The 144,179-nt window shown below is 39.6% G+C and overlaps 1 protein-coding gene and 1 pseudogene across 2 annotated transcripts; one reads left to right on the forward strand and one right to left on the reverse strand.

Annotated features, from left to right (window-relative positions):
- Window positions 1-12,516: 12,516 nt before the first annotated feature.
- On the forward strand, window positions 12,517-81,889 carry PDCD6IP (programmed cell death 6 interacting protein). Of its 2 annotated transcripts, none has more exons than XM_069473382.1 (18): window positions 12,517-12,839; window positions 26,111-26,165; window positions 27,949-28,018; window positions 34,460-34,587; window positions 36,714-36,867; window positions 38,014-38,114; window positions 40,417-40,548; window positions 48,202-48,424; window positions 49,737-49,860; window positions 54,200-54,377; window positions 60,360-60,471; window positions 61,361-61,530; window positions 69,625-69,873; window positions 70,714-70,848; window positions 71,836-71,930; window positions 78,970-79,093; window positions 80,183-80,370; window positions 81,298-81,889. In XM_069473382.1, exons 1-18 carry the CDS (start codon window positions 12,631-12,633, stop codon window positions 81,470-81,472), a joined length of 2,622 nt encoding a protein of 873 aa, XP_069329483.1. In that variant the 5' UTR covers window positions 12,517-12,630; the 3' UTR covers window positions 81,473-81,889. The 2 variants fall into 2 exon arrangements, with proteins under 2 accessions (XP_069329483.1, XP_069329482.1); XM_069473381.1 differs by having other exon boundaries at window positions 40,432-40,548.
- On the reverse strand, window positions 50,996-51,212 carry LOC138387764 (shieldin complex subunit 1 pseudogene; annotated as a pseudogene).
- Window positions 81,890-144,179: the final 62,290 nt, after the last annotated feature.

A 144,179-nucleotide genomic window follows, 5' to 3' on the forward strand; every position in this document is an offset into this window, starting at 1 on the left:
ATGATAAAGTACAGCATTTCCCTTTCCCATCCTCTTTATTTTCTTCATTCCTCCTCCCTAGAGGCAACTTTTAGCTGTTTCTTCTGACATTTATACCTCTGCCTATCTGTAAATAATATGCATGTACTGCTGTTAGCTCTTACCTATCAACTTCATATTATAGTGGATTAGAATTTACCTCTTACATTGCTATTCTCTCTTCTATCCTTAATCTTCTCGATATAGTTATATTACAATAGTTGGTCAAATCAATATTCAGTGTTTACATTCTTATATGTATGCAAATATAATTCCTGGCAGAGTGTTACAGTATTTTATTACTGTGTTTTCAATGTATCTTCCAGTTTGCTATCTGCTGGAAACCCATTCACTGATCTTAAATTTGGTTTATAGTATCTTTCTGTTGTCAAATCCCACCTAGTTCTTTTTAAACTATGCAATATCACTTTTTACAGTTTCCTGTTGAAATTTTCAAGCTTAGTTTTTGTGTCCTTTAACATAGTAAATATAGTTGTTTTACTATTTGTGTTTGAAGTACCTGGAGCTCTTTAAGGCTGGGTCGGATGTCACTTATTTCTGTTGGTTCTTGTTCATGATATCTAGCATCATGGGTCTAGTTAGATTCTCTGGGACCTTAATCTATCTTTCTACATTTATTCATTTCCTGTTTTGGTGAAGCATATCCTCTAGTAGTTCATCACATTAAAAGTATGTTACAATGGCAAAAACATGATGAGGATGACAATTGACATGGCTATCTCTCTTGTCATACTGCACCAATCAGAACTGCTGTGCAGTTGTCATTTGGACAGCATGACTTCACTACCAGCATGGAGAGTTCCTTCCTTTTCTTTGTGTTGAACCTCCTATTTTCTGTATTCCATGTCTTCCTCTGTCTCAGATTACTCTATCAGTTTAGTAGAGACTATGTGATTGGGTGATGTAGCAGATAGAATATTGGTCCTTCAAAGATGAACACATTCTAATCTCTAAAACTTGTGAATATGTTTCATTAAATGGCAAAGAGACTTTGATAATGTGGTCAAGTTAAGGATCTTGAAATTGGGAAATTATCCTGGATTTTCTGGGTGGGCCCCATGTAGTTATGATGGTCCTTATAACAGGATGGTAGGAAGTATGTGTGCATGTGTTACATATGTATGAGAGAGAGAGAGAGAGAGAGAGAGAGGTAGAAAGAGACTAGGAGACAGAGAGAGATATGCTTACTTCAAATATGTAGGTATGGACGAAGGGGCAACAAGGCAAGGAATGCAGGCAGCCTCTAGCAACCTTGGTTCTCCTCTAGAGCCTCTTGAAGGAACACAGCCCTGTTATCGCCTTGATTTAGGGACTCTGACCTCCAGAACTGTAAGAGAACAAATTTGTGTTGTTTTAAGCTACAAAGTTAGTAACAATTTGTTACAACAGCAAAGAAAACCAATACAAATGATTATTTTTTTCAGATCTTGCAAGTGTAAAGTTTCTATATTCAATATTCAAATTGATTGACAGTTTGGCTGGTTATAGGATTCTAGGTTGGAAGGCATTTTCCTTTAATACATTGAAGTCATTTTTCCATTGTCTTTTTCCTTCAAATATTTTTGGGAAGTCCAGAGTCATTTTTATTATGATTCCTTTTTTTTCACCTCTCTCTGAATACTTAGAGCATTATCTCTTCATTTCTAATGTTCTGATATTTCACAGTGTGTGGCTCTATAAGAGTAGAAAATTCTGCATGTCACAATCCTGGTACTTTAAAATTCCATAAATAAAATGGAAAAGCAAACAAGTTAGGGAAAATATTTGCAACATGAGAAATAAAGTGTTATTATCCTTACAATAGAAAGTACTCTCACAAGAAAAAATGAATTCTCTGAAAGGAAAATTCAAAATAGCAATTTATAAAAGCATACAAAAATTTGACTAAGAAATACATGAAAAATCTATAGCCTTACTAGAAATAAAACAAATGCAAATTAAAACCATGAGAAATTATTTTTCATCTCTTTAATTGGTGAAGATTAAAAAAAACCAAAATAGCTAATGTTGGTTAAGGCTTCAGCACTTTCAGACACTGTTGTTAGAAACAGGCTGGGCGCAATGGCTCATGCCTATAATCCCAGTATGTTGGGAGGCCAAGGTGGAAGGATTTCTTGAGCCCAGGAGTTTGAGACCAGCCTGGGAAACATAACAAGACTTCATCTCTAAAATAAATAAATAAATAAATAAATAAATAAGCTGGGTGTGGTGGCATGTGCCTGCAGTCCCGGCTACTTGGGAGGCTGAGGCAGGAGGATCACTTGAGCCCAGGAATTGGAGGCTGTAGTTAGTCCGTGAGCTATGATCCCACCATTGCACTCCAGCCTGGGTGACAGAGCAGGACTCTTGTCAAAAAAAGGAAGGAAGGAAGGAAGGAGGGAAGGAGGGAAGTAGGGAAGGAGGGAAGGAGGGAAGTAGGGAAGGAGGGAAGGAAGGAGGGAAGGAGGGAGGGAGGAAAGAAGGGAAGGAAGGAAGGAAGGAAGGAAAGAGAGGAAGAAAGGTAGGTAGTCACACATGTCTTCTGGATGAGGCAATATTGTGTAATCCAGATCAAAAGCTTTAAAAATTGTTCGTGTCCTTTGATTTAACAAATTCACTACTCAGAATTTATTCTAACAAAATAATAATAAATGTGAATAAAGATTTAACTACGATCATGGCCATGTTGTTTATAACATTAGGAAAGTGGAAACAACATAAATACGTAACAACAGAAAATTAATTAAAATCACTCCTTTGGCAATGAAATGTTTTAGCAGTGTTAAATCAGGTAAGAAGGAGGCCATTAGTGAGGTTTGCAGCATCCTGAGCCCTTACATGAGCGAACTGAACCTTAACTTAGAGGCACTTCTGAGTTAAACAAACAAACAAACAAACAAATAAACGAACAAAAAATCAGCCTCAGCCAAACACAAATACCCAACCTGATTGGTTATATAATTAGGGACCTTGCATTAGACTATACCCAAATAAGGCAAACACTTAGCTGTAGCCATTCAGATAATTTCTTTACTTTGCTTCTGTGTTCAGCCTATAAAAAAAGCTCACTGCTCATGCTGCCAGAGCAGAGCCCATAACCTCTTTTTGGTTCTCGGTGCTTCCCAATTCTTTTGCTCAAATAGACTTGTTAATTTTGTCCAAGGTTTTTTTTTTTTTTTGAGACAGGGTCTCGCTGCTCTATCGCCCAGGCTAGAGTGCAATGGTGTGATCGTATCTCACTACATCCTCAAACTCCTGGGCTTAAGTGATCCTCCTGCTTCAGCCTCCTGAGTAGCTGGGACTGCAGGCATGCGCCATCACACCTGGCTAATTTTTTCTATTTTTTTGTAGAGACAGGGATCTCGCTCTTGCTCAGGCTGGTCTTGAACTCTTGACCTCAAGCAATCCTCCTGCCTCAGCCTCCCAAAGTGTTAAGATTATAGATGTGAGCCACTGTGCCTGGCTTAAAGTTCTTCTTTTAAAAGAAAAATGTAGTATTAAAGTTGTGGCATAAAAAGTGGTCAGTATTGGTAAGAGGCTGACCCATGGGGAGCTGAAATGAGATTTGGTGAAAAAAATTTTTAAATAATTCTCTCAGCATTGTCCATATTTATTAGTACAAAGATTGTTTTCTTTCTAGGAATGAACTATTTCCGCTTTCAGACATTGAGGAGATACAAAGAGGGGCTTTTAATAATGATAGTGATAAAATAATATTAATAATTATAGCAGCAGTAGCAGCTAACATTGAGTACTGTGTGTCAGGGAACCTGACAACTATTTAACATATTTTATTTAATTCCTACAGTAGCCACTTGGGGTAGGTAGTATTATTTATCATTTTTTGATGTGAAGACTGAGGCTTAGCAATGTTGAGTAATGGGCTCAAAGTCACACAGCTGATAAATATTGTAGTTACAATGCAAACACTGGCAGTCGGGATTTCAGACACTCTTATCCACTAACTGCCTCAAATAAGTAAACAGGTTTTAAAGTTACACGTATGGTAAAGTCCCATTTTTGTACATTAATAAGTTGCTCAGCAAGGTGGAATTTTACATTTTTATTAGCAGACAATTATAAACTACCATTTATAATTGCCAGCTGCATCCCTGTTAGTGGAGATCCCCCAGTGGCCCTTTGTTCTGGAAGACACACTGAGGGATTTGTTTAATTAGGTGGATATAAGGAAAACAGGGGGAGGGTGTAGCTGGACATTTGGGAGTTGACAGTGCAGCTCTTTCATACAAAGAGTTTGAAGGTTGCTGGGAGAAAGTTGGCAAATTTTCCTATGGACTAAGGAGCCTTCTGGGAAGGCAATTATTAACATCCCAACTGCTTCCTTTAGGAGAGTCGATACTACTGTATCATCTGATGGACTGAAGTGGCGCTGGCCTGAGATGGCAGCAAAAGACAGTAGAGCTTACTGAGGAGAAATTTACCATGAAGGAGAGGGGAGCCTGGACTGCTTGCTTGGGCTTAACATTGCTGGCCGGAAAGACAGGTTTATAGCTCAGCCCCTACAAATTTTACCGCAGCATCACAGGTGTGTCCCAGGAAAAAGAGCTTTTTGTGTTTGTAACTTTGGAAACACATTGTCAGAGCACTTAAGTTTTAATAGCTCCATCTTGTGAAAGGTCTTGATATAGCAACACACAATAGTGTGTTTCAACAGTGACACCTTGTGGAGCAGAGGTAGCAGAAACTGGGGTCTGTGTGGACTATAGCAGTTTTCCATCATTCTTTTTTAAAGCCAGTTATAAGCAGCATTAATCCTTTGGACTTTGTTCCTTGACCCTACCATGAAAGGACACAAACACAGTACACATGATTTACTGTGTATACTTATTTAATTTGAATGTTAAAAACATATATATATATATATATACACAACCACACATACATCAAAAGACAAATGACAAAAGGGCAATGCAGAATACATGACAAATGGATGATTAATAAAACAGAGCATTTATAAGTCAATAAATAATGATGTCAATAAGTCAATGAGTAATCCAGTAAAAAAAATTTCCAGGCCAACTAAAATATATATAGAAAAAAAAATTAGCCGGGCATGGTGGCGCATGCCTGTAGTCCCAGCTACTTGGGAGGCTGAGGCAGTAGGATCGCTTAAGCCCAGGAGTTTGAGGTTGCTGTGAGCTAGGCTGACGCCATGGCATTCACTCTAGCCCGGGCAACAAAGCAAGACTCTGTCTCAAAAAAAAAAAAAAAAAAAAAAAAATTCCCAAAGGATAAAAATAAGCAGTTAACAGAAAAAGAAATATAGATAACATAAGAGTTTTCATTTCATTCGTAATTCATTCATCTATTAAACATAAAGATTAAAATCACAATGAGATACTACTTTTCATCTAACAGGTTAATAAATATTAAAAAGTAGGATCAAATTTAGTGTTTCCCTCTGTGAAATCTGGCAACATGAAGATGCATGAAGCATGCAGAAACCCTTCTGGTAGGTTGGCAGTACTATCCCCAGAAGCAGCAGTTGCAGAGGTTCAGGTGAAAGCTCCTAGGGTCCAGCATCCTTTGTCATGAGGTATTTGTACTCAGTGGGACAGCAGTGGTGTTTTCCCTAGAGCAATTCTGCCATAGGATATAGTCTGCTGTGTAGCCCTAAGGCATAATTGGCTGGCCTTCCCAGAGATTCTGTGAACTCCCTGATATTTTTTAACAAATTCTTTTCCTGTTCGAACTATCCACAGTTCATTTCTATTGTGTGCAAGTTAAGAACTCAGCTACACAGAGATACACTTCCTCATCCACATCTAGGGAAAGAGAGAAGGTCACTTTCAAAAATTCTCTCAGAAGAGCAAAGAAACTTTCTTCTTTGATATCTCTGACAAACCTCTTTTTATAATAATAACCAGAACTGGGTCATGTTTTTTTTTTTTTTTTTTCTGAACTACTGGGGCTTGAGGATAGGATTACACTAATGATCTAAGGCCTGAGCCACATCCTTATCCCTTAAGGCTTAAGATAAAGTACAAAGAGAAAGAGATGAGGACCCCCAGGTGAAGATCAGGATCAGAGGAGTGACTGGGTGAAGGTATGTGGGAGGTAGAAGGGCCACAACATCTACTAGACAGAACAACTTACATTAAACCCCTTAGTTGTACTCCCAAACTTGCTCCTCCCATGTGTATTCGCTTTGGTGCTCTGAACAGAGCACTGTCAGAGATGTCTGCATAAACCACTCATCATGTTGCTGCTGGCTACCGCTTGGAACCTCTGGATAGAGTCCTCGGGATAGGATATAACTTCCTCTCCATTGTGTCAGCAGAGGTGTGAATATGGGGCCAGTCACATTCTTCGCAGTCTTGTTCCTTCATTCTCCCATTAATGAGGAATAAGCCAACAAAGAAAATGACAATGACTTTCTCCGTAGTTTAATGGAAATGTCCTCAAGAATTTTAATGGAAATTCCATTATAATGGAAACCCTCACTGGTGTACTCCACTTTCTCATTTTTCCTCCCTGTTCTTAGGCACCAATGTCTTGGAACAATGCTTCCTTCTTCTTACCTCTCAAAGCAAGACTTCAGTCATTCTTTGGAACAACCCATCCCTTCTAAATGGATGACACAGTACCCCCAGCAGTATATTCCTCAAAATTTGGAGCCTTTTCTGAGCAGTATGCTTCTCAAGTGAATCTTACCCTTCGTACTACTGACATTTTGGGCTGGATAATTTTTTGTTTTTGTTTTTGTGGGTACTGTCCTGTGCATTGTAGGATGTTTAATAGCAACCCTAACCTCTATCCACTGGATGACATCCTCCTCCTCCAAGCTGTGACACCCAAAACTGTCTCTAGATAGTGCTAAACATGCCCCCCAAGGGCAAAATTACCTGTTTGAGAACCACTAGGCTAGACTAATATCCAGGAGCAGAGTGTGCTTGGGTAAGAGTAGGGGAGTTCTCTCATACTCCAAGTTAGGATGGGGAGCTTTGCCTGTCCAGGTTTCACAAAAAAGTACAGGGTAGGTGAAGGAACTCACTTCTACTGTGAGTTGTAGATGAGCCTCTTTTTTCTTCCAGTTGAGCTGCAGGTGACTACTGAATCGCCATCTTGCAAAAACAAATATTATTTTTCATAGAGAGTACAGCCTTACCACAAGATAGAAGATAACATACTTTCTCATCTGTCTCATGATACACAAGGCCATATCTCTCATAAGGTTGATATTACACATTATTATTCAGAGCAGACTTAATCCACCTATCTTGCTTCCAAATGTATCTTCTTTGGATCATCCCTGAATAATATTCTTTTTAATTCCCTTAGCTACTCATAGAGTTGGCCAAAGATTAGCAGTTATCACTTGGAAACTTAATCTTCTAGTTTCTTTTTTATGATGGCGGTTGCTGTGTTATTTGGTACACAGATATTTTGGGTTATCTGATACACAGATATTTTCAAACTTTTATCTTTACTGCGGCTTTTAGCTACATTTTTTTCTGCATAATTTTAGCCTTTACATTATGAAATGTCCTTGATCACATTTAAGTCTTTTTGGTTTCAGTTATCTGGTATCAAAGTTACAACCCCTGCATTCTTATTGTTTCCATTTGCATGTTGTCTTAGTCCAGGCTGCTATAACAAATTATGATAGACTGGGTGCTTAAACGACAAACATTTATTTCTCATGGTTGGGTTTTGGTGAGGGCCATCTTCCTGCTTTGCAGATGGGCACCTTCTTGCCGTATCTTCACATGGCAGAGTTAGAGAGAGGAAGCAACATCTCTTGTATCTCTTGTTTTTTTTTTTTTTTTTTGAGACAGGGTCTGGATCCGTTGCCCATGCATGAGGGCAGTGGTTTGATCATAGCTCACTGCAACCTCAAACTCCTGGGCTCAAGTGGTCCTCCTGCCTCAGCCTCCTGAGTCGCTGGGACTACAGGCACGCACCACCACACTGGCTAATTTTTCTATTTTTGGTAGAGACAGCAGTTCGCCATGTTGCTCAGGCTAGTCTTGAACTCCCGACCTCAAGCGATTCTCCTGCCTCAGCCTCCCAAAGTGCAAGTCCCAGCTACTTGGGAGGCTCAGGCAGGAGGATCGCTTGAACCCAGGAGTTTGAGATTGCAGTGAGCTATGATGGCACCATGGTACTCTAGCCGGGGCAACAGAGTGAGACTCTGTCTCAAGGGTGAAAAAAAAAAAGCAAAATATGCAAATAAAGGAGAAAAATAGTTCTCCATTACATATTGCAAAAAACCCAGTGCCCCCGCCCCACACTGTTGCCCTTTTTCATTCCATACACAGCATACCCAGGCTATTTCCCCAGGTGATATGGGAACCATCTTGATGTTTTTGATTTCATCAAGTCTATTCGGGTGTTCACTCTGCACTCCATACTCTAGGTTTATCCTGAGAGTGTGGAGAAAGGAAGTGTGGACACATTTATCTTTTGCCCTTTTCTTTCTCTCACTTAGACTCTTCCTCTCAGCACCAAAAGGGCTTTCTCTTTCTTGCACTGCAGGAACTTCCCTCACATCAAATCCTTGTCCTATTTACTCTATCATTCATTGTAAAAACTATTAGTCTTTTGAACTTTTTTTGTAAGCCTCTTTTCTCCTCAGCAAAGGCTCCCCAAAATCCCAGGTACTCACTTTCAGGCTATTGTCTCAACATGGACTTGAAATATTATTTTAAGACTCAAAGTGTTTTCAGCAGGGTTGTCCTTCCAGAGAAGCAATTATTTCCATTGGTTCAATCAGTGGGAGTAATAATGGGCCCACCAGAACTAGGGATTATCAGGAAGGAAAATCTATTGATTTAATATCCCCCAAAATATTGTGCCCATTATGTTGAGAATATACTCTAAGAATATATTTAATGGAGTTTCATTACATAGATGAAAAACTAATAATATCATCACAAGCAAGTTTGGAAGCAGTGAAACTCACCCCTGGAAGGCATTATTAACACTTCCTAATATATGGTTCTCCCTAGCCCCATTGCAGTTTGGTGGAGCCATCTGAGAGGGTCTAGCTAGTGAAATGTGAATGGAAGTGAGAGGGCTGAGGAAGTGAAAAGCCACTGCATGATGCTATAGATTTTTTCTTCCCCTGTGAAAGTAGAGTCTCGTGCTGAGATGGCTGAACTACAAGATCAAAGTAGTCTGGATTGCTGAGACACTGGTTAGAGGACGGCTCTAAGCCTGTCCCATAGTAGACTGTGTATAAAGCAAGGAACAAATATTTATTAAGATGCTGAGATTTTGAAATTGTTTATCGTTAGAGCATAAGATAGCCTATCCTGACTAACATACTATCATTCTTTGGCCACTGGTCTATTGTCTACTTAATTGGTGTGCTTGTTGTTGGGGAAGGTGTGTTATTTTTGAGAGTAGAAATGGAATTTTTTTTTTTTTTTACAAGTAGTGAAACTCATTCAAAAATATTTACTGAGTGCTTGCTATGAGCCAAGTGCTGGAGATATAATAGTATACAAAACAAAATTTTTGCCCTCGTGGAGCTTACATGCTGGGGGGAAAGTCAGACAAAATTAAGTCAAATGACTTTGAGAAACTGAACAAGACCAATGTGACTCAGCAGTAATAAATGAGGAACAAAGGGCAAAACAAGAAGTTGAAGAGATAGGCAGAAATAGATCATGCTATGGTAAGGAGTTTGGATTTAATTCTAAGTTCCATCAGATAAGATCACCTTAATCTTCCTTTGATCAATGCCACAAAATTAACCACATCTATGCTCATTTCCTTTTTTCCTCCATCTGCCTCAACAAATGACATGTCCCTCATCTTTCTGATCACTAACCACTCCCCTTGTACCCTTCCTCTTCTGGTTACCCTTTCCTTTCTTTTTTTCATGTATTTGGCTCCTTTGGTTTCTTCCTCTATTCTGAATTTTCATTCTCTCCCCAATGGATCAGTCTTGTCAACCAACCAAAAAGATTCTCTAGCATCTTCTATTAATATCTTAAAAAACACCTAATCTGATACTGTATCTCCTGATAGCTTCTAATCTATTTCTATTTCATTGTATTCCTTTACAGTCCCAAGGGCTTAAAAATAATTTGTATGCTGACTGCTGACTCCCAAACAAGACCTCTTCATTGGGCTCTAATCTCATATATCCAATTGTTAATTTAACGAATCTGCTTGAATACTTGGAATGCAAACACGGCCCATCCCCACCCTCATCAGTCGGTTATGCATGAGTCTTCCTTCTATCAGTAAAGGATTCAACCAATCACTCAGATGTTCAGGCCCCCCAACCATAATTCATCCTTGATTACTCTGCCTTCTTTACCTTCCGATCCAGTTCATTGGTAAATTCTTCACTTTTTAACTAAAAAATGTATCATTTCAGCTCACTCTTGCTAATGTTAGCTTTCATAATCTCTTGCCTGGATTTCTGAAACGGTCTCATGATTTGTCTCCTTGCTTCCATTCTTGCCTTCCTCCAACGCTTTCTCTACACACCACCCAGGGTGGTTATTTTATTTATTTTAACCTAGAATAGTATAATTAAAATAAACAAAAATTTTTATAAATTGTAAAATAAATTTTTATCATAAAAAAAGTAGTACATGTGCTGTAAAAATTACAGAAAAAGATAGGTAAAAATAAAGAAAATATTATAAAAATATACAATTCCACTTCCAAGGATTAAAACTGCTAGCACCTTGGGGAAAAAGCCTTCTAAATCATTTTTTTGTGTACATAAATACACAAACATGCATTTTTTAACCAAAATCAGATATTGTAATATACATACTGTTCTGTGACTTGCTCTTTTCAGTTAATGATCTCCACCTTTCCATGGCAATGCAGTTTCATCTTATCTAGTACTCAGTCCATCTATATTCAAATTTCTTCAATGGTCCTGAAAATGCATTTCATAGGTAGTCTGCTTAAACCAAGATCCAATCCACACTGTTATATCCCTTAATTTCTTTTCATAAAGCAGTTGGTTTTTTCATGACTATAAATTGTTGAAGAGATAAGCCAGTTATACAGCAGAATGTTTCACCCAGATTTGTTTGCTTACTTCCTATGGTATCACTTTTTCATCTATCTGTTGTATTTCTTATAAATTGTGTGTTAGGTGCAAAGGCTTGATAGATTCAAGTTAAATATTTTTTTTCCTGGAACATAGTATAGATAATACTGTATACTTCATACTGTAAAGAAACAAAATATCAGATTGATCCACAGGGTGGCCTTTTAAAAATGTAAATTGCTGGCCAGGCATGGTGGTTCACATCTGTAATCCTTGCATTCTGGGAGGCCGAGGCAGGAGGATCCCTTGAGGTCAGGAGTTCGAGACCAGCCTGAACAAGAGCGAGACCCCATCTCTACTAAAAAAATAGAAAAAAAAATTAGCCAGTCAACTAAAAAAATAGAAACCAAAAATTAGCCCTCTGTGGTGGCTCGTACCTGTAGTCCCAGCTACTGGGGAGGCTGAGGCAGGAGGATCACTTGAGCCCAGGAGTTTGAGGTTGCTGTGAGCTAGGCTGATGCCACAGCACTCTAGCCTAGGCAACAAAGCAAGACTCTGTCTCAAAAAAAAAGTAAATTGCTTAGGTGTTAAATGTAAATTGTAATGTAAATTATTTAAGTGTCCTTTGTAGCTTTCTTTGAATTTATTATATAATACTAAACAAATTCTCTAACTTGGACAAGGTTCTGAATAATTTAATGCCTGCTTACTCCTCCAACTTTTATTTTCTTTCATTCTCTACTGACTTTTTAAGTTCTTGTCACGTTTTTTCCCCTCTATTCACTGAACATGAGAAGTGCTTGCCTCTTAGGGCCTTTGCAAGCTGTCTTGGTCTGGAGGCTCTCCCTTGCCTCTCTACCCGTGTCCACTCTTTTTCCCTCTTCTAATGTCAAGCATCTTCTCAAACTGCAGGTGCTATTTTAAGTTCACTTTCTCAGAGAAAGCCTAGTTTAATTATTTTGTTTAAATTAGGTTTCCCCAAGAGACCTTAATATCCTAAATCCCAAGCACCCTGTTTTTTCCCTTATTATATATTTTTTTGTTTACCTTAGGTCTGTGTCCTTACCTGACTGTGAGAGGCACAATGGCAGAGTCTTTGCCTACTAGGTTTACTGTGCACTCAGTACCTGTACACAGCAGCCCGTCAATAATAGCTGAATTAACTATCGTAGGTCACAATAAACCTGGGGCTGTAAGGTCTTGGGAACTTAGGCGCAAACTGTCGCAGGTGGCAGTAACAGGAATACTGCAGCAGGGAGTCATTCGGGTGGAGGAACAATTATTCTTAAATGAAAGTACTCGGTCCACCCACCGCGGCACTAAGTACGAAGGCAAGAATTCCAGATGCAGACAAAGCCAGGATCTTAGAGCCCAGCGCAGGGTGAGCTAGGCCCAGGTAACCGGCGTCGCCGTGACACCTTCACGTGACCGCGCACGGCGAAAGGGCCCCGCGTAGAGTGCGCCTGCGCCGGAGCTCCCGGAAGTGGCCGGACCCGAAGCGCAGGCCGAGCTCACGTCCGTCAGCCCGTCAGTCCGCAAGTCCGCCAGTCTGGTACCTCGAGCGCCTCGGACCTCTTTACCGTCCCGCCGTCTATTCGACCCGAACGGCGGCCGAGGCGCTTATCATGGCGACATTCATTTCGGTGCAGCTGAAAAAGACCTCGGAGGTGGACCTGGCCAAGCCTCTGGTGAAGTTCATCCAGCAGACGTACCCGAGCGGCGGGGAAGATCAGGCCCAGTACTGCCGCGCGGCCGAGGAGCTGAGCAAGCTGCGCCGCGCCGCGGTCGGCCGTCCGCTGGACAAGCACGAGGGCGCACTTGAGACGCTCCTGAGGTGGGCGAGGGCCCGGGAGTGGGGAGGATGTGTGCATTCAGCCGCCCCTAGCTGTCCCCCTTCTTGCCTCCCTCCCTCCCTCAATCCGGTAACCTAGGCCGAGCCGCCCCGCCCCGCCCAGCCCGGGTTTGGCCGGGGCGTAGGTGTGGTCTGCATTCTTTCTTGATGAGCAGGAAGGGCCTCGCAGGCCCGCAGTGACCCTTGCGCGCTCGTCCTGCCTGTCCGCCCCAGCCCTTGGTTGGCCGAGGCTCCGTCGATCTGATACCTAGAAGGAACAGTCTGCCAAGTACTGATCTCTCTTGCCACAATTACTCAGAACTAGTTTTCACTTTTTGATCTCTAACTGAAGCCTTCTCTCACTGTCTTACGACTTTCTTGGGCCAGATTTAGATTTCATAACAGTAGTTGCTGCAGGGAAGTGGGAAAATTGGGACACCAGACCGTATATCGGCTTATTACTTATTACATTGTCCACTTGAAATGGACCATCTTCCTAAGTTCAAAGTAATCAAATGACAGTTGGAGAATTCGGAAATTTAGAAGCTACAGTTATTTGAAATAAAACTTGAGTGACAGAACGTTCAGGGTAGGTTGATTAAAATCAGTTTGTTCACAAACAGGTATGCACATAATGAAGCAAATTTGTTATTTTAGCAACTGTTTGTTGATCTCATGCTGTATTTAATGAGAGTACCTTTTGGACTCTCAAAAGACTATTGGGCTGGGAGGATCATTAGTCTGATACTTAGCTTAAGTATTTTTTTTTTAGAGTTAATCTCGGAATATTTAAACATTCTTTAGAATTAACATATTTAAAAAAATTCAGAGCAATTTTTCTTTTTCTTTCTTTTTTTTTTTTGAGGCAGAGTCTCATTCTGTTGCCCAGGCTAGAGTTCACTGATATCATCATAGCTCACTGGTAACCTCAAACTCCTGGGCTCAAACAATCCTTCTGCCTCAGCCTCCCGAGTAGCTGGGACTACAGACCTGTGCCACCACACCCAGCTAATTTTTCTATTTTTAGTAGAGATGGCGTCTCGCTCTTGCTCAGTCTGGTCTTGAACTCCTGACCTCAAGCAGTCCTACCCCCTTGTTCTCTCAGAGTGCTAGGATTACAGGCGGAAGCCACGGCACCCAGCCTCAAAGCAGTTTTTATGTAGACATGAGCAGGATCCAGTGAAGATTTTCCACTGGTAGTATTAAAAAAACATAGTTGTGATACAGTGAACCCTGCGATGAAAATCTTGTTGAATAGATTAGGTTTATTTCCAACTCTTAGGAGCTTGGGGTCTTCAAAGGTAAATTAGATGTAAAACTAACAACGGAGGATAGTGGATAATGATTCGAATAGTATCAGGAAGTAGGTAGTGGAGCTGTTGCAGAGATGGCCTCTTTGAAACTGACAGTGTTTCCTTAGTCATCTCCATATAATCCTGTCCTAGCACAGTCATTCAACACATACTAAGTTTTTCACTTTTTGCTTTTCTACTAGGGCAAGGTTAAGCTAGGAGCTATTACTAAATTACATAATGGAGGTATATACAAAAATTCCTTAGGTATATATGCTGTAAAATCAGTTGTGAATCAAACAGTTGTGCAATGTTAATTCAAATCAAGCAGAATATCTTATTTTTAGTAATTTTGTTTGAATAATTGTGTAAACTGAACATTATATTTTTTAACTTAATAAACTTTTAAACTTTGAAAAAGAGAGTTTAAACTAATTCCACAAAAATAGAAGCTAGCTTGATACATACCTGATACACAGCTCCACATATAGCTCCAGTGATAGACTTGTCTTTAAACTACTGTCTAGGTGTTCTTTTAAAATTGCCTAAAATATATATTTATGTGTATGATACTAATGAGATCGATTACTTAAAAACTCATTTGTGGTGGACATGTTGGTGCATACCTTTAATCCCAGCTATTTGGGAGGCTGAGGTGGGAGGATTGCTTGAGCTGGGCCACAAAGACTCTGTCTAAAAAAAAAAAAAAAACACCTCCCCAAAACTCATTTGTATGGTACTATATCTTTATAGAATGGCTTTAACTAAAAGTTTATTAGAAGAGCCTTGGCAATTGGTGATCTAGGGTGATCAGATGGGAACTCTGCTGGTTTTTTGTTTTGTTTTTATTTTGGAAACTCCAGATACCAGCATTATGTTATTTCTTTTGTGGTTATCAGTTTCTTTAGAGAGAAAGCTTCTAGTCTCCTTCCATGAAAATGTCTGGTTATCAGCTCCTGAAATTTGATCTGGGGGAATGGAGGTTGGGAATCTCACAGTCAGGTATGCAAGATTTCATATGATCTGTTTTTGGTATGGCACCTGCATTAGGGTTAGGTTTATGTCTATGTGGTAGATCAAATTATCAGTGAGTAAGTTAGAATTTTATTCTTGTGTAAAAAGTTAGCAGGTAGGTATTTCTGGTAGTCCAAGGGTGTAAAGTTCATTGGGGCTCAGACTCCTTTCAGCTTTCCTCTTTGTAAATCCTAGAGTATGGTCCTTGTTCTCGTGTCCAGATTGCAATCATACTTAAATTCCAGACAGTGGGATGGAGGAAGGGAGAAAGGCAGAGGGCTCAGCCTTCGGGATGTTTCCTGGAAACTGTTGCACAACACCTGGCTCCTGTGTTATTGGCCATTAGGTATGTTTGCATCTCCTAGAAGAGATACTAGGAAAAAGAGTTTTTATTACGGGCAGCCATATAGCCAGCCAGAAATCGAGTTTTGTTCGTTTTGTTAGTAAGGAAGAAGGGTAGAACTGATAATGATGTAGGCAACTAGCGCTCCCAAGCCTATCCTGTTCATGCCTATCCTTTCCACTTGGTAGTACTTGATCCCCACCTTAGTTGTGCTTCATACCTCTGACATTATTCTACCCTCCTCAGAGTAGAGGATCTGGGAAGCCTAATGATTTCTTTCAAGGTGTTCAGCCACACCCTCTCTTTCTAGCCTCAGATTGAACTATCTTTAGAGATACCTTATACTTAATTCAGATCTTTTTCTGACTTCTCTGGTTTGGCCTTGACTTTGTTTGGGCTTGACTCCTTTCCCTCTAAGGCAGTTAGCTTTTAGCTTTTCTTCTTCATTCATTCATTTTTCACCTTTTAGAAAATCTTGGTGACACCTCTTGTATGCTGTATCTCCTTTCCCATTCTCTTTGTCCATGTGCATTTACATCTTTTACTTTTTTTTTTCTTTTTGGTGCTTGAAACAACAGATTTATTCTTTTTAATTGTTTTTTAGTAGAGACAGGGTCTTGCTCTGTCACCCAGGCCGGAGTACAATGGTGTGCTCATACTTCGCCGCAGCCTCAAAGTCCTGTGCTCGAGTGATCCTCCAGTCTCAGCCTCCCAAGTAGCTGGGTGCGTCATCATGTCTGGCTAACTTAAAAAAAAAAGACATACTTTTTTGTAGAGAAGGGGTCTTGCTGTGTTGCCCAGGCTGGTCTAGAACTCCTGGCCTCAAGTGAACCTCCTGCCTCAGCCTCCCAAAGTGCTAGGATTACCAGCATGAACCACCATGTGCAGCCTATAAATTTATTCTCATAGTTCTGGAGGCCAGAAGTCCAATATCAGTTTCAGAGGATCTGCAGGGCCATGCTCCTGCCAGAGGCTCTAGGAGAATCTGTTCCTTGCCTCTTCCACCTTCTGGTGGCTGCCAGCATTCCTTTGCTGTGGCTTCATCACCCCATTCTCTGCCTCTGTGGTCACACTGCCTTCTCCTCTACTATGTGGTAGTATCTTCCTTAGTCTCTCTCCATAAGAATACTTATGGCTGCATTTAGGGCCTATCCAGAATACCCAGGATAATCTCTCCATCCTAGGATCCTTAACTTAATCACATCCTTTACCATAGAAAACAGTATTCCCAGGTTCCAGGGATATCTTTTGGTAGACTGTAATTCAGCCTACCACAGTTTCTGAAGTGCTTAAAGTCGCTTCTGGTTAGAGAAGGAGGGACTAATGAAGTCAGATATTTAGAGGTCAAGGTGGAAAGCAATACTGTGAAAGTAATTTAAAAAATACCATTTAGTAAATTAAATGTTAAAAAGATAAAAATAAACTTTCAAAAGTGGATTTTCAAAATTTCTAGGAAAAGTAGGCTAAGGGATGAAAAAATGCAGGAGGATAGGCTACATGGACTCTAAACAAATCCTTCTAGATGTTACAGTAAAAGTCAATGCTTAAAAGCACTGCTATATTCACACTTAGTATAGTGGCCACTAAAATGCACAGCATGTCGCATGTCAGTGGCTGGGCATGGGCCGTTCAGCTGTGGTAGTACATAGATGGGAGGGCTAGCGAGAAGGACAATAGGTACAGGTGCATCCCAGCAACTGTGGTTGGGAGGCTCAGTAAGGAAGCCGGAGTGACACTGAAGGAAAAGTAGAGACCAGCACCAAGAACTCTGAGAATGGGTAAGATTTAGAGGTCCAGGCAGGCTGTTGGCATCCGGACAGTATCGGAGAAACTAGTTAAACTTCAGGCTCTAGATTGGAGTTCTGGGGCCAGGACTATGTCACTTCAGGAATCCTAGATCCCAGAATACTGGGATAAGTAGCCAAGAGAGGAACTTAGGTCTCTAAGGAACAAGGCAGGAATCTAATTATCAGTACTGGGATCCAATATAGACATATCTTTTACATTTTTAAATTCTCTTTTTAGGCGGAGTTTTGGGAAGGAGCAAAGAAGGGCATTTATTCAGATTTCTTTGTTGAAGTGGAAGAGGAGGGTGTCTGCATTTTCAGTTCTCCATAGTGTTTGTAACAATTGACATTCCCATCAGCAGGTGTCTGTGAGTTTCTTAGTCCTCCACTTCCTTACTAGTACTCACTGATTAATAATTTAAATTAGCACTTTTTGCTAAAATGATGGGTGAGAGATGGTAGCTTGTTTTAATTTGCATTGCCCTCATTTTGTTGAAGTTGAGCATTTTATGTTTATTGGTCACTTAGTTTCTTTTTCTATGATTGCCTGTTCTTTTGCCCATTTTCTATTGGGTTGTTTTTTCCTGATTTGTAGGAGTTTTTTGCATTTTCTGGATATTTATTCTTTTTCCGTTATGTATGTTGCAAGAATCTTCTAATCTGTTTCTTTTCTCTCAACTGTGTTTATGGTATCTTTGTCATACTGAAGTTTTTGCAAAATTATTTTGCCTCCTAATAATTTGTAGTTAAGATTTTTTTCTTATTCCTAATGTTGTACATATGTTATGTGCGATTTTCTCCCATCAGATTTGCTAAAGGTTTGGATCCACCTTTTTCTTTCTTAAAACCAAGCCTTTCTGGTTTATTTTCTGCTTTTTTCATTCTTTTCTTCTATTTTCTTTGTCTTCTTTTTCTGTCTTTTTATATTGAATAGTTTTCTATCTTTTTTGTTTTTCTAATATATTTATTTTAGAACTGTATGTTTTTTCTCAGTCCGCATTGGCTGTATCCTACTGGTTATGATATGTCGTATTCTTAGGGATATTATTTTTTAGTAGTTTGCACCTCAGTTTTATTTCCTTTAATCTAAGAGTCATTTATGTAGATTTTGTGAAATTTATCCTTTTGTGGGTTAATATTTAGTTTGTTGCATTTAGCAGTGTCTTTTTCATTTATATAATGAAGTTGATGAAACTAGTCTTATAATTTCTGAAATATTTCCCAAGCACTAGTATTTTATAGCTCAGGAAAGAAAATGTTGCTGTTCCATTTTACTTCACAGCTGTTCCTTACATTCTGGTTGGCTGGTTTAGGGGTGAAGATATTGTGATATTGGTGCCAATGACATTGCTACAATTTGTTAATCTAATACTCATGGAGAGTTTATGTGAGCCACACTATAGAAGACAGTGTGGAGGATATAAAGATCATATTATGTTATTTTATACTTGGTCCCTGATCTCAAGGAATATCTGTGGTTGCCAGACCTTTTTGGCTCAGTAATTTTACTCGGGATAGCTGAATAAACATAAAAATTTAAAGGAAGATTCAACATCGATTTGTTTTCTGTGTTTTGACTTTCTGATGCTTAGTAAATAAAATAGCTTGCCAGGACTGTCATCATTCTGTGTAATCATAAAAAGAATCTTCTACCATGTTTTACACAGGAGGTTTAAGTCCACACAGCTAACTTTGTGGCAAAACTAGGCTGAGGTCCTGACTGTTAGGCAAGTTACTTTCTACCATACTCTGCTGCAGCAATGCTTCATTAATGGTCTGGAGTTGCATAGCTCTAAATGCAGATCAGAGCTGAGTAGGGTTGTGTGAATTTGCATTGCAGTATTGCTTTGGTTGTGTGGATTAACCAAGTTCTTGATCCTGACACCTTTCCCTTAAATTTTTTTTTTAAACTAAAATGACCTTTTTTTAAAAAAAAAAATGTTTATTTTTTGAGACAGGATCTTGCTCTGTTGGCCAGGCTGGGATGCAGTGGTGCAATCACAGTTCCTTGCAGCCTCAAACTCCGGGGCTCAAGTGGTCCTCTTGTCTCAGCCTCCCAAGTAGCTAGGACTGTAGATGCACACTACCATGCCTGGCTAATTAAAAAAAATTTTTTTTTGTGGAGATGAGGTCTCACTATGTTGCTCAAGCTGGTCTTTTTTTTTTTTTTTTTTTTGAGACAAGGTCTTGCTTTGTCGCCCAGGCTAGAGTGCGATGGTGTGATCACAGCTCACTGTAGCCTCTAACTTCTGGCCTCAAGTGATCCTCCTGGCTCAGCCTTCCGATTAGCTAGGACTACAGGCATGTACTACCATGCCTAGCTAATTTTTTCTATTTTTTTTAGAGATGGTGTCTTACTTTGTTGCTCAGACTAGGCTTGAACTCCTGGCCTCAAGCGATCCTTCCACCTTGGCCTCCGAAAGTGTGGGGATTATAGGTGTGAGCCACTATGCCTGGCCTAAAACTAAAATTTCTAATAGGAATTTATCCTTTATGTCTCTTTGGTATTTTCAAAGAAATGTATTTATTTCCTAGTTTTTATCCCCATGAGATTTTTAAATTGAACTATTATATATTTGTGCTAAAGTGATTGAGTTTTATAAAATACTGTAGAACATATAAAAGCACTTCCACCTAGTTGCAAAATAATAATCTATAGCTACCATTTATCACACATGTACTGTCTGTATATGGAGGCACTATTTAAAGCATTTAATATACAGTATACTGTATAATTTGTTCCTCAGGCTTGAAGGAGGTATATACCTTTACTTTAGGAAGAGTTTAGAGAGGTCGAATAACTTGTACATGGTCACACAACCAGGAGTTGGGATTCAAACTCAGGGTTGTTTGACTTGAAAGCCTGAGCTCTGTCCACTATGGCATCATACCTTTTAATTATGTTTAGGATTTTATAGTTGTTAAAAATTTCACATATTTCTAAAATAGAATCTGTAAAGATATTGATCCTTTGTAGCATTGTTTCCCACAATGCACTATTTTTTTTTTTTTTTTTTGCCAACTCTGGCTTAGAATACTGGCTTTCCATTTTCCTGCCTGTGGAAAACATGCAGCCTAGGTCTGCTTCCTTTAGAGATACAGTCAAGGCTAGAGTCTGCTGATATAGTAAAGCCTATTTAAATGATAAAGGGAAGGGTGTGGCAAATTCTCTTGTTTCCGTGAGTTCCCTCTCTAGTGACCTTTGATACTTGAGATCTATGCTCAGAACTATGAGGGGTAATATGTTGTGGAATTATATTGAAAGACTAGCTCATTGTGTTTGGTTCTCTAGGAACAGTATTTTGCTTTTTGCTTTTGGTAAGCACAGTTAGCAATAGCTGCTTTCTTTTGTAAAGCATTAGTTGATATCTCTTATTTTGTTGGGGTTTGCTACACGCTGGCCAGACATTGTTGATATTCAGTGACTGCCCCCCTGTTATGCTTTTATTTCAATTTCCATAACCTGTCTCAAGACAGCCATTTTTTTTCTGAGGATTCCATTATGTAGCCTCTAATCACTTAAATATAGGATATAAATGTGCTGTTTCCCTATGCAACTCAGGTTTTGTGAGTTGACATCAAAAACTTTGGAGTGAACAAAATGGGTATAAAAAATTTAGTACATTCTGTTTAGCCATTCTTCTTTTTCTGATCCATCTGCAGAGCAAGTCACTTCATTTCCTACTCCTTCCTTCCTTGCTTGCTTTATGGCAATGGACAAAAACATAAGGCCTCCTAACTGCCTGTTTTTGTATGGCCTGTGGGCACTATTCCAGTGGGTTAGCATTGTGAGCCTTGGAGACCTAGTTGGGGCATTTCCCTCTGCCCCATTTTTTCTTTGCTTACAGTTCCTTCCTCCCTGGCCAGCTATGCTTCACTGCTGCCCAGGCTTGCTCTGGTGTCTCTTACAGATTGGGTACTTTGCCTGGCAGTGGTTTGCCACCAAATGGTGGAATCTCAGTCTGGGAATTGGTGACTCAGCAGATTATCTCCCCTCCAGCCAGCTGTGCCAGGTGCCCACGTTAAAATGACTAGGCTGTCCTGGAGGAGAGAAGGGTATGCTGGAGTTACGGTCTCACTGGGGCAGAGAGTGAAACTGACTGTATTGGCTACTTCTCCCTTCCCGCAATGGCTCTTATCCATCAGACAGGAACTTTTCTTTAGGAGAATGTCTCCAGCTGATGGCATCTGGAGAGTTGTACACCTAATGTGCTCACTGTTTGGTATGGCCCAACCTAGACAAAAAGGATACAAGGCGGGTTAAGAGTTTTCTCTCTAGTTATATAAGTACTTGCAGACTTATTAAATACTTGATTTTATCCTTTTCCCAGCAGAGTCTGGAATATTACTTTTCCGAAAAAGGTTGCCAATCCCTGCTCTATAGCCATATTGGCCTCCTTGCTGTGCCAGGCACACCTTTGGGTACACTGTTGCCGCAGGCCCTTGGCACTTAACTTTTCCCTCTTTATGGGCATGGTCTTGGATAGCTCCTGTTCATTCTCAAAACAGAGAATCCTAGGTTTTACCTTTTAGAGATAGGAAAAAAAGTCTGCTTTTTTGAAAACTTTGAATTTTACTGATTCATTTGCTTGGGGGTAGCAACAAAACAGCAAATAGACCCAGTTTCTCCTCTCATGGGATTTAGAATCCTTTGAGAGAAGGACATTAAACGTAATCCCACAAATAAATGGCATATGATAAAGCCTATGAAGGAAATATTCAGGGACCTAAAGTTATAAGTGGAGAGGGAACTAACTTAAAAAAGGGGTTAGATTGATTTTTATTACTTCTGCCACCAATGCACCATGTTGGTCCATGCTAGCATCATCTCTTGACTGGATTACTGCGGTAGCTTCTTAACTGATCTCTCTATCTCTGCCCTTGCACACTTGTAGTTGGTTTTCTACATAGCAGCCATGGTGAATCTATGAAAATAACTTAGATCATATTATTCTTTTGTCCAACCCTTCTGATGGTTAACCCTGTCACACGATATAGTAAAAGCCAAAAGTCTTACAGTAATACTGAAGGCATCATTACTTCTTTGACTTCATCTCCTACTATTTTCTCCTTTGCTCACTCTACGTCCATATTGGCCTCCTTACCATGCTGGTACATTCTTAGGTTCACTCTCGTCCCAGGGTGTCAACACTTGCATTCCCTAGACTGGTAATGCTTTTTTCTCAGGTATCTGCATGGCTCACTTTATCACTTTTCTCATGTCTTCTCTATTCATGCTGTTTTAACATTTTTAAAACAAACTTTTCATGTAGTCAAATGACCATGTTACTTAAAACCGCAGCTTTATCACCTCACCCCTGACATACTCTTTATTTCTCTTACCTTTTATATTCTCCATAGCACTTATCTATGATGCCATAGATATCACTTATCTATTATACCAGCAGTCCCCAACCTTTTTGGCACCAGGGACTGGTTTCATGGAAGACAGTTCTTCCACAGATGAGGGGCAGCGGGGATGGTTTTGGGATGATTCAAGTGCATTGCATTTATCGTGCAGTCAAAACTCTCTGCTAATGATAATCTGTATTTGCAGCTGCTCCCCAGCACTAGCGTCACCGCCTCAGCTCCACCTCAGATCATCAGGCATTAGATTCTCATAAGGAGCCGAAACCTAGATCCCTCGCACGCGCAGTTTACAGTAGTTCACACTCCTATGAGAATCTAATGTCACTGTTGATCTGACAGGAGGTGGAGCTCAGGCAGTGATGCAAGCGATGGGGAGCTGCTGTGAATGTACATGAAGCTTCACTTGCTCACCCACTGCTCACCTCCTGCTGTGTGGCCCGATTCCTAACAGACCATGACTGGTACCAGTCCGTGGCCTCGGCCTGGGGCTTGGGGACCACAGTATCATACCATATTTTTACTTCTTTATCTTGTTTGTCTTCCTCTCTAAAAGCTTCACAAGGGCACAGATTTTTAAATGTACATTTACTGCTGAATTCCTAATGTCCTAAAACTGTTTGGTGGATAGCAAGCTCTTAATAGATATTTGTTGAATGAATGAATGAATGAGAAGTTTCTTTTATGACATGTCAACCTAGACAAAAGTGGGAAATGAGGATGGGAAAGGTTTCCAGGTAGAGAGGAAAAAAAATGAAGACCCTGAGCTAGGAGAGCATACAATTTAGTGACTAGAATGTGTAGTGAATATCTTGAGATGAGGCTGGAGAGTTGGATGATGGCCAGATAAGTAAGACCTTATCAAAATTTTTGGATGTAATTTTAAGTATAATGGGAATCCCTTAAAGGATTTCACTACTTAATACTTCAAAGTTTATTTCCTAAATACAGGATGTTGTCCTGTATAACCACAGTACAACTTTGAAAATCAGGAAATTGATTCATTATTATCATTTAATCCATAGAATTAATTCAAATTTTGCTGATTCCCTCAATAATGGTAATTACAGGTTCAGGATCTAATCTAGGATTATGCATTTCATTTAGTTTTGTCTCTTTAGTCTCCTTCAATCTGGAGCAATTTCTTAGTTTTCTTGTCTTGCATGACCTTGACGTTTTTGAAGAATATAGGCTAGTTACTTTGTAGACTGTTCGTCAATAAGGGTTCGTCTCATATTTTCTTGTGGTTTATGAGTTTTTGTATAGGAGTACCAGTGAAGTGATGTTGTGTTCTTCTTTTTAGGGCATATCAGAAAAAGCAAAATGTTGATTTTTCGTATTAGTGGTAATGTTAACTTTTATCACTTGGTTAAGATGGTGTTTTCCAGGCTTCTTGGCTTTACAGTTAGTAAGTATGCTGTACTGATTAGTTAACTATTTTGTGGGGAGATATTTTGAGACTATGTAATATCCTGTTTCTCACCAAACTTTCATTATTTTAGCATCCATTGATGAATATTACCAGAATCAGATATTATACTCTGAAAAGTACCAAATCATGACTTTTTGAACTCCATCTACAGTACAGTACAGTAGGGTAGAGCTTTCCCTATTAGCTATTTGTTTTATTTACTTCAGAGTGGTGTTCCTATTTTCCTCAATGGGTTATGATTTGTTACTTTTACTTATTTAACAAATTGGTTTTATACTGGGAGCCCCTTAAAGCTATTTCCTGTGTCCTTTTGACATGTCGTCTTCATTTTTTGAGTAATTCCTTAACTTTCTGGCATAGCAAGATGTTTGAGGCTTGAATCTTGAATTTTCTCAGTCTCAGCCCTGAAGTCAGATATTTCTTTAAGGAGAACTGGCTCCTACATTATTTGGGCACTAGGTGTGCTTACTGCTACTATGAAGTGTTATTGCTTCTAGGCCTTCTCAGCATATACTTTTAGGAAACACATACATATTTATACCTGTTTTTGTTTCTCCCAATTACATTAAAAAATGACTTTACACTGATACCTCCAATTCCAGTCCAAAACTTTAAGGTTTATTCTAGCCTTCTGCCTTCCCATATTTGTAATTCCTTTCTTTGACAGTGAGAAACTGGGCTCCCATTATCTTCAATGTATTTATTTACTTAATTGCCCTGTTCTTTCTATTTGTAACCAAACCCATAGCCATGCCGGCCAGAAGCTTGGTCTCAGACATATTCTCCCCCTCCTTCTGAAAACTTGCTCCCAGAAATAACCATTGGAAAGATAGTCTCAGTGAAGGGGGTGGGTGGTATAAGGGAAAAAGGAAAGGAGGAAAGATTAAAGGCCAGTTAGAAAGCTTGGCCCTGACCCTTTCCCCCGTCCCTTTCCCACCACACAGGTTAGCTGAAAGCTCACTCTGATAAGGGTGAAGTGTCTTGTTTTATGTTTAGTCATCATTCTGGCTGCTGTGTGGAGAATAGATTGTGCAGAATGAGAAAGGAAACAGGGAGATTGGCTAGGAAACTTTAAGATTAGTCCACATGAAAGAGTGGTAGCTTTGATGAGCTGTTTGGCAGTGGTGGAGATGGACAGAAGTGGACATACCTAAAACATATTTGAAACTTGGCAAACCTGTTTTTAATCAGCAGTTTACCAGAGATATTAATTTGTCTAACCGATATAAATATAGTTATCTTAATAAGAAATAGTATTTTAAGAAATACATTGGTTTCCTGAGCAAATGTTGCTATATTTTTTAGCCAGTAATAGTTCACAAATATTTTTCTGTGGTAGAGGGTATGAGTTTTTATTCACAGATTTATTTTTTATTTTATTTATTTATTTTTTAGAGACAGGGTCTTGCTCTGTTGCCTGGGCTAGAGTGCAGTGGTGTCATCATAGCTCACATCAACGTCAAACTCTTGGACTCAGGTGATCCTCCTACCTCAGACTCCTGAGTGGCTAGGACTACAAGTTCACACCACCACGCCTGGCTAATTTTTCTGTTTTTTGTAGAGACAGGATCTCGCTTGTGCTCAGGCTGGTCTTGAATTCCTAGCCTGAAGTGATCCTCCCACCTTGGCCTCCCAGAATGCTGGGATTACAGGTGTGAGCCACTGCGCCTGGGCTATTTTTTATTTTTGCTTATTTTATTTTACATATTATTTATTTTAGAGATGGAATTTTGCTATGTTGCCCAGGCTGGTCTTGAACTCCTGGGCTCAAGCCATCCTCTCACCTCAGCTTCCCGAGTAGCTGGGACTATAGGTGTGTACTACTGTGCCCAGCTGGTCATAGTTTTTTCATTGCTTATATTTTTGGTCCTGGTTTATACGTTAAAGGACTATGTTTATTAACTTTAAAATAGCTGATTGATTTGTGGGCCACTCAGAGTAAGCATTAATAATTTTTATATGTTCTTAAATTAGTTATAATAACATAAATACATGTGATATTTAGCACTGATAATTATTAATTTTGCTTTGTTTTTTAGATATTATGATCAGATTTGTTCCATTGAACCCAAATTTCCATTTTCTGAAAATCAGGTAAGTCATTAATTTTGTTTTAAAGTTATATGGTACTGGTAAGTTACCCATTTTCTTCTGCTAATGGTATCATTTTATTAAAATAAGTTATGCTTCTTCACTGTCTTTAGGTTTTTATGAGATAGTTTTATGTAAGTTAGAAGCTTTTAGGTCAGTCTCATAGAATGTATGTCCTTCTGAAGGAGAGAGTCTCCAGGAATTCTGTTCATGTCATTCTTCAGACTTGTGGGGCTCGTATAGGGAATTGGACTGCACTTTATATCAGGAGGATCTTTTGACTGATTAATCTGCTGTGTCCTTCCCCTTGACTTTTACAGAATTAAGGAAACTGCATAATTCACGAAATACTAGTCTTAGTTTATGTGCTTTAAAAATTATTGGCACAAATTACATTTGCATTTAAAAGTTGCAAATGCTGTTATGATTGGATGTTACACTATAACAATGTCATTTTTATTTTCTGTTAAAGGCTAGATACTGAAAATGCTGATAATTTCTTACAGTTTCATTTTGGAGACTTGATAAAAGTTTTGAAATTGTGTGATACTTTTAAATTCAAAAATATTATAATTAAAGTACTTTAAACATTTTTGTACTAAAGTTCTTACAGGTCAAATAATTGTTTATGTTGAGATTTGCTTTAAAATATACCAGGAAGCTGTTTGCGGTGGCTCACACCTATAATCCTAGCACTTTGGGAGGCCGAGATGGGAGGATTGCTTAAGCTCAGGAGTTTGAGACCAGCCTGAGCAAGAGTGAGACCCCATCTCTACTAAAAATAGTAAAAATTAGCTGGGTATGGTGGTGTACACTTGTAGTCCCAGCTACTCGGGAGGCTGAGGCAAGAGGATTGTTTGAGCCCAGGAGTTTGAGGTTGCTGCGAGCTAGGCTGACGCCATGGCACACTAGCCTGGGGGACAGAGTGAGACTCTTGTCTCAAAAAAAAAAAAAAACAAAAAAAAACCCCAGGAAAAAAAGTATGTGTGAATGGCTAGGTGTGTGGGGGCAGAGGAAGTTGAGGGGTAGATGAATCAAGAAGGACAAAAGGCTAAAGCTGCTGATGGGTATATAGGAGTCATTCTTTTTATTCTCTTTAGTTTTGTGTGTGTTTGAAAATTTTCCTATACCAGCATTAAAAAATTTTTATGTTGGACTGTAATAAATAATTTAAATGAGGCAAAGTTCTTTTTAACCTTCATATGTGGTTTATTTATTTTAGAAGCAGAGATACAGTTTTTTTATCAAGTAAAATTTTTATTCATATATAGCATACATAGGGAAAAGTGAAGAAATCATGTGTATAGCTTGAATCTTCCCAAAGTGAATATGCATGTATAACCACCACCCAGATCAAGAAATAAAATATTATCTCATCCTATCCCCCTGAAGTAAACATTCTCCTACTTTTGTCACCATGGAATAGTTGTTTTTAATCTTCTGGAAAATCTATAGTACTTATTTTATTTATTGTCTTTGCTTCTCTTGTCTTATTTTCTAAGCATTTTGTTAACTTGTTCTATTAAAGCCATTTTGTGTTTGTGAAGATGAATAAGATAATGTTTATGATTACTGAGGCAGAATGACCATTTGAAATATCCCAGCACCAGTATTTTAGTTTATGGTCTTGGAGAAGAAAAAGGAGTTTGTTAGATGAGATAATGTTTTAGATAGGTTGAGCTTTTTTGTCCTTTTCCTGATTGTGGATTTTTCTTCAAAAGAGACTGAATATTTAATGAGATCCAGGAAGGTAAAATAATTTTCTGTTTTCTCTCATTCTCTCCAGATCTGCTTGACATTTACCTGGAAGGATGCTTTCGATAAAGGTTCACTTTTTGGAGGATCTGTGAAATTGGGTATGTAAATGATAGGGAACTTGGTCTAAATAACTTTACATTGTTTTTGGTTTTTAAGTTTGCTCTCCTGATGACCCTTTGTAAATACTAAAATATTTTACATCTCATTTTCTTTTTAACTTCAACTTTCAATGCAATTTTGAGATATTTGTAGAGAGCCTATACCTTGCCAGGCACTGTCCTAGTTATAAAAATGAGTAAGATAGTTGTTTAGTCTGGTTGGGAAAACAGCTGATCATTGTAAAATGTACTATAGTACTATATCAGCCTGTGAATGAACTCATGAGAGCATAGATGAGGAAGAAGTTAATTCTACTTGTTGGATGAGGAAGACGTTAATTCTACTTGTTGAAAGCAAGCAATGTTTGAGTTAGGCCTTGAAGGATGAATTTGTTTTTTCCACATAGACAATATTATAGGTTAATGTCATAACCAAAGGTCAGAAGGGCAAAGGCTTTTTGCTCTATTAGCCTGAGCAAGATAACCTCTCTGTGCCTTAATTTTCTTATCTGTGAAGTGGGGTTAAATACTATTTATCTCATTGGGATCTTAAGTGTATTAAATGAGTGAATACATGTAAAGTCCTTAGAATAGTGCTCAGTAAGTATTAACAGCAATGAATACTAATGTATAATATAATGTAACACATATATTATATATACTATATAAGGCATACTTATATAAGGCATATATGTATATATATCTTATATAGCATATATTATAGTATGTCTTGTATAATACATATTAAGGTATACATAAACATTTTACATACCTCATAAGAGGTATAGATATATATTGTATAGTTCATATGATATATCTACATATATTTATTATATATCTGTATCTCTTATATAAGGTGTGTATATGTAAGACATGTACTTATGTATAGGTGAGAATATGGAAATATAATATTATATAGTAGATATTATAATAATTATGACTTGAAACCATAGGTCGATTGGGGATTATTGAGGGTGATGATATTGGAAAGTAAACTGTGAAGAGTTGTGAATGTTATACTCCCGAATTTGTACTCTTTCCCTCTTATATATTAATAGCTAATGTTTATTGACTGATTATTCTACTCAGACACTGTGGGAGGGGCTTTACATATATTATCTTACTGAATTCTCTGGTAGCTTAATGAGGAAAGACATTATTATTACCAGTTGAGCACACTGGCTGAGAAAGATGAAGTGATTTTTCTAAGGTCGTATGGTTAGGATTTAATGAAGCTGGGATATGAATCCAGGAAGCCTGACTTTAGGGACTAGAGAGAAACAGACCAGTTAGGAGACTGATGAGAGAAGATAAGGTTAGACAAGGTAGTATATGTGGGTCAGAGGAGAAAAGATGGATTTGAGAGACATTTTAGAGGTGAAATTGACTGGATTTGCTGACTCTCAGTCTGAGGGAAGAGTAGGAATTGAGGGTTGATTCTGAGATTTATAACGTGGTTTGACCTGTTGGAGATGTTTATTCCTTTCAATAGACAGGTTGAGTTGTACTTTTCTGTATTCTGTTTGGGTAGAAATTTCTCTGGCATTTGGAAATAATGGATTAAAGCACAGAAAAGGAAGAGATACAGATTTGGGAATATCATTAGGTAATAATAAATTTATCTATTCTGGCAGATAATAGACTGAGAAAAGTGTGAAAGCCAGAGCAAAAAAATATAATATTCAGGGGAAACAGAGGAAGAGGTTCTGCGAATGCGGTTGGAAAAAAGCTTTCAGATCTTACAGGAACCAGAGAAAAATAGAGACAAGGAAGTGAATGCCGGAAGAGTTTCAAAGGTCCAGTGATTCCCAAACCTGGCTACATACTGGAATTACCTGGGGAAAAATGTTAATGATACTGATTTATCTTTAAAGATGAAGATACAGAATGCCAGATGTGATAGTATAATAGTATTTATGGGCAATATAATAGACTGGATATGTACCTGGTGTGTAAAAAGTTTACTTTTATCTATTGCTTGGAATATATTTCATTCCTCTTGAAGCTTTCTGTCGTATAGTGGTCCAGTTGCTTCATATTTAGTCCATGACTTTTTTTTACTGCTCTGTGTGTGTGTGTGTGTGTGTGTGTGTGTTTAGAGGTTTTAATTGCTCCCATACCAGACACATTGTGTGCTTTTATCCTACTCTCAAGGTTTTCCAATCTGTTTCTCTAGAGTCTGCCTTTTCCCAAGAGACTCCCTTTATGGCCTCTTGTGTTTTCTTGCTTGACTCTAGATTGCTTGCCCACTAAAGCTGCTGGATAGCTATTATCCTTGACGGTCACTGCTCCCTTAGGTTAAAGGCATTGTTTTTTGAATATTGTGTCTTCCTCTTTTGCTGGGATATATGCTTAAGTAACTTTTTGAGAAAAGGTCTACTTTCTGAATCTCTTCTTTCTGAAAATGTCTGTATTCTGCCATAACACAAATTTGGTTTGAAATTGTGGCACCTAAGTACTTAGGTAAAAACTTTGGAGTCATCCCTGACTCTGTCTCACTTCATTCCCTACATCCAATTAATTCATCGACAAACCCTATTAGATTTTCCTTTAAAGTATATTCAAAATTCAGTTACTTCTTAGCACCTCCACTGCTGCCATTCTGATCTGAGCCACCATCACCTCTTAGCATCTTACTGCAGCAGTTACCTGTCTAATCTCCTGCTTCCACCAGTCTGTTGATTCCCTATGGTCTGTTTTCCACAATGGAGGCCGAGTGATTCTCTGTCGAAAACTCTTTTATTTTTTATTTTTTGTGACAGGTTCTTGCTTTGTCACTCAGGCTCTAGAGTGCAGTGGCATGATCATAGCTCACTGCAGCCTTGAACTCCTGGGCTCAAGTGATCTTCCTGTCTCAGTCTCCCAAGTAGCTGAGACTACAGGTGCACATCATTGCACACAGCTAATTTGTTTTTTTTTTTTTTTTTAGAAACAGGGTCTCACTCCGCCAGGCTGGAGTGTGTGCAGTGGCATAATCACAGCTCACCATAAACTCACTGTAAACTCCAGGGCTCAGGTGATCCTCCTGCTTCAGCTTCCTGAGTAGCTAGGACTAGAGGTGTGTGCCACCATGCCTCATTAATTTTTTAAATTTTTTGTAGAGATGGGGTCTTGCTATGTTGCCCAGGCTGGTCATGAATTTCTGGCTTCAAGTTATCCTTCTGCCTCAGCCTCCCAAAATGCTGGGATTACAGGTGTGAGCCACCAACCCTGGCAAAATTAATTAAAATTATATTTCTTCAGAACTTGAAGGCATTGTTCTTCCCATGCCTTTTAGTATCCAGTGTTACTGATGAAGTCTGATTTTTGTTCTTTTGTAGGTGACCTATTTCTTTTCTCCTGGGAAGATTTTTACAATGTTTCTTTATTCTTTGTGTTTAGAAATCTCAAAAGACCTAATCAGATCTCATTTTATTCTTTGTGTAGGACGTTTATTGTTGGCCCTTTTAGTTTGAACACTTGTATTTCCCTTCAGTGCTAGGAAGTTTTCTTCTATTCCTTTGACAATTTTCTTGTCTCTTTTTTCCCTCCTCTCTTTGGAATACTTTATTAGTTGGATGTTCTGAGTTATTCACTCATAATTCTTAATATTTTTCTTTTCTTTCATTTTATGTTCTATTATTTGGGAGGCTGCCTAGATATTTTCTAACACTTCTTTTGAAAAATTCTGGTGATCAAGTTTTTGATTTCCAGGAGCTTTTTCTTATTCACTAATTTTTGAAAATTAATATCCTGTTTTTGTTCATGAATGCACCTTTGAATCTCTTTAAGGATGCTGTTTATGATGTCTGGAATATTGTCTTTTATTACTGGAATTATCTTTGTTTACTTTCATCTCACTTTTTCAGTTTACCTTGATCTTCTTTTATTTTGCTGCAAGCTTTCTTCAGATCCTGATTATTCTAGATTTTCTATGTATTAATATTTATGTAAGAAAGTAGGTCAGAGGAGCTGGTGTTTCTATCTGCTTCACTTAAGAATGAGAAGGCTAGAATTGGTTTGGAAGCAAGTTGAAAACTGGTCATTATTCCAAGGGAGGCTCCTACAATACTGTAACAAGGAAGGCTTTACTTTTTGGTACTACTCTGTAGCACAAACATGCAGCTCTAGTCTTGTTCTGGTTCTCCTATATGGTTTGTTCAGTGTTTTTTGTAAGGAGCCTTTCTTTGCCTGGTGGTCAATGCCTGACCCATTATGCAAGAACTTGAATTCCACTGTGATTGAATTCTATGAGTAATAGGGAACTATTGTATATTCTTTTTTTTTAATTTATTTTTAATTCTGATAAAATATCTGTAATATACCATCTTAACCATTTTTAAGTATATACTTCAGTGATTTTGAATATATTCACATTATTGTACAAACATTACCACCGTCATCTCTAGAATTCTTTCTCATTTACAAAACTGAAACTCTGCCCATTAAATGATAATTTCCCATTCTTCCCTTCTTATCAGCCCCTGGCAAACCACCATTCTACTTTATGTCTCTGACTTTAATTACTCCAGGTATTTCATATAAGTAGAATCATATAGTATTTGCCTTTTTTCAAAAATTGTTTCAAGAAACACATGACATAAAATTTATTAACCATTTTTTTTTTTTTTTTTAATTTATTTTTTTTTTTGAGACAGAGTCTCACTCTGTTGCCCGGGCTAGAGTGAGTGCCGTGGCGTCAGCCTAGCTCACAGCAACCTCAAACTCCTGGGCTTAAGCGATCCTCCTGCCTCAGCCTCCCGAGTAGCTGGGACTACAGGCATGCACCACCATGCCCGGCTAATTTTTTGTATATATATATTTTAGTTGTCCATATAATTTCTTTCTATTTTTAGTAGAGACGGGGTCTCACTCTTGCTCAGGCTGGTCTCGAACTCCTGACCTCGAGCGATCCACCCGCCTCGGCCTCCCAGAGTGCTAGGATTACAGGCGTGAGCCACCGCGCCCGGCCTATTAACCATTTTTAAGCATACAGTTCAGTAGTATTAGATGTATTCACATTGTTGTGAAATAGATCTCCAGAACTTTTTCATCTTGCAAATCTGAAACTCTGTGCTCATTAAACAGTAGCCCTGTTCAGCCCCAGTCCCTGTAACTACCATTCATGCTGCTTTCTGTTTTATGAATTTGACTATTCTAGGTACCTCATATAAGTGGAATCATGTACTATTTGTCTTTTCGTGACTCGCTTATTTCACTTAGCCTAACGTCCTCAAGGTTCATCCATGTTATACTTCCTTTTTTTAGATTGAATAATATTCCATTGTATGTATATATCTCATTTTCTTTATCCATTTTGTCCAAGTTGTCAGTTGGTAGACACTTGGGTTGCTTTCACCGTTTGGGTATTATGAATAATGCTGGTATGAACATGGGTGTACATATATCTCTTTGAGACTACTTTCAGTTCTTTTGAGTATATACCCAGAAGTGGAATTGTTGGATTATATGGTAATTTTATTTTTAATTTTTTGAGGACCTACCTTATGCCATATTGTTTTGTGCCATTTTACATTCCCATTAGCAGTGAACAAGGGTTCCAGTTTCTTTGCGACTGGGTGTCGCTCTGTTGCCCAGGCTGGAGTGTAGTGGTGTGATCACAGCAGCTCACTGCAGCCTTAAACTCTCAGGCTTGCGTGATCCTCCTGCCTCATCCTCCCTAGTACCTAGGACCACAGGTATATGCCACTATGCCTGGCTGATTTTTTGTTTATTTTTTTGTAGAGATAGGGTCTTGCTGTGTTGGCCATGCTGGTTTTGAACTCCTGGACTCCAGTGATCCTTCTGCTTTGGCCTCCCAAAATGCTAGGATTACAGGCATGAGCCACTGCACCTGGCCCAATTTTTCTGTGTTGTCAACACTTGTTATTTTCTGGTTTTTTTTTTTTTTTTATAGTAACATCCATAGTGTCTTGATGGATGTGAGGTGGGTAGATTCTTGATCAGAGTCACATTTTAGCTAAACTGATTTGCTAGCCCTTTGAGAAACATATTGACATGAGAGAGAGAAGCATGGAAGCCTAGCTAGGAACTTACATTGACTTAGGTTTGCAGTAATGAGGAACTGGATTAAATGATGTAATTTTGAGAGGTGGTGGAAAAATGGAAAGAATTTATTTGAATTTAAGAAATTAAATGAGAAATGACATGAGAATGATTTTATATTTTGAAACTGAACATAGAAATGTGGAAGTAAAGGGAAGGAGAGGAAGAATAATTTGTTGATCTTTAGAGTTTTAAATGTTGGGGAATATTGTTGTACAAATTAATGCCTGACAGGGCAGCTTGAAATATGGGAGCATACGATAGATGAGAAAACAGGTCTGGAAACTTGTTTTTGTGAGAGCCATTGGGATAGAGGTCATAGTATTTTTCTTCGAAACATTCATTTCTTTTAGAAAAAAATAATCTGATGATTTTTTCCTTCTCAATTTTTTGCAGCTCTTGCAAGCTTAGGATATGAAAAGAGCTGTGTGTTGTTCAATTGTGCAGCTTTAGCTAGCCAGATTGCAGCAGATCAGAACCTGGATAATGATGAAGGATTGAAAACCGCTGCTAAGCATTACCAGGTATGCAGAAAAGTAGTTTATACATAACGATCAACACTAATTTGGATTCAATGGAAAATAATTTGAACTTAGGTTTGTAGATTCTTCTTTATACAACAGATGTTTTCTTGAAGAGTAATGCACTTTTTAAATGAATTGATTCTTAAGGTTGAAGGCTTTAGATAAAGTACCTATAGACCAGGTCTATTTTTCCTCATCATTTTATACCAAGCACCTAGCACAGTGCCTGGCACATAATAGAGGCTCAGTAAATGTTGGTTGAACAAATGATTAAGTGTATAAGATTAAATTTCAGACATTTGTGGTAAATCCCTTTTAAATCAATGATAAAAATTTGTACATTATTTTTATTTTGTTAGAGTAAGACACACCTCAGATTTTACTGGTGTCATAAAAATTAAGACCTATTCGCAAGAAAATAAAAGTTTAACTTTGAGACTTGTGGAGAGGTCATATTTAAATGTGGTCATGTTCTTAAGTTGGCCAAACCTATATTTTAGGGACTAATCATTTACTAATGTGGCATGTTATTTTGTGGCAGTTGGTTATTATTTACTCAGCTTTTATTTTTTTGTTTCAGTTAAAAGAACAGTAAATGATCATTGTTAAGTAATGTCATATAATCATGTTTTCATATTTTATATTACAGTTTACAAAGTATTTCCATGTATATTATTTAACTCTCGGATAAACCTTGTGATGTGTGTCATGTAATGCCATTCCCATTTTTCAGACGAGACTAAAGGTCAGAAGTATTAATAATGCAGTCCATTTGGGTTTCAGGTGTTCTGATTCCAAATTTCATGTCATTGCAAGTGGTCCTTCCACTGTCTCCATGAAATTTGCCTGTCTCAGAAATAGAGTCTGATGTTTCCCGTTGTTTAAGTTCAGGAGAGAGGTGAGGGGTACTGTTCTGGGAAAGTGAAAGGAAAATATACTTTAAACAAACAATGTGCTCCAAATTGTGGTTTGCCGTGCAATTTTGGATGGGCATAGATGACAAACATTATGTACACATGCGATTTCTGTTGGAGGCCATAAATGGCAAATATTTTAAAATGAGAAAATGCAGTAATATTTTATTTACTTTTCTGTTAACTGTAACTCAGTTAATTGGCATGTGAGATCTCAGAGGTCATTCTGAATTATTGAGGAAACATTCCATTCCTTGAGTGTTCACAGCAGGTCACCTGGTATCCTGGAAAGAGAACTGGTGGTATTCTACCTGGGTCCTTGTCTGTGCTGCTTGCCACTAGAAGCTTTGTGCCCCTAGACAAGTTCTTTAATCTCTTTAGGCTTCCAGTTCCTCTTCTGTAAATGAGAGACTCAGATCCCTTGCTGTCCTAGTATAAGATTCTCTTAGTTTACTAAACAAGGTCAGCTGGTCATTCCTTGCGGATACTCTAGTTTTACAATACTTCATGACTACAGAAAACATGATGTTCATTTCAATACATTTAACTTTGAGCTATCTCTGTGTAGACTACTTAATCTAATCCATGATACCTTTTAATTCCAGACTGACTGCTACTACTTTTTTCTTAACTATCATTTGTTTCATAAAAGCAAAGTTATTTTAGTATTAACTCAACAAAATATAATTGGGATGAAAGATGAAATGGGGAGCATTTCACTAGGGAGTTTTGAAGCCCAAACAGAAGTCGTTAGCATAATAATGCTGTTTCTCAGAGGACTAAGTGTATTTACTATTTGGGGTTTCACCTAAGGTACAGCATGTTTAATTATTTGAACAATGAATTTGTTTAGGACCAAAGCAAGAGCATTTCAGTAAAACATTTTAATGTTTATCCCTGCCTCTATTTTCATGTTAGTTTTGAGGTAATATATCTAAAAAATAAGCTTAATCAATTTGTCTCATTTATTGTGTTTTCCCCTGTAAATTACTTTTAATCTTTGTTAAATCTCTTATTACTCTATAGAGTTTTGGAAGGATACCTATTGTCTGTAGGTCAGATGTTTTTGATCAGTTTTGCAACAATATAAAAGTTTAAATATAGTAACTTCACTGAGTTCACATTTGAAATGATTTTCGTGTGTAGCAGTAGAAAATTAAATCTTGCCAAGTTCCTATAGATTTTAAAGAAATTTTTTTTTCCCTCCTCTAGTTTGCTAGTGGTGCCTTTTTACATATTAAAGAGACGGTTTTATCTGCCTTAAGTCGAGAGCCTACCGTGGACATATCTCCAGATACTGTTGGGACCCTCAGTCTTATTATGCTGGCACAGGCCCAAGAAGTATTTTTTTTAAAAGCTACAAGAGGTAACTCAAATTTGTCCTCCATTTTGTTGCATGTGAAAAGAAGTGATAGGCTTTTAAACTAAGAAGGTGATTAGAATATAACATGCTCAATGTAGAGCTTTCCTTAATTGTTACATGGATTATTGAAAAATTTCAGACCTCCTTTTCTGAACTTGAATGTAGGCTGTGTTTGAAGTCTTAGGGAATAGTTAGCTATTGTCTTTAAACATTAAATTCTGGAATGGTACTTATATATGTTTGTAATATGTCAGACATTTTTTTCAGCAAATATTTATTGGGTACTTACTGTGTGCCAGTCACTGTTATAGTTTCTAGATAATGTTAGCAGACAAGCAAGGGTCTTGTTTTTAGGAAGCTTCCTAGTGTGGGGGAGATAATAAGCAAGAATTAATTAGCCAGGGTAATTTCAGAGGGTAGTAATTTCTATGAAAAAATTTTGAGAATGGATTATGTGATAGTGACTGGTGGTATGGCGATGGGGTAGGGATGTAGTGGGAGTCATGCTAATTTTATTAATAGATTCATTAGTCAAGAAGGCTTTCTTTGAGGAGGTCCTGTTTAAACTTGACCTAAATGACAAGAAGGGGTCATCCAGGCAGAAGAGTCACTGGCCCTGCGAATGAGGGAATAAGAACAATTCTTACAAGGTATATAAGTTAGTATGAGAGATTGGAATATGGGCTGTATATGTAAGTACAGAGAAATTGAAAACGAGAGAGCAGTCATTATGTGGAAGAAATACAAACTAGAATAATTTTTTCTTTTAAAATAACAGCTTATATTGAGATAGAATTCATATACACTAAAATTCACCATTTTAAAGTATACAATTCAGGGTTTTTAGTATATTCACAGAGTTTTGTAGCCATCACCACTGTCTTACTGTAGAACATTATCTTCACCCCAACTGTTAGCAGTCAATCCTCATTCCCACCTTCACCCAGCTGCTGGCAACCACTAATCTAATTTCTGTCTCCTTGGATTTGCCCATGGAATAACTAAGTTTTATGCAGAAGACTTGATTTCATCAGTAAGGACTTTTTAAAATAAGTGTACAAACTTGTGATCTCAGTGTTTATACTGAGTCGTATCAGATTATCTCATATTTATTTTAATTATAATGGTTAATTTAATATTTTATTCCAGATAAGATGAAAGATGCCATCATAGCTAAATTGGCTAATCAGGCTGCAGATTATTTTGGTGATGCTTTCAAACAGTGTCAATACAAAGATACTCTCCCCAAGGTCAGTTATTGTTTTTTATAAACACTTGGGTTATTTTGCATGTGGAAGTATTTAGACATTTTTGTGTACAAGAAGCAAGTTGAAAATTATGTACTATAAAGAAATTTGAAATTTTATTAGAGACATTAGAAGAATATATTTGTAGAAATAGTTTCTAAATTTAAGATGCATGAACAGTTCTTTTATTTCTAGGGGATGCTTTTGTCTTTACCCTTTACTAAACTTGTTTTTCCAAGCTAAACTCTTTCTGGAAAACTTTGACCATCTGTTTTCAATAATTTTATCAGATCAAGGCATTATGTAGTTCTAAATCATTGGTGATTTGGTACAAGCATGTATATACTTGAGCATGTTGATTATTTACACTTTTAATTATTGTCCTGTTTTCTTAAAGATGAGTCTTAAAGCGCAAAAACAGACATAAAGGAAAAAGGAAAAGAAAACTTAAATTCATCCGATACTTTGTTTAGAATTAAATTTTGCCAACAGGGATAGAAAATTGGGCTGCTAATGAACAGCTAAGGAAAAGCAACCATCTTAAACCACATATCACAGGAAGTATTGTTTTAATGTAAACTTTTCTGAAGTGGCAATTGAAAAGACTGTTCAGTGATGATCATTTGTAAATGGCAAAGCAGATGACTAGACTAACAAGTAAATTTGGAATGATTAAAAAAGAAAACTTAGAATGAAATACATGTTTCAACTACTTTCCTTCAGAAATGTTTAAGGAATTAGTTTCATCTATATTGATAGTATATGATACTTTTTTTTTTCTCTGCTTACTAGAGATTATATATGATACTTCTTACAAGATTTTTTTGTAGAGGAGTTTATTGATTCAGAAATCTTTGTGTGTTACAAAATTGGAGACAACTTTGGGGTGAAGTAAAAATGCACATAAGTGCATCAACAGTACATGTTAGAAAATGAACAATAAGGAATTAATGTGAAGATTCCTGAGGATTTAAAATATACCAAGAGCCTAATAGAAATTTGTCCAGGACTCTTGGGTATTAATAGCCTTACTCTTAAAAAAGAGACTTGGGATCTCCTCTCATCTTTTTTTCATCTGAAAGACTTCATGTTCAGCTGCACAGTGTACCGTTACATCCCGTTGGGCCATTAGGTCAGTCCTGTCACCGAGAGAAGAATGTCACCTACAAAGACTTGGAAGCTACCTCTGCAGCATTCCTGGTATTCCTTGAAAATCTCCTGTTTAAGTACCAATTTGCTCCAGCCTTACCTTGAGAACTGGCATGAGTGCAGTTTGAGATTTAGATGTCGTTTATTTTTCCCTTTTTGCTAATAAAGCTCATAAGGTATTTTCATATTCTAGTCATAAAACTGGAATATCTGCAAGTAGTGATCCAGGAAGCTAGGAAATTATTCACTTGGAGACAGGAAAGCATACAAGGTAGTAATTTAGTTTTTGATTTTCTTATATTTTTGTCTAGACAGTGATTGTCTAGTATATTTCTTGGATTTTTTATATCTTGTACTTCCTTAACAATGAGGTTGCAAAGTATGATTTGGCATTTTTAAAAGAGCCTCTACTGATAAAACTGCTTTTCTGGTTCATGTCTTTGGATCTTTTAAAATTAATTTAGACTGGTGTTATTTTCAAAACGAATTAGCACAAAAAGACACTCTTATATCATTAGTCATAAATTTAGTGCATTTGTCTGTGATGTGTTTTTGAGGATGTGATACTGAAGTGTTAGTGTTTATATGACACTAAATCATATTTATATGGCTGAAAACATCTTTATTAGAACTCTCTTAGGATATGAATTAAAGTGAGAACTTACTTTATTGTCTTTTATCTTTTAAACATGATGAAACAGTCAGCTATAGAGCAATTTCACTAGTATATGTGAGTAGTGATGGTTTAGTTAACTCTAAGGGCTGGGTAAGGACTCATAAGAAAGCTTCTAAAGTCCTATGCTTGATATTCCTCTGTGAATGTCCATTCTACTTCTCTTTCTAATAATGCATGCTTTTCTTTCTTCCTTGTAAACAAAATGTTGACTTCATGGCTCAATTAAAGAAAATTATAAAAGCCTAAATTGGATTCAATTAATAGCTTTAGAAAACCTTAATTTTAATTGGAAGAAAACAAAATTGAATTCATAGACTGAAATCCATGTAAAATCATGTGGTCTTCTCTGTTTACACCTAATGACTAACCTATCTCTAAATCATTAATTGGGTGATTCTAATTTCTGTCTCCTTTTCCTTTTTCTTCCTGCATCCCATGTTGTCTGTGGTGGTTTGTCTGGTTGGACTCTCCCCTGGTCAGTATTTTTATTTCCAGGAGGTGTTCCCTGTCTTGGCTGCAAAGCACTGTATCATGCAGGCCAATGCTGAGTACCACCAGTCTATCTTGGCAAAACAGCAGAAGAAATTTGGAGAAGAGATTGCAAGGTTACAGGTGAGTCTTTTCGTGATAAATATTTAAGTAACTTGGATCTCCATTTTTTTTCCCAGTGAGATTCCCAACTGATCTTTATTTCTGGGTTTTCAGTTCTGTTCCATTGGTCTATGTGACTACTTTTATGCCAGTACCATGCTGTTTTGGTTACTATTGCTATGTAGCATAATTTGAAGTCGGTTAATGTCATGCCTCCAGATTTGTTCTTTTTGCTTAGGATTGCTTTGGCTATTTGTCTTTTTTTTTTTTGGTTCCAGACAAATTTTAGGGTTGTTTTTTCTAATTGTGTGAAAAATGAAGTTGGTATTTTGATAGGAATTGCATTGAATCTGTGGATTACTTTGTATAGTATGGACTTTTTAGCAATACTGCTTCTTCCAATCCATGAGCATAGGATGCTTTTTCCATTTGTGTTATCTATGATTTTTTTCATTGGTGTTTTGTAGTTCTTTTTGAAGAGATCTTTCACTTTTTTGGTTAAGTATATTACAAGGTATTTTATTATTTTTTTGCAGGTATTGTAAATGGGATTAAGTTCTTGATTTGATATTTGACTTGCTTGTTATGAGTATTTAGAAATGCTTCGGATTTATGTATGTTGATTTTGTACCCTGAGACTTTACTGAATTCATTTATCAATTCTAGGAGTCTTTTGGAGGAGTCTTTAGGGTTTTTAGGTATGGGATCATATAGTTTGTAAACAGGGATAGTTTGGCTTCTTCTTTTCCAATTTGTATCCCCTTTATTTCTTTCTCTTGCCTGATTGCTCTGGCTAGGACTTCTAGTACTATATTGAATAGAACTGGTGAAAGTGGGCATCCTTATCTTGTTCCAGTTCTTAGGGGGGATACTTTCAGCTTTTCCCCATTCAGTACGAGGTTGGCTGTGGGTTTGTTACATGGCTTTTATTATTTTGAGATATGTTTCTTCTGTGCCTAGTTTGTTGAGGGTTTTTATCATGAAGCAATGTTGGATTTTGTTGAATGTTTTTTGTGCATCTATTGAAATGATCATGATTTTTGTTTTTAATTCTGTTTATGTGGTGAATCACATTTATTGACTTCTGTATATATTTAACCATCTTTGCATCCCTGGAATAAAACCCACTTGATCATGGTGAATTATCTTTTTTTTTTTTTTTTTTTTGAGACAGAGTCTCACTCTGTTACCCTGGCTAGAATGCAGTGGTGTCATCACAGCTAACTGCAACCCCAAACTCCTGGGCTCAAGCCATCCTCCTGCCTCGGCCTCCCAGAGTACAGGATTACAGGCATGAGCACTGCACCTGGCTGTGAATTATCTTTTTGATGGGCTTTTGGATTGAGTTTGCTATTATTTTGTTGAGGATTTTCACATCTATGTTCATCAAGGATATTGATCTGTAGTTTTGTTTTTTTGTTGTGTCTTTTCCTGGCTTTGGTATCAGGGTAATACTGGCTTTGTAGAATGAGTTAGGAAGGATTCCCTCCTTTTCAGTGGAACAATTTCAGTAGGATAGGTACCAGTTCTTCTCTGTAGGTCTGGTAGAATTTGGCTGGGAATCCATCTGGTCCTGAGCTTTATTTTTTATTTGTGGGAGATTTCTTATCACTGATTAAATCTTGCCTGTACAGTATTGGTCTGTCCTGGATTTCTATTTCTTCCTAATTCAAGCTTGGGAAGTTGCGTGTTTCTCAAGATTTATCCATTTCCTCTAGATTTTCTGGTTTGTGTGCATAGAGGTGTTCTTGGTAGTTTCTGGTGATCTTTTGTATTTTTGTGGTATCACTTGTAATGTCTCCTTTTTAATTTCTGATTGAGCTTATTTGAATCTTCTCTCTTCTTTTCTTGGTTAATCTAGGTAGTGGCCTATTGATTTTGTTTATCTCTGCAAAGAACCAACTTATTGTTTCGTTGATCCTTTGTATTTTTTTTGTTTCAATTTCGTTTAGTTCTCTGATTTTTGTTATTTCTTGTCTTTTGCTAGCTTTTGGCTTGTTTGGTCTTGTTTTTCTAGTTCCTTGAGATGTGACATTAGGTTGTTAATTTGTAATCTTTCTGTCTTTTTGATGTAGGCATTCAGTGTTATAAAATTCCCTCTTAGCACTGCTTTTGCTATGTTCTAGTGATTTTGATAGCTTGTGTTGCCATTGTCATTCAATTCAAAACATTTTTTTTATTTCCATCTTGATCTTGTCATTGACCCAAAGATCATTCAGCAGCATGACTTTTGTTTAATTTCTATGTATTTGTATGGTTTTGAGAGTTCCTCTTGGAATTGATTTCTAGTTTCATTCCACTGTGGTTTGAGAAGATACATGGTATGATTTTGACTTTTTTAAAATTTGCTGAAACTTGTTTTGTGGCTTAAAATATCATCAGTCTTGGAGAATGTTCCATGTGCTGATGAGAGGAATATATATTTTGCATTTTTTTGTGAATGTTCTGTAAATGTCTGTTAGGTCCATTTGTTCTGATGTCTCATTTAAGTTCCAGTGTTTCTTTGTTAATTTTCTGCCTTGATGATGTGTCCAGTTCTGTCAGTGGAGTGTTGAAGTCGCCTACTATTATTATGTTGCTGTTTATTTCTTTTCTTAGGTCTAATAGTATTTATTTGTTTTATGAATCTGGGAGCTCTGGTGTTAGGTGCATACTTATTTAGGATTGTTATACCTTCTTATTGAATTGATCCCTTTATCATCGTATTGTGACCATCTTTGTCTTTTTTTTACTATTGTTGATTTAAAGTCTGTTTAATCAGGTGTAAGAGTAGCTACTCTTATTTGCTTTTGGTTTCCATTTGTGTGGAATATTTTTTTCCACCCCTTTACCTTGAGTCTGTGAGAATCTTTATGAGTTAAATGGGTTTCTTGGAGACAGCAGATATTTGGGTTATGTTTTTTAATTTATTCCACCAATCTTTATTTTTTACTTGGGGCATTTAGGCCATTTGCGTTCACTGTTAATATTGATAAGTAAGATACTGTTCCAGTCATGTTGATTGTTACCAGTTGCTTTTTACTCTCTCTTGTGTTACTGTTTTGTAAGACCTGTGAGTTTTTATTTTTGAGTGTTTTTATACTGGTGAGTATCGATTGTTCTTTTCAGTTTTTGAAGTGCTTTTGAGCATTTCTTGTAGGGCAAGTCTTGTGATGACAAATTCCCTTAGCACTTGCTTGTCTGGGCAAGACTTTATTTCTCCTTCACTTATGAAACTTAGTTTTGCAGGATACAAAATTCTTGGCTAACAGTTTTTTTTTTTAAGAAGACTAAAGATAGGACCCCAATCTCTTCTGACTTGTAAGGTTTGTGTTGAGAAGTCTGCTGTTAGTCTGATGGATTTTCCTTGTAAGTTGATACAAAGGAAAACCCTTGATGTTTTCATCTCATGGCTTGCTTTATAGGAGTTTGTCCTTCACACTGACTTTGGCCAGCCTGATGACTATGTATGTGCCTTGGTGATATCACTTTTGCAATGAATCTCCGAGGTGTTCATTGACCTTCTTGTATCTGGATATCTAAATCTCTACCAACATCAGGGAAGTTTTCCTCAATTATTCCCTCAAATAGATTTTCCAGGCCATTTCCTTTTTCTTCTCCCTCAGGGCTACCTATGATTCTTTTATTTGGGTGCTTTACAAGATTCCATATTTCTCAGAGACTTTGTCTCTCTTGATTCTTCATTATTTATTTTTGATGGACTAGGTTAATTTGAAAGAGTTGTCTTTAAGCTCTGAAATTCTTTCTTCTGCTTAGCCTATTCTTAAAACTTTCTACTGTGTTTTGTATTTCTCTAAATGGATTTTTCATTTCCAGAAGTTCTATTTTTTTTTTTTAATATGTCTATCTCTGTAGTAAATTTTTCATTCATTTCCTGAATTATTTTTCTGGTTTCTTTGAGTTGGTTTTCCTTTTTCTCTTGCATCTCATTGAACTTCCTTGCAATCCATATTTGGAATTCTTTCTGTGTCATTTCAGTATTTTCATTTACTAGAAAGCTACTGTGATCCTTGGTGGGGGCTCCTTTTGCTCTGTTTTTTGGGATTTCTGGTGCTCTGGAGTTCTTGCACTGATTCCTTCTGATCTGGAGCAACTGTCACTTCTTGTTTTTGAATTTTATTTTGTTTGGATGGGACTTTCTTCCCCCCTCATTTTTAAGGGTGTGCCTATAGCGTATATTGGGTGCAAAGGTGATGGCTGGAAGCTGTCTTGGTTATGCTCAGCAGTGGCTAGTGATGGTGGGGTTACTTGCAGGATTGCTGCTCATGGCTTGTCACAGCTGGAGCGCTGTGGTCGTGGTCACAGCAGTGCCTTCCTCCTTGTCCTGTTCATTTCATTCTTAACCACTTTAGTATGTAACTCTAGTAGACACAGGTAAAAAAAATTTAAATCACAGTGCCATTATCTATCCCATCTAGCAAAATAATATTAATGTGAATGAATAATTAGTATTCATAATTCAATAGTATCCAAATCTGGTTTAGTTTTCCCTGATTTTTTTCTCAGGGTGTTGATTTGTTCAAATTGGATCCACACAAAATCCTTATATTGCATTTGGTTGATATGTTTCCTAAATCTTTAATTTGTTGTAGCCTCTTCCTTCCCAACTTTTATGTTGCATTTTCCTTACTCTTTCTTGTAGTGTATGTTTCTTACTGTGATTTCTGTGATATGTATTCTCCCTTTTGCTTCTTGTATAAATGTCTCAGTATCTTTCTTAAATGTATTTGTATTTTTCTATATTTTCTTTCTGGAGTTCTGTCATTTCCTGTTTCACATTGTCCTGCTATCTAGCTATCATCCACTGTTCTCTGGACCATCTAGTTCTCTTTCATATTTTGTGTTCTTTTTGTACTGTGATTGTGTTCTTAAGTGTTTTAGTTTATTTCACTTTTTAGCATGCTGTTTTCATCTACTTTGTGGCAGTATTTCTTTGGATGAGCTTTCATTGTTTATTGAACAGATATACTGCTCATTTTCATTTTTTTCCTTATGATTTTGTTTTTGGTATTGCAGTAGATGAGATGCCTTTTCAGTTACTTGTGTTTAAATGAGATTGATTTTACTGGAGGTTCCTGGGTGGGGTAATGGACCTGGGTAGCTTTCCAAGCATCATTGTGTAAGGGCTTCCACCTCAGCCCCACTTCTCTGGCTCTCAAAGCCTGGCCTGCTTTAGGAAGGATTCCACCTCTGTACCTGTGCTTCCCTGAATTCCTCACAGCTTTTGCATTTCAAATTGATGCATCTACTTTTAGAGTTTGTATTCTGCTGGCATTTTCTGAGTGCTCACCCCCCTTTCTCTTCCCTTGCCCACTTTTCAATCCTCCTTTTTTTCTCCTTCCCCTAGAAACCCTGCCTTTTAATTAATCTACCTCTTGCTCTCAGCAACTATCTCTTGGGTTGAGGCCCCTTAGCACTCCATTTTTCCTGTGGCCGCCTGGTGGCTTGACATGGGCTTTTCTTTTATCATCAGTTGGCTAGTGCGTTCTCATCCTGTTTGATTGTTTTCAGATTTGCTTACAGTATTAATAGTTTACACCCAGGGTGTCCCCCTCAGCACATAACTATGGTTCGAGTACCAATTTTGCTATTTGGGAGAATAGTTGACCACATTTACAAAACAAATTGATTTACAAATTTAAAAAGAGATTTTAAATTTCCCATTTCCCAGTTTACACTAAACATGTAGCTTTTGTTTTGTTTTGTTTATCCTTATTTCTTTGTAGTTTTGTATTGATCTTATATATATTCTTTTAAAATTTATTCCTGGATATTTTGTCTTTCTGTTGCTAGTAACAATGGGTTTATTTCCTCTGTTATCTCTTCAAATTAGTGGTTATTTGTATTTGCTATGTTGATTTTGTATCCAGACTACCTCTCTCATTATTTAGAATAGTTTAGTTGATTCTCTTAGGTTTTTCTGGTGTACAATACAAATATGACACCTGTAAAAAATAATTTTTTCCTTTTGTTTTCTAAAGTTTATACCTCTTATTTCATCTTTTGTCTAATTATTTTGACATATCTGTGGTCATGATCCTGGTGATCTTTGATTTCTGTTCTACGAATGTTAACATCTTTTTACTAAGCATGATAGCAGCTTTGGAGGTTAATATTTTTAGCATGTTAAGGAATTGTATATCTATTTCTGTTTTACTAACACTTAAAGAATATTGAATTTTATCAAAAACTTTTTCAAGGTGTATGGAGATATTTGATTTTTTTTAACTTAAATCTATTCTGGAAAATTACATAAGTAGATTTACTGTTATTAAACCATTTTTGTATTCTTGTAATTTTGGTGTTTTAGACTTGTTTTATCTCCTCATCTGGTCATTTTATATACATAGGTGTTTTCTGTATGCCTGAGAATATTATATGTTCTCTAATTGTAGAGTCCAGGGTTCTCCAAGTCTGGTAAATAAAACTCATTAGTTTTGTTTTTCAAATCATCTATAATCTTATAGATTTTGGTCCAGCTATTGCTGAGACAGGAGCATTAAAATCCTCCCGTTTGGTGAAGGGTAGGCTTATCAATTTCTCATTATAATTGTTTATATAGATAGAGGCTATTAAATGGAAAATCTAAGGAGTCTTGTGTCTTTCTGGCAAATTGGCAAATATTAAAACATTATGTATTGAATTTATCCCCAACAATGCTTTTGGCCTTATTGTCTATTTTATCTGATGTTACTATACCTAACACTACCTAAGTAATATAATTTGAGACTTAAATTTGTGTGAGGCATATGCTCATCATATAAGGCTAAACTTTAAAAAAAAATTTTCGTATTGATGCTGGAATGACAGGCTACTTTGTTGACTTTCTATGTTGTTGGATAATGTTTTTCTTTTTTTTTTTTTTTTGAGACAGAGTCTCACTCTGTTGCCAGGGCTAGAGTGCTGTGGTTTCAGCTTAGCTCACAGCAACCTCAAACTTCTGGGCTTAAGTGATCCTTCTGCCTCAGCCTCCCATGTAGCTGGGACTACAGGCATGCGTCACCATGCCCAGCTATTTTTTTCTATATATTTTTAGTTGTCCAGCTAATTTCTTTCTATTTTTTTTTTTTTAGTAGAGACAGGGTCTGGCTCTTGCTCAGGCTGGCCTCGAACTCCTGGGCTCAAACGATCCACCTGCCTCAGCCTCCCAGCATGCTAGGATTACAGGCGTGAGCCACTGCGCCCGGCCTGTTTGGTAATGTTTTTCAAATCCACCCTTCACTGAAGGTATAGCCCTTTGAGGTTCCTGCTTACAGGTGAGGGAGTGAAGGACGTGCATCTCAGTTCTCTGTCGTGTGTGATTTCAAGAACCTTGTGTCAGGTCTCCATGAGAGTTTTTAGTAAATTTTAATTGCTAGTTCTTTGAGTTACAGAAATAACCTAATAGGCAGCTTTCCTCAATTTCAGTTTATACTGATTGGCCCATGGATTTCTTTTACTATCGTGGTAATTCACCAATGTGTTTAAAGGGATGTCTGCTATGTATTATCCTTCAATTTTTGGCTATTTTGTGATGGGAGAATTTCCAGTTTATCGTGTCAGTCACATTGCTGGAAATGCAAGTCCTCGAAGTAAGGATTTTTTTTTTTTTTTTTTTTAAACCAATGCTGGACTACTTGGTGGTGGAGAAAGAAAGAAAATGTTGTCTCTTTTTTTGATTTTTTTTCTTTTTAGCATGCAGCAGAATTGATTAAAACAGTGGCATCTCGCTATGATGAATATGTCAATGTGAAAGATTTTTCTGACAAAATCAACCGTGCCCTTACTGCAGCAAAGAAGGATAATGACTTCATATATCACGATCGAGTTCCAGACCTTAAAGATCTAGAGCCTATTGGCAAAGCCACACTTGTGAAGTCTACCCCAGTCAATGTGCCCATCAGCCAGAAATTTGTTGGTATGTCAGTTATTCAGCTACGCTTTACTCTTACTCATCTTTTCTCCAGTTTAATCTGTATTTTGTAGCTAAAATACAAGTTACTATTTTATGTTTTGAATATAATTTGCATTCATTTTGTTCTTGAATGTGAGAATAAAAATTGTATTGTAACTCCAGTGAATTTTTAAGAGGGAAAGTAAGTGATAATAAAATGTGTGTACAGCAGAGTCAGAAAACTTGAACTTGTGTGTTTGAATAATGATTAAGACTTTAGTGCTTGTTGGCTGGGTTTGGTGGCTCATGCCTGTAATCTTAGCAGGTTGATAGGCTGAGCTGGGAGGATCACTTGAGCCCAGGAGTTCAAAACCAGCTTGGGTAATAGCGAGACCCCATCTCTATAAAAAATAGAAAAATTACCTGGGTGTGGTGGCACTCGCCTGTAGTCCCAGCTACTGTGGAGGCTGAGGCAGGAGGATCGCTTGAGCCCAGGAGTTTGAGGCTGTAGTGAGCTATGATCACACCACTGCGTTCTATCCTAGGCAGAAGAATGAGACTCTGTCTCAGGAAAAAAAAAAACCAAAAAACCAACCAAAAAGACTTCAGCACTTGTAATTTTGTTAATAACATTTGTTATATTATTTAAGGTGCTGCCATTAAAGATAAACATGCATACATATTTCTTTAAACATGTTAACTCCTGCAGTCATATTGGTATCAGCTAAATAAATGTTATACCATAAATATATCTAGTATTATGAGAGCCTTTAGCTGAGATCTGAAGGATAACATTCTGTCATTGGGAAAGGATGAATTTTTAGCAAACGCAAAGTGTTTACCATGTGACAGGAACTCTTTTAAGCACTTTACAAATATTAGCTCATTTATTTCTTACGACAACCCCAAGAGATAGGTACTGTTATTATCCCTATTTGACTGATGAGGATACTCGTGCACATAGTGGTTAAGTAATTTGCCCAAGGTCACATAGCTAGGAAGTGGTAGAGCCAGAAATTAAATCCTGCCACTGTGACCTACTCAGTCAATTTAATCAACAAAGGAACAGTGTCACCGAAGATTTTTCGAACTCAATGGCAGACACATCTTAAAAAGTTAAAGAAAATTAAGTTCAAAGAAAAAACTTTTCATTGTTGCCATTGTCCATGAATATAGTGATCTAAAAATTCTCTTTATCATTATACTTTTAATAGTGATTTAGTTTTGATCTTTAAATATTTGTAGACTGAATACTAGAAAGAAAATATGAATAGTCACTTTTACAATTTGAGTTTTTGTCTTAAAATTTTATTGTAATTTCCCTTCCTAATTTTAGATCTATTTGAGAAGATGGTTCCCGTGTCAGTACAGCAGTCTTTAGCTGCCTATAATCAGAGGAAAGCTGATTTGGTTAACAGATCGATTGCTCAAATGAGAGAAGCCACTACTTTGGCAAATGGGTAGGTAGAGCTTAACTTTCATAAATTGATCTCTAAAGTTCTAAAGTTTTCTTTGGTTATTCTTTAGTTTATGAACATTTTAGTTTTCTGAGCTTATTTATTTATTCAGTTTTAATTTTTAAATTTTTAAATTTTAATTTTTTTTTCAGAGTATTACGGGGATACAAATGCTTTGGTTACATAAATTGCCTTTGCACTGTTTGAGTCAGAGCTACAAGCATGCCCATCCCCCAGACAGTGCCCACTGCATCCTTTAAGTGTGAATTTACCCATCCCCTCCTCCTCGGCATTCACTTTAAATTTCTCCAAAAAATGAACAATGGAAGCAGTAAACGTCAGTTCACTTGAGTCGACACAATGAACTTTTAGTTAAATGAAATTTTGCAATAGCCCCTGAGGTAGCCAGCCTCCGAGATGGCCCCCAAGGATCCCCACCTCCTTGTGTTCTCATTCTTGCACAGTCCCTTCCATGTGATCTCAGGGTTGGTCTGTGTGGCTGATGATAGAATGTGGCACAAGTCGGGGTCTGTCACTTCTGGGATTAGATTATAAAAGACACAGTAGCTTCTGTTTTGCTCTCACTCTCTTATGACTCACGAGGGGGGAGCTGACTGCCATGTTTTGAGGACACTCAGTGGCCCTGTGGCATGGCCTAAGTGGAGAATTGAAGACTCCAGCCAAAAGTCACATGGTGAGTCTGTTTGCAGGCAGGACCTCCAGTGCCAGGGAAGGTTTCAGTTTGGCGGCAGCCTCATGAGAATCCCTGAGCTGGAACCACCCGGCAAAGTCATTCCTGGAATTCTGAGCCTCAGAAACTCTGAGATAATCAATGTCTGTTGTTAGCCACTGAGTTTTGGGGTAATTTGTAACTACTCCCAATAGATAACTGAACTCTCTGAGCCTCAGTATCTCGTATACTACAATAAAATTTTAACCAAACTATATTTTATAGGTTAAAAAAATATTAGTCACAGACTTTGATGTAATTTTTAAGCCCCATATTTAATATATTTATAGTTGATAGATCCATCTTTTAAAAAATTTTCTCAGTTGATTAAATTCAGATACTAAAAGATTTTTTACAGAACTAGAAAATTGCTGCCTTAATATCCAACACTCAAGCAAATTGTGTATATCAAAGAAGGACTGGGCTCAACCAAGAATCAAAATCTGGATCCATATCAGAAGAGCAAGGAAAAGAAAGGGATTCCACAGAACTAAAAGCTTCACTGTTGGCCTTTTATTTAGCTGGGTCTCTGCAGGACATAATCTCTTATGTCACATGCTGATGGCAGGTCCAAAGCACTGCTGTCCTCTGACTGGCTGTTTGGAGTGGCTTCCTGGGCCACCATAGTCCTCCCAGCAGCAGAAAGAGCCAGAACTTGGAAGCGCAGGTGCCATCTTTGTTATGAGGAAAGTGAGATTTGAAAGAAAATCACTGGAACCAACCTTGATGTGGGCAGACAAGGGCAATCTAGTTTTCTGGGCTTATAGCTAAATGTCAAGTGTATATATAATAAAATAGCAAATGTAGACATGCGCACACAAAACACATACATTTCTTGAGGACACTGTATTTAGTAAGCCCTGGCAAATATATTATAGTTGAAGGAAATTTAATTACAGAAACAAGGCGAGAATATTTGACTACTGGTTTGTATTTTAAGAGCTATTTATTTGTGGGAAATGAGAAGTTGAAATGAACTCTTTAAGATACATAGTGCATTTATTATTTGGAACTTATTTTTCTGCTTCTCGTGAATTGAAGACTAAGAAAATAATTCATTGGTTTAAAAAAAATTCTAAGTATAATTTGCACACAATAAAATACACCCACTCTAAGTGTACAGTTCAGTTAGTTTTGATAAATGTATGTACCCATGTAATAACTATCGCCACCACTGCAATCAGGATATTTTTTACTTAACCACTCTATGCATGAGTATTACCTTAAAGTATTCTCTCATGCCTCGTTTCCTTCAGTCTCTCCTCTCCAGGCCCTTGGCCACTCTGCTCCCTGATCTGCTCCCTGTCAGTTTTACTTTTTATACAGTTTAATATAAATGTAATCATTATAGCATGTACAGTATGTATATTACAGTTTATAGTACGTTACAGTATTGTTACAGTATATATAGTATGCAATACTTGTGGTATGTACAGTATCTACTCAAAATGTGTTTGGCTTCTTTCACTTAGCATGGTGTTTTTGAGATTCATCTTTGTTTTGTATATGAGTTTTATTCTTTTTATTCCGTTTTGTGGTCATACAACAGTTTATTCTTTCACCTGTTGATGGACATTTTGTTGCTTTGAACATTCATTTCTAAATCTTTGTGTGGACATGTTTTAGTTCTCTTGGGTAAATACCTAGGAGTAGATTTGCTGTGTTGTACAGTTAGTGCATGTTTACTTTATATGAAATTGCCAGATTGTTTTCCAAAATGGTTGTTCCATTTTGTGTCCCCATCTACACTGTTTGAGAAATATAGTTGCTCTGCATCCTTATCAGCTGTCAGCACTTACTACCATCCGTCTTTTTAGTTTTAGCCATTCTAGTGTGTGTGTAGCAGTAGGTCACTGTGGGTTTGATTTTTATTCTGCTAATTACTAATCATACTGAACAACTTCTCACAGGCTTATTAGCCATTCGTATATCTTTTGTGAAGTGTCTATTGAAATATTTTTCTCATTTTTAAAATTGAGTTTTTCTTAATTATCTTTAAAGAGCTCTTTACATATTTTAGAGGCAAGTCCTTTGTCAGATATATGTAATTAAGGATATAGTTGACCCCTGAACAATGCAAGGGTTGAACTCCTTGAGCTTAAGGGATCCTTCCACCAGTTTCCTGAGTGGCTGGGACTGTAGACGTGTTCCATCATGCCAGGCTTAGTGTATAACTATTGACTCTCCCCAAACCCAACTACTGATAGCCTACTGTTGACTGGAAGTCTTACCAATAACATAAACAGTTTAACATGTATTTTTTTTTTTTTTTTTTTTTTTTTTTTTGAGACAAAGTCTCACTCTGTTGCCCAGGCTAGAGTGCCGTGGCGTTAGCTTAGCTCACAGCAATGTCAAACTCCTGGGCTCAAGCAATTCTACTGCCTCAGCCTCCCGAGTAGCTGGGACTATAGGCATGGGCCACCATGCCTAGCTAATTTTTTCTATGTATTTTTAGTTGTCCAGCTAATTTCTTTTTTCTTTTTCTTTTTTTTAGTAGAGATGGGGTCTCGCTCTTGCTCAGGCTGGTCTCGAACTCTTGAGCTCAAATAATCTGCCCTCCTCGGCCTCCCAGAGTGCTAGGATTACAGGCATGAGCCACCATGCCCAGCTTAACATGCATTTTGTATCTTGTGTGTATTATATACTGTATTCTTAAAGTGAGCTAGAAGAAAATCATGAGGAAGAGAAAGTATATTTACTATTCATTAAGTGAGAATGGATCATCATAAATGTCTTCATCTTGTTTTCACATTGAGTAGGCTGAGGAGGAGGAGGAAGAGGGGATGGTCTTGCTGTCTCAGGGGTGGCAGAGATGGGAGAAAATCCATGTGTAACTGGACCCGTGTAGTTCAAACCTGTGTTGTTTGAGGGTCAACTGTATTTTCTCCTAGTCTGGCTTGCCTTTTCATTTTTTCAGTTTTGATGAATGCATGGATTTTTGACATTTTTCTTCAAGAAAGCAACATAAATTTAGTATTTGATTAAAAGGCAGTCTGAGTTTTTAGAGAGCTTATTTTCTGAGGAGTTCATAGTATTATATCATTTTATTTACCTTTTTGTCTTTAAATAGTAGATAGGGATAAGTTCCCCCTTCCCCATTATGTATATAAAATAACTGAGGAATCGTTATTGTGCCACAAAACTGAGAACAAATGAAGATTCTGTAATGAATACTTAGATCACCTATGTTCTGATGACATTTTGCCTAGATGATAATGAAATTATAACTTTTGTGTATTATTTCTGATTTGTTGGTGATGATACAACACTCTAAAAGTGTGACAAAAGACTGCTTTTTTTAACATAGAATTTTTTTTAATTAGATTGAAAGAAATTTGAACTGTAAGCCAAAGATATCTAGTATATTTTAATACTGTTGTAGTTTTTCTTACTTTTTAGCTTTTAAGTCTGAATTGTAAACTTCAGTGTAAAATGTTAATATAAAATTTAGTGATTTTGGCTTGATTTTACCATCACTGATTTTCTGGATTTTTTTTCCCCTTTATTTTTGCTTTATTTTTCTATTAATAGGGTTTATCCACTTTTTCTGGGAGCTAATTCAATTGCCATTGGTTTGGATATAGGAGTTAATATAGTATCTCATTTTTTCAGGGTGTTGGCTTCCCTTAATCTTCCAGCAGCCATTGAAGATGTGTCAGGAGATACTGTACCTCAGTCTATATTGACTAAGTCCACCTCTGTGATTGAACAGGGAGGCATCCAGACTGTTGATCAGTTGATCAAAGAACTACCTGAACTATTACAACGAAATAGAGAAATCCTAGATGAGGTATGTTTTAAAAGATTTGCTTTTCAAGTAAAAACACTGTGATCCCTTGATATTCAGCAGAAATCGGGACTGGAAACTTCCTCCTATTGGTTTTCACAGAGTAGTATTCATCACCTTGGCAGATTTACTGTGGCCCCGAGCCTGCCCTTCAGCCTCAAGAGGAATTCGGTTGAGTGAGAATGGGTTCATTTTTGTCTTAATGGTAAATAAATGCACATTCATGAAACTCATGTGGCCACTGTGTAAAACTAGAATACTATAAGGAATTACTGTTACACAAAGTGCTTAGGGCCTTCATAATTAATGATTTATTTTGTACATAGATCAGGTTTCTTAGTGGTCATGGACTCAGACACAGAAAGGCCATCAGATGTTTTATAAGGCTACTGCATCCATCTTCCAGTAGAGATGACGTTTTATCAATAAGAATGAAACACTCTTTAACATTTTTTGGCTAAAGCCAACTGTTAGCCAATGTTATTCTCCTTTTATTGTGCCTTCACCTCTTCCCCATAATTGATACATTTCTTTCTTTAGCTATAAATACATTTGAACTGGTTATATGGGCTTTTGCCAGTTTAGAGGTCATTTTGTATCATTTAGATGACTTCTCTTATCAATGCTTTAATCCATGATGTTTTGATTTGTCAGTTAACCTTAAGAGGATATTGTATTTACCTCATTTCCAAGTACTTTGGGGCAGGCACAGAGTACTTAAGTACTTATGACTGTAAATCTTGTGAATGAGAATATTTGCCTCCCAGGGTTATTTAGAGGATTAGTTAGGCTAAAAGAGAGAAATGCCTAGCCTTTGGGACACATAGGATGTACTTAATAAGTTATAGCTATTATTACTATTATGTTACTATTATGATAATATTCCAGTTATAACTGTTATGATGATGAGGTGATGGTTGTTATTTACCTTTCAATGCAAATCAGCATTTAAAAAAGGTTAGGGTAGAAATTTACTGCCTTACTGGCTTGAGGAAATTGCTATTCATGAGGGGTTCTACATTAATTATATAATTAACACTCACCAACATTATTTATATAGATACAGTCAATAATCAGAAAAACTAAAGCAAACAGGATTGGGTGTTACATAATTCAGTACTAAAGCTGTGATGTGTTTTTTAGAAATGCAGAATCTCGGGTCTCACCTCAGACCTACTCTGTCAGAATCCTCTTCTTTTTTTTAAAAAAAATTTTTTTAGAAACAGGATCTGTTGCCCAGGCTGGAGTACAATGGCCCCATCTTAGCTTAGTGTATCCTTGAAATCCTGGGCTCAAGTGATCCTGCCACCTCAGCCTTCTGAGTAGGTGGGACTACAGGTGCATACCACTACACGCAGCTAATTTTTCTATTTTCTGTAGAAGTGGGGTCTGGCTTTGTTGGCCTGGCTGGTCTTAAACTCCTGGCCTTAAGCTATCCCCCTGCCTCAGCCTTCCAAAGTGTTGGGATTGCAGGTGTGAGCCACCATGTCTGGCTCAGAATCTGCACTTTAACAAGATTCCCAAGTGGTCTGTGTATCCATTAAAATTTGATAAACACTGCTATACTTTATAGTTCTTGAAGATCTGTCGATATGTGAGTAAACAAGCTTGTAATCTGGTGTGGCAGTTGAAAGGACATTAGAAATAGTAACTAGACATAGGGTGAAGAAAGTGGAGAATGTTTAAGACCACACACAAGTGACAGATGCAAGAATATAGGCATAGCAAGTCAAATGGAGAGGCAGTCTGGGGATATTTAGTAAATAGAAGATATAATAAATCACTTACTACTTTATAGTTTATAAATAGTTCAGTGGTTAAGGTCACAGAATGTGAAATTATATTTGGATTTGATTCCCAGCTCTTACATCTCGCTGTGACCTTGGGTAAAGTACTTTTCATCTTTATGTTTGAATTGACTGATCCAAAAAATGGGTATAATAGTATTTAGGCCATAAGGTAGTTGTGAAGTGAGATAATACTTGTGTCTGCTACTTAGTAGTTATGTAAATATTAGGTATGACTGTATTTCCTTCATTTTAAGTTGCCATTGATTGGGAGATGCTTGTTTGATTTTGCAACAAGTTTTTTTTTTGATAAGAACATTTCCTAATGAAATACTATGTATCAATTATGAGAAGAATCCTTAGAAATATTAATGTGAGAAAAGCTCATCTTATAATTGAGGAAAAACTGACAGTGTGTATGTGTCAGTCTGTTGTCTATATTAATATGAGGTACTTTTATTTATCCTGTTTGATGTTCCTAACAGCCTTTTGAGCAGGGTTACTATTCTGTCATTTGTACCTGGAGATTTTCATTTTAAGTAAGTTGTAAGTTGTGAAGTAAATTGTAAAGCTGGCACTCCTTTTGAGTGTTCATATTTCTGGTAGCTTTTAAAAATTTTGTTTTTTAGTCTTAATTTTTAGAAATTTGAAGTGTCCATCCACTATTTTTTTTCTTTTTTAAATAATAAATTTATCATACTTGGCATCTGTTGGGTTCTTTAAATCTTAAATCCCTGTCCATGGTCTCTGTTTCTTTAGTTATTTCCTTTTCTCCATTCTCTCCATTATCTCCTTTGAATTTCTGTTAATCATGGTGCTTCTGTATCATTTCTTCCTATCGCTTACATCTTTTACTTTTTCTCTTTGTGCTCTTGTTCTTTCAGGGAGACTGCCTCAGGCCAGCCTTCTAGCTCATTAATTGGCTACTCAGCTGTGCCTTTTCTAATCTTGAGCCATTCTCTTGAGTGGTCTTTTTGTTGTTAATTTTATTGATCTTTTTTGTTGTCAAGATAGCTAATTGGTTCTTCTAAAAACTCACCTATATTTATCTTACAACTACATGTGGGGTTTTTTTTTTTGAGGTAAAAGTCACATAACATAAAATTTCCCATTAAAGTGTACAGTTCAGTGGCTTCAGTAGCTTTTAGTATGTTCATAATGTTGTGCAAGTATCAACACTAATTTCAGAACATTTTCATTTCCCCAAAGTAAATCCTTTACCCATTAGCAGTCATTCCTCATTTTCCCTTCCCCCAGCCCTTGGAAACCACTGATCTGATTTCTGTCTCTAGATTTGCCTTTTCTGGACATATCATATCCATGGAATCATACGAGATGTGGCCTTTTGAGTTTGGCTTTTTTTATTTAGCATAATGTTTTCAGGGCTCATCCATATTGTAGCATGTATCAGTACTTCATTTCTTTTTATTACTAATTAATAATCCATTGTATTGATATACCGTATTTTGTTGATCTGTTCCTCAGTTGGTGGATATTTAGGTTGTTTCCATTTTGTGGCAATTCTGAATATCTGTAGGGGATACGTTCCAAGACTGCTAGTAGATGCCTTAGATAGTAGTGAACCCTATATATCCTATGTTTTTTCGATCTGATAACCAATATGGCTACTAAGTGACTGGCTGGTGGGTGGCATATACAGCATGTATACACTGGACAAAGGGATGGTTCATGTCCCAGGTGGGATGGAGTGGGACGGCAAGAGATTTCATCACGCTACTCAGAAGGATGTGGAATTTAAAACTTACGAATTGTTTATTTCTGGAATTTTCCACTTAATATTTTCAGACCATGGTTGGCTGCAGGTAATTGAAACCATGGAAAGTGAAACCATGGATAAGAGGGGGCTACTGTATTGCTGCTATTTTGTACAAGTTTTCCTTTGAATACCTGTTTTCAGTTCTCTTGGATCTATACCTGGGAGCAGAGTTGCAGGGTCATATGGTAAATCTAAGTTTGACTTTTTGAGGAACTGCCAAACTATTTTCCAGAGCAACTGCACCATTTTACATTTCTATCAGCAGTGTATGAAGGTTCCAATTTGTCCATTTCCTTGCTAACCCTTAAAATTGTCCATTAAAAAAAAATTACAACCACCCTAGTATGTATGAAGTGGTATCTCATTGTGGTTTTGGTTTTCCTGATGACTAATGATGTTGAGTATCTTTCATGTGCTTACTTGTCATTTGTGTATCTTCTTTGGAGAAATGTCTATTCAGCCTCTGGCCCTTTTAAAAATTGTGTTGTCTTTTTGTTGAATTGTAGGAGTTTTTTATATATTTTGGATGCTAAACCTTATCAAATATTTGATTTACAAATATTTTCCCCCATTCTCTAGGTTGTCTTTTTACTCTCTAGCATTCTTCGATGCAAAAGGTTTTTAATTTTGATGAAATACGATTTATTTTTCCCTTTGTTTGCATGTACTTTCGGTGTAATATTTAGGATTCCATTGCCAAAAATTCAAGGTCATGAAGACTTACCTTTGTTCTTCTGAGAGTTTTATAGTTTTAGCTCTTATGTTTAGGTGTTTGATTCATTTTGAATTAAATTTTGTATGTGGTATGAGGTAGGGTCCAGTTATTTTTGCATGTAGTTATTCAGTTTTTCCAGCATCATTTGTTGACGAGAATTGTCTTGGCGCTTGATTTATATGTCTAAATCTATGCCATTACCACATTGTTTTTACTACTGTAGTTTTGTAGTAAGATTTGAAACAGGGAAGTATAAGTCCTACAAATTTACTTTTTTTTTTTCCCAATATTGTTTTGTCTATTTGGGGTCCCTTGCAATTCCATATGAATTTTAGGATCAGCTTGTCCATTTCTGCACAAAGAGCAGTTAAAAGTTTAAGGATTGCATTGAATCTTGGCATATATTTGGAGAGTATTGCCAATCTTAACAATATATAATTTTCTAATCCATGAACTCAGGATGTCTTTCCATTTCCTTAGGTCTTTTGTTTGTTTCAACAATGTTTTACAGTTTTTAGCATACAAGTCTTGCACCTATTTGGTTAAATTTATTCCTAAGTATTTTATTCTTTTTGATACTATTGTAAATGGAATTTGTTTTCTAATTTCCTTTTTGGATTGTTCATTGCTAGAGTATAGAAATACAACTGATTTTTGTATGTGGATTTTGCATTCTGCAACTTTACCGAATTTGTTTATTATCTCTGGTAGTTATTTTGTGGATTCTTAGGATTCTCTATATGTAAGGCCATGTCATCTGCAAATAGAGATAGTTTTACTTTTTCCTTTTCATTGTGGATGCCTTTTATTTTTTTCTTGCCTAATTGCCCTGGCCAGTACAGCGTTGAATAGGAATGGTGAGAGTAGACACTCTTGTTCCTGATCTTAGGGGAAAAGCTTCTGGTGTTTCACTATTAAGTATGATGCTACCTGTGGGATTTTCACAGATGGCCTTTATCAGGTTGAGGATGTTCCCTTCTATTCCTGGTTTGTTGAGGTTTTTTTTTTTTTTTTTTAGTAATGAAAGAGTATAAGATTTTGTCAAAAATTTTTTTCTGCGTCTGTTAGGATGATCATATGGTTTTTCTTTTATTCTAATAATATATGTATCACATTAATTCATTTTCAGATGTGAACCATTCTTGCATTCCTGGATATTTTACTTGGTCATCATGTATGATCCTTTTAATGTGCTCCTAGATTTGGATTGGTAGTATGTTGTTGAAGATTTTGCATCTATATTCATAAGGGATATTGGTCTGTAGTTTTCTTCTAGTGTCTTTGTCTGGCTTTTAACTCACGTGTCCTTATAGTTGTGTCTTTTGTAAATAGCACATAGTAAGGTTTTTTTTTTTTTTTTTTACTGTAGTTTGGCAATCTTTGTCTCTACCTGGAGGGTTAAATCCAGGGTTAAAGTAGTCTTGATATATGAATGTAAGTAATCTCTTATTTATTCTTATTTTATTGAGAAATGTAATAGGTAACTCAGACTTAAATTTTACAAAACTTTTTTGTTAAGTACATTGTAAGTTGCATTTTTGTAACAAAAAAAATGTTGAATCAATTTATATTCTAACTAGTATTGTAGGAATATTCCTATCTCATTGAATTCTCACTTATATTGAGTATGATCATTTTAAAAATGCTTTATATTTTTTACACCAGAAATGATAATTTCATTGGTGTTTTTTGCTTTCTTTTAAAAGTCATTAAGATTGTTGGATGAAGAAGAAGCAACTGACAATGATTTAAGAGCAAAATTCAAGGAACGATGGCAAAGGACACCATCCAATGAACTCTATAAGCCTTTGAGAGCAGGTAAAAATGTGTATATATGACCTTCACTCAATTCCCAATTTGGATCTGCATTTTTGCTTGATTAAATTAGGCTCAGTTGTAAATTCATTTTTACTGAAACTGTGCTATTATGAAAACCCAGGTGTTTTTTTTTAGTCTAATATAAAGAGTAAAAAAAAGTAACAAAAGTAATTGACACTCATTGTAAGAAATTCATATTCTTAAGAAGAGTATGAAGTGAAAATTAAGATTGTCCTCTCTCATTTTCTATTCTAAGCCCTATGCATGTTTTAAAATACAAATGAGATCATATTGTATGTATGATTTTATAATTTCTTTTCACTTACCTGGATGGTAAAAAATGGCTTTAACAGTTACTTTGAAGCCAAATTTATGCTTTTAAAGACTTTGATAAGATTTTGTGCTTGTTAAGACAAATGCTGTCTTCATGGTGGCCGGAAACACATTTATCTCTATAAAAGGAATATATACTATTGAGATTTTTCTAAAAAATGTATCTACTGTTCTTTTAAGTCAGATTGATCTTTTGAGAGAGGAATACTTTTAAGATAAGTTGTACCAATTTTTGGAGTGAATGATTTCTTTTTATATTCATGAGTTGTAGGAAAAGATCAGACTAATGTCAGTTAGCTTTTATTTGGCAGATAGTAACCACCAAATACATTTTAAGGTATAGCTGTGCTTCTGATTTTATAAATGATTTTGTAATTTTTCCAAGAACAAAAATGCAAAGACTGACTGGGACGGAGTTTTTATTATCAAGTGAATTGGGGCTTGTAGAAGGGGAAGGTAAGTATTAAGTTGGGGACCAGAACTAGAAGTACAGCCAGCTGATAAACATTGCCATTAGAGTCACTTCTGTGCTCTGGAAACTTTTATTTTCCCCCAGAGGGAACCAACTTCAGAGGAGTTTTAGATAAAGCTGTGCAAGCAGATGGACAAGTGAAAGAACGTTACCAAACTCATCGTGACACCATTGCACTTCTGTGTAAGCCAGAGCCTGAGCTGAATGCCGCCATCCCTTCTGCTAACCCAGCAAAGACCATGCAGGGCAGTGAGGTGAGAAGGTGTATTTTGATGTGGGTGGTCATCTGTTTATGAAAACGATGTTCAGGCTATTACTTACAATGAACTGCTGATTTCTTCTTGGCATCTTTAAAAAATGCAGAAGTAAATTGGGGTTGTTATATTTAAAGTAGTATATATTCTGTGTAATAGGTAATCATACTAATATTACTATCCTGTAATTTCCATTTATGGAATGCCTTTTATGAGCTGGGTACTAAATTCTGGATACTTCATGTGTTCATATGTTCACAGTAATTCAGGTTTTATAAAAGGTAGAGTCTTGGAATCATAGTAACTTCCATTAAGTGAAAGGACTGGGTTTGGCCAGATACATGTATTCTTTGTTTCTTATCTCCTTCTATATTGCCTTTCACCATGTTCCACTGGGGCTATCTTTGAAGGGAAGATTGGCAAGATGTACATGTTAATAAATGGATAACATCATCATGGTATTTCTAATGATGACAGGATGGAGAAAAATATTAGGACATCTGATTTGTAAAGTCCTAAAAGAGGAGAAAGTGCAAGTATAATTTAATGGCCTATCACCGTGAGGTAGGTAAGGTAGTAGGATAAGATAGAGGTCCCAAAGTGCACAGGAAAATAAGCTGAAGGGCAAGAAATACTTCTTTGAAAAAGGTGAATTCAGTAAACATATGAATCATGCACAACCTTTACCCTCAATTTATGGTCCAGTTTAGAAGATTAGTCATGGATAAGGATAACTGGTAGAAGTTTAAAGGTGCCACAGGGAAAGTATGGAAAATACGCTGTGAGGATTTAGATGAAGTACTTACATTTCAATAATTTGGAGCTCTTCTTTTAGGAGGCTTCTTAAGAAATTGGCACATCATGGAGAACAGAGTGGCTAGGCAGAAAAAGTGAAAACATGTATATAGGATCTGAGAAGGGCTGAGTTGGTGTGTGCAGAGGGCCATCAGAAACCAGCCATAAATGCTGGGCAGCTCCCAAGAAGAGAAGACTGCATAGTTGAATGTGCACAGAACTTGAATCTAAAGGGGGACCCCAGTAGAACAAGGAATATCAATTAGATGCTTGGAGGACACGGGGGAGAAAAGGATGGTGGTCAGAAGATTAATTTTTGAAGAACAAGTAACTCAAAGAAGAGACTATAGACCCAGGGAACAGCAATAAATTCTGGTACTTTTTTTTTTTTTTTGAGATAGGGTCTTGCTCTCTTGCCCAGGCTAGAGTACAGTGGCACAATCATAGCTCATTGCAACTCCCAGTTTCAAGTGATCCTCCTGGCTCAGCCTCCCAAGCACCTGGGACTACATCTTTTTTATTTTAGAAAAAGATCTTTGTTTAGTATCCCCTCCTTGTTCTTTTTGGTGTCTTGTGCATGACTCAATTTATATGGCTTCTGTCCTTTGATTTGTCTGCCTTCAATAGAAAAGCAAAATGATTTATGCTAAGCAAAATCTGAATTAATATACATCAATTTGTTGATATTTTATTCAGTTGTAATAGATGCTTTTGTTAATCCTTAGTGGTATTACACAGGGGAAAAGAACTTTTATAGTCAATATGAAGTAATTTTACTGAAGCTAGATTTTCTTGACAGAGGTAACCAAAGAATTTTCAGTACTCTATCTATTCATTCATCATGTGCCTTTATCAAATAAGGCTAGCATCATATGTTTATCAAAGCTAATGGTTGTCATAATAGTCGATGACACATTTTAGCCAGAGTTCTTATGATAAAAACTCAGTCATTTGAATTGCTGATTATTTAAGTGATACAATGTACATGTTTTATTAAGAGATCCAAGCTTAATGGTAGGGCTGTTTTTTTCTTGTGTTGTTAAGAAGCCTGCTATCTAGTTATTTATCTTTAGTCTATTTGGGCATCTGGTTTTTAGATATGGAGATGCTCTGAAAAAATTTGCAGACTATTGGTAATTTGTATGTAAAGATCCTTATATTAAATACCACTGCTTGTGATTGCGTGCCTGTGATCCACTGGGGTCTGAAATCTAGTCTGTGGTTGGAGAAGAAAATCTTTATCTCCTTATTGCATAAAGAGAACTGTCCAAAACTGTGTGCCATCCCAGAGGAGGTGCTTTTTTCTGATTCATAAACTAATAGAGAATCTATAAACACAGCTTTTATTCTTGATTTTTTCATAACAAAGTTTATAGACAGGTGTTGAGAATGGCTAGAATCTGTTCATTCATTGTTCACCAAACATTTGTTGAAAGTCTATTATATGCCAGGAATTGTATTGAACACTGTGGTCCCTGACACAGAGAGGTGGAAAACCCCTCTAGATTAGCTTTGGTGTGGGGTAAATACATGAGATTCCTGCTTTCTGTTGCTGTAGAGTTATTCTCTTATTTACCTTTTCTGAAAATAAAATGACTAGATTTGGGCTAGGCATGGTGGCTCATGCCTGTAATCCTAGCACTCTGGGAGGCCGAAGTGGAGGATTGCTTGAGATCAGGAGTTCGAAACAAGCCTTAGCAAGAGCAAGACCCCATCTCTTCCAGAAATAGAAAAAATTAGCTAGGCGTGGTAGTGTGTGCCTGTAGTCCCAGCTACTCAGGAGGCTGAGGCAGGAGTGTGCTTGAGCCCAGGAGTCCGAGGTTGCAGTGAACTACCATGCTGCCACTGTACTCTAGCCTCGGCAACAGAGTGAGACCCTGTCTCAAAAAGAAAAGAATAGAAAAGAAAAAGAGACCAGATTTGAAAAGTCAAGTTGAAAATTTAATTGAGAGCATTTCTTATGTCTGTAATTGTTTTTGGTATTGTTATATGCTTCAGAGAGTTTTATAATCTACAAGTAGGGTTAGCAACCTGTGGCCTGTGAGCCAAATCCAGCTTACCTCTTGTTTTTGTATGGCTTGCAAGCTAACAATGGTTTTTACATTTTTTAAATGATTGGAAAAAAAAGTCAAAAGAATAATGTTTCATGACATGTGGACATCATATGAAATTCAGATTTCAGTGTCCATAAATAAATTTTTCTTGGAACATAACCACACTCATTCATTTACATACTGTCATTCAGACTACAAAGGCAGAGTAGTTGCAACAGAGACTGGTCTACTAAGCCAAAAATATTTTCTGTCTAGTCCTTTGCCAAAAAGTTTGCTAGTCCCTGATCTAAAAGATGAGGTATAGACAACCCAGGTAATCTCACATGGCTGCCATTCTGTTTGACCTCATCTCCCATTCTGCCTTTTGTTTGTTATGCTTCAGCCAGAGTGACCTTTGAACCTGCCAAGCTTGTTCCTGCCTCAGTACTTTTACATTTGATTTTCCTTCTGTTGGGAGCTTGCTTCCCTTTCCATGGCTGCTACTTCTTTTTCATTATTAGTCTCAGTTATCACCTCTTTCCCATCATTGTTATTGTTTTCTATATTACTCTTTTTTTGTGTTTTTCCTCCCTCTCTCTGATCCCCCAAGTGAAGGAAAAGACTGTTTTTGTTAATATTAGGTCATTAAATATGAAATGTCTGATTTCAAATCAAAAGTTTAGTGTATTATATCTCAAACAAGAAGCAGACCAATTAATCAAAATATGTGCCTAAACTATCAACACAGTTTTGCCACCTTAATGGTAGCTTATTTATGCCAGCAATGAAGAAGCCTGGAGAGCGAGTGGCGATGAAATCTCAAAAGGCATTTTCCACAGTTCGTTGAGAATTGAATATTTTTCCTTGCATGAAGTGGTCAAAAGGCTGGAGAAGTGGTAGTCAGTTGGTACAAGGTCTGGTGAATACGGTGGATGACAGAGAATTTCCAAGTCCAGCTTCTGCAGTTTGAGAAGTGTTGTATGTGCGACATGTGATGGAACATTGTCTTGCAAGAGGGTTGACCTGTCTCTATTGACCCATCTTGGCTGCTTAATCACAAGCATCCCCATCATTTCATCCAACTGGTTGCAGAAGACATCTGCTGTAATCAGCTGACCATGTTTCATGAAGCTGTAGTGGATAATAGCAGCTCTGGACCAGCAAACAAACACCATTAGCTTTTTTTGATGAATATATGGTTTTGGACTGTGTTTCAGCACTTCTTTATCCAACGTTTGTGCTGAACACTTGTGACCGTCAAAAAGAATTCATTTTTCATCAAATGTAATAATACAGTGTAGAAAGGGTTTGCCTTTATGTCGTGACAGCAAAGAAAGGCAAGCTTTGAGACGATTTCTCTTCTGACGCTCATTTAATTCTTGAGGTACCCATCTATCCAGCTTCATTATCTTACTGATTTGTTTCAAATGGTCCAATATTGTTGGAATAGTAATGTCAAATCTTGCTGCTAATACATGCGTAGGTTGGGATGGATTTGCTTCCACTACAGCTTTCAGCTCATCATTATCCACCCTGGTCTCAGGTCACCCTCGTGGCTTATTTTCAAGATTGAAATCACCAGAAGAGAACTTCTAGAACCATTGATGTACTATGTGTTCATTGGTCACATCCTTCCCAAACACTTCACTGATATTTTGAGCTGCCTATACAGCATTGATTCCATGTCAGAACTCATATTCAAAAATAACATGAATTTTTGACTTATCCATGGTTTCACAAAAATTGTTCTAAAAAAATTTGAAAGATAATCACAAGCCAAGAACTATGTGTGTGAAAGAATGAGGATGTACTTTCACAATAAAAATAAAACAAGAAGTGTTAAAGCGAAAATGTCAGAGGTATCAACTGTCAAACTTAGTACTTAAGGAAATCAGACATTTCATGCTTAATGACCTAATAGTTATCTAGAACAGTATCCAACACATAAGGATTCAAAAAGTATTTGTTGATTGAATGATAACTATTGGCAGCCTAACTTAATACAGGGAGGCAATTAATTGCAGTTGAATGCCAATTGGAGGTATTTATGAGACAGAAATAAATACCTCAGAATTCTAATTATTTATATACTTTGACTTGATAACATGTTCAGCCTAAAACTTGAGTTTATAAGAAAATTTAGGCAGTTTTCTTTTCTGGTTATCCTGGTGATTCATTTGTGGAAGCAGTTTAATTCATTTTCTACTTCATTTACTCTGTTAAAATGAGGCCAGTGTCAAACAATCTGAACTACACGGTTAATGTACTGTATATGACCATTTAAAAAAAAAAAAGAGGATGTTTGTAATACAAGGGATCTCTGTGTGGTAGTCCAAAAGTTCATTCATAAATTGGTTTTTGAAATGGCATTTTTTTCCTGAAGACTAAGAATCATAGCATTTTGGAATAGCCATAGGAGTTAGTAAATAACAGTTTAGTCCTTTTGTATCACTCTGGTTAGAAAGCTATTTACTATAAAAGTCAGGAGGTTAGGTTTTTTTGGTAACTAGAATTGGTATTGTAACTCGTGGTTCTTAAAATCCTTATGGTGTTTTGTCCCACATTTCTCTGCTGCCTGGTGTTTAGTTAGTTCTTCACTGAAGAGGAAGTTGTATCCACGTGAGCCGTGTCTGTCTTCTCATATCACTTATTACTTAACTTGGGGGTATTACCACCACAATTTTAGCCCATCATTTGATGAGAGAATTTAATTTCTATACTGTATAAGAGGTATTCAGTATGTTTCAAGATAATTAGTAGTACAATGTTGCAGACTCTCAGCTTTGTTTATTAGCTTATTTTTGTTAACCCTTCTGCATATTCCTATTTCTCCTCTAGCTTTCATTTTACTAGGTTAATTTTGTTTCTTTTTAGCTTTTATTAGACGTAACTTATAGAGAAATAACAAAAGACTTTTCTTGTTTTTCTAATAGCCAAACTTTCATGTAGGGTAAAGTCTTAAGTCCATTATCAGTTAAGCTATACCAGCAGGTAATACTGTCGTAGTGTTTTTTATTTATATATCCTATTGCATCCCCCCAATATAAAATATGTCACATAATTACAAAGGTCATTATAATTCAGCACAATAAAGGATACTTTAATCCTTAATCCATTTCTTACTGTTTTTCTATCCGTGTCTGAATGCTTAGATGCCTAGGCCTCATTAGTCTATAATGTACCCAAAGTATAGAGTTAGACCATAAAACCTAACTACTAGGTAATCATAGTGGCTAATATGATTGAACACTTACCCTTTGTTAGAAATTATGTTGAGTACTTTACATAGATTATCTCAGTCTTCACAACGGTCCTGAAATAGGCATTATTATTATTCCCATTTTGCAGATGAGAAAATTGAGTTTTCCAGGTAGTAAACTGCCCTCAATTACACAGTAACTAAGTCATTATACCCACTAAGGGAGTATAGTCAGAGTTGAAATATTTTTTCCTATGTAATTATGTTTCACTTTGATAGACAGTTATATAGTTCATTTGTTTCTATATTCAAGTTTTGATTTAATTTTGTTTTCTGAATGTGTGAAAAATGTGCATGATTTAGAAGGTGCATGCAGAGATATCTCATTCCTGTTCCTTCTACCTCCTTCCTGTATACTTCCTATGAGTAACCATATTCATTAGTTTCTGGTTTTGTCCTTACTGCTTTTCTTTTTGCAAAATAATACATATGCATAATATATACATATGTATGTGTATATCTGTATATTCTGATTTCCCTTCTCTTTTACTCAAAATGCAGTATACTATATATGCTTTTTGCACCTTTTTAAAAATTTAACAATACATCTTGGAAGTCACTTGGAAGCAGAATTTTTATCTGCATCGTCTAATATCAAGTTCCACTAGGTCCTTCAACAGACTTTGTCATAGCCATGCAGGTATGATTCTTTCTCCTCTTCCTTCCTTTTAGAGTCTCTGCAGTTTGATCCTTCTTGAACCTCTAGGAATTGTATTTCCTTTTCCTGTCCACACCCTCATTTTCTTTTCCTCTTTTTTAAAAATAAACTCTGAATGTTAAGATTAGGACACTTAGGAGATATGAATGGTAAACAGAGGCCAAAAAGAAAGTTCACCTGAATTTAGAAGAAACCTTAGAGTTTTCTGCACGTCTTTGGTCTTCACAAAGGATTGTTACTCTGGATGTTCCTGCCAAGGGGCTAACTAGGACTGTGGAAGGAAGAGTAGGACAGGAATTCTTAGAAACAGGCAGTTGGTGGGGCAGTCCACTGGAGTTGGATTTGGTGCTGGTAAAAAGAAAGACAGGGATGGAGATGGGGTTCATAGATGTTCCCCTCTTCCTTTGTCTTTTTTCCAGCTTTCCATGAGCGTCACTGGGGCAAGTAGAATAGGGGGTTGGTGTTGGTGTTCTTTTTGGTGGTCTTAGCACAGAGTGAAGAGATGTGAGTGAAAGGGGCAGCTTGAAAATGAAATCAGAGGATACTTTGAACACTCTTAATAAAAAGGGGTGTTTGTGAATCACATGGATGTAAGTCATAGACTGCCTGGATTGAATACAAGTGATAAAACTTTTCATGATATGAAGAGAGGTACAAGAATTACAAGAATCCTTTCCCCCTCTTCCTCTCCCAGCATATAAAACAAATGTAGTATATAGCTTTCTATCTGTATCTCTCACTGTATCTCTTTCTCCATCTAGGATGCTCTCACCATATCTATCTCTGTATATCTCTATCTCCTAATAGCTCCATGTAGGCAAAATAGGGTATCTACTTACTTGGAAAAATCATACCTTCCTCCACTTCACAGCCATGACAGGGAGGCAGTATAGTGTAGGGTGCTTAAGAGATTGGTTTGGGAGTTATTCAGACTTAGGTCTCAAATTTCACCTCTGCCACTTAGTACCTGTGTAACCATGTTACTTAATTTTTCTGAGACTCAATATCCTCATCTTTGCAATGGAGGTAATGAATATATACCCTATGGGGTATTGCAAACTATATTGGTGAAGTGTCTACCATAGTGCCTGATACGTAATGTAGTAAGTGTTCAGTAAATTGTAGGTGTTGCTGCTGTTATTAATGTTGCTATTGTTATAATCTAAGTCAATTCAAGATAGGACATCTATATCTAAGTAAACCTAAGGCACAATTTATATTAATACTTTTATCTCTGAGAAATCATCTCTCTCTGACTCTGAATAAACCTTTGTGTATTATTTCCTTCTTGACACTGGCTTCTGTTTTTTTTTTTTGCAATTAAACTAAACTTCTTTTTTATTGTTTAGGTTGTAAATGTCTTAAAATCATTATTGACAAATCTTGATGAAGTAAAAAAGGAAAGAGAAGGTCTGGAGAATGACCTGAAATCGGTGAATTTTGACATGACAAGCAAGTTTTTGACAGCTCTGGCTCAAGATGGTGTGATAAATGAAGAAGCTCTTTCTGTTACTGAACTAGATCGACTCTATGGAGGTCTTACAACCAAAGTCCAAGAATCTCTAAAGAAACAGGAGGGACTTCTTAAAAGTATTCAGGTGAAATTTATATATTTAACAAGATACATGTTTCAAAAATTACAGAAAGGTTATGCCTGGACTAAACCTATGTTCATTTAGGAAAATGACATTGGAGAATCTGTATAGTTAAGAGTGGGACATGATACATCTATATTTTGCAAAATTTAACTTGTAATTTTGGTTTTATTTAAATCTATGAAACAGTGCCACACTTGTGTGGCTAAAGTGTTGTATGTTACTTAGAAGTGCTTGATGCTTCAGATATTTTGGGTTTTTCCATGTTTTTAACAGCTTTGGTTTTTTTTGCCATAGAGGAGGCAATCAAAATTAGTTGGAATTATTGATACCTGTAATTATATGGCTAACATTACAGACTTTAGTCATTTTTTGAAAATAATGCAAAACTAAATAAGCTTAGATGTTTGAAGCTCGTCATATTTGTATTTATATATAGGTAGTTTGGACTAACAAAGACTTGACATTTTGTACTTTTAGTAATGTACAGAATTATATGTTGTATATTTCCATTCTTGACTATTACATCTATATATAATACAAGGTATTTTAAGAAGTAAAAGAATTTTCATCTTGATTATATTTCTTTCAAGTGTTATATATTAATAGAAAGCTGTAATCATTATTGGTTCTGTTTTGACATTCATTGGATTTGTGATATTTTTACTTAAGGACAGATTTAAAGCATTGTGCTACCTCAAAAAAATATTAGATATTTCTGGTAATTCTGCATATATTTTGATCATATATGATTTTCATAGTTGGAAAAGCTATCAGTAAAAATATTGTGAACTATGTTATTTTATAAATAAATGTAAATTCGTAAATCTTTATTTTAACAAGGTCTCACACCAGGAATTTTCGAAAATGAAACAATCTAACAATGAAGCTAACTTACGAGAAGAAGTTTTGAAGAATTTAGCTACTGCATATGACAACTTTGTTGAACTTGTAGCTAATTTGAAGGAGGGCACAAAGGTATGAAGTACATAAAAAAGAATAGCTAAAAAGTATAAAGGTGAAAGTATAGTTTGGGATATTAATTGATGTTTCCAGTTGGATAAAATTATTCTTTGCCTGGATTGTTAGCTTTAATGCCTTTTGCCTCTGTGAAGTTTGTCATGAAAGCAAGAAAACTTACTGAAGGTGGCAGCAGTTTATGGTATCTTTGAAGGGTGAATGGTATATTTCAGGCAGAAAAGGGGTATAAATATTACGGGTAGGAGAAATTAGCAGAGATGTCAGAAGCCAATGACACTTTTTTAAGGAATAGGAAGTTGACCAGTTTGAGTGAATTGTGAGGGGACAGGAGTAGTCACAGCTGATCTGTGATGTGAAAGGTCAGTGGTGGGCATGGCTTTTATATTCTGTGTGGTGGTTTGGTGATGGTAGACTCATGACCTGCCTGAGTATCAGAAGGCTTACCAAATATATGTTAAGTACTTTCTTACCTTGTCCTTTAAAAAGTTTAGGGAAATGCTTATATTTGTGTTTTACCAGTTACTTTGCTTTTCAGGAGGGAACAAGGACTTTTAAGTTTTTCAGATGCATAATTCCTTTTCCTATTTAATTTCATAATGATCACTGAATAAAGTGATCTTTATGTAAATACAGTAGGTATTATGTAAAACTCTTTGAAGAGAGGGTAAGAATATTGCAAAGCCATCCAAATAGAGAGGATAGTTATATGCTGTTTTAATTTTGTCTTAAATGATGCCTGCATTTTTGTAGTGAATGTGCAAATCTAACCACTTAAATACGTGTAATGTCATTTTATCATTTTTCTTTAGGAATTTGAGGTTGTATTTAATATTAAGTTGTTGGGCTTAATAAGTGGTATGACTATTTCATTCAGAGGATTTCAGTTCTTTAGCTTTGATTGTCATTGACAAATTAGCTTTAGATTGTATTACTTGCTGAATTAAAAATATTGTTCTTCTTATTATATTTATTCTTTGCTTATAGTTTTACAATGAGTTGACTGAAATCCTGGTCAGGTTCCAGAACAAATGCAGTGATATAGTATTTGCACGGAAGACAGAAAGAGACGAACTCTTAAAGTAAGTTTTTTTGTTTATCAAATTGTACTTAAAGTATTTTCTTTAAAAAAATCATGTGGAGACTTCTGGGGTAAACTTGGTAGTTTGAGACAGCAGGTATCTTTTTCTCCCAGGTATTTTACAAAGCAACAAGCAAATAGCTGCACAATCTAGGAACAAAAGGATGAAAAGGAACAGAAACTCTAGATGTAGAAAGTACAGTAAGGTCACAGAAATGATAACAAAACAGTTCAGGGTGGCAGATCTCAGGAAGTGCCAGTAAATGTAAGCAGTTTATCTTGAAGTGGCAGATAGATTTGTTACATAAAACTAGAAGCATAGAACATGGGGAAGACAGGATGAATAACTCAGAAAGTACAAGCAAAATCATTTTCTGAAGGAGCCTGTTGAGGAAGCAAAGCCAGTCATGTAGGACTCATTTTCTGTTGAGTAATCAATAGAGAGGTGACACAGCATTGATAACAGAGATACTATATTTATGAAGGTGAAAAAAATGAACAAAATTTAACAAAACTTTTAGGTGAAGAACATTCACCAAAATAACACAGAACAGATGAAAATTCTGAGCAAACATTTCACCGTGAATTAAAATACTCTTAGGAACACCTTGGGCAGAAATGCCAGGGAGAAATTCAAGGAAGATGGTAAGAAAACAAATAGTGATAAAATGTGAGCTGTCAAGCTAGGCATTGTGGCCCATGCCTGTAGTTCCAGCCACTCGGAAGGAGGCTAAGGCAGGAGGATCGCTTGAGCCCAGGAGTTTGAAGTTGCAGTGCGCTATTGGGGCCACTATACTCCAGCCTGGGTGACAGAATGAGACCTCGTCTCTTAAAAAAAAATGTGAATTTAGGAAAGGAGTAGAGAAGAACGAAGCCATTATAGATATAAGATGAAGTGGGACGGAGCACAAAGAGAGAATAGACATTGAAGAAAACATAGGAACACAGAGCAGAAATGAGGAAATCAGATGAAATGAAACCAAAGTAAAGAAAGAATTAACAAGGATTAGAAGATAGACACAGGCTGGGCGCGATGGCTCACAGCTGTAATCCTAGCACTCTGGGAAGCTGAGGTAGGTGGATCGTTTGAGCTCAGGAGTTCAAGACCAGCCTGAGCAAGAGCAAGACCCCGTCTCCACTAAAAATAGAAAGAAATTATATGGACAACTGAAAATATATATAGAAAAAATCAGCTGGGCGTGGTGGTGCATGCCTGTAGTCCCAGCTACTCAGGAAACTGAGGCAGTAGGATTGCTTGAACCCAGGAGTTTGAGGTTGCTGTGAGCTAGGCTGATGCCACGGCACTCTAACCTGGGCAACAGAGTGAGACTCTGTCTCAAAAAAAAAAAAAAAAAAAAAAAGACATAGAAGATCCAATATATGCAAAATTGAATTCCTCTCAAAGAAGAAAAACCAACACAGTGAACAGAATAGATATTTGATAGTATTACTCGAGAACATTTTCCTAAAATAAGAGAAGATTTGTTGAAAGAGTATATCATATGGTGGGGAAAAATGATCAAGAACTGTCAGCATCATGGCATATAAATTATTGGCCTTAAAAGATAATGGCAGAATCCTTTAAGCAGTCAGGCAAAAAGATCAAGTCCGTTTATGAAACGTTGAAAGAATTTAGGCTAGCAGCACTGCATGCTAGAAGAGAGTGGAGTGATTGCTGTAAGAACTCAAGGAAAGTAAATATGAGCCAAAGATTTTATATCTAAACTATCTTTCAGGTATATAAAAAGCCCTATGTTCATTAGTAATAAATATAAAGAGCTCAAAGAATATTATACTCATGATTCTTTCAGCCAAGTAGACCATTTTCAGCTCTCTGTTCTTATTTAAACAGTTTTTCATAGAAGAGGGAGATGTTATCAAAGAGTTACCTTCTTGCGCCCTTAAGAAAGAGTAGGTTAGTTGTTTTTGGAGTATTTCTACTAAACCTATATAAAGCAAATAATTAGACTGTTTTTAAAATTGTTCTAGAGCTTTAACAACAATAAAAAAAAAGATGAACACCCTCCAAATCAGTATTAATAAGAAAATTTGACAAACACTAAGACAAAATAGTCTTCAGACTGATTTCAGTTATGAATATGGATGTGAAAGTCCTAAATAAAGTACTTGCCAATTATATTCACCAGTAATTCATTCCTCATTCGTCATTCATCATCATTAGTCATTCATTACTGTTGATTGTTTCATTCACTAGTAGCGAAAGAATCATTCACCATGATTCTTTCTTAAAAAAGAATCATGACCAAGAGGAGGGGGGGCAGTTATTGGTTTAGTATTTTTACATCTAAGGAGAAAAAGATCACAGGTTTGTCTTCATATATGAGGCAAAATCATTTGAGAAAATGTTGTTATATAATTGTTCTGATACTCAATAAAATAGGACTAGACAGATGCTTCCTTAACCTGAAAGATACATAAATATTTCTGCCCCAAACTTAGCATTTTGGGTATGGAGAAACACTATCAACAGACCCCTTCGAGTCAAGAACAGACAACAAATGCCACTGTCAATACTATTATTTAACATTATACTGGCAATACTAACCAGGACAATTAGACAACAGAAAGAAATTAGAAATAAAAAATTCAGAAAGGAGGAGGTAAAACTATCACTATTTAGGCAGGCTTTAGGATTGTATAACTACTTGAAAACTACCCAAAACTCTGCAAATAATGAAATAATCATTAGTGAAGTTAGTAATAAAAATAATTTGTGGAAATCAGTAGCTTTTATGTAAATAAATCTATGGAAGATACAGAGGAAAAGATCTGCCTACAATAGCAACAAAAAAGATAAAATATATATAAGAATAAGTTTGTCATATATGAGACCTACATGAAGAAAACTTTAAAATACTGTTTCAAGGATACAAAAGAAGACTTGAGCAAGTTGAAAGATGTATGTTTTTGGATATGATGACTCAACTTCATAAAGATGTCAATTTTAAATAAACTTATGCATCAGCTGGGCACAGTGACATGCACCTGTAGTCCCAGCTGCTCAGGAGGCCGAGGCCACTGCACTTCAGTCTGGGCAGCAGAGTGAGACCTCTCTCTCTCTCTCTCTCTCTCTCTCAACACACACATATACACACTGATTTATGTATGCTTCTGATTTAAAAAAATAAACATATTTTCATTTGGAGTTAGACAATTTGATCCTGAAGTTAAAGTAGAAAAAGAAACAAGGTTAACTATGAAAACTGAGTAAAAAGAACAGTGAGGGGATACTAATTCTGCCAGATATTAAGAAATATAATGCTGTCTCTAATTAAAACCATGGCACTGGAACATGCTTAGACAGACCAAAGACAGAATAGAAAATATGAATAGAAATAGATTCAAATACATATGTGAATTTAGTGTAGATCTTAAAACCAATCAGAAGCAGCTGGGGACAACTGCCTAGTCATTTAGAAAACAAAAGTTAGTTTTGTACCAGAATAAATTCCAGATGGATCAAACTTGACATGTGTAAATGAAATGTAAAGTTTAAAAGAGAGACTGTGGAGAATTCCTTAATAAAGCTGGGTTGGAAGGAATCTAACTCTGACTTAAAATCCAGAAGCCATTAACAAAACAATGAATAAGTTCATTATAAAAACATGATAAGCGGAGTTAAGATATGACACACTGGGCAGTTAATATTTGAAACTTACTCACCGTCCAAAGGCTAATTTACCTGATTTGTAAAAGAACTCTTGGGAATTACTGGGAAAAAAAAACCCAGTAGAAAACTGGGGAAAGGATGTTAACAGAAATTTTGCAGACAAGGAAATACAAGTGGCTTGTAAACATGGAAAAACACCCTCATTCAATATAAAATACAAATTAAAAGTACTCTGAAATAACATTTTTCAGTTTGGCAAGAATCTGAAAGTTTGTTAACATTCTTTGTTGGTACATGTGGGGGAAATAGATCTCACTGCAGTGAGAGTATGGAATGGTGTAATCCTTGCGAAGGGCAGTTTAGCTGTAAAGGGGAGGATTACAAATTCAAACATTCTTTAATGGTTTTGGGAATCTATTCTGAGGATATATTAGCATGTGCTAGACATGTATTTATGAGGTTATTAATTTCTGCTTTGCTTATAGCAGTAAAAGAATAGAAACAAATGAAGGGCCCAGGGCTGGTGAAATAAATAAAGCTATGTCTGTATGGTGAAATACTATGCAGTGATATGTGCAATTAAAAATGTGCAACTTCTCGACCTGGGGAACAGACACGCCTGGAGCTCTGACTTGGGGGGAAAGGCAGTACAGGAGCAACGTATGTAACCTGCAATTCTGTATCCCCCATAACAAGATGAAATAAAAAAAAAATGTGCAATTTCTAATAGCCATAGTAAAAAAAAAAATTAAAATAAGCAGGTGAAATTAATTTCAATAATACATTTAACTTAGTACACCCAAAGTACTATCATTTTAAACGTAATGTAAAAATTATGAATGAGCTATTTTACTTTTTTTTTCCACACTATTAGAAATCTATGTATTTTGTACTTAACACATCTCAATTCAAATTAGCCACATTTCAGGTGTATTTAAATGTATCAGGTTTATTAGCCACATATGACTAGTGGTTACTGTATTAGATAGTACATGCTTTTGGTGAGCATATGTATGCAGTGCTCTTGGATATATATCTAAGAGTAGATTCGCTGAGTCATAGGGTATGTATATGTTCAGCTTTAGTTGCCAAATAGTTTGCCAAAGTGGTTGTATTAATTGTTTTTTAATTAATTGTAGGTTGTATTTCTCCTAGCAATATATGAGAGTACTAGTTGCTCCACATTTTTGCCCTTTGCTGTTCTGGTGGGTGTATAGTGTTACCTCATTGTGGTTTTAATTTTCATTTCCCTTGTGACTAATATGCCCTTTTATATACTTATTAACTAGAGGCTTTGATTCTTAATATCTGTTTTCATTGAAATCTTTTATCAAAAATATAAGTAGAAAAAGAATGAATGTTTTATTCTGAGCTTTACTTTCTTTTTAATAATGGTTTAAATACTAATGTCAGCAATAATGGTTGTTGGGCATAGAAATACTGGTGGCATTTTATTTCATATATTTGTGCTTTTTTACATTATTGGTCTTATTTAATAGCTTTGATTTATTAGTAAGTGACTAGGAAATTCTTATTTGCCCTATAAATGTGTTATTTACTGCAACCATCAGTAGGTATTATGCCAAGGCATTATAATATACATATATTTTTTAGATATTTCAAAATCTTGTCTTTTAGAATTTGATTAAAAACATCTAGTTTAGCTGGGAGTGGTGGCTTATGCCTGTAATCCCAGCAATTTGGGAGGCTGAGGTGGGAGGATCACTTGAGCCCAGGGATTTGAGACCAGCCTGGGCAACATAGCTAGACCCTGCCTCTAAAAAGGTAGAAAACATTAGCTGGGTGCTGTGGTGCATGCCTGTAGTCCCAACTACAAGGGACACAGGCAGGAGGATGGCTCGAGCCAAGGAGTTCCAGACCAATATAACAAGACCTCATCTCAAAAAAAGAAAAAAACCATCTGGTTTATCTTGTAAGCAGTTATTTACTTACATTAAGAAGGAGTTTTAATTTTTGGGTTGAATATATATTAGTTTTCTTTGGAGTGACTAATTTATCTTCCGACTGGGGCCCTTTTTGACAGTGAAAGTGGGGTGTGGCAGTTGTCAGGGGCAACAGGTACTGTCTTAGACATTTTGGGACACATCATATTTACTTCTCTGTATATTAATCAGTGCAGTGAGAAGTTGGTTGATACCATGTATTTCTAGAGTGCATTTTACCTGAGATGGTATTATTATTATTATTATTTTTGAGACAGGATCTTGCTTTGTTGCCTGGTTTAGAGTGTAATAGTGTCATCATAGCTCACTGCAACCTCAAACTCTTGGCCTCACGCAATCCGCATGGCTCAGTCTCCTGAGTAGCAGGAACTACAGGCATGTGGCGCTACATCTGGCTACTTTTTTTATTTTTTGTAGAGGTGGGGTCTTGCTGTGTTGCTTAGGCTGGTCTTGAACTTCTGGCCTCAGCAGTCCTTCTGCTTTGGCCTCTCAAAGTGCTAGGATTATAGGCATGGGCCACTGTGCCTAACTTTAGGTACTACTTAGTGAGATTTTGGGATAGATTCCAATTTACTGTTAGAGGAGACTTTCTAATTTTTAATACTAAATTGTAATGATGTTTTCAACAATATATATTCCATGAGTTACCTTAGTGAATATATTATGAATTACCTTTTAACATAAAATATCTCAGTGCTACATTTCTTTGAATATCTGGAGAAATTTTTTATCTAGAAATTTGCATTATGGTTTGCGTAATAGATTAGCTTTCTCTTCTGTTTTATTTTCTGTAAACCCTGATACCATACTGTGATTAAAATATTAGCTGGATGACTATGAATGGTTGTTGTTTTCTGATAACTTTGAGATAGGTTATGTTAGCAGTTTTCATCTAGGGACTACCTTTTATTACAGAGTGGGCAGTCTTAGGATTACTTGCCCCTTTTGATATGTTCCTTACTCTAGCTGTAACTAAGATCTTCAAAAATGTTTACCTTTTTCTTAGTCTTCAGATATAGAATAAGGTATAACTTCACTTTCTTAAACAGTAGGAAGAAAGAAGATTTACGTTCTAGTCAAGAATAGAAATGTAGTGTATTTTAATTTATTTTGTCCGGTCTTATTCTTTTTTTAAAAAGTATTACATAGTGCTGTAGTAAACATGTTATACCTCTTCAATATACTGATTTCTTTTCTTTTGGATACATAACCAGCGGTGCTGAGTCATATGGCAGACCTATTTTTAGTTTTTGGAGAGACCTTTCTACTGTTTTCCATAGTGACTGTACTAATTTGAAGTGTATTATATTTTAAAATGCCATCATTATTTGTGGTCCATTTTCCATGTTTCATGTGTGAAAAAAAGAAAAATAAAAAAGATCTGATATTTTATGTGCATTATGTTTTCTTATTGTGCTAATTTTTAACACTCTGTCTTTAATAAGGGACTTGCAACAGAGCATTGCCAGGGAACCTAGTGCTCCTTCAATTCCTACACCTGCCTATCAGTCCTCTCCAGCAGGAGGACATGCACCAACTCCTCCAACTCCAGCTCCAAGAACCATGCCGGTTAGTACACAAATTTTTTAAATGGAGGTTTTACATTAGTGACAGCTTGCCTGCTGTAAAGGATAAAACATACTTTACATTGGAAGGTGATCAACTTTCTGATGTTTTGCAATATGTAGAACACAGTGTCGCTTATGAAATCTTGACAAAATAATGTTTAACCTGAATCTAATCAAGTCTTTAGAATTAACTTTGCATTTATAGCAAATACAGTGATAAAATCAAATTAAACTGTTCCATTAGGAAACAGTTGGACAAATCTAGAACATGGAACATTATGTGAGACACCTGGATTGGTCTTTTCTAAAACTGAATGTCATGTATCTGAAAAAAAAAACGAGGGTATAATCTAGATTAAAATAAATGAAAAATTTATTATAATCAAATGCAGTATATGAACCTTGATTTTGGTTTATAAAATAGCTATAAGAGCTTTTCTGTGACAAATAGGGAAACTTGAATCTGGAGTGGATATTCACTGATATTGAGGAATAGGCATTAATTTTCAAGGGTTAAAATGGTATTGTGATTAAGGAGAATATCCTTATTAGGACTCGAGTGCTGAAGTCTTCATGGTTGGTGTCACGAAGTTTGCAGCTTACTTTCAAAGGGTTCTGCAAATACGTAGATAGATAAATATATGGATATAAATATAGATAAGACAGACATGACAAAATATTAATACTTACTGAATTTCATTGGTAGATATGTGATTGTTTTATATACTATTAAAGTTATCTGGCGTTTGAAAATTTTCATGTAGTTTGGGGACTGGGAGTAGATTACAATAATAAACCGTATGTGTGCTCCTTCAATCCACCTCCAATATCTGGCCATTGGTGGAAGTAGTAAATGATTAAATAGGCATCAGGAAAAGAGCAGTGGCTGTGGTGTTTCTACAAATTGGAGAATTATTCCTCAACTATGATACATTTCTAGAGTAATAAGCCAACATTTAAGAATGGAAATTAGAAATACATTTGGTTGGATTCTAGAGCTTTTCATATAGCATACCATCACTTCAATCAATAGCAATTGAGAGAAAAAGAAAACATCTTTATTGTAATTAATGCTGACTTTTCCTTATAGCCTACTAAGCCTCAGCCCCCAGCCCGGCCTCCACCTCCTGTGCTTCCAGCAAATCGAGCTCCTTCTGCTACTGCTCCAGCTGCAGTGGGGGCTGGGACCACGGCACCAGCTCCATCACAAACCCCTGGCTCAGCTCCGCCTCCACAGGCCCAGGGACCACCCTATCCCACCTATCCAGGATATCCCGGGTAAGGCCGCAACATTGTGTATTCTAAGGAGTTGGCTAATGTGTTTCTAGCTCTGGCTAACCTTTTGAAAACAAGGTCACCCCTTCTATAAATGTAGGTGTCATGAATGCATAAACTACATTGTCAGCTTATCCAGAAATAAAAATAATGTTATGCTCACTTATATGCGTAGTTGAAATTTACATTTTTATATTTTGCATATTGGGCTTATATTAAACACATTTCTTCTGTGTGGAATCCAGTATGAATTTCCTTGGTTTTCTTATTTTAGGTGATAAACAGATAGATGTTTTTTCTGAGGTTAGCATAGCAAGACTGATAAGGCCTGTTTATATCCGTGTACTTTGAAATTTTGGCATTTAATAAACTGTTGGACAGAAATTTATCTAATTATGGAATGTACTGTCTTAAAGATTAGCCACCTTTGTGGTAATTTCATAATCATAAAAATCCAGACATTTGACTGCCTTTTAAGATGTGCTCTAAATTTTGCTTAACTACATTTTGTCTTCTAAATATTAGAACTTCATAAACAGCAAATTTATGTTCATTACAGTGAATATTGAGTCTTGTGGAAGAGGAATGTCTTTAGAGTACTAGTTTTGCCACATTAAAATGAAGGGTCTCCATTTTTATTCTTTCTTTAAGTGTTGAATATTTAATCTCACTTCCTTCAACAATATTATTTTCTAGATAGTATTAAAGACTTGAGATTCTTTTATCTTAATTAATAATAGGATAGAAATGCTTTTCTGTAACAAGTACCTTGAAACAGTTTTTTCCCCCTCTCCACTGTTCTTTAATAGACTGAAAAATAGAGAAAAATGGCTTTTGTGAAAAAACTTAGTTTTGGAATAATCATTGTATGTTTAATTTTCTAGTATTTTATTTACCAATCCAGTTTTTTTGTTTTCTTCTCCCTATCAGGTATTGCCAAATGCCCATGCCCATGGGCTATAATCCTTACGCCTACGGCCAGTATAATATGCCATATCCACCAGTGTATCACCAGAGCCCCGGACAGGCTCCGTACCCAGCACCCCAGCAGCCTTCATATCCCTTCCCTCAGCCCCCACAGCAGTCTTACTATCCACAGCAGTAATGTGTCTGCTCAGGAGCTCAGCTGGTTCAGCTCAGAGGGGAAGAAATACCAAGCCTGCAATAAGTGTACTAAACTCTACGCTCTGGTTAATATAATGTACTCTACTGTACTGAATGCAGTGTATCATTTCTGCGGCTAAAAGCAAAAAGCTGTGCCGCAGTTTCACATTTGATTATACATGTGAGGTTTGCTGCTGTTGCAGTGGGGTATAATAGGGTTTGAAACAAATTACATTACAGTTCATAAAAAGTGAAAATGAGAAATTAAACCTGCAGTGAAACATTTGAAATTTATACTTTCTACATGAGACATGGTTGGGACATCAGATACTTACAAAGATGGCTTTAAGTATGATTATTCAAGAAAACTAAGTTTTCTTTCTCTTTTGGTTTATTGATTTAATTTCTATTATGCTATTTTGCATAATCAAAGCATTGTAAATCTTATAATTTAAAAATAAATTACTTAAGAACAGTTGTCATTGTTATGTTTTGTCATTGATTCTCATTACTGTCTAATTTCTTTCTGGTATTAGTCTCTCATTTTGTATGTATATAAGTTAGATACTGTGTTTAAGTGCATGAATAGTGCAAATTAATAGTCAGGTTCAAGGACATTTTATAGGGAAACCAAAAGAATAGTACCATAATTTATCTTTCATATGCTGATTAGTAAATTAATTTTTGACATTTTAAAAAGTCATATAATGTGGAAGAAACACACACTTGCTACCAAAGATTCTTCAAATAAATATACAAGTAAATTTGTATATTTAATGTTTTATTGTTAGCTTCTCCAAAAAAACTGATGCAAATTCTGGTAATAATTCTTTCATTATTTTTTTCCCATAATTTGATTAAAATAAATACATATTGACAGCACTGACTAATGTAATGGAATTGTTTGGAGAAAATTTATTACACCCTTCTATTCCTTTTTTCCACCTTACTGTCTTTAACTTAGTAACTTTTAATCATGGTGTGTATGAATATAAGCCCTTTTTTTTGGCTCCTAAAAGATTGGACTATTTTATAATTCAGGGAACACACGAAACAATTGTTGGAAACATATGCCAATTCTGGAATAGACTGTTTATTTAATATTAATCTCTGCTATTAGGATATCTAATCACTGTATAAGCCTCAGTAAAAATAGTAAACACATGCACCATGGAGTGAGAAAATGAGAAAGGAATGAGTTGTCTTACATCACGGTGGGGTATGTTCTGTGTGAAGTTCATTTCTGAACACATTAGGTGTATAAGCAGATTGCCAATGAATCTATTTATGTTTATTTTCTGAGTCTTACTGCTGACCTTTTCTTGCATTATTGTTTTATTTAAATGATACTGTCACTTGGTCCACTGTTGTTTTCATGGATAGTTTGGATTTATATTTTAAATGTTAGACTGAAGGTATGATTGTAAAAGGAAGTGAATTGGTTTAAAAAATATGTATATTCAAAAAAAATCTTTGTTGTATGTAGAAAACATGAAGGCATGTTAACTCAATATAAATGACCTTTGATTACCTTGGAATATTGAAATCGGTTTAAAGTCCAATAGTTGAGCCTTGGCAAAAATAGTTTCTCACTTATCATTGCTAAATTTTAATACTTTGGATTCATCGAAGTGTGACACAGGCATGTTTGACTCTTCTGTAAATGGCATTTAAGTTCTCCATTCTTATTCTTTGAGGTATCTTAATACTAACTAACATAAGACACTCAGTGAGAGTTAGGGGTATTCCACATTGCTAGTTTATAATTCTTAATGCAGAAAACAAAATAAAACAAAACTGGCCTGAATATTCTCTTGGGGAAAGAGGGCACTAAAGGAAAAGGGTAAGTGCATCAGAGGGCCAAAAGAGAAGTATAAGGCCATTTAGCCCATTCCTCTGCTAAGTTGGGCCTGTTCCCAGAGAGCCCCAGGAAGATCACCCAGAAACTCAAGGAAGGGGGCCCCACAGGCCCTCGAGGCACAGCACACCTGTTGTTGTTGTGCTCAACTCTGTTAGCAAAACCTTTTAAATGTAGCAACCCTGACCCATTCCCTCTTGTCAGTTCACTCATTTTTTCCCATGTCTAGGTACAAATGACGAAGTTTCTGCAGCCCTTTATTGCTGGGTTTGTCTTCATAGGCCTGTACAATTTCATTAAGGTGACTCATGGAAAGAAGTTTCTTTTGTGTTTATTTTACATTCTAGCAAACAAGAAGGGAGCCCTCACTGAGATTGTTTCTGTTACTGAAACTTAATCCTTTAGCCTCCTATATTCTAGCAAATACCCTAAAGTGTTGATAATGCTGTTTATTTAGAGTTGGGAAGGTGCCACTCTGTGGTTCAGGTATGTTGTACCCATGTTTATAATTAGGCTTTTTAAAAAAATTATCTTCCTAAATTAAGGAAAAGAGATCATCTCCAGGCCATTTATTTTGGGTTTTGGAATCCTATTTTAAAATGGATTATACTTCAGATAATGAAGCACTGCATAGAGGAACTAGTTAGAAATGAAGAAAAAAATGTCTAACTTCTATTTCTTATTCCTAGTGGAGACATATGACCTGACTTCTTAGTCTGGTGTAAAGTATTGGTCTAAAGAGAGCTAGTCCTGTGCCCCTTGGTCTTTATTCTCAGTTAAGAAAAAAATCATAAGTTACTGCAAACCAATCAATCTTTGTGAGATACCCCTGTCCTGCCTGATACCCCAACTTCTTTGCAATTTCTAATTCCGCCCCCCTCCAGTCTAAGGAATTGCAGGAAAAAAAAAAAAATGGATTTCCACACAGCCTTGTGCCCCTAACATTCTATCCCAGTCAGCAGCCTTTCTTGTCAAAACATTAAAAAAATGTTTTCCATTGGAGCTTTACAGTTTGCAAAAGTGCTTTATATACATTTTATAATTTCAGAAACAGGATAGAATATAATTTGTTAAGTAGGTTTCTGTTTGCTAATGGCAAAAATTTTTTTTTTCAGTATATCTTGAAGAATCTTGCTACAACCTAGTGGCATCTCATTTTTAAAGACTTTCACAATTATTAGTTAATGATTCACAGTACAGAAGAAGATACAAAGTAGGGAAGAAACCTGCTATAGTGTTATAATTGCAGTTTAAAAATAGACTTTAGAAATAACAGGTTGATTATAAGATTTACATGGAAGAGCAAAGAAGGAAAAATTATATTTTTAAAGAAAGAGAATATTCAGGCTTTATTTCTGGTATGAAGTTTATATTTTTAAAAAAATCGTATATTATCACACCAGAGATTTTAGATTCTTTTCTGGTTATAAACATTGCTGGTAGTTGGATTATATTTTTATTGTATTCATTTCTCTTAGAGGGAAAATTGTAAAGAAACAAAAGGTTCCAGATGAATGTATCCTAGAAATAAAAGTTGAAAGATTCTTACTTCCTTGGAGTATGAATTCTTATTTTTAAAGTGTTTATCCTTCAGCCTTATCGTTTCCATAATTTCTTTGACAAATGGTAGGTTGGAAAATTAAAAAAAACACCTACTTTGACAAAATGCATGAGACTACAAAAGGAAGACAAAGTTTAAATTTTTTTTTAATAGCTGTGAACCCCATAATATAACTATCAAAAATGGACCATGTTTTCATTACTTATGATTTTTTCCAGTTCTTCCAGATAAATAGTCTCAAGTGCCATTTTTAATTTTTGGAAGTGATCATCAAAGATTACCATAATATTCAGTTGATCAGGGAAGGGGGATTGGGTTATTGTGCAGTCACAGCCTATGAAAGTGACTGAGAAGCTGTATGCTTGGCCAGCTTTGGTATTTATTACTGCCAAGGGCAGAATTGGCTTAAGAACAGCCTGTGAATAGACCTGAACTGGACTAGAGCCTGTGCACCAGAGTGCTCAGGCCACTGAGCTGCAGGCCACAGGCTGCTGCCAACCAGTGTCCCTCCCCTCCCCTGCCCTCTGACTGGTCTTGCTTTTAGGTAGTCGGTCTGGGGCACAACCAAGTTGTCTGCCTTTTCTGCTCATTGGCGCTCTGCACGGGAGCCTGGCTTCTGCCAGTTCTGTGCTTCCCGACATCCTTCCTTTTTGCTGAAATGTTGCTTAAGGTCCGTTTCAACTAATGAACACCAAGGGATACAGGTGAATAGGTTCGAGTCTATTGCTATTGTTTTTAAGTTTTCCTATATTTTGAAATGTTTTAAGCTTTACACATTTTGAAGCTAGGTGATTCAGACTCATATCAATTATGTCTATTGCGAACTTGAAGTGGCCTTTTTTTTACCTTGCAATACATTTTGTTATTAATATCACCACCTTTATTTTCTTTTTTGATGTATTAATAGATTTTCTAACTTACTATGTGTGTACACCTGCCTTAGTTTTAGATGTTTGGATTTAGTTATTTGACCCAATCTTTTTTTGTAATAGAAAAGTTTTGATAAAATTATAATTTGATCTTTTGACATTTTTGGTATAAATATATTGTCCTATTTTCTTTTTCTGTCTTTCATTGTTTGGATTATGTATTCTTTTTTCTAGTTGTTTGGAACATTAGTCATCACCTGCAAATTTTGAAGGCATCAATACTCTATTTTCTTCCTTCGCATCCTCAGCCAAATCTTGTTTCTTAAAATGTAAACAATTTATATTCATATTGCTAAATGCACTATTATTTTTACATGACATACCTTGCTGACCTTTGCATTCAGTTTTTATTACTCAATTTAACATATGTAAACCTGGTTTTAGGTGAGCCTCCTCTCTTTTCCCTTCTTGGGGTGGCCTTTGAGCATTCAGGAGGTTTGGTCTTGCTGTCTCTCTGACACCCGTCTCCCTCAGTGCTTCCAGCCTTGTGGGCTTCTCTGTTGCTAGTAGGTGCCAGTGGTCCCAGAAGAGGGACTCCCTGGGGGGCCAATGCCCTCTTTCTCCAATGGACCCTGGAAGAAAAAGGATGAAAAAGAATGGCCCCTTCAACCTTCACACAGACTGGGCTGCATAATACGTTCTTTTTAAAGTTACTGTATTTTTTGACTAGGTGATACACACATGGTATAAATTTCAAAAGGTAAAAGGTATGTGATAAAGACTAAGTGTCCTTTCTGCTCCTGTCCCTTGACCCAGTTTCCTTCCTTGGAGAGAGTCTCTGCTGCCAGTGCACAGAGTTCAGATTGTGGTTAGACTTACCAACTCTCATAAGCAGGTGTGTTGTGACCCTCTGTGGAAGGGACACAGTGAATTGTGACAGTTGTGTCTAAAACCAGAAGCTTCCCTGGCTTTTCCTTCTTTCGCTGAGACCAAAGACTGCATTTTTATGTGCGAACCTTAGAAAATTAATTCGGAGTTCAGCTACACTTGACATTGTTAACCAGACTAACCAATGACGTGTATTGAATCATCATTTGTCTCTAATCCCACTAGGCTTTATGATTTTTCCAAAGCATATATTATAATTGATGGTAAAGAGTTGCATCTTTGACTGGTACTTAAATAATTTTTCAGCAAGAAAACTTCTAACATTGGATTGTAGAAAATAGCTGTACCTAAGAAAGGGAAGAGAGCATACTTACACTTAATTTCTTTTGACATTCTTATAGGCAGAATAATGGCCTCTTAAATATATCTATGTCCTCTTCCCTGGGACCTGTGAATGTGTTAGGTTACATGGCAAAGAAGAATTAATGTTGCTAATCTCCTGACTTTAAGAAATGGATTATTCTGGATTATCCGGCTGGGCCCAGTGTAATTTCAGTTCCCTTAAAAGTGGACAGAGGAGATAGAAAAAGGAGAAATAGAGATGATGGAATGAGAATGACTTGGCCCAGTGCTGTTGGCTTTGAAGATGGAGGAAGGGGCCGTGAGCCACAGAAAGTGGGCAGCTCTAGCACCTGGAACAGGGAAGGCTCTGTTCTCTCCCCTAGCGCCCACAGTGGGAAGGGCTGCACAGGCCAGCCGACACCCTGATTTTAGTTCCGTAAGACTCATTCTGGACTTCTGACTTTTGACTTCAAGAACTCTGAGAAAAATTTATGTTGTCTTAAGACACAAATTGTATTAGTCTGTGGTAGTTTATTACTGCAGCAATAGGAAATGAATTTAGTTTATTTATTTATTTACTTACTTACTTGTATTTCCTGAGGGGAAATGGGTCTATCTCTGTGAGTGGAGAAGACTGTGAGTTTGGTTTATTAGCAAATAGTTTCCTTGTTTTGCTCCCTGGGTTATACTAAATATACTGTAGAAATTTTCCTCTAGATATTTCTAAATATCCTCTAGATACCTGCAACATGATGGTGACTCCACAAAGGCCACGTAGGCCCAATTGTTGGCTTCACCATTTCCCTTTAATGAAAGAGTGTTTGCTTCGTAAAGGACGATTCAGTTTCTTACTTCACATTTTGTTTTCTCAGAGAGGGTCTTTATGTTATTCTCTTTCCATACCAGTTTCTTCGATCACTATTGGAATTTTCAGAAGGGAGAGACACTGCAGAAGGAAATGAGGGGACGGTGCACAAGGGAGACCGTAGTGTTGTGGAAGAGATGTCTGTTGCTAAATGGATTTTTTTTCCTTAAAAGTAATGTACAAAATTTTTAGACATTAAAATTGAGATTTTTCTCCAGGCAAAAATCTATCTTTAGTCAAATTATCTGATGATTTTTAAACCTTTAAAAAATTAATAAACTTTTTTGTTTGTTTGTTTAAGACAGAGTCTCGCTCTGTTGCCCGGGCTAGAGTGCCGTGGCGCCAGCCTAGCTCACAGCAACCTCAAACTCCTGGGCTAAGAGATCCTCCTGCATCAGTTTGCCTAGTAGCTGGGACTACAGGCACCTACCACCCTGCCTGGCTAATTGTTTCTTTTTTGTAGAGACGGAGTCTTGCTCTTGCTCAGGCTGGTCTTGAACTTCTGACCTCAAGCGATCCTCCCGCCTCAGCCTCCCAGAGCGCTAGGATTACAGGAGTGAGCTAGGATTAGAGGAGTTTTAGATCAATAGAAAATTTAGCAGAAAGCACAGAGTTCCCTTATACCCCCTTGCCCCACCCTCCTCACTATTTCTCCTGTTATTAACATCTTGTATTAGTGTGGTTCACTGATTACAATGATGAACTGTGTATTGATGAACCAATATTCACACATTTTTATTAACTAAAACCCATAGTTTACACCAGGGCTCATTCTCTGCGTTGTACATTCTGTGGAGTTTTGCCAAATGCATAATGTCACGTATCCACCATTACAGTATCATACAGAATAGTCTCACTGTTCTAAAAATCCCCTGTGCTCCACCTATTCACCGCTTCCCTCTTTGCTCCAACCTCCAGCAACCAACGATCTTTTCACTCTCTTTATAGTTTTGCCTTTTCCAGAATGTCTTGTAGTTGAAATCACACAGTATGTGGCCTTTTCAGATTGGCTTCTTTGCATGTAATTTCCTCCATGGCTTTGGGTTGCTTGATAGCTCATTTCTTTTCAGTGCTGAATAATATTCCATTGTATGGATACACTGATGTACCACAGTTTGGTTATCCACTATCTTGTGAAGGACATCTTGGTTGCTTCCAGTTTTTGGTGACTATGAATAAATATTCCTGTGCAGGTTTGTGTAGACATAAGTTTTCAACTTATTTGCATGAAAACCGAGGAGCACAATTGCTGGATTTTGTGTTAAGACTATGCTTTGCTTTGTAAGAAACTGTCAAACTGTTCCAGAATGACTGTTCCATTTTGCATTCCCACCAGCAATGAATGAGAGTTTCCTGTTTCTTCAGCATTTGGTATTGTCAATTTTTGGATTATAGCCATTCTAACAGGTGTGTAGTGGTATCTCATTTTAATTTATAATTCCTTAATAAGTTATGATGTTGAACATCTTTTCATATGCTTATATGTCATTTTATATCTTCTATGGTGAGGTGTCTGTTCAGAACTTCCATCCATTTTTAAACAGAATTGTTCTCTTGTTGAGTTTTAAGGGTTCTTTGTGTATTTTGGTATAGTTCCTTTATTATATGTGTTTTGCAAATATTTTCTCCCAGTTCGTAGCTTGACTTTTCATTCTTTCAGCAGTGTTTTTCACAGAGCAGAAGTTTTAAATTTTAATGAAGTCAAGCATCAGTTTTTTTCTTGTATTGATCATGCTTTTGATGTTATATTCAAACTTATTGTCAAACCCAAGGTCACCTAGATTTTCTCCTAGTTGTCTTCTAGAAGTTTTATAGTTTTGTGTTTTACATGTAGGTCTATGATCTTCTTTACTTTTGAAGGATAATTTTGCTAAATATAGAATTCTACATTGGTGATTATTTTCTTTCAACACCTTAAATATTTCGCTCCCCTCCCTTCTTGCTTGCATGATTTGTGATGAGAAGTGTGATATAATCCTTATCCTGTTCCCCTAGATAGGTAAGGTGGGTTTGTCTCTGGGCCCTTTCAAGATTTGCTCTTTGTCTTTGGTTTTCTGCAGTTTGAATATGATTTGTTGAGGTGTGGATTTTTCTGTATTTATCCTGATGAATATTCTCTGAGCTTCCTGAATCTGTGGTTTTGTCTGTCATTAATTTTGTCTTTCTTTTTTTTTTTTTTTTTTTGAGGCAGAGTCCCACTCTGTCACTCTGGCTAGAGTGCTGTGGCATCAGCCTAGCTCACAGCAACCTCCAAATCCTGGGCTCAAGCAATCCTCCTGCCTCAGCCTCCCGAGTAGCTGGGACTACAGGCATGTGCCACCATGCCTGGCTCATTTTTTCTATATATATATATTTTTAGTTGTCCAGCTAATTTCTTTCTATTTTTAGTAGAGACAGGGTCTCGCTCTTGCTCAGGCTGGTCTCGAACTCCTGAGCTCAAACGATCTACCCGCCTTGGCCTCCCAGAGTGCTAGGATTACAGGCGTGAGCCACCGCGCCCAGCTGGTCTGTCACTAATTTTGGAAACTCCTAATCTATTATTCCTAATCCTAAACCATTACTTCAAATATTTCTTCCAGTCCTTTCTTTCTTCACCTTCTGGTGTTCCCATTATTTGTACATTATATGTTCTTGTCCCAAAGTTCTTGGATATCTTTTCCAATTTTTCATTTTTCTTCTCTTTGCATTTCAGTTTGAGAAGTGTCTATTGACATATCTTCCAGCTCACTGAGTTTCTCCCCATCCGTAGCTAGTGTATCAGGGAGCCTATCAAAGTCATTCTTCGTTCCTCTCACAGGGCTTTTGATTTCCTGCATTTCCTTTTGATTTTTTCTTAAAGTTTCAGTCTCTCTGCTTACATTACTCATCCATTCTTCCACCTACCCAGGAACATCTACTTAATTGATGCTTCCTTCACTCCCTTATTTTATGTAAAATGTAGATTTCTCAGGCCTCCAAAAAATGTAACCACCCCATCTGCCCTCCTCTCCTGCTTTTTTCCTTCTCTCTGTTTGCCTTTAAAATGCTGAAGTTTCCAACCTGTCCTTTGGAAAACAGATTCCACATCTGAAGGGACAATGAGGTGGGCAGCAGCCCAGGGGGCCACCTGGCGCCTCCTTGGGTGTTTGTGTGGGGAGCCAATAGTTACTGAGACTGAATTTCTCATCACCCCCTGGAATGGGCTTGTGAGTCAGAAACAAATAACTTTAGTAAATAAAGGGGTATTTCTTGTGCTCCTGTGTTGGTGGCTTCGATTCCCAGCCACCCACTGCATCTGGCCCATCTCTGGGATGGCACAGAGTGTTTATGTCATGCACATCTGTGCCCCGGGTCTGATGATGACACTGCATTTATTTTGGTGGATTGGCTGAAACCCCACTGGACGACTGGTGAACAGAAACAACAGGCTCTCAGAAGCCTGTGTCGGGTGCGGCATGAGACTGAGTTTGAGAGAGAGGTCAGATGTGGGGTTGCTGGGACGCAGAGGAGGTAAGTCACTTCCCACAGTGCTGGGGAGATTCATTTTTTCTCATTTCCAGGGCAAAGTGCCTTGTATGTAGCAGAGAGGTACCTGAATCCTGGCATTCAAAAGTATTCTTACGATGGCCCCAGCCTGGTCACGCCACATAGGGCCTGGCCAACAGGTTGCTCGCATTTTGGGGAAGGCTGTTTTGCCATGGTGGAAATGAACCCACTAGCAACTATGAGCGTTTTTTGGGGAATGAAGTTGCCATGTGGCCCTGGGAGAAGAGCATTTGAATCTTGCTGGTGCCCATTTCTTAGATGCAGCAGACTGGAGGCCTAGAAACTGCAGAGCTGAGTGACATCCCAGGGGTGAGGCCCTTGGGCCTCCAGGGCTCTCAGAAGAGCAAAGGGAACTTCCGCGGCTGCGTCTGGCTCCTCAGAGCTCCAGAGCAGGCTTTCGGAGTGTTGCAACCATCACGTGTGCACAGGGGGCTGCTGAAAGTGTCTGCCCTTTTCTGGCGAGGCCAGAGGGTGCAGAGGGCCCTTCCTCACAGAGACCTGGACCTCGCAAGCAAGGCCTGGGCATTCAGAACAGGGTCGACGACCCGAGTGGTGTGCCCCATTCCAAGCGCTATCTGGTCGGCTCACACCCTCAAAGCTTCTCCCAGCCCATGACGTGGGTGAGGGAAACCAGTCACAGAGAAAGGCTGATCTTGGTGGCTCCAGCCCAGGCCCTGCTGTTCAGGCCAACATATGCTGGCATGTCTCCAAACCCAAATGTCCTGCAGGACTCTCCCAAACGCTTGGGAATGGGCTGCGAAGCCTGGATCCCAAGACTGAGGGGCCATCTTCAGTCTGCCCTTGGTGGGGTGGCCTGCCAGGGAGGGGACAGGCGGTGAGCCACACATACCCCGCCTTAGAGCGGTGGTCTGAGGTGGCCACTGTGAGCATGTGGGAGACATGGGACATTGCCCAGGGTGTGTTGCTGTGAGGAGAACTAGCAGTTGATGATAATGCTGAGGAGGGCTTGGGGGTGGGTAGGGGTGCAGGGTGGGCCTAGAGTGTAGCCAGTGGGATACCAGGGCTGTCCTTCCCCTCATGGCTAGAAGGGCAAAGGAGCCTGCTGCCCACTCTGTGTGTGCACGCGCCAAGTGGGGAAGGTGGTGCCGGTGCTGGTTGGACAGTGGAGTGTTTCAGACAAAGAGCCGCACATGGGGGATTCCAGAGGGGAAGGAGGGCAGCAGATGGGAGACCCCAGGAGGGTTGCAAGCAAGGAGAGATGTGGTCACATGAGGGTTAGGCAGCTCAGCAGAGAGAAGGGACTCATTGGGCTTGCTGTGGAATTCCGCAGTAGATTACAGGCTTGTGGGATGTGGGCCAGGGCCTCCAGCCAGAGGGTCCTTGGTGTGCCATGGATGCTGTGCTGCTCGGTCACCGTCTGTGGGGCCCCCAGCTCACCCCTGCTCACATGCTGCCTTTCCCAGAGGCACTGATGCAGCGGGGGCCCTGGCTTCCCCTTCAACCCATTGTAATTCCAAGCAGTGGCTGTCAGTGGGGACTTCTGGGATTGGGGGGGTCCCTTGCATTGAGGTCATGTCGTCCTCACCACCAACAAGCTGTGCCATTCCAGGCAAGACTTTCCCGCTGTAAGCCTCTGTTTCCTCGTCGGTGGGATGAAGGTAACAATCTCTTCCTCAGAGTGGTAGAATGGCTGAAAGACCAGCCCCTGGTAGGTGCTCAAACACTGCGGGCTGTTTTAATCATTACTATCGCAGGCAAGCTTTCCCCTGGCTTGTGGGACTTTGGTGGGTTTATTTGCCCTCCTCCACCTTCAGGCTTATCTGCACTTGATCTTGCTGAAATTTGCTTCCAGTGTGGGCTTATTCAGCCGGGACTGGAGAGAAGCTGGTGCTCCTGATTTTTAGACCAGTGTTGTTTTGGTTTTATTAAATGCTTTGGGTTGGTCATTTAATTCAGAGTCCTCAGTTCCCACACACCTGGGAGCATTGTTCCTGCAAAGTAGTACAAAACTGGTAACCTTGCCTCATGTGGAGAAACTGCTCCACCAATAGATTAAGCTAGATTAGAATAGCTGGATTCCACCAACAAAAGGGGTCCATGTGTAGAATTCAAGAGATCAAAGCACTAGAATGGGAAAAGACTAGAGCTTAACTTCTAACTGAAATTTAGAATTTCCTTCAATTATAAATGGCAATGAACCAACCTTGGTAACATTACCAGAACCTGTGACTTTTTCACTTCCAGAAATTCCAGCTATTCACATAGCATGTTACAGCTGCCACTGATTTCTCAAAATGTCACTTATGCCCATCACTACTGCTCCCCGGTGACCAGGTGTGTGCAAATCTACCCCCAAAGGCCGAGGAGTTGAGAGGCCAAAGAAAGAGGTTGACTAACCCAGTTTCTCAGACACATTTAATAGGGACTTAAGAACAGAAGCCATGTCTCAAGGGGCCTCAGGACGGTGGATCTTTGCACCTACCCTCCAGAAAGTATCCTTTATATAGCAAGCCGGTCATGTCTCAGACTTTCTTGCTGAAACTTGTGACCACTGTGGAGGTTAGATACCCATCTTTGGGAGGGGTTATCTATGCTATAGGCATTGTTTAAAGATCTTGCTGCGGAAAACCGTGGTATGCAGGAGTCAAACATCCGTCATCATGGAAGTTTTACTTCAAGATGGCATCACTCTTGCTATGCAACAGGCTGTTTTCCTGCAACTACTTTAAATTTATGGTAATTAGATGGGACACTGGGTCTTGTTATTTATTGTGTTAAAAAATACACATATTCACATGGCCCCCACTTGTTTAATGATTGGATATATTAATTGAAATATAATTGGTTTTATTTGTAATTATGAATTTGGGAAGAGATCCATAGGCTTTGCCCGATTGCCAATCTGGTTGACACAAAAAAGTCGATTAACCTCTCCATTGGAAAGCTTGCGGGATAAGGGTGGCGATTCCCAGTTTGACCACAAGAGGGGACTATTGTACAGCTCATGTTTTAAAAGATCACAGCAGGGATTTTTCTTATTCCCTCTTAACTCCTGTTCCAAAATTGGTTCAAGTTTTCTCCTTTACTGTTAGCAGTGTAACTGGGGCCTCGTGACGAGGCTGTGTCCCTGATAGGCCGCCGAGAGTTGAAGCATCCTTATCTTGTGAATCCGGGAAGGCATGATAGGAAAAAGTGTGTCTCAGGCACTGATGAGAACATGAACTTTAGTGTCGCCAGCTTGTTTGCTGTCTTTTTGTTTTGTTTTGTTTTGTTTTCATTTCAAACGTTATATAGCAGAGAGGATATTTGGTTTGTTATTCTGGTAGGAGCAGACCCTCCATCAGGATAGAAACATAGTGGAAGGTTTTCTGTGAATGCAGCGGCTGCTAGAAGAAAGTGGTGTGTGTGTGTGTGTGTGTGTGTGTGTGTGTGTGGTGGAGCTGGTCTAGGAGGGAGGGAAATCAGAGCTTCCTAGGTGAAGAAAGGCTGTGATCCCATAATAAAACCAGAGGACCTGGCCGGGCCTTCCACGTGGGGATGTAGTGGTTGTCCCTAGGGCTGATTTTAATGGGAACAATTTCGCACGTTCCCTTGTCCTTTGGCCACATCAGCACTTAGGTCACTGTATGTATTTAAGAGCACAGAACAGAGGTCCTAGAGTGTCTAACTGCTCGGGGAAGCAGCCACTTCCACAAGTCGGCTTGTGCGGGGAGCGGCTCTGCGACCCTCCCCGCTCTGAAGCAGGTCAGGCTGGAGGAGGAGCAGCGACAAGTCCGCCTGGGCATGGTCCCCACCACACAGCATCATTCCGTGTTCAAACCCACCAGGGACTCTAAAATTAACATTCGCTACACTGCCTGCTTCTCTTACCTTTGAGGATGGTTGGCTGTTTTTTTTTTTTTTTTTTTTAGTTTTAATTATGAGTGACATTGATTAATTAATTTCATTCAACAACTTGTTGTTGAAAGCAGCGCTTAACAGGCTCCATCCCTGGTGCTGGGGCCACAGGACAGAACCAGTCCCAGGTGCTGCGGCCCTGTGATGCCTAAGGGGTGCTTGGCGAGTAGTAGGTACACGGGGTGCTTGGCGCGGAGTAGGTACACGGGGTGCTTGGAACAGGTTTGTCCGCTGTGTGACCAGCAGGCAAACTGTTGATCTTCTAATTAGTCTCAGTTTCCTTATACATAAGTTGGGAATCATATTACCTACTTTACAGGAGTGTTGTGAGAATTATGAAAATAGATTGTGTGCACAGTTACCACTGTGCCTGGCTATTGTTACTTCGGGGCATAGCTTTGTTCCTTAGGCATGTGGTATACGCGGGAGGCAAATAATAGCAGCCAAGAGCGTGAACTGCTGCCACGTCCTGCTTCACTTTATGGCCCTGGTACCCCCATAACCTGGAGAACTTAATAACTGCTCGTCATTAAAATGCCCAAACTTATTTTATAGGATGACAGTGTGACAAAGTCGTGGAGAGCCTGGGCTCTGGAGCTGCAGGGCCTGGGCTGAGTCCCAGCTGGGCATGACTGGAGCTGTGGGACTTCAAGCACGTTACTTAGCCTCTCTGTCTTTAGTTTCCCACCTTTAAAATAGGGGCCATAATGGCACTTCCTGCATAAAGTTATTTTGAGTTAATGCATGAAACGCTCCTAGAATGGTCCCTGGCACACAGCAATTGCTCAACATTGTGAGCTATTATTATTATTACTGTTAGTGTCCTAGACAGCTTGTGAAATATTCTCTGATGATAAAGTTAACAGGTTGTGTGAATCTATTGGACAGTCTAGACCAGTGGTCTCCTGTCCCTTGACCCTGTTTCCTCAATATGCTAAGGTAGCAGGGTGCAGATGGAATGGGGTGGATGAGCCACAGTGGTGTGACGATGGTGGGTGGTGGAGGGGTATTGTTGGTGTGGTGGGCGGTTGTTTCTGGTGATGGTGATGGGGTGATGTGGGGTGGTGGGGTGGTGGTTGGTGTTGGTGGGGTGATGTGGGGTGATCTGGGGTCGTGGGTGGCTGTGGTTCGTGATGGTGATGGCGTGGTGTCAGCTGAAGCTGGTGTGGCTGAGGGAATGCTGGTGGAGTGATGAGGCGCTGTTGGTGGTGCAGGTGGGGGATGATGATGGAGCCATGGGGGAGAGTGTGGTGGTGGGCCTGTCAGTGTGCCCAGGTAGGGAGGACCAGCCCTTCTCTCTGACTCCTTGGAGGCTGTCCTTGCTGTGACTGCCACAGCAGAGCCCACTCCAAGAACTAGGTGTGTGCCTGATTCCAGCTCCGCAGGACTCCTGACTCCAGCCCCCACCCCCCAGGCCCCATGTGTCCTCAGCCAGGGTCAATCCTGGCTGTGCTGGAATTCTAAGCAGCAAGATCAATTTCTGCGTGTGGTCTCAGAACCTGTTCCGTTTATTTATGGATATGCCCACACTTTATTTTATAGTCTTGCCTCATACTCCATTTTTTTTCTTTGAGAAATCACAAGCACTTTAAAGATATTGTGCAAATATTTCTTCTAACATCCTTTTGATGTTGGGGTCAGGTAAAAGAACCCTGCTTTACAGGTGACCGAACTGAGGTGATTCTTCAGGTCACATGTTTCTCAAACCATTGAGAAGTGGCATCTGGTTTACAACCCTTCCTGTGGCTGGTAGCATTAATTTTTGTTGGGGAAAAAAGGTCATTTTGTTATATTTAAACCTCCCTTCAACGCTGGAAAAAGAGAGCTGTTTCTTTTCTTTTTTCAGAGCCATGCTGGGCGCCTTCTCCCTGTGCATTTGTCTGTGACCCGGATTCCTTGCTGACGAGAGTGAGGTACCAGGAGTGGGGCAGGAAGTTTCCATTTGAAACTTTGGAAGTGAGTGGTATTTGTACTGCCCTTGACATCTCGGGCTACTATTTTGGAGAGAAAAAAAAAAAAAATAACAACAAACCAAAAAACTTCTATCAGTTTTGACCACTTTAAAAAATATTTGCTTCACATTCAGTGAAACTGAGAAAAATCTCGTTTTCCTTGGTGGAAAGCAGCTGCAGTTTCTTGCAGAATGCCTTTGAAGATGGGACGCAGGGCAGCTGGGGACTGTGCACTGCTGGTGCGTGAACCAGGACAAATGCAGCTTGCCTTTAAGCTGCTGTGTTTAAACTGAAGAAGGAATAAAAGGGCACACTTCAGGACAAACTTATCTCCAAAAGGCTGCTTCCTAAAAATGCTAATTGTGCATGTTAAACTGAAACCATAGGCTCCCAACAGCCTCACAGAGGCCTGTTTGCAGATGTTTTATGGAGGTGATTTAAACCTTAGGACTCCTCCTTTCTTCCCTCTGGTGAAGGATCTTAGTGTTATCAACTCATTAACTTGTGTTGCTGTTATTTGCCTGCAGCTGCAGTTCTCTGCTTTCAATAAAGGGGCATAGCACTGCCAGGGGATGCTCAAGTCACAGAGGTGGCCTGAATAGATGACCACCAGTGATGGCAACTTTGCAAATTTAAGAATAGCACATCAGGCAGAAATGAGAGACCGCATGAAGTGCTGATGAAGAGCAACTTTCTAATATTCCTGCCCTGTGATTCCCCATGAGATGTGAGTGTGAAGGAGGAAGAGTTATGGACCGTTTGGTGCTTGGTATGGAGGTTCTCCGAGGCCTGGCCATGCTGCTTGGCGGTGTGGAGTCTTAGGGTATTTATTCGACAAAGACATCCTGGGGGCCTGCTCTGTGCCAGGCCCCTGGGCTAGGTGCTGAAGGAAGTGACAAGGTAGTCATGGGCCTTATCAGCGGTGAAAAAGCCTTAGGGGAGAGAGATACAGAGCCGTGTATATCAAGAAGGGCGAGCAGAATAGAAAGTGTTGCAACAGAGTGTTGTTCCAGAAAGGATTCAAGGAAGCTGGAAGTGTGCACAGGTAACATAGAAATACACGAGAGATAAATTTTGCTCTGTTGGATCGAAGAAGATCAGAGAGGATTGTCAATGACCACCTGCCAAAGGCCACCAGGAATACACCTGTAGTTAAGGTTGGGTTCATAACCTGCTCCAAAGGAGAATTCACACTGCACAGAACCCACCATGGGATGTCTGGGAAGAGGGAATTAGGAAGGGCTTATTAGAAAATTTGGGCGTATGTTTGATGATTTGGGAGAGAGTACAGTGAAGTGGGTTCTAGACTGGTGCTGCCAGAAAGTGGGGCAATTTGGTGAGGGCATCTTATACTGCACTAGTGCTGGATTGAATACAGTTAATCTAGCAGGTGGGGGAAAGGGAGGGGGTCAGAGGTATCACTGAGGAAGAAGCAATAGCAACTTCTGTTAGCCTAGGGGAGGGGAGGTTTGGTCATTCTTGAGGTTGCACTGTGTCTTTGTTTCTGTCTCTGTTCAGCTATGACTAGGGACTGTCCTTGACACCCCAGGGAACCATTTTGGAGAGAAAAAAATAATCAAACAACTTCTATCAGTTTTGACCACTTTAAAAAGTATTTGCTCCACATTCAGTAAAATTGAGAAAAATCACATTTTCCTTGGTGAAAGGAGCTGTGGTTTCTTGCAGAATGCTTTTGAAGATGGGACAGAACGGCAGCTGGGGGGGGACGGTGTATTGTTGGTGCGTGAACCAGGACAAATGCAGCTTACCTTTCAGCTGCTGTGTTTAAACTGTCGGGGTCCTGTGAATAGAGGAGGGAAGAACAGATATTAGGGAAGAAGCTAGCAATGTCTGCCATAGTCATCCTCTGGATTTTGGGACTGATCTGACAAAAATAGGAAGGACACTTTTCCATATCGGGATGGGGGAGAGAAGCTGATTAAACAAAGCTGCTCACAGGTGAATAAATATTAGCTTAACTGACTGTGATCAATTCTAGACCACATTGATTTTGTTTTCACTTTGCAAATTTTTAGCCTTTAAAAATAGATATTTAAATAGACAGGACATATTGCCTGTAGGAAACTAAACATTTTTTTCTTAATGCATTATACTCAAGATCAGGACTTTGCTCTGAGATATCTCAATCCCAAGAAAGAAAGTTTCCAAATACATTCTACTTGAAAAGATTATTATAGTTGTTTTCTCTTATTAAGCATGAAAATAAAATAATTGCAGAGGAAAAAACCACCAAACTCTTGGTACTATAATTTCAGTTCTCATCTTTGTCAATGTGCACACAGGCATTTAATGTTATTACAATGAGTGCATAACCATTGCTAGTGATCTGTTCTTTTCCATTTAACATTATTTTATAGGCATGGACTTATAAACTGATAGTTCATATAGTTATTTTTAGTAACCATGTGATATTTGGATATGCCGTAATTGGCTTAGCCATTCCCCTTTCATCAGATGTGATTTCAAAAATATTTAACAACTGGTATTTCATTGACATTGATCAATCAGAATAGTCCAGGCTGTAGAAACAGAGAATGTCCTGAAGGCCCCTGCTAGATCTGGCATTAACTCTTTCGTTGCTGCATTGTATTAATAGGATGGATTGTTGGTGGTGGGGGGTTGGGTAGTGAATATTCATTAACTGATATGGAATAACTGTAACATGTTAATTACCAGTTGTATCAATTTGTTTTTGCTGTTTAACAAACCATTCTACAATCTAAAACTTAGTGATTTAAAAAAAAACCCCAGTGCATTTAGCCCATCATTCTGTGGGTTGGTAATTTGTACTGGGGTCAGCTGGGTGATTCTCTGGTCTTGACTTGGGTCAGTTGTGTGTCTGTGGGCTGCTGCTGGTCAGTTAGGCAATCTGCTTCTGGGTCTTGCAGGGTCACCTCGAGTGATGGGGGTGACCTGGCATGTGCATTTCATTCTCCAGAAGGCTATCTTGGGCTTTTCATACAGAGGAACAGAGTACCAAGAAAACAAGAAAAAACATGCAAGTATTCCCAAGGCCTGGGCTTCACACTGGTAAAATGTCTCTTCTGCCATATTTAATTGGCCAAAGCAAGTCTCGAGGTCAGATGCAAGGGATGGGGCATAGACTCCACTTCTGGATGAGAGGACTTGTGAAGTCTCATTGAAAAGCAGTATGGACAGAGGGAGCAGAATAATTTGGGCCATTTTTGCAAAGAATCTACCACACTGTTGCACACCAGAATGGCTGGCTGAATATCAGCTCTGTTGGGAATTAAGTATTTACAATTTGCATTGTTTTGGACATTATATATAGCGCTGTTATGAACATCACATTCTTCTTCTTGATGACTTTACCATTCTTGGCATTAGAAAAATACTTACTAATGGAGCAGGGTTGGAAGATCTTCACTCATTTGAGAATCCTTTATTTAGTACCCCTCTGCACTAAGTGCAGGGGTAGCATAAGCAGCAGCCACATTTGTTTGGAGTGTAGGAGGGAAGGTACACAACAGTGAACAGCACAGTGTGGAATGTGGTTTCTGCTTTGGTAGTGGTGTGCGTGAAGGGGTCTGGGAGCGTGTACACGTGGCCCAGAGGGAGGAATGTGGGTGAGGAATGCGTATTGTATGTGTGTGTATGTGTGTTGTGATGTGTAAGGCAGGGCTTCCCAGGGCTAATAACGAGGTTTGGTTTTGAAAAATGAGTTAGCCAGGCAAGGAATGTGGTGAAGGGTGAATTTCAGGAACCTCGAGGCATTTCATCCCAGATAATGAGGGGGCTTTGCAAGGAGCCAGCCACAGTGAGACTGGGGAGAAAAGCAGGGCAAGGTCCCGAGTGTCTTCAGCCTGCCTTTGACCTTTACCTTGGGGGCAGGGTAGAGCCCCTGACAACTGCACGTTTCATTGCGTAGATTCTCAGGGTTGGTTCTAAAGAGAGGAGCTTTGACTAGTGCAAACTTTGGTTTCTTGCAGTTGGGAACAGATTCTTGTCCTAGAACCAGAGAGGGAATCGCTTTTTTTTCTGAACACAGTTTGGTTCTCTGTGAAATCACACTAGAAGAAATAAACTTGGTCTTATCTCAAACTTTCACCAAAATAAGTTCCAGATAGATCAAAGATTTAAGTATTAAAAAACGAAGTTATAAAGTATTAGCAGAAAATGAGGCAACTATTTTAATCTCAAAATGGGCAAGACTTTTCAAGAATTGTACAAACCCAGATGTCATAGTAAATGAGATTGATACATTTGATGATATAAAATAAAATAGGGCCGGGCGCGGTGGCTCACGCCTGTAATCCTAGCACTCTGGGAGGCCGAGGCGGGTGGATCGCTCGAGGTCAGGAGTTTGAGACCAGCCCGAGCAAGAGCGAGACCCTGTCTCTACTAAAAATAGAAAGAAATTATCTGGCCAACTAAAAAAAATATATATAGAAAAAATTAGCCGGGCATGGTGGTGCATGGCTGTAGTCCCAGCTACTCGAGAGGCTGAGGCAGTAGAATCGCTTGAGCCCAGGAGTTTGAGGTTGCTGTGAGCTAGGCTGACGCCACGGCACTCACTCTAGCCCGGGCAACAGAGTGAGACTCTGTCTCAAAGAATAAACAAATAAATAAATAAAAAATAAAATAAAATAGAAATAAAAGATACTTGCATTGCAAGAAACATCATATGCAAAGTAGAAAAACCAACAACGAATTAGGAAAAAAAATATTTGCAATGTGGCAGCCCTGCTATTGATTATTTAGTTTTCCCAACATTACTTTGTTGGGGAAAAAAACCCATTTCTTACTGTTTCAAAATATATCCTTTATCATATGTTATATGTTTATCTATTTGCACATATGCACAAGTACTTATGGGTATCTCTTTGGGCTTTAAATTGTGTTCCTTTGATTTGTCCTTTCATATGTCAGTACCATATTATTTTAATTGTTATAGTATTATAATATATCTTAATATCTGGCAGTCTTCTCAAATTGCTTTTTAAAATAAAATGTTTCTTAAAAACCTTTGCTTATTTATTTTTCCATATGAAGGATTTTCCTATATAAGTACACAGTATACGTTCCCATTAGTACAGGTCTTTTTTGTATGTATCCTTCAGGGGTAATTTAAAGTTTTCTTCACGTAGATTCTGCACATATCTTAACTTTATTTCTATCTTATCAATTTTGGTTATTACCAAGAGATGTTTTCTTCCATCTTATCTTCTAACTGGCTGTTAAACTCTTTGTGAATTTTCTATTCATCCAACCTGTAAATGTTTTATTGTTTACAATAGATTTTCATTTGATTCTCTTGGACTTTTATTGGTAATCATATCAACTACAAATACTGATAACTTTGTCTCTGCTTTTAATTTTTTTATACTTTATATTTCTGTCTATTGTTGACTACATTGGTTAGTATTTCCAGAACAGTGTTAAATAATAAGGGTGATGGTGGACATTATTGTTTTGTTCTTGACTTTAGTGAGAGTGCTTCTTGTGTTTTCCCATTAAATATGAGGCCAGTTTGAAAAGTTGAGATAGATGTATCTTCATGTTAAGGAAGCATCCACCATTAGCAGTCTCTGCTATAGCCAACTCTTTTGGCTTTTTCCCTACGTAGGACACACTCACTCCATTTGGGTCCTGCCTCTGACCAAACGCCAGTTCTGTCTATCAGGTCCTGATAAGCTTCCCTGGTCTTGTGGTCTTTAAACTAAAAGGAAAATCATCTAATCACAACGTGCCTGATACACAGTCACTCAGTAGGCACAGGATAATCACAACAGGAACTCCCATGTTGAAAAGGAAGATGGGAAATGCTGCAGACACTGGTCCACGGCAGAGATTACACTGGGCTATGATGGCAACAATTCCCTCTTGTCTCTGTAGAGCACATTTCATGGTTAGTGCATTTGGATCCCCTGTTTCTGTTCCCTGGGAAAAATGCCTCTTTCATTGTCTACTGAAGTCCCTGCCTCTGCTCAAGGGAACTTTCTTCCTTGTTTTTTATTGTTCATGGCCATAAAAATACTGGATTCTCAATCAACTTAGATTATCTGGTACAGGCAGAAACTACCACTCTTAGAATTATTTTCCCTTCCATCTCTGTGTCTGACCAGTTGCTTCTAGACTGAGTTCATTTCTCTTGTAGGGTTGAGTAAAAATTTAAAAAGGCAGCTAATGACCGTCAAAATTTGGAATTTCCCCCAATGCTTCAGCCTCCATTGGCAGGTTGTTTTTCTTTGAGATAGCACCAGTGATTGTTTCACCAAGGGTTTTGTATGGAATAACAAGAGTTTCCAGATTACCAGCCTGTGATACCATATTTTATGTAAGATGTTAGTACTTGTTAGACACATCTTACTCAAAAGTGTTAAAATGTAAAAAAAACGGCCCATGGCAATTGTAAGATGCTCTCAACTGTAAGATGCAAATTAATATCAGAGATGTTAAAATGTGCAGCTTACATATGATAAAGTACCATATCTGTGTTCTTGCTTAATTGCACATGGGCAATGTCACATTTTAGGCTTTGTTACCTGAAGCTCCCTATCTGCGAGTGCCAGATTTGTTTAAATTAGGATTAATTGTTGTTCTGCCATCTTCAGTGTTCAGTTTCCACTGTGGTCCAAGATGGCTGCTCCAGTGCTGACCGCTTTCCCACCAGCAGGAAGGAGGGAAGGGAATAAAATGGACATTATCTTTTCCTTTAAGTATATGTCCAGGAAGTTACACATACCATTTGGGCTGACATCCCATTGCCTAGAACTTAGTTCCATGGTCACACTTAGATGGAAGAATACAGTTTTTACTCTAGGCCGCGGGTGAGGGCTCAAACATTACCCCTCAGGTACGATGCATACTATTTGGGTGATGGATGCACTAAAAGCCCTGACTTTACCACTATACAATCATCCATGTAACAAAAAACCACTTGTACCCCCTAAATCTATTGGAATTAAAAAAAAAATAAAATAAAAAAAATAAGTAAGATTGTCTCGTAATGGTGCTTTATTTTTGGTGCATCTGTGGTAGGCCCTGCCCTGTCTGTGCAGCTGTATTCTTCTGGGCATGAAAGGGGAGCCTCTCACTGGGGCCAAGCCCTGTTAGAATCCTGAGCTTGCACAGTGCTCCAAATGCTGCACATTTTAGTCTCTCTGGCCTTTCCATCCGCTGTCCAGGAGCTCTTTCTTAGGACCTTGTGTGGGATCTGTCACTTTCAGCCTGCGTTACAGCCTTCTGTGTCTGTCTTCTCTTTGGCTCAAGTCTTCTGTGCCCGGCCGTTCCTTCCTCATACCCAGAGTGAGCACTCCTTCAGTGCCAGGGACTGCAGAAACAGCGCCATGCTGCAGGAGTTCTCTGCCTGGAAGGGGGAGCTTCCTTATGGAAACAGACCTGTGACAACATAGGCACGAGTGTCATGGATGATTCTAGAAAGTGTTGGTGCGTGGGGACCTAGGAGATGCTCCTCTGAGGTGTTGATGAACATGTTGAGTCTTGAAGCAGGATTGGGAATGGCCCTAGTACAGAAATCCATTCAGCACTCAATAAATATTTGTTGAGTGAATAAATGAAGAAATTTTGTCAGGCAGATAAGGCAAGGAAGGAACGGCGTGTGAGAAGACATGGCGGAAGGATGTGATATGTTCAGGCATGGTGAGGTATTTGGGGCGGCTGGAACAGGGGGAGTGGATTGAGGGGAATGAGGCTTGAGACCCACAGATCATGGGTTTGGAGTGTGGGTTCCAGCCTGAAGACGAGGAGTGAACAGATGTCTCTCTCTAAGATGGGTAGAATGTGATCAGATTTGAGGTCCCAACCTGAGTCTCTTTTAACTTATTGTTTCTTTTTTATTGAGGTGCAACATACATAAAATGTGGGAAACGCACTCAAGTGTACAGCTTAATGAACTTCTACATAGGTATGCCTGTGGAATCACCATCGACATCGAAGACACAGAACGTTTCCAGCTCCCAGGAGTCTCTCTTGTGGGCCTTCCCAGTCAACCTCTCCCATCTCCACTGTCCTGACTTCTGTCACCATGGACCAGCTTTACCTGTTCTTGAATTTCCTGTAAGTGGAATCACACGACGTGTTCTCTTTTGTGTCTGGCTTATTTCACTCATGATGTCTGTGAAACTCATCCATGTGGGGTTTTATGTATTAGTGGTTTACACATTTTTATTGCTGTATGGTTTAAATTTGATTATACAATGCTGATATTATATTAGTGACCCCAGTATTATAAATACCCAACGAATATTAGCTGAATGAATGAATGAGTGAATAAACGAATTCCCCTTTTTACCCATCCCTTCTAAAAGAATCCCTTACCAATGAGACTTTATCTGTATTCATAATTGCTTTTTTATTCCAAATTTTTGTGATTATCGTTCATACCACTGCTACTTATAGGGGCAAAATTTATAGAAATGACACTCTCTAGGGCTCCACCTGGCTTATCCAGGGGACATGAGTTTTTCAGATCACCTGGCATCCTCTTCTGGATCAACCTGGTTGGAGTCCTGCATCCTCGGGGACTGATTTCCCTGCAGTTGTCCTCAGGCATGTTCTGGTTAGCCACTTCCGCACTCACTTGCCCTGTTCCTTACCCTTGCAGGGCACGGTGGCAGGTCTTCAGAACCTGGCCGGCTCACCTCACTCCCAGCCCCTTTCCCAGGGGATGGCTACAACCAGCCTCCGAGCTCTCAGCTTCCCTGTTAGCCAAGTTAGGTCTGCGAAGGAGGAGGGCTGCCAGTCATACACGCGTGCATACACATGAGCATGCGTGGTTCCCGGGGGGACCAGGAAAATGCTCTGGGACCCCAGAGCATGGCCCCTGCTCACCCTGCATTCCTGCCTGAAATCACCACATCCCTCAGTTTTGTGTGACAATGTCAAAGGACCACACTAGAATGCAGAGGTGTGATGATGACAATGGCAGTGAGCTACTTCCTATGTTCATCTTCATATTTGTTGTTGTCGTCTTCATGCAGCGAGAACTACCGCTCTCCAGGGACCATCTGCCCTTGTCTACTTCTGCTGCCTCAGCTTGAGGCTGTTGCTGTCCTCTTTGGGCTCTGCTCTTTCTCAACACAGGGGCTTTGCACACACTGTTCCCTATCAAATGCACCTAATCCTGTCCCTTCCTGTCGCCCTCCATCTTTGCCAGGTATTGCTTCTTGCTTATGCATCAGATGCACTGCATTGGTGAATCTGCAGGGGGGAGACCCTCCTCAAACCCCCAGCCCCAGACTCAGTCTATAGTGTAGGACATAACACCTTCACTCTGAATTTGTGACAGCTATGGCAGAGCATAATCAAGCTTTCACTTCTGCCTTGACTCAAATCTGTGTGTAAACTCCACAAGAGAGAATAGGGACCAGGTCTGTTTTGCTCACCGCTGTGAGCCTAGCATCTACTCTAGAACTGGGCATTTAGTGGGTGTTCAACAAATTAAAAAAAATGAATGAATGAGAAGTTTCTATTTTGTGTTTTTCAAAGAACAGTAGAGGACCTCTCTCTGCCTCCTCCCACCAAGCCCGTCACTCCCTTCCATAAGCAGCAGCTCTGAGTTGATAGGACAGTTAGGTGGCTTCTGGTGTCCAGGCCTCCCTGCCAGGGTCTGTGTGGACAGGAGGAACCTTGGATTAATGGTCGAGGAGAGCCCTGAGAGCCTTGCAGGCAGTGCTGGGTGAAGTGCACAAAGCCATTGGTGGCGCCAGGCTGTGAGGCCATTAGCACAGGGGACAGGCCTGCTGGAGAGACCTGGCCACTTACCAGGAGAGCAGGAGACAGGAAAATGCACCCGGGTTCACACAAGTCCCAGCCTGCCGGCGTGTTATCTCACATGGCAGACCCAGTGTGACCCTCCTTCCTTTTGGAGCAGAGAGATGCCATTTAGCATTTTTGACTCAGCTAGGGGCAGCAATCTGAGAAATCTTTTCTTGCCAACTCATTAAGCATTGGGCCAGCCAGATCTCAGAAAACCTGCGAACTCAGCCACTTAGCAGGAAAGGCCCGGAGGAGGTATTTCCTCACCTGCAGATCCTCTTGCTGCTTCACAGCTCCCATCTTGCTGCCAGGTCGGAGTGCAAGGAAGGCTGGAGGAAAGAGGGTGAGTGGGGTTGAGGGGGGAGAACAAGGGCACGGGGGCTGCTCCCTGAAGTCTCAGTGTCTCTCCACCTTCCTCAGGGACCCGCATGTACTCTGCACTTTGTACTCTGCAGCTGTGGCCCTACTATGAGTCAGGGATGTTCTCTTGCTAGCTTGGTTCAATGTTACAAACATCTACTGAGCTCTGCTGTGTTCCCGGCCTTGTGCTGGGCTCTGAGTGTCCAGGACTCTCATGGAGATCAGACGTATAAGCAGTTACACTCTATAAAGAGACAAGGGCAACGCTAGGAGCATTAGAGGAATATCCTTGCTAGCATGTCGGTTGGGTGGCTGATATGTGTTCCAGGGAAGTTCCTAGGGAAGAGGGGCATGGATGGGAGTCCCAAGGTGAGGGGATGCTTGGCAAAGAACAAGAACATCCCAAACAGCAAGTCACAAAGATGCCAAATAGCATGGAATATTTTGGCAACTACCACGCCGCTACGCTACTCCTGACTAACATGTATTGCTCGTTCACCAAGTGCCAGGGAATGTTCAAAGTGTTCTCGCTGCCTTGTCTCTTGAGTCCTCACAATATACCTAAGAAGTAAGAACACTTATTACCCCATTTCAGGAACTGGGGCACAGGGAAATTGAGTGACCTATCCAAAATTCACAGTTAATAAGTAATTAAGGAGTGGATCAGGTTTGTTGGACTTGAAAGCCCATAGCAATGACAATGATAATAACAGCAATAATATAATAATAGTAGTTAATACTGTATACTTACTAAGTGCCAAACACCGTGCTAAACATTATTTCAGTTAATTCTCACAACATTCAAGTCTGCACAATTTTATTCCCACTTCACAGATAAGAAAACCAGGGAATGGTTAAGTGATTTGCTCAGGGAGATAAACTCATAACTGGTTGGGCTAAGATTTGCTCCCAGACAGCCTTAGGGCGTAGCCTATGCTCGTAACCACTGTCCTTTCCTGAGTGTGGTGGCAAGTGGCAGGTCAGAACGAAGGAAGGAGAATCTGGAGAGGTAGGGAGATAGGCCCCAGCCCTGGAAGGCCTTGTGTGCCACATTCAGGACCACAGGGTATTAGGCAGGGCAGTCATGGAGTCAGCGTTGCCTGCTGAAAAGGCTCCCATGGTAGTGGGGGGATGCTTTGGAAGGACAACCCAAGTGTCTCTTCTATTAGTCCAGTTGGGGTCCAGGCTCTTTGAATTCCACCTTTTTCTTCCAACTAGACTGTCAAGATCTGATGGAGCAGGGGCTGTGCCATCTACTTCTCCTTGGCCTCTTCAGTGACTGCTGTGGTGCTGGGTTCACACCATATATCTGTATGATAAGAGATATATGAAAGAGATTTATGATAAGGAATTGGCTTACACAATATATAGATGCCGTACTGGTTCTGTTTCTCTGGAGAACCCTAACTAAGACAACTGTCCTCCCATATACTCAAGCAGAAGTTGGAGAGTCATTATTGATATCCTCTCTCTTGCTCCCAGAACTGAATCAATCACTAAGTCCTGTTGGTGTCACCTCCTGGAGTGCTCCCATGCCTGTCCATCACATCCACTGCCACCGAGAGGCCAGGTGGCCATCATCTTTCCCTGTGTGACAGCAGTACTTGCTAACTGGTCTCTGAGCTACTTTTACCCTTTCTCCATACATTGTCCACAGCAACCAGAATAATTCTTACAAAGGCAAATCTCATCCTTACGCTCATCTATTTAAATCATTCCAGTGGCTTTCCATGGATCTCAGAATAAAGTCCTGGTATCAGCTTTTGCCATGTAACAAACCATGCCTAACTTAGTGGCCTAAACTGATAAATCTTTATAGCTTATGATTGGCAACTTGCTCTGGACACACCTGAGTGGTTCTTCTGGATTTGACTGGGCTCACTCATGAACCTGGGGTCAGCTGGTAGATGACCCAGGAATTAGCTGGACTAGGAGGAACTCCACTTGGGTGGCTGGACTTTTCTCCATATGGTCTCTCATGCTCCAGGATTTGGACAGAATTTTAAGAGAAAGAGACAGTAGGGCTGCAAGGCACCTTGAGGCCCAGGCTCAGAACTGGCAAATCACTTCCTCTGTATTCTTTTGGTCCAAGATGAGACAAGGCTAGCCTATATCCAAAGGATAGAAAATGGACTCCACCTTTCATAGGAGGAGCTACAAAGTTACACTGCAAAGAGGCTAGATCCAGAGGTGGGGAAACAATGTCAGCCGTCTCTGTGATGAGCCCTAAACGCTTATCCTGGCCTATAACGTTCTATGCAATTTGATCCCGGCTTCTCCCTCTTTGGTCTCCCCTGTGCCATCTGCTCTCTCATTCTCAGCACTCGAGCCCTAAATGCTTTTTAGCAACTTGAGCCTACCAAGCTCTTCTTGCACAGGAGAGCACACACATGCTGATCCCTTTGCCTAAAATGCTTCCCTCATTCATCTGGACAATCGCTCCTCATCTTTCGGATCTCAGATTACATGTTACTTCTTTGGGGAAATCTTCATTGATTAATCTGGATTAACTAGACAAAGTTCCCCAGTTGTAAGTTCTCAGGGCACATTACTTTTTTTCTTGGTAGCTCTTATAACAGTTAGAGTTAAATAATTATTATTTTGAATGTTGGTTTAATATCTATTTCCTCCTACACTGGAGACTCCCTGGACCTACACTAGTTAATTAACTAACAAATTCATCTATTTAACAGATGTTTATTGAATGCCAGTTGCTGTGGTTTGAATATGGTTGGTTTGTCCCCACCAAAGCTCATGTTGAAGTTTGGTTCACAGTGTGGTGGGGTTGGAAGGTAGGGGTTGGGGGGAGGTATTTGGGTCATGGGGGTGGATCCCTCATGAATAGATTAATGCCCTCCCTTGGGGTGAGTGAGTTCTCACTCTATTAGTTCCCCCATAAACTGATTGTTAAAAGAGCCTGGCATCTCCCTCCTCCTCCCCTACTTCCTCTCTTACCATGTGATCTCTACACAGCTGGCTCTGCCCTGAGTGGAAGCAGCCTGAAACCCTCAAAAGAAGGTGAGCAGCTGCCAGTGCACACTTTTTGTACAGCCTGCAGAACTGTGAACTAAATAAGCCTCCTTTCCTTATACTCAGGCTCAGGTATTCTTTCATAGCAACATAAAATGAACTAAGACACCAGTTATGTGCTAGGCATTGTGCTAAGGTGCTGGGGATATAGTAGTGATAAAAATAGACCTACCTCTCAGGGTATAATCAGGTGGGGAGACCAACATCAAGAAATAATTAGCAAAACAAAAGCAAAACTGCAGCAGAGGTAAGCTCTAAAGAGGCATACAAGGCACTGTGAGTCTCTCTAACCTGGCAATTTGACACAGTTAAGGGGCCAGGGAAGACCTTGCTGAGAGCTGAAATATGGAGGGCAAATGTTAACTAAGCAAAGGCTGAGGGTGAGGGGAGGGTGCAGTGAGGCAGCCGTGACCAACCCTGGGGGGAGGGAAAGTGTGGGATATAAAGAACTGAAAGGAGAGGCTGGGGGGCAGTGAGTAGGAAGAGGCCTGTACAGCAGGAGGCTGGGGAGGGAGGCAGGGCTTGGCCATGCAGACCCTCTCTGCTAGGCGAGGAGTTTGGGAGGGGGCAATCATGAATTTGACTTTGCACATGTTGAGTTTGAGGTAATTTTGAGATATTCAGAGGTTGATCTTGAGTAAGCAGTTGGATATAGGAGTCTGGAGTTCAGAGAAGAGGTGTAAGCTGAAGATGCTTATATGTGAGTTGGTGACAATTAAAGCCACCGTCATAGATAAGATCCCCTAGGAGGTGGCTAGGAGGAAGCACATTTTTTTGTGCCTTGAATTTCTTTGGCAGTCTAGGGATGCCAATGTTTTTAAATATGTAAAATACAATGCTTAAGATAGCAGTGGAAACCAATGGCATTGAAATATAGTTATCAAATATTCAAAATAAATTTGTGATGTAAAGGTATATGTTCTTCTTTATTAACTCATTAAAAACAAAAACCCAGTGGCAGTTCTCACAATTACTATAATTTCAATGTAGTGGTGAAGGTATATTTTGAGACTTCTGCAACACCTGTTGTGTGGGATGAAGATACCTGGGACTTTTATTGGAGACAAAGTCACAGGTCTTGCTAATAGTACTGTGGGTTTTTCTCTGCATTCATAACTGAAAGAATTGCTAAGTTTCAGGAAGAAGTGAGTGAAAGTAAAGATGCAGTTTTTTTCACATTCAAGTTCACTGCACCCCCTCCCTAAGGGACCTGGGGGCCTTAGGTTAAGGCCCCTGGTTTAGAGTGAGAGAAAGAGAGCACTTAGAGTGCTGTGATGGAGTCTTGCACTAAGCAGAGGAGGATAAGGCTGTAAAAAGAAAGGGGCCCAAGAGGTAGGAGAAAAACCAGAAGAGTCTCTTCTGTAGAAGCCCCAGGAAGCAAGTGATCCAAGAAGTGGGTAGCCAATTGTGCCAAATGCTGAAACGTTTCATAATGTAAAGACTGACGAACGTCTTTTGGATTTAGTGATGTTGCAGAGAATATATTTGTCTTTATCACTTGATTCATGGTGCATTTCAGGGAACATGCTGGACATTCAGTACCTGTTGAAGGAAGAAATGAATTGTTGTCCTTCCTAACCAGGTCCGGTGGGAGATTGTCTACCTGATGGAACAGGCAGTGAAGCCTGCAGACACTTCCTTAGATGGGTCTTTGACTGAGGGCTACAGAAGCTGTAGAGACTTTGCAGGTATTAAGACTCCCCAGAATTTTGGAGGCTCTGCCCACAGTTGCTGGGGTTATTGATACTCAGAGCTGAGTGTCTTCCAGTGGATGGTGACGTCCCTCAAGGGTTTCCCTTCATCTTTGCATTGTCTCCCAGCAGCTGGCTGCAGGTGGCCCCTGTGTTTGGGAGGCACTGTCTCGTGTGCTGGGAGACCTGGATTGTCACTGCCCCAGTGCCTTCCCGGGGGGATCTCTGGCCGTTTGTCCAGAGATCTACCGTATCCCCTGGGAAATGGGGTCACTTCCGTTGCTTATTTCTTTCTCATGCTCCAGGGCTGTCGGATGGGAGAATTGAGTCATGTGTGATTACCCCAAAGTGAAATGACTGTTAGGAATTTTTGTCACGGAGGTTTCTCTGTTACAGATCTGAACTGTTTAAAATAGCACGACATCCTAAAATGGTGGTTGGGCTGATGGAGACTGAACTTAGCAATGAGAATAACAAAGTTCAAGATTTAGTGAGGATTTAAAATATACTCAGCTCAAGGAATTTCAATCTGTGCTCCCGGGCTCCCTAAGGATTCCATGGGATGTCCTGGGGGCTCCAAGGTGGGGATAAGAGAGGACAAGCAGCAGGTGGGGTGTGGGAGCCACAGGGCATCTCCCTTACATATTGGAGCATCTCTTTTGTATATTGAGCTTCACTATAATGTCCTTTGAAGAAAGAATTCTGGTGCTCAAAATTATGAAAATCACTAATTTAGTCTCTCTTATTTTACAAGAAATGTAACTGGGCCCAAAGAGGTAGAAAGCTGTGCTTATGATCATGGCAATAGTTTGTGGTAGAGCTGGGACTAGAACTCAGGTCACATATATAGTCTTTTTTACAGTTTGATTAAATAAATACTTATAAAGTCATGCATATTACCATTTATATATGTATATGAAGTACCATGGTAATACAAGAGTCATGGACAATTTCTCCTAATTACCCCTGCCCCCTGCCCCCTAGCCACAGTGAGTTTATTTGCTCCTGAAGATGTTTTGGGCAGGATACTTGGATTCTTACAATTAGGGAATTCTTTACATTTTTCTGGCTTAAGAAGTACAAGGTAAATTAAGCAGGCCTATGAAGATGTCGAGTATTTTTCACATACAGAGAATTGAACCCCAAAAGAAAATGGTCTAATGGGGTTAATAAAAGTCAGCATTCCTCAGGGAACTGGAAAATTAATCTGACAGCTGAAACCTCTGAGGGGTTAATGGAAATTGTAGAGCAACAGCTCTGCATATTAAAAAGTCTATAAATAGTTCCGAGTCCTGAACCGCCTCCTGAAGCTGTGATATCCTCCATATTAACTTGGGCAGCTTTCTGCCAGGCTAGGATACAACCTGGACTTATTCCAGCTGCAGCCAGAAGACCCTGCGGTATCTCGCAGTCGTGACCGAAAGAGTGGGGGAGAGAGATGAAAGGCTGACTGTTACGAATGACGTGCCAAAGCCCCTCAGAGTGAACGGTGAAGGGGGTGTGTGTGAGAGGGAGACAGGGGGCTGAGGTAGGAGGAAGTTTGTGTGTGGTATCCCAGTTTGACTAGAGGGTATAGACCTCCTGAGGCTTAGAATTTTTTTTTAGTCTTTATATTTTTTTGGTAATAGGATTTTGAGTAACAGAACATGGTAGACTCATTTATGAGCCTTAGAGAGTGTTTACTTCAAGCTTCTCATGTGTCACGTGAGAGACCCTCTGACGCCCAGAGAGGGCAGGTAGCTGGCCTGAGAACACACCTCTGTCAGTCAAGGAAGGGGGCACAGGGCTCCCTGTATTCTTGACAGGTAGGGCTGCCCTTTCTCTGTGTTTCTGAAGCTCCTCGCCCTACTCCCCCGCAGCCCGTCTCACCTGGTATTTGTCTTTCCCGCTTGTCTGTGACCTTCTTGATAGCAGGGACTGTCTTGTTCAATTATGATGCCCGATACCTGGCAGAGGGTCTTGGCACATTGCAGGTGCTCGGGAAATTTTTGTTGATAGATTGAGTGAATTAATGAGCTTTCTTAGGAGATACAGTCTCTAAGAGTCCAATTTTCCTATAAGAAGAGACAGATAATGGGAAAAGTTTTGAACAGAAGCCAAGGACTGTTCCCCTTCTCTGAATTAAGAAATAATAATGCCATTCAGTGCTATAAAATTTATGCTTACAAAAATATTCATTTGCTCCCCTTGGTAACTTGTGAGGAAGATTGGGGAGGTACTTGTTAGCCTTACTTCACTTCAGCGTGGAGTCTCCCAGGGCTGAGGTCAAGGCCACACAGCTGCTGAGAGGCCAGGACTCAAGTGTCCTAGTTCCCAGCCAGAGCCCTCTTCCCTACTCTGGGGGCTGGTGTCCTGTTGGATTGCCTTAGCAAAACCTTGCAGGGAATTTCTGAGTGAGAGACATTGTGGCCAGGCGTTGGGTGGAAGAAAACCAGAGTTAGCATCTGTTATAGTGCTTTTCAGACTCTTTGATGTGCTTTCCCATAAATCATCTCATTGGTCCCCACGACAGCCCTGAGATGCTGCTGCTAGCATCACTCATACTGCAGAGACGAGGCGATGAGTGATTCACTCCTATCACCTCACTGATAAATGATGGCACGGGAGCTGGGCCCAGGTCTTCAGTCACCCGAGCCCCAGCTCCAACTGCTGAACCACAGCACATCGACGTAGAGAGTGATGAGACAAGCCTGACAGCAGGAAGGAAGAGCCCATAATCTAAGGAAACTCGATCCTGTGTATTACAGGGCAGGCCGGCCGAAGGTTGTGCTGAAGACAGGGTTGCTTGCGAGACTCTGATAGGCAGGTTTAGAACCCAGAGGAAGGGAGAAGTTGAGAGAGGAAGCGTGCTGCACAAGATCGGAAAGCGAGCATAAACGGAGGGATAGGAAAGAAATCGGCGATGTTATCAACAGGATATGGAAGGGAGAGAATGACGTAAGCCAAACAAATGCAGAGAAACAGAACATATAGTTCTCCCTGTGAGATGCTTTTAAGCTGCAAAGTGTAAAGAGATGTTATTTTTGTATTTGTGACATTTTAGTCGTTAGCTACTTGCAATTTAAAACGAAAGAAGAAAATCCCAAAGCAACCTAACTTATTTCTTACCGAGTTAAGGAAAATGACAGAGGAAGGGCACAACACTTAGCTGCTAATTGCCATTCTCTGACAGCCCACGAAGACTATCCTCAGCTTATTTAAAATAAGCATGTTCTCAACTCCTACTTTTCATCACTGACGTCACTGTTGAGGAAAAGGTGGTGAGAAAAGATGAGAAAAACACATCAGAAACCAGGAATCAGAGCAAGTTTAAGAAAATTAACATCATCAGGATGAGAGGCCCCCTGGGGAAAGAGAGCGCAGCTCAGGGCACTTTTCAGAGCCAGGGTGGTGTCCCCTGTAGAGGGGTGGTCTCGCTGGCCTTTGTCCCTCCTCTGTCCCATGTCCCTTTTCCCCAGAGGGGTGGTTTAGCCCTGCAGTCTGGCTCTTCTCTTTGTTTGAGGTTTTGGTTGAGATCAGATTTGATTTTTGTCTCCTAGGCTTTCTTGATAAATCTCCAAACAGGAAAACAATATTATTTTACTTTTCTCCTCGGGGAAAAGAGAGCAGGACCTTATAATAATTTTTCTTTGCGAAAGAGGATAAATTGAGATGTTTGCAGGGTAGGAAGGAATAGAAAAAGGACTGTATGTAAATAAAAGGAGCTTGGTAGGGCCTAAAAAGTGAACCTCAGCCTATAATGAGTAGCTGCTACAATCAAATTAACATCCCCTGTCACCAACCAAACATCTTAGCTGCATCACCACTGCCCATACCCTCACCAAAAAATCTTCCCAAAATCTTCCAGTGAATGGGCTCAAATCCAAACTGGAATCTATATGCTGTTTAATACTATTGGATTTGTCAAAAGATAATTTTCAAAAAGTTAAAAACATCATTCTCCTACAAAGATAGCATGAACATATGTTAAAGATTTATTTAACTCACGAATTAGCAAGGAAATCAGCAGCCTGTTAAAGCTGTTCCCAAAAGGGGGTGACAACCTTGAGGCCTAACTCTTCTAGAGAGAGGACCCTCCTTGTCTTTTAAGGCTACACAGTGTGGCCATAGCTTTTGTCCCTTGCTGTCTCAACCCCCTGAGGAGGACGCAGCTAGATGGAGGTGGCATCTACACATCCTCAGGGTGCAAAGAGCTGCCACTGCACATAGCTTGGCTTTGTTTCTTTTTTCTTTCTTTCTTTATTTTTTTTTGATCCCCAAGACTGTGACAGTGCACATAGTTTTTCTGTTGTTAGCTTTTAAAGGAACATTCTCTTCCCCTCATAACTCTGTGCTGTCATGTACAGGATATAATAGAGTCTTGCAAGGAGTGAATGAGGCTGCTCTCTTTGGAAACTAAGTTGAGTAGGATTGATTTTTAGATGGCAGCTCTTTCTCAGGCAGGTTTAAAATAAAAATGGTCAAGAGACAAGACTGAGAGTAGGATTTTTGAAACCAGACTTCAGAGTACTTTGCAAAGACTGAACGTTGTGTTAGATGCTCACATGATCCATTCTAACACAGAGGCTGGCACATAGTAGATGCTCAGAAAATGTCTGCTGAGTGAATGTCAAGAATTCCCCTTCAGGCAGCAAGGACCCCTTTCTCCTTGGTTGCAGGGCTGGCGGGAAGGGAGGGGGCTGTCATGTTCTGCTGAATGTTCTCCATTGCTGAGAGCAATTTCTTGTTCTTTCACCCCCATTTCATAGTCCTACTCCTTTTTTTTTTAACACGAGAAGATAAATTTGAGAGTATTTCCTCTTGTCTCCCTCATTTTTTCCTCTTCAGATATGATGATATCACTGTCATAATCCTTGTGGTTGGCATTTCTCAGTGACTCACCACGTTGCTATTTTGGTGGTTGTACATTTCAGCAGAGAATTGTCTTTCCCTTTCCCCTGAACATGACACCTACTCACATCTGGAGACTTCCAACACAACAAAGCCTCACTGAGTCGCGACTCATTGAGCCTGATAGTGAGGGTGAGAGTTACTTATGAATGAAAGACCGCAGGTGAAGCTATGAGTGAAAAGACAGGTCTGCTCCCCTAGGCGTGGCTGTTAGTCCTAAAAGTCACCCGAGGCTCAGCATTTCTTAGACAAAAGGACAAGAGGGAAATCTCCTGAGAAATGAAGGCCATTATCCTTGAAACCGAGTACGGCATAGGTATTCCAAGTGGGTTGACATTCTTAGGATGCTTCATCAAGACGCTCCTGGGGGTGTGTAGTTTGGAAGGTGAACTTCCAGAGCATGGTGTTCTGGGGTTTAGCAATGTCCTTAATGGATCAAAGGGATTCTTTCTCTCTTGGGAAATGTTTCCATTTCTTCCCGGGGAGCCCAGGTCTCTCCATAGGCAGTATTCAAGTTGGTTTGGCAAACTGAGACTCTGGCTCAAACTGGCTTCCTCTCTGACATGTCCTGCCTTAAGTGACTCCTGCTACCCCTGACTCCCTTGATAATAATTTTCCTTAGGGTTCACATGGTAACATTGGACATATCTGTTCATGGCATTTCTTTTAGGATGATTTAAAATTATTATTATGTAAATACCCAATAGTAGGATTGCTGGATCAAATGGTAGGTCTACTTTTAGTTCTTTGAGGCATTGCCATATTACTTTCCACAGAGGTTGTACTAGTCTGCAGTCCCACCAGCAGTGTATGAGTGTTCCTGTCTCTCCGCATCCACGCCAACATTTGTTGTTTTGGGACTTTTTGATAAAAGCCCTTCTCACTGGAGTTGAGTGATATCTCATTGTGGTTTTGATTTGTATTTCCCTGATGATTAGAGACGTTGAGCATTTTTTCATATGTTTGTTGGCCATTAGTCTATCTTCTTTTGAAAAGTTTTTGTTCATGTCCTTTGCCCATTTTTTAATGGGGTTGTTTGATTTTTTTTTTTTTTTTTTTTTGCTGATTTGCCTGAGTTCTTTATAGATTATAGTTTTCAGACCTTTTTCACATATATAGCATGCAAATATTTTCTCCACTGCAAAGATGTGGAAACAACCCAAGTGCCCATTGATACATGAATGGATTAATAAGATGTGGTATATGTATACCATGGAGTACTACTCAGTCATAAAAAATGGTGAACTAATAGACGTCTTGCATTAACCTGGATGGAGCAGCCCATTTCTCTAAGTGAAGTATCACAAGAATGGAAAAACAAATACCACACGTACTCACCATTAAATTGGTACTAATCTATTAACACTTATGTGCACATATGGAAGTAACATTTATCGAGAATTGGGCAGGTGGGGGGGGAGGGGTGGGCAAATTCACACCTACTGGGTGTGGTGCATGCTGTCTGGCGGATGAGTGGACTTGTAGCTTTGACTGAGGGTGCAAAGGCAATTTATGTGACCAAAGCATTAAGTAGCCCTGTAATATTCTGAAATTAAAAAAAATTCTTATTGAATTCTTAATATACTGAAACTTTGTGTGCCTTCCTTTCTCTGTTTTGGCAGCTAGACTGATTCAATAGTCCTATCATATCTGTAAGACTGCCTATTGGACATGTTAGGAGATTTTTGTCATTTTTTTAGGAAAGAGGACTCTTCAGTGAGTAGGGAATCATTAATTTATTAAATCAAAGTCCAGCATCTTAAACCATAGGGATTTTGTCTGAGACCAAAAACTCCTGATAAGTCACAAAGGGTTAAGTCCTTTGTTATTATTTAATTTCTATGACATTTATGACTCACCTTCCAAATAATACTGTGTGCATTTTGAAAGAGGGACTATACATTACTGTTCATCAAATTCCTTGTGGCACTGAGCACAGAACTCTGCCAACAGTGAGCTCTCCATGACTACTTGATATATCTGAGGGTTTAGGGTTGATCATGAACCAAAGCTCACTCTTTCATTCATTCATTCCACACAAACTTACTGAGCATCTTACTATGTGGTGGGCACTGTTCCAGGCACTCAGGATTCAATAGTCCCTGCCTTCTTGGAGCTTTTATTTAAGTAAAGAAGACAGACAATAAATAAGGCAAACCACTAAAATATGTAGTTTAGTAGGTAATGACAAATGCTAGGAAGAAAAAAATAAAGGAGTAAAAGTACATGCAGAATGTTGGTGGGTGGGAGGGAGGGCCTGGCTGAGAAGACTTCTGAAAGCAAAGGAGTAACCCTTATGGATTTCTGAGGAAAGCTCTCAGAGCAGAAATCATAGCACGTGCAAAGGCCCTGAGGTCCAATTGCAACTGGTGTCTTCAATTATCCCTACTCTGGCCCACCAGACCCTGGATGACCTATTCTTTGGCCTCTAAGACCTCATCTCCTCCCACTACCCACCTCATTCTGTCCATGTGGCCCACTGACCTCCTACATGTGGGAAAGAGTATACTCAGTGGCCTCTTTTCTTCCCCACCCACCAGAAGGCCTACAAGGTGGAGAGTGGGCTCGTCTGACCAGCATTTCACCACATGGGGCTTGAGCTTTCTCTTGCCTTCCAGGCTTCAGGATGGGGCCACATTTGGAGGGAAAAATGGCGATGTCTTCCAGTGCAATGTCCTCAGAAGATTGTCAGGGGTGGTAAGGATGGAGGAAGATGTCTTAGAGTCAGGAAGAACATAGTTTAAGTTCAATAACAGGAAAGCAGATAGGGAGGAAAGGGTATGGGAAGCTCCAGGGGTCTCAGAAGAGCATCAGTAGGAGATCACTCCATTGGCATCTTCTTGAAGTGAGATAAGACTGGCCTCCTCGGAGCTCACCTCAGCTGGAGGTTCTGACACCAGTTCTTTCAAAGACTCGCCTCAGTGTTCCCATCTGTAACCCCGACATCTGTTTTTCCTAAGGCTTTTCTGGAGATTTGTTGTAAAGTGCAGCCAGCCCTCCAAAGGTTTGCTGCCTTTTTTTTTTTTTTAAATAATAAAATCATTTTGTCTAGAATTGCCATTCAAATATATAAAAACAGAATGGAAAAAGCCTTGGGAAGGATTAGTTAGAATGTTGCAAGGGACTCACCTCTCAGTGCTTCTAAAGCTTTAGCTTATGGCTGCTTCTCAAGGCGGCTGATTATGGCTTCAAATAGCAAAGGGATTTAGCAGGCAGAGAACACTTTTCTAGCTATCAGATCGAGGAAGTTGGAACTAGCAATAAACTTTGTTTCAAAAAGTTCATAATTTTTATTCCTTTTTGTGGGAATTTTAATACAGGCTAGGCTGGGCGAAATGACTACCTTGATTTGAATAAATAAAACAACCCCTGTCCTTCCTAACTCCTGCCCCTGTCAGCTATTTAGGGCCTCACCTTGGGAACTGAGCAGGATTGCCCATCAGCTGCCTCTGTCCTGGGCCGCACCCGTTCCCCACGGTGCCGCCTGAAGGTACAAAGCTCCCGGCCCAGGACTGAGTACCTGCTGCTGACGCCCAGTGAGTGGGAGCAAGGAAGGTCATGCAGAAATAAAAGCCATCGCCACCAAGTAGAGGCGCGAGTGCATGGCCAGAGGACAGCTCTCTATCCCCTCCCAGCTGGGTTATCATTGTCAGTTGCTGCATTCCCTGGGAGAGCCACTGACAACGCACAGAGCAGGGTCCCGAGGCTTCAGCGGAAATCAAAAGGCAGCAGCAGTTATTACCTCGTCCGCTCCCCACGTCTCTCCTCTCCTCCTCCCAGCTTTTCTTAATATAAGGGTCTGCTCTTTTGGCCTCAAGAAGCTCCTGTCTATTCTAATATTCGTCACTTCTCACAGAATAAAGTAACAGTCAAGGGGAAGTGCGACAGGGGAGGTGGTGCTTTCCTAACAGTGAGTGATAATAGCCACTCAGTGCTGGCCACACGGCTAATTGTTCTGTGCGCATTAACTCCGTGGGTCGTATTTATTGTCCCCGTTTTATAGAAGAGAAGACTGAGGATGAGAGAGGCTCCGTGTCTTTCCCGAGGCCGCACTCTAAGTGCTGGAGTCAGATCTTCAACCCCAAGCTCAAGGCTTAACCACGCCCCTGTGCTGCAGACCGTGGCCGGCGTCCTGCGCGCGCGGAGCAGGTGCGGCGGGGTCATCCTGTGCCCTGTGCAGGGGCCATCGTGCGATTCAGAGACAGAACTGAGGCTCCTTCTGAGTGCTTGGCTGCTAATTAATGCTTGGTGAGTCTCTGCCCCTTTAGCACTTTGCTCCCCGAGCCTGGTCTCTGGCCCAGCAGAATCGCCACGGCCTGGGAACTTGTTTGAAATGTAGACTCCGGGGCCCTACTGGGACCTGGCGGATCAGAATCTGCGTTTTAACCAGCTCCTCCAGAGATTCTGGATGCACATTGACATTTGAGAAGCACTGCTGTAGTTTTTCCTACACAGAAAGCTGGAAAGCGAGTTCAGGGGCTTTTTTCAGAGTGGGAGCTGGGAAGACATAGCACCCAGCAGCCCCACGCCGGTGTGTCCCCAATGTCAGCAACAAAGATTTCCCTGCGAGTGGTGGAGAAAGCCAAACCCACTCCTAGTATTTATTTCCTGAGGAATGAACAAAATGGCTCAAAGAAATGCTCTCAGCAACTCCCTGAGAGCGAGGCAGAGCTGACGGTGTGCAAACGCTAGATGGCAATGGATAGACAGGCATGGGCGGGAAGCGCGCAGCTCTGTTAAGGGACAAGACGGAATGGAATGATAAAGGCGTGTGTGTGTGTGTGTGTGTGTGTGTGTGTTGCGCCTGAGCACAGTTGGGTCGTGAAAGGAGATTGTTGGGATGATATTAAAGAAACTGGGACTTCACCAGCAAGTCTGGGGAGGCTGTTTTGCGGAATGAGAGATTTGGGCAAGAGTAATTGCTTCTTTTTTGCCTCGGGCTATGTTAAACACACAGTCTCCCCACAGGGGAGGGATGTCAGCAGCTGGGATGGTGAAGCTGAAGGGAATTAAGTATGGGTAAAAAGTTCCCAATCCACTTCGTTCTGCTCCCGGAGGTCAGGGGAGGCGGCGGCAGCCAGTCTGCAGCCTTGGCCCGTCCAAGTTGGCCTGCGGGAACCAGAGCATCCTTCCCCACTGTGCCCTGGGCTTGCACGACGTGCCCGCACGCTGCCCAGATGCTCCCTGGTAACACCCTGTCGCCCCCGAAGGACCTGGAGAAGTGCTCAGATCACGGTCCTCCTGTGTCCAGCAGTTTGGCTGAATCTGGGTTGGGAAAAAACAATATGCAGAATTATCTTGGCTCCTAGGGTTCTCCCTTCTTCACCCTGAGACTAACTTGTGGGGTGGAGAACTGTGACACCGATGTTGGAATGGCTGGAGTCCGTTTTTAGACTTGAGGGTCTTGGCTTCTAAGAAAACAAGGCAGAGGCAGGTTTCAGGAAATTCCCCAAATTGTGGGATCACCTTGTAGAGCTGGCCTCTTTTATCCTGTCGTGGTTGGTTCCAACAGGATCCTCTTATATGGCCAGTGGAGACAAATATTGGACAGTTTTGTTGGAAATCCATTGAAGAAACAATAATGTTTTCCTGTCGGTTGGCTGGGAGTGCTATCTAAAATATCTCAGAGTCATGACAGGTAGGTGGAGACACGTTATTCTTAGAGATTTCGGTGTTTAAGTTCAGGGTCTGGACTTTTCCAAGATATTCCCTTTCTTTAACCAAATTTAGTCTTGGCTGGACTGCTGACTCTTGCAGAAGTCTGCAAGCCTATTGGTAATAGGGTTGCAGAATTATAGAACAGATGTTAGAGGTTGTCCAGTCCCTCTCGTATGTTGTTCATATGGGAAAGCTGAACCCCAAAGGGTTCCATTTGGTTTATTTCAGCAAAACTTAGGTGAGTACCCACTCTGGGCCAGGTACTGTGCTGGGAATTGAGGCTATACAAGGAGTATCAGACACAGTCTCTGTCAGTGTATGGATTAGTGATCAGTTATCCATCTAGTATATGGATCAGTTTATAGCCCAGGTCTCCTTGCTGGCCTGCTGTGAGTGGTGAATTCAGGTATGAAAGATTAGGGAAGGATTCCTTCCTCCTTCCCTCCTTCCCTCTCTCTCTCATCTCCCTCTCTCCTTCCCTCCCTTCCTTCCTTCCCCCTTTTTGTTCCATTTTTTTTAATTCTGATACTTTAATTCCTAGGGGGCCTTGCATTTACCAGGTAGAAATGAGTGAGCAGCAATATTAGTGATTCCAAGGATATGTTTGATCACTTTTGTCCTTCCCCAAAGGCCTTAATACAAGATGTAGTGCTTTCAGACCCAAGGAAGCAAATTTATTTTATTTTTTTTTATTTATAGGAACTTGCCTTGAATTCTGAGAAAGGAAAATAAACCAAGCTAGTAAACTTAGAGGCTTCTTTTTAAAACTTTTTTTTTTGCTGGAGGAAATACACCTTCTGCTATAGATAAGCTCAAAAATACCCTCAGGAAGAGGCTGTCCAAACTGCAACCCAACCACAATTTATGGTAGACTGCCCTAATTCTCCAAGTTCTTACTTCTCCCTTCTCTTTTAGGGTATATTACTTGAGTGAGTTTTGTGGGTAGAAAGAAATGAATTAAAAACAAGGATGTTACCATTTCTACTGAAAAATTTCTAGAATGCCTGCACCTATTACGCAATGATACGCAATAATAGTGGAAATCTCATAGATAGGTGCCCGCCCTCCTCGCTGTGGCCACATCTGGTAAAGGCTACAGTCTGGGCTTCTGTGTGACCAACAGGAAGAATTAGGGGCCTGAACATCAGGCACCTGAAGTTTGCATCTAATTGAGCTTCCGGGCCTCTAAAAAATCTTACATTTTATTCACAAACACAGGCATCTGCTACTAATTAAAGTATCAGGGTATAATTATACCCTTTCTTATTAGTAGATATGGAATCTGACAGTTGCTTAGATACAAAATAAGCAAGTGCAGATTGTGTTCTGCGTTCTTCACAGGCTGGGGAGACAGAACAACAGAATTTTCAAATGCTCCGTGTAAATGAGTTTTGTTGCCCAGAAAATGTAAAGTTCTGAATTATCATCGGTAAATTTGCCTGGGAACAGATGTTAATCCCATCACAACTCTGTAATTTGAGCTTTAATATCATTCAATTATTTCCCTTGCTTGGTCCTCTTACCTCTGTACTGCACCCTAACCATGAAACAAAAAGCATCCGTCTTTTTAAGGTACACACAGTTAAAAACTGTAATCTAACAGCTTTGCCTGGAGAGAGCAGATGTGGCTTTGTCAGAGGATTCTGGAGCCAGGAGACAGCTGTCTGGAATGACAGGGCTGTGTTGTGGGTGGCTGAGCCTTTGGTCTTATCAGAAGTCCACTTTGGGCTCAGTGGTGTAGATTCTGCATCCCGGGGAAGTCTCCTGGTTATTCTAAGATATCCTCTCCCCACTGCCCAGATATGTCTTCACATAACACAATCAGAGACGTTCCCTGCTAACCCATCAGCTCCAGGAGGTCAGGACTAGGTCTTTTTTTGGTCACCTGGTATTCTCCAGTGTCTAGCTCGGTGCTTGGCGTTTAGAAGGTGTTCAGTAACTAGTTATTGAAAGAATGGATTCCATTGTGCCCTTACATACAAGTTACCCTGGGAAAGGTAACATTTTCAACCTTACCAGTCATTTACTCCTCAGAATATGTGAATTGATTAGATCAGAAGTTGGCAGACTCTAGCCCCAGGGCCAAATTCTGCTTGCCAACCTGTTTTTATGTGGCCTGTATGCTAAGAATGATTTTTGCATTTTTAAATAGTTGGAAAATATATCAAAAGAGGGATAGTTTATGACACACGAAAACTACATAAAATTCAAATTTCTGTATCCATAAATAAAGTTTCATTGGAACACAGCTATGTCCATTCATTTACATATTATCTATGGCTACTTTTGCACTACAGTGGCACAGTTGTGTAGTTGCAACAGAGACTACACGGCCTGTAAAGCCTATAATATTTACTATCTGGCCCTTTACAGAAAAAAATCCGATAGTCCCTGGATTAATTAGATTATTCCCCAGGGTTAGCTTTTGATGTAGGGGAGTGGGATACAGGAGGGGGAGAGGGTACAAGGGCAAGCTAGCTAGCAGGCCAAGAGCAGCTGAAGTCTGGAGAGCATTTCAGCCCTATCCACACTTGTGCCAGCCCTGGCCCTTCCACAGTGGAAGTTTCCAGTTTCTCATTGTAATTCTGATGAATGCCCTCAAGGAATGCAGTGATAATCATTTCTCAGACGGCTGCACTGTTTGGTTGCAAAGGACTGGATCTTGTTTTTGTTTCTTGGTCATTGTAAATCCTTAGTTCAAGATGCTCTTTCTTTGTCAAATACATAAAATTTTGCTTCTCAAACAGTGTTTGGGTAATAAATCGGTATGTGTGAGTGAGTGTGAGCTGGAGCTTGTCTTTCGAAAGCAAATGTCTTTAGTTTTCAGCCACCCAGCAGGCACCCAGAGCAGTTGCCTCACATCTTAGCTTCTGGGGCTGTGTTTGTTGACCCCCCCACTGGCTAGATGCCATAAACTTTCTGTTTCTAAGCCCTTAGCAGTAGCTGGGTGGAGCCCTACCCCTCCAGAGAAGCGCCTTTGTGATTAAGCTGGCAAGGATGCAATCAGCCTAGTGAAAGCCTTGATAATCCACTTGATCCATCCAGTTATCTGTCCAAATCCCAGGAGGTATCTTGTAGACCTGAGCCTCATTCCTCTGGAGTTTACAGGACACCTCCTGGAGCAGACAGCATCACGCTGTTCTCTTATTAGCCATCTAAATTCTGAATTAGAGTCTAATTTTCTCCAAAGCCCACACTTTATCTGGAAGGAAGTTACTTGTCTTTGGGTCCCAGCCTCTGGGTTCCTGGAGGCCTGACTCATTTATATGTGTAAAAAATGCCCAGTGTCTTTTGATGATGGGTTTAGTGGATTGAGGGATAGGTTTGCTTTCTGAGTGACAGTGATTAACACTGGCATTGTTTATCTTAGGTAGACCTGAGTTTTGAAAATCACAAGCAATAAGAAGATTTTCATCCCTTTTCAAGGGTTGACTAGCAGGGCTTCTTGTGGGAGCACTAGTCTGTTATCTGATCTGAAAGGGCTTATTTTTAAAGTAATATAGGAAATACTTGTGGAAAGAAAATGCAAATTTCTGCTTTCTAAATAATACTTACCATTTGTTGCATCTATTATGTGCCAGATACTTCTCTAGGTACTCTGTATATATTTTCCTTAATCCTTGCCCAAATCTTACAGAATAAATGTTATCTCTGTTTTACAGAGGCAGACACTATGACTTAAATAGCATGAATGGGTTGCCTGAGATTCTGCAGACAGGAAATGGTATAACTAGCACTCAAACCCACGTAGGTGTGACCCCAGAGTTGCTGCGTGTAACATCACATTACACTGCCCCTCTGGAAGGACACATCAGCCACCTCATACTTTAAAGACAGAAAGAATTTTAGAAAGAACCAAAATACAAAGAAGATAACAAATTAGACTTTTAGATATGCAGATCCAACCAACATGTGAGGTTATTCAACTTACCTTATACAGTGATCACAAGCCTCAAATTTTCTTTATCTAAGTTTCCATCTCTTTCCTCACTAGACATTAAGGAAAAAAAGATTTAGTTAAGAAATTATTTATTTATTGTTTAATGGGTTCAAAATATGAAAGAGGTAAGAAGGCATATAAAGAAAAAAGGCAAATGTTTGAAGTGATGGAGATCCCAATTGTCCTGATTTGATCACTACACATTGTAAACAGGTATCGAAGTATCACACATACCCCCCCCAAAAATATAGATATGTATTTTTCACTCTGAGTTACCAACTGAAAACAAATATTTTAAAAAAGAAAAAAGGGTACCTTCCACCACTGGTAGATTCTTCATAGGTCTTTTTATAGGCCTTTGTCAACATGGTTGATTGCAAAAATGGTTATAGTTTCTCTCCCTCCCTCTGCCCATCCCTCTCTGCTCTGTGATTTTGAAGCTTCTCCCATCAAGAGTGGAGTCTATTTCCACATCTCTTGAATCTGAGCTGGTCCTGTGACTGGCTTTGGTCAGTGGAGTGTGGCCATGGTGACTAAGTGCTAGTTCCCAGCCTGGGTCTTATGTGCTTCCTTTCTTTTTCTCAGAAACTTGTTGAGCTACCTACCATGTAAGCAAGCCCAGGCTAGCCTGTGGGGGGATGAGAGAGCACCCGGAGCTGCTGAATCATCCCAGCAAGTGCAAAGGCCCTGAGGACCAGGGATGTTTGCTGTGTATGGTGAGCAGTCAGGAGGTCAGGGTGAGCTGAGGAGAGAGTGGTGAGAAATGAGGCTGGAGATGTAGCTAGGAGCCTTGTAAGCCATGACTTCAAGGCAGGACTTTGAGTTTTATTCTAAGCAGGTGATAGCAACAAATGAACAAATATGCAAATGAACAGACCAGTGTAGGAGTGTATGATTAACTGGGGAACAGGGAAGTGTGCATGATGCCTAACAGTGAAAATAGCAGCCATTGCTTGATAAGTACAACTCGTCTGAGATGGATGACAGGATCACAGTGACAGAGCTGGAGAAGACAGACACCAAGCCATGGGTACCATGCAACTTGATCTCTGTTGCTTTCTTTCCTGGTTTGGAACCCTCAGGGAATATTAGATTAGCTCTGATTTGATTATTGATTTCTGATACCACACTGAGGGTTCAACCACAGGGAAGTGGAGTTAGCAGCAAAGAAATAAAAATAAAAGGGAGGCCCTACACCACATGGCTTCTCGGGCTGGTGTGGAAGAAAACTCAAAAAAATAATTGTCAGTCCCAGATTCAAATCTCTGCTGGCCCATTCAACAGTATTTTTCTCCTTTCCCCAACAAAGTGAAAGAGGTTTCTGATGTCACTGGACTTTGATATGTAGGTACCTGCAATGCTGGAGAGTGAATCAGGTAGCTTTTGCTGCGTAAGAAACCACCCCAAAACTCAGTGGCTCATGATTCTGTGGGTCAGCAGGGCTTTCCTGACCTGAGATGCCTTGAATGGTCTCAGTTTTTACAGTCTGTTGGCAGTTAGTGGGTTGGCTTGTGACTGATCCAGGATGGCCTCATCTACATGGGCTAGTGGTTGGCAGGCTGTCCGCTGAGGCACTTCAGTTCTCCTCCACTTGGAGTCTCATCCTCCAGGAGGGTGGCTTGGGCTCATTCACTTGGTGGCTGTGTTCACATGGTTCTTTGTGCAGTAAGAGAGGCCGAGTCCCAATGTGTTTCTCTGGCCTCTGCTTATCTTATGCTCATTGCTAATGTCCTGTTGGCCAAAACAAGTCTCAGGTGAGCCTAGATTCAAAGGGTGGGGAATTAGATTCTACCTCTTAATGGGAGAAGCTGTGAAGTCATATAACAAAGAACTTGTGACCATTTTTCCATACAATCTGTCACAGAGTATGAGGGAATACCTTTTTTTTTTTTTTTTAACTCAAACACTTTCAAGAGACTAATTTTTTTGAAAAATAATTTGCTTAATTTCTTCCAGACCAGCAGACTTATGCTAATTCAAGTGGCTGACATAAAGGTTTATGATTTTATCTGAGCATATTGTATTTAATTGAAATTATAGGTAGATATTTTGGAAATAAATTTCTTTGGAAAGAATGATGACTATGATGATCATCTATGAGTTGCCAAGTAATTTTCGTATCCTTTCAACATTCTTAACAGAACATTATTCACCTAAGAATAGGAATGCTATCATTAGTTAGATTCATATTTATATTTCAGTCTCAGGCAATTTTTATGATACAAAACTAGGTCTTTCTTTAAGAGGTGAGGGTGTTATTCAACGTTAGGAAGAGAACATGATGCCTGGGAAGAGAGCTCCAGGCATATTCCTATAAGAAAACATACTTTCCAGTTCTAGTCTGTTATAAAACAGATGCGTGACCTTGGGAGTCATTTCACTTCTCTGGGCTTCAATTTCTGTATTTATAAATGAGAATTTCCCTCGTGTTCAAGTCCATGATGGTTCCTGTGGGCTTCCTGGAGAGGATCACTTCTGCCTGGGAGGGGCATTACCTCCTCCAGAACTACCCAGGAATTGACTTGCTCCACCTGGGATTCTAGATAATTTAGATTTTGAAAAAGGGTTTCAAAAGTAAAACGATAGTTGGATTGAGCCATGTTCTTTATGAAGGCAGGAGATGGAAGCGCCAGGGCCTTACTGGGCATGAGGGACTCCATTTGGGATGCGGAGGATTTGACTGTGGCCTCCTGTCCCCTTGAGGTCTGGTGGTAGTGGAGTCTCCTCTGGAACAAGCAGAGGAGTAAGGGTCAGCTGCAGCCAGAACCTGTCAGCTGCTCTTTTACCCAGGGATGTTCTGCCCTTGGCAAGACGGCAAAGGCAGGAGCAGGGTCCGTGGAGGAGACTGCAGCTGACCACAGAATGACCTCAGGAGGGGGCTTCAAATCAGCTGTTCACGTGGCTGGTCCCTGGGGAGGCTCCTCTGCCAGGTGACAGCTCTGACCACCCCTGCTCCCACTTTGCCCATCTTGGGAGTTTGCCACACACGCTGCTTCTCATCAGCTTGACTTTCAGCACTCTTTCCCTTTCCCTTTTGGTTTATCAGTCTGTGAATACCTGATGGACATTGGCTTATCTCACTTTCCGGATTTGGCGTGAGGTCCGGGGCCAGTCCCCACCTCCCCCTCTTTCCAGAGACTGCTGGGTCAGGAAAAAAAGTGTCACATATTACAGACTGTGCTCCCTTGGGGCTTTCTGTTGCCATTGATGTTCAAGTTATGGGGGTGAAAAATTAAATGTCTTGAGGGTTCATAAAGTTCCAAAAATATGTTTCCTGCTGTCAGATGTGGTCAGGCCTGGGGAAGAATGGAGACGGCATGTTCCAGTTGGGCCTTTAAGTCCAATTTTGAAAAACACCAAGAACAAAATTTGCTTTTGGTCAGGTAAACAGGCCACCTCTTTGAGTCCTTCAAGAGTCAGAATGAGTCAGCCTTCCTTGTTGGAAGATACAAATGTCCACCTTTTATTCCAGCAACCTCATGCCAAATTCTTAACTGGTTTCCCTGACTCGCTTCTTGTTTTCTTTGGAATGGAGCTTTTGATTTTCTGCTCCCCACCTTGAGTGGTTCTCAGGGATGACTCCTCAAGCACATCCTCCTCACGGATGCTGGGCCTGGCCGGCTCCAAATTTGGGTGATGGGTTGAGCCAGATGCTGAGACATAGGGAGGACTTGACATTCTGCGAGGCCACGTTCCCCCTGCAGGAATGGCACACGCTCCTTCCAGAGGTGTAGAGGGGCTTCCTCCCTTCCTTGGCCTCATTTTGAACTTTCTCAGAGACATCAATAAGCTCAAAGAAATTAGAGCGGATGAGGGTGTTGGCAGTGGAAATGGAGAGTTGGGATGAATTTCAGAGATATTTAGCAATTAAAATGTACTGCATTGAATGTGAGGGCGGTGGAGAGGGTGGTTTCTGGGTTAGTGCCCAGGTTTGCTTTGAGTAGCGAGGTGGTTGATGGTGCCACTTTGTGAGATGGGGGCTGTCGTAAGAGAATTATTAATAGATGGCCACTATTGCCTTGAGTGACTGTCCATAAATGTTAACCTTCTTGGTGCATAGTTTCCTCATCAGTCATCACTGAGGTCCCCCTCAAATGTGTGGGGATCATAGAGAGAAGGCTGGCAGCTCTAAGTGTTCACAAACAGCAAATCATTTGGAGCCTCCAAAAGACACCCCCTAGAATGCCAAGGCTGGCTGCTGTGGAGGCCAAGCCAGAGTGACATTGTTGATGTGAGCAAATGAAGAACAAATCAGCCTGCTTTGGAATAAATCATTAGACTCTGCTCAGACTCAACTGTGTGTGTTTTCTGTAAACTTGATTTATTTTGAGTCTTCTCTAACGGCCAGCACCCAGGGGGTGAGGTGAAACCCTTCAGGCTCCAGAGTAGGGTAGCCTGTGTGCTGAGCCAGGTCTCAGAACCTGAATCCATCCTGGCGCTAACCAGCCTACCTGGACAGCCAGCAGCAGATAGAAATCCCAATTCCAGGTACCTGTGGGCAGCCAGGGAGGCTCTCTCTAGGCAAGATCTGGCAGAAGGCCTAGCATCTTCACCTCTGTGGTCATGGCTACCAGTGCTTTGGGCTGCGTATTTCAGGGCTGGCTGGTCTATCTCAAGAGAGATGTTATCAGTGCAGAAAGAATGGATTTGGACCCTGGCAGAGAGAAACAGAGAAAGAGAGAGACAGAGAGAGAGAGAGAGATCCACATACACATACTTCTCTCCCAACATAAAGAAATAACTGCCAAGAAATTTTAGATAAATGTGTATTTTCTAGAGTGTATCAGTAGAAGTACCCTCATACTTTAGCTGGATTGTTTTTGAAAGAAATAGCTTTAAAATCTATGATGTGATTTCTACCCTTTTAAAGCAGAGTACTCTAAAATCAATTCAGCATTAAAATCTTCCTTTTATTTTGGAAAATTTGAAGCATATACAAAAGTGAGCGCATCATATAATAAATCCAATATACCAACAACAGCCAACCTCAACAATTCATGGCCAACCTTGGCCAACCTTATTTCATCTACATTCCCCACTTTCCTCTACCCCAGCTTATATAAATTCAGCTTTTTTGTGCTGACCTAAGGTCATCATTATGAACACTACCCATGCAGGACATGATTCCCTTTCAGTGTATTTCTCATATCTGTATGCTTGTCTTCACTAGGACTTGCCCTAGTTTGTTTTCTATTATCTAGTCTGGAAAGGTATAGTGTGACGGTAGTTAAAATTCTATAGTAAGTAAGAGCACATAGAGTTTGACGGAGACTTTCCTACCTGGATTTTAATATTGGGTTTATCTTGGCCTTTCACAGGCTATTTCTGGAGGATTGAAATTTAGGACTTTTGAGCTCTAAAAAATGGGAGTGTTTTATTGTATTGTGCTGTGGTAGCACTTTTTTTCTCTTTAAAAATGAAGTCATTATTAATAGAGGTAAAGAAATGGAAAACTATTCATTTTTGAGAAAGATTTTGAGATATAAATGAGGCATTCTGAGTATACGGAATACATCATGTGCTGTATGAATATGGTGAAGCTTGTCTTGTTCGAGCTTCAGCACCATCTCTGTAGCTTCACTCGGAGACCATTTTGAGGAACCGCGCTCCGTTTTGCACCAGATGCCTCCAGACTATCACGTTTTCCTCCCACATCGCCCTCCTCATTTGCTTTCTTTCTAGATTACTTGGTTGTTCACACTCTCTGCTGTTTGAGGTGCTTCTGCACTTAGAACACAGGGAGGAACTGTGAGTTGCCAGGTCGCCCAGACAACCAGGCCTCTGACATCAGTCACCTGTCAGTGTGTGTGTGATGCTGCGTCCTTAGCCCTCTCTTTCCAAAAAAGTGCGTGAGAACTCCCTGAGCTCGATGTGCAGTCCCAGGGGCAGGTGCAGTAGGGTAGTTCAATACATGGGATCATGAAGATGGGAAGAGAAAAGCTTGAGGGTCCTTCGAAATCTCTTGGTGCCTTGCAGACAGCCAGGGCTACCCTCACCTTCCAGCCCCTCTAGCACCTGCTGGTGTCCTCTCCATGGGGTGTCGCTCGCTGGAAGGTGTGGAGGGTATGTGCATGGATCCCGAGGAGCAGGCGTTCTGGGCATCTAGGGCATGTTTCAATTTTCTAAAGTCAAATGGAAGGAATTAGGATGTGGGAGCTATTTTTTCTTTTCTCTTGTTGCTTCCTTCTTTCCTGACCTCTACCTTCAGCATTTTCCTCTTTATGTCATTTGCTTTTAAAAGCACTTGGTAAAAATATTTCTTTCAGAATGAAAGAAGGTGTGCCGTCAATCCTGAACACTGAGGATGATCAAGATGGGTTGCTTTGGGGGAACAAAACCACCTTTATCTTATTCAGTTAGCTGCAGTTCACCACGGAAGGAGCAAGTTGAGGAGGAGGCCTGGCAAAATGTGGAGCTGATATTACAACACACACCTCTACAGAATGGTATATTTACAAAGTGCTTTCCGTCAAGTTTGGGGTGGGGATGGCAGGTTGGCACCATATTTTGAGACAAGGAATCTGAGGTAGAGATTCAGGAGCTTGGGCTGGTCTTTTACTCTCTTTAAGTTTATCCTGTGTCTTCATTCCCTGGCCTTTCCTGGGCCTCCAGACTTCTTAGCCTCCCTTTTTTTAGAGATGTGTTTAGAAGAACAAAATCATCTTAGTTTTTGAAAGCTTAGTCAGTTGTATTCCAAATATCACAGATTCCGTATGTAAAGAGAAATGAGTGGCAAATTCAGTGCAGTATTTATCTTTAAAAAATCAATGCCCTATATTACATCAGTACTTTTAACATTAAACTATAAATCTTTTAACATTTTCATGCCTGTAATCTTTGCTCCTGCTCCAACATTTGCATCAATGCCCACCCCAAAAGGTTAAAAAAGCCCTTCTTTCAAGCAAGGCAGTACTGTTGTTCTCCCCTGTGTACCTTCTTTGGGGATCTGAAATTTCTCTCTCTCTCTCTTTTTTATAGCCAAGATGTTTTTTTCTTGTCCCTCTGAGGAAAAATCCTGTGTATACATTTAATTAAAAGATATACATTAAATTCTGGTACAAAGCAGAAAAAGGGATCCTGACATGGACAGTTTTCAGTCTTAACAAGATATCCCCAATAACAGAGATCCAAAGATTAATTGCATTTGCACTGGAAATAGATTCTCAGACCTTAATTGCCTATACAAGTGTTTTCCTCAGCCTGACATCTTCTTAGCTAATTTGGTGTACTTTCTGCCCATTGTAGCTATTCAGGAAGTAAGAAAATCTTGAACTAAAACAATTAGACAGTGATGACGATTTTCAAGACACACACTACAAATCAGTTTTGGATTATCCGAAAGTTAATGCTTTCTTTCATTACAGTTTATCAACATGCTTTTCTAGTAGCTCAGATGAATGGACCAACATTATGGGTCTAAGTTATTGTTTCATCCCCTTGTGGACCCATTAACTTAAGTCTGTCATCTGATCATGCAACCTAACCCTGGCTGGTCATCTCCCAGCTGTGTGTTGCTGGCAACTGGGGGACCAGGTGAGGGTGAGTGGTTCAATGGGCACAGATTCGGCTTCTCTTCTGGGAGAGCAATTCAACATTGTGGGATAGGTCACTCTCTTTCTGTAAGTTGGAGGGCATGATATACCCATCCATCTATCCACTCACCCACTCAGCCATCTACCTATCCATCCATTCATTCATCCACCCACGCTTCTACCCATCCATCCATCCAGCAAACATCTGAGGGCCTCATAATAAACTGAGAGTTCACAGTCTGGTGTAGAAGCCAACAGTCTCAGAGTGTTGAAAGAAGTTTATTTTGAGCAGACTGCTGGAGGCTTGGGACAGTATGGTAGGTTGGAGAGAAGGATACAATTTAAGTTAAATGACATCATGAGCAAATTTTAGAAGTTCTTTACTGAGGTTTAATTTACATACAGTAAAATGAACAAATCTTAAGTATACATCTTGGATACTTTTTATAAGTATATACACTCATGTGATGGCCAGGCAGATCAAGATACAGAACATTCCCTTCACCGCAGAAAATACCCTTCCAGTTAATTCTGGACATAACCGCTATTCAGACTTGTCACCATAAGTTTTGCCTCATCTTGTGCTTCGTAGTATCATGCAGTATGTACTTTTTTGAGTCTGGCTTCTGTAACTCAACATCACGGCTGTTGGTGCAACCATCCATGTCTCTGGCTTGCCCTTTTTTTTTTTTTTTCATGAGCAGGATTCCATTGTATGAATATGCCATAGTTTGTTTATCCCTTCCCCTGTTCATGACATTTGGGTTGTCTCTATTAATAGTTTTTGGCTATTTTGAATAAAGCTACAGTGAACAATCGTGTACAAGTCTTTTGGTGGATGTACACACTCACTTTAAAGTGAATAACATTTAGGAAGATAAGGAGAGTCAACAGATTTTCAGTTATTCAATGTGATGAAACTTTATAACAGAGAAACCCAAGGCTGACTGGATTTTGAGACAGGCTAAATGTGTCCCCTCTGTGATGTATCACCTCATTTGAATGTGTTCATCACATGAGGTTGTGTGAGGAAACGAATTAATCATGGTGCCTTCAGCTTAGTCATAGATTTTCATGCAGGAAAAGAGGCTGCTAATAGACCCTGCTTTTGACTCACTGGGGAACCAGAGGCCCTTGGGAATAAAGCTAAGAGATCCCATCTTCTGTGCTGAAGAGGGGACTTCAGGCTTCCCTGTGTATAAGGGGAACCGGAATCTTCCTATTGGTCCTGATTTCAGCTTCCGAGCAATGGTTAAGACGGAGGAGGCAATGGCGTGCCCTGCTCTCAGCTGTCGGAGTTCCAAGTCCGCAGATCTCTAGTGCCCAAGGCTCTCATCTCCCCGGCTATGTGGCTATGTGTGTGTAGCAACACGGAAGGCCAGCGCCTCGTGACAGACAGTTTAATCTTACCTGCCTGCTGTGAGGTGCACTCACCATCCCAGAGAATTGCAAAGTATAAATTGTCTCTTAACATTGATAAACAGTAAGGAGGGGGAAAAAGCCCTGACAAAATATTACAACTTAATTGTATTTCTCAGCTGGGCTCAGGAAACCTGCTTCCTCCTTAGGCGAATGCTATTTACCAAGTCTCCCAGCCCCACAATAATTATTTCTTTAACCCTGATGGGGTAGCACCTTAGCATAGGATGGGACTGCACTGCCAGGGAAGCTTAATGAGGCTGTCTCAGGTGCTCAGGTGGGGGAGGTTTGCCTTCATTAGGTGCATGAATCACTGTGACTTCTGGCTTCAGGGGTGGCAGGAGGACAGGCTGCCCCAGAGAACAGGCTGCTGGGGATGGAGGTGGGGACGAGGAAGCAAGACTTTTCTGCTGGCCTGGTTTTCTAGTACACAGGTGTTTGCAATTCTAAATAAATGTGCACTGTCAGTACTCAGCAGCCCATCAACTGAGACTTATAATGAGGGCTGAGCAGGGAAATAAGATTGGCTCTCTTTGGGCACTTACTATATTGGATAGACCAAAATTCAGGCCTAATTATGAAAAACGATAACCTGGGAGAACTGAGTTTGGGGGTGCAAGAGACAAGGGGGGTGGCCACCTGTCAGAAATATTGTGTTCTCCAAAAATTCTCCTCCATGGAATCTGGAAGCTCACTGCTGTGAGCGTTGTTGCTTTTTCACTTTGGGAGTTGTCTTTATGCTTTTTGGAAAGTTTTGGAAAACACTGTATTTTGAACAGCCATTCAGAAAGAGGGGCCAGAGGCAAAGCCTTTCCCTCCACAGAGCAATGTCCGTTGGTGACTTACAAAGTTCCATCTGGTCGTCCTGGCAAATGTTGGCTGCTTGTTTCACCTGGCTGATCACCTACTCCTGTGTTTGTTTGTTTGCCCATTTGTTCATTCATTGCTATCACACACTTAGAATAAAACTCTAAGTTCTCAGTGTCCCTCCAAGATTTGTGTCCTTCCCTGAATCTCAGACTCTGACCTTATTTGGAAATAGGGTCATTGCAGATGTCATTAGCAAAGTTCACATGAGGTCATACTAGAGTAGCATGGGCCCTTAACCCAATATGACTGGTGTCCTTATAAGAAGAGGAGAGGAGACACAGAGAGCCACAGATACAGAGGACAGACAGCCCTGTGACAATAGAAGCAGAGATTTGGAGTGATACATCTACGAGCCAGGAACACCCAGGGTTGCTTGCAACCACCAGAAGCTAGGAGAGAGTCCTGGAACAGATCCTCCCTCTGAGTCCCCAAGAAGGAACCAACCCTGCTGACACCTTGATTTTGGACTTTTGGCCTCCTGAACTATGAAAGAATAAACGTCTTGTTTTATGGCAGCCCTAGGGACTAATACACTCATCTTGGCTTCCAAGGCTCTGCCTTCTTCCCCAGCCTCATGTCTTACCCATCTCCCCTCTGCTCAGCCTGGCTTCTGACTGCTCCTCATACGTGTTGCACACACTTGGTCCTCAGGGCCCTTGCACTTGCCATGCCCTCTGCCTGGAACATTCTTCCTCAGACGGTCCCATGATTTATTCTCATACTTCACTCAGCTCTCTGCTCAAATGTCACCTCTTCAGAGAGACCTGTTCTGGACAATTTATTTAAAATAGCATCTCCTCTGCCACCCTCCACCCCATTACTCTGCTTTTATTTTCTTCCTAGAACATACCACTAGCAGACATTACAGTGTGTGTATGTGTATTTGGTTTTTTCCCCTGCTTGGCCCAACCAGACCTAAGTTCCATGTGGGTAGGAACTTTGACTTTTGTACTACTATATCCCCAACATGCAACAGTACTTGGCAAATAGTAAGTGCTCAAGACATATTTATTGTTAACATTAGCCTGTGCTAAGTAACCAAAAACAAAGTCAGTTCCTGTGCTCATGGGCTTATGTTCAAGTAACTGATCCACATAGATGTACAGGACTCCTGGGGTTGAGGGAAGGAGAGTTCACCTGGTTTGTGGGACGAGGTAAGGATTTTCTGAGCAAGCAGAACTTGAGATTTGATTGTGGCATCAGACTTGACCAGGCAGAATATGTTCAAAGGCCCTGTGGTGAGAGGGAGTGTGGGCATGTTTGAGAAAGTGACAAACGATGGTGTGGCTGGAGGACTGAGAGCCAAGGGAGTGACTGAGGGAAAGGGAGAAGCCAGAGCATTCAGGACATCGCAGGCTGGGAGAGACTCTGGTCCTTACCTCAAGAGTGATGGGAAAACTCTGAAGGGTTTAAGATTGGAAGAGAGGTAGGAAGTCGTGACATGATCAAATTTGTGTTTTGCAAAGTTCATTCTGGCCACAGTGTGGTAATTGCTTTGGGGTGACCAATTAGGAGTTATTGCAGTTGTCTGCAGAGGTGCCTGGAGATGGTGAGAAGTGGCAAGATTCAAGAGAGATATTTCCGGATTCAAAATGGACAGAATTTGGAAATGGATTGGAGTTAGGGTGTGAGGGAAGGAACGGGCAGTAGCAAGAGGGACTCTCAGGTTTCTGACATGCACAGTAGAAAGGATCATGGTACCGTTCACAGGGTAAAGGAACACTGTAGGACTCTGTGTATGTGTGTGTAGGGGCTTGGAGGAGATCTTGCATCCATGACACTTTCTGAAACATTGCTGTGTTAGGTGCGTTCCATCAGCTTCAGTGGAAATAAGAGGTGTAGCTGCTGAACAGGGCTCTGATTCTAGCAAGGCTTGTGTGCTTGCATTAGATTGTTAAACTGGCGTTCTCCAGTGAACTAGGGATCTTGGTCTTCACTCCTTTGGGTATCCCCCTCCCTCACTGACTCTGGGCTTGGCCACCTGATTTGCTCTGGCCAATGGGACCTAAAGCAAACGGAGGCTAGATAAGCATTTGCACACTGGGCTCATTCTCTTGGAACTCTCCCTCAGAAGCCAGTGGCGTGCTGTGCGGAAGCTCAGGTAGACCACTGAAGGACGAGAAGCCACATGGAGAGATGCCCTGAAGGATGAGAGGCCGTTTTGGAAGTCCCAGCCCCCGCTGGTCTCCCGCCTTAATGCAGCCACACAAGGGACCACAGCTACACCACATGGAGCAGAACCCAGCCAACTCACAAAATCATGAAAAAGAACACATTGTCATCATTTTAAGTCGCTAAGTTTTGGGTGGTTTGTGATACTGCAATAGGCAACTGAAACAGACAACTTCAGACAGATTAAAATGGGGGAATCTGGCTGTCGGGTTCCTCTGGGTAGAGTCTCCTGGACGGATATCTTAGCCTCCTCTGCCCAGAATATTTCCTTTTTCCCCCTTTCCTTTGCCCTCAGGTACAGCCTTGCAGAGGGCGGTCTGTCTTGGGTGTGCCAGTGCCACAGAGGGCACTTACTGATGGACCTTTCGTTCCCTGTCTCCCTTCTTTCTAGTTTTCTCTTTCACCATCCCTTCCACGGCTTGTCTCTGTGCCTGATTTTCCTCACCTTCCTCCAGCTTCTTTTTCTTCTCTAGCTGTGGGGAGCCCTCAAGGCTACAGAAACTTCTGAAACTGGGTTCAGGATATGGATCATTGCTTCCCCCCCTCTACTTCTTTTGTCCTCTGTCCTAGTACTGGAGCAAAATTAGGTCTCCTTTGTTTTGTTTTTAATGAACAGGTTTAGCCACTGGTAGCTGGCTATTACATTGGACTGAAAATGCTGTTTGTGAGCCATTGTCAACCGAGACCTGGGACCAACACTGACACCTCCTTAATTATGTGCCATTAATGAAGTACACACCGCAGTTAGGGGAATGTTGCAGATCCATTTCCCGCTTTAATTCTGTGCCGTGTTGTATGAAACGCTAATGAGTCCAGAATTCTCAAAGGTCATAATCTGAATACATTTCCTTTTCTTCTTTTTAGGGCAATGGGGATAGAATTCAAAACAATTAAAATGAAATTTACTTCATCATTTGGCTAACAGTGTCCTCGACTGTACTAATTACACTGAGATGTGTATTCATTCACTGGTTATTCGGCCATATCCGAGTGTGCCTGATTTCTTGTAAGATCCCCATCTCTGAATTCCACACAGGGTGTTTTTTTTTTAGCTGCTCACCCCATTGATTATGAGAAATAAGTGAAAAAAAAAAGTCTATCTAAATCCTTACAATATGGAAAGTGCAAATTTAGCAGAACCAGCATTGAATTTTTCAGGGAGTCATTTATCATCCTTAGAAAGTTTTGGTTCTTTGCAAATAAAAAAGAGAAAGGAATGGTAATTGCCCTACTCAGCTAATTGACAGAATTGTGTCAGAAAAAGGAGGCATTTCAACACTGCCTCCGATGATGACATTTGAAGGTTGTTCCCATTCTCTCTTCACTGCTAAATTAGGTAATCATTATTTCCCTGTGAATCTTATTAATCTAATGGTAGCTTCTCCCCTGAACCCCCTCAGTTAGTTTTGAGATTCAGATAGAAATGTGAAAATGAAATGCCGAAGGTCAGAAAATAGTTTGGTCAGTTGAAGTTGTATTCCCTAGTTTTGTGGTTCAGATCATAAGTAGGAGAGGACAAGAGGGAATAAGTTTAAATTGCAGTCAGGGGAATTCAAGTCATCTGTTAAAAGGGACCCTCTCATTTTTTTTTTTTTTTTTTTTGAGACAGAGTCTCACTCTGTTGCCCAGGCTAGAGTGAGTGCCGTGGCGTCAGCCTAGCTCACAGCAACCTCAAACTCCTGAGCTCAAGCGATCCTCCTGTCTCAGCCTCCCGAGTAGCTGGGACTACAGGCATGCACCACCATGCCCGGCTAATTTTTTCTATATATATTTTTAGCTGTCCATATAATTTCTTTCTATTTTTAGTAGAGATGGGGTCTCGCTCTTGCTCAGGCTGGTCTCGAACTCCTGAGCTCAAAGGATCCGCCCACCTCGGCCTCCCAGAGGACCCTCTCATTATATGAATGGAACCCAGAAGGTCTGAAATCTCTGCTGGTGGATTTTAAGAACAGGCTAGTCTACTGACTTGCTGGGTTGGTGGAAGCTGAGAAGCGAGAAACAGCCCAGAACAATGATTCTCAAGCTTTTTCTCTCTTTGGATGGCTAACGTGGGGGCAGGAGGCTCCACTGGGTACTTAGGGTTAATGACAATCTCCGATTTTTCACTGTAAAAAAGAGTGCTCATCAGATGTAGGGCTTATTATAGCATGGCTTCTGATGAGACATTAATGAGATAATGACTAGTTTAAGAAAATTGATGTTTGGTTTTCATTAGACATTAAACCAAAATACCAATTTATAATGGAAACCAGATAGCATAGATAGTCTGCTGGCAGAACCAGCACTTCCCCAGTAGGACAGATCCACAGTGGCCCTCAATGACACTTGGAGAACAGCTGGATGCCCTGTGTTGATAAAGGCAAAGTGGGAAGGCTGTTCAGCTGATGGTGGCTGTCTTAGGCTGTTCGGTGCTGCTGTAACAGAATACCACAGAATGGGTAATTTGTAATGAAGAGAAATTTATTGACTCATAGTTCTGGAGACTGGGAAGTTCAAGATTCAGGGGATGGCATCTGTGAATGGTCTTCCTCCTGTGTCATAATGAGCCTGAAGGTATCACATGACCGAAGGGGGAGGGAGGGAGAGAGAGGGAGAGAGAAGGGTCTCAGAAACACACTCCCAGGAAGAAAAATCCATTCCAGCAATAATGGCATTAATTCATTCATAAGGTGCAGAGCCCTCATGGCCTAATCACCTCTTAAAGGCCCCATTTCTCTCTCTCTCTCTTTTTTCTTTAGAGGGGTCGCACTCTGTTGCCCAGCCTGGAGTACAGTGGAGTGATCCTAACTCACTGCAGCCTCAAACTCCTGGGCTCAAGTGATCCTCCCACTTCAGCCTCCTAAGTAGCTGGGACTATAGGCATGAACCACCATGCTTGGCTAGTTTTTAAAATTTCTTGTAGAGAGGGGACCTCATTATTTTGCCCAGGCTGGTCTTGAACTCCTGGCCTCAACCAATCCTCCTGCCTCAGCCTCCCAAAGCACTGGATTACAGGCATGAGCCACTGTGCCAGGCCCCTACCTCTTAATACTGTCATAATGGCAATTTCAACATGAGTTTGGGAGGGTTTCAAACCATAAAAGTGGCATGTTGGTCACAAATTCTACCCCCTGTAGTCATTGAGCAGGCTTGGGCAAGACCTCTTCAGTCTACCTTGATGGTTCTTGCCCTGGGAAGGTTCTCATTCCATCCCCAATCTCACATCCTGTCCTCCCTCACCTTGTCTGAGTGCTCCTTAGGGCCGCCAGTAGGAACAGCAGCTGCCCCACCTGAGATGAAGAGGTTGGATACATGTGACAAATGCATTCTGGGACATTGCCTGTTTTCTATTCCTTCTAGTTCCCCAATTCCATATAACAAACATGAATTGAGCAGATTGAGAGCGGAACTCTGTACACTCAAGACAAATCTGGAAAATAGTGTTTAAAAGTAAATGACCTCGATTGACTTTTAGATGTTCTCAATGTTTTGGACCAGTGATTGTGGAAATTCTAAAAATCATCTTAATCAATTTAATAGTATTTAATATTTTAATCAAAAGCCTTTATGAAAGGGAGTCTGGCCTTTTCCCCTGGACCCAGAGAGAGAAAAATTTCATGTTTTCCTCTGGCAAGTCAGTCAAAATCACATCTTGCATCAATGAACAGATTTCAGAGCCTCTGATTTCTACTTCTAGGGAAAGTGATCTATGACAGTGTCCTTTTTCAGAAACAAGGTAAAATGATTCATGTTTCTATGAAACAATGTAGTAAATTGTATGGATGCTTTCTTCATTTTGTTTTATGATGGAATTAAGTCATTTTTCTCCACTTCATAAGACATTTTCCTTTGTAACCTCAATCTTCACAGTGAAGTTCAATAAACGACATCAAAAATGATCATTTGAAAAACAACACTATCATTTGAAAATGTTCATTAGGCAACCTATTGTTCCAAGAAGACAGATTTAACTGTATTTTTTTCCTTGTCTTTCTTCCCTCCATGCCACAAATGCCTTTGTCTTCCTTGGTGTAGGTTCCACATTTGGTGAAAACCCATCACCTTCTGAAGTTATGAAATAAAAAGCCAGTGATGGGCAAGGTTGAGCAGTCAGGTGGTGGCACCGATTGCATTTTCCTTGGTCAAAAGTTGCTTGGTCCTTTGCAGTCTCTGCCGCTGGGGTAACCTCACCTGGCATGTTCACGACTTAGTGGCAAAAGATGGAAGAAAGGTTCTTGATTTCTATTTTTATTCCCTCAGTCTTTATTTTTATATAACTTTTACATTTACGGACCGTGCCCACTAGGGACCTTGTATACATTAATCACGGGGTGAATCTCATAGTTGGCACATCTGTACGTGTGGCTGCCATAAACGGAATGAATCAAATTTCATCCCTATGCCTAGTTTTGGTGGCATATGACTCATTTTCATGGCCCTAGAACTAAAACGTGGTAGTTAAAACAATAAAGTGATATTTATAGAGTAATTTTGATCAAGCCTGTCATAATTTTCTTTCCTGGGTAAGTCTGTGTGTCCTTCGTTACTGCTCTAATTACACTGACAGCTTTTCAGAGGGAATGTTAGGGTAGAGGTTATTTAAATATAAAATCGAAGGTTTGACATCAGTTAAGAATGAATGATTTTTATTTCCTAACGTATATTTTAATGTAACTTACTGGCTTATTTTCCTCCCTGAATACTATCATTATTCTTATTTTATTTTATCATTTAGGCAGAAGGAGAATTATGCTGGTCTCCCTTCCTCCTACCCGGGCACTGAGCAGCCTTAGACAATATTCCTCAGTTAAAATATGAAACAACAGTGTACTGTTCATCTAGCTCCTGGACGGGCTCCTTCATGAAACCCTGTAGCTGCAGGCCTCTCTCTGGTTACGAATTTAGCAAAGCTCCTTCGGTGACTTGGCTCTTTCCACATCACTCCAGGGATCTCTATTAACTTAACACACTAAAAATAACACTGCAGAACTGCTGAACGGGCGAGGGAGACCAGCAGGGCTGGGAGAAGGCTAAATATTGCTCGCATTGATCAGAAACTTGGGCCCTGCTCCCATGACGCTTGCTGTTTGACACTGAAGCTCATTAAGAAGGCGTTTGTGCATCTGAGGGCTTGAGAGGCAGGAGAGTGCATTAGGCCTGGGGGGCTTGAGGAAGTGAGGATGCTGTTGCCAGTCACAGAAGTCTCTTCCTACCAACCTTGGCCCCCCGTCCCTTTTTTTCTGAATTAATGCAGCTCTTGTGTGAGCTTGTAATATCGGCTTGGACCACTGCCTGTGCTGGCAGAGAGGGTTCTTGACCTCCGTGCAAGAAAGAATGTGAATGCAGGGTCACGCGCACAGCAAAGAGATTTATTAAAGACAGGGTATAGAAAGTACAGTACACTCACAAAGATGGTAGAGAGTGGTCTGCTTTGATAAGGAACAGTGCCACCCCAGGATTAGGGACTGTCCTTTTATGCTAGTCCCTAATAATATGCTAAGCTGGGAGTGGACTGTTCATGAATTTTCTGGGAAAGGGGTGGAGAGTTCCTAAAACTGGGAACCCTCCCCTTTCTTGACCTTACAGGGTAACTTCTGGGAGGTGCCAAGGCATTTGTACACCGTCATGGTGCTGGTGGGTGTGATTTTTACTATTAATAAATTAACGAGGGTAGTTCATTTTAGGGA

The sequence above is a fragment of the Eulemur rufifrons genome, chromosome 7, assembly GCF_041146395.1.
Source record: "Eulemur rufifrons isolate Redbay chromosome 7, OSU_ERuf_1, whole genome shotgun sequence".
Lineage (NCBI taxonomy): Eukaryota > Metazoa > Chordata > Mammalia > Primates > Lemuridae > Eulemur > Eulemur rufifrons.

Coding starts and splice junctions, on each gene's coding strand:
- PDCD6IP (XM_069473382.1), top strand. CDS start 12,631: ATGGCGACATTCATTTCGGTGCAGCTGAAAAAGACCTCGGAGGTGGAC. Junction 48,425..49,736: donor CATCAGCCAGAAATTTGTTG/GTATGTCAGTTA, acceptor TCCTAATTTTAG/ATCTATTTGAGAAGATGGTT. Junction 54,378..60,359: donor ATAGAGAAATCCTAGATGAG/GTATGTTTTAAA, acceptor TTCTTTTAAAAG/TCATTAAGATTGTTGGATGA.